The sequence below is a fragment of the Salmo salar genome, chromosome ssa11, assembly GCF_905237065.1.
Source record: "Salmo salar chromosome ssa11, Ssal_v3.1, whole genome shotgun sequence".
Lineage (NCBI taxonomy): Eukaryota > Metazoa > Chordata > Actinopteri > Salmoniformes > Salmonidae > Salmo > Salmo salar.
Genome location: NC_059452.1, coordinates 87,776,728 through 87,897,385, shown reverse-complemented (window position 1 = coordinate 87,897,385; position 120,658 = coordinate 87,776,728). Strand labels below are relative to the sequence as shown.

Sequence of the window (120,658 nt, the reverse complement as noted above, 5' to 3'; positions counted from 1 at the left end):
AAGACCTCCAGGGAGGCGTCAGTTTCTTAAAGCCCTGGCAATCCTCTACATTCCCCTCTGACTATAAGCTTCGTCAACAGATTCAAGCTTTAAAACAAAAACCTTCACCGAGCTACAGCACCCCTAAAGATGTCCCAACAACCCCTCCCCCCAATGAAGGGGATGATGATGACTCATTTACCCCCATGAATGCCTCCGGACCTTTTCCTAATCCCGATCTCTCGGGGTGGTTAGACTTTTGAATGACTTTTGAATGACTATGATTAAATTCAATACATTTTATTTGAAAAATTAAGCAATTTAACATTTGTGGCATTCTTGAAACATTTGACGTGAGCATACGCCTTGATTACATGGTCTTAAAGGACACCAATTTGAACACTTTTTTTATTTTCTAACAAAACAAGCTACAACAGTATCATTACTTCTTAAATCATCATTATAAAGAGACATAACATCTTCAAAAGAAACTCCATGGGCTCTTTGGCATAGGTAGAATACAAGTGTTGACCACATGTAGTGGAAAGGTTATCTTGCACTTGTTTGATGCTGTAGTAGATCTTTGATCCATTTTTGGTCATAAATTCTTTAATAGATTTGGGGAAAACCGGGGGGAAAGCCATAGGAATCATAAAAAGTTGAGATTTTTCTTCCTCCTTCATCTTCAAAGGTCACAGCTAGCCAATGTTCACCAGGCATGTGTTTAGGATGGGTATTGACAATAAACATGGCCGGCCGCTCAGGCCATTTCTCAATAGGCAATTCATCACAAGCCCACACTCCACAAAATAGTTTTCCAATCAAGCGGGTCATGAGCCCTTCCAACTTTTGGGTATTCATGTCTTTGCTCAACAGTCCTTAATAATAATCCACTAAGACCTGTCTTCGGGCATTCACTTCCAATATTGAATCAGAGCACGCATAAACAATCATGCTAACTGTACAGGCTAAAGGTGTATGGAAACGCATTTCCAGACTGAGGTTGCCTTGGGACACCACAGACAGATTTCCTGAGGTGTCATCATCAGGGGCTAAATTGAAAGCATACAATGTGTAACCCTGTGCAAAATCATTTCTGTCAATAGGTAAAGAGAGATCTTTTAGATGCCTCCCGGTAGCCAGGAATAGATTGTAAAATTCTCGCACAGATATGTTGTTATTAAATTGTGGTTGGAAAGCCTTAGCAAGGACCTGATGCCCATCCTGACAGAGAGCTATATACTCTGCATTGAAGTGTTGAAAATTAAATGGGTTTTTATGTAAGCTGCCCGTATTAGAGGCGTGATCAACCAAACCTATAACCATGTAGCGGGGTAAAGGGCCTAGAAAAAGGTTTTCTTGACTGCAGATTCTACTGCCCACAGGTATGCTAAAGGGTTTCATGGTAATTTTTTGGAGAGGGTAAAGGGCATTTCCTTTCATCAAAGCCTGTGAGTGACCCAGACGAACTGCCGGAGATACAGACACTTTTTTAAATAAAAAGCGTTGCCACCAACACTTTTAAACTAAAGTCACCGTCTTGGGCAGACATCAAACAAAACTCATCCTTGGCCCTGGTTAATTTTAGTCTTAAATCAACCGAATTTAAGAGTAAACGTTCTTGAAAGAAAATGTCAGAGTGTATAGGCCCTAGCAGACGAAACTCTCGAGATTCGACACAGTAGCGAGCGCGTGCCTCCAGTCCTTTGTTTGCACCGGTGGAAGGGTCTATCGATTCCATAGAGACTCCTGCAGTATCCTTGCTAAACAGCCCGGGGGATCCATGATAGCCGAGTAACCCATTACCCACTTGATCAACATAGTATGAGACATAGCGGTTAGGGTCGAGATGGTGGTTCCATAACCATTTTAATTTATTTGTATTATGTTTATATAAAAAATATATACAAAATAAATAATAATAATAATAATATAAAATACTAATAATATATTATATATGTAGAGAGGCTTTGGAAGGCCTAAAGTGGAGTTTTTCAATCGTTTTACCATAAGTAAATTCTATGTTTTCGTTCTGATCTGTTTTAAGCTCAACCAGAATGTTTTCAATATATTTCTTGCTTACAGGTACGTAGTGTGGCTTGTCGTAGGTGACAGTCACTATCCCTCCATCCTTTCCCTCTATATGTAAGGGAACACCCCCCTGAAATGGACAAAATAACATGGCAACATATTGGCACCGCACAAATCATACAGCCTAATACCAATACCACCCAATTTGGTCCACATTCATCGAAATCATATTGCAATTTTCATATTGCAAATGCCAAGTGTAACACCCCAAAATTCCTATAGATGGCGAGCGCGCTCCACCGTGGATTTTCATATTGCAAATGTAACACAAGTCAACACCCAAGGGTCAAATTTTGATAAAATGAAAACATTTTTGAAAACTTATCACCCCCTTAAAAAAGTGCTTTCTGGACCGTTTTTTGAAAAATATTTGGTTGTTTTTGCTTAAGGCATATGTTTTGTGCATTTGGAATATGATTTCATAGGAAGTCAGAAGTTACTTTTTTTCTTTTTTTTGCCAAATGCCATTAGAAATGTCCAAATGAAATGTCCAATTCTTTTTTTGTTAATTATGAAAGTATTGAATGTGCCAAATCACAGCAAATATCCAATAGATGGCGAGCGCTCTCCACAGTGAATTTTCTTATTGCAAATGTAACACAAGTCAAGACCCAAGAGTCAAATTTTGGAAAAAAAATCTAAAACTTATCACCCCCTTAAAAAAGTGCTTTCTGGAGCGTTTTTCGAAATTATTTTGATTTTTTTTGTCAATTACACATGTATAAGAGTTGTATGAACATACTTTTGACATATTTTATTGACATCATTTTGTGGGTTGTTTTTGCTTGTGCATAAGGCATATGTTTTGTGCATTTGGAATATGATTTCATAGTAAGTCTAAAGTGACTTTTTTTCCCCTTTTTTTTGCCAAATGCCATTAGAAATGTCCAAATGAAATGTCCAATAATTTTTTGGTCAATTATACATGTATGAAAGTATTGAATGTGCCAAATCAGGATGTTTGTCCGTTTGCCATGTACGATCATAGGAAGTCGGTTTCCAAACCCAAAAGTCAGTGAACCATGTCCAAATGGCATTTATACTGCCCAAATAATATATAGCCCTATGTTAAGCCATGAATCAACCTAGATGGTCTATTTGTCATGTATGATGAGGGAGAAGTGGGACTCTGTTGTTTTTCAACGATTTTTTGAAAAACGTCCAAAATGACCATTACCATCACGAATTTGACATGCTCAAAAATACTGCAGAAATGCAAAATTGACTGGCCCGATGAACTTGGGATGGCTGGGCAGTGACTCTGGTTCCTCTCCATCGCTCGTCACCCAGCAAGTCAGCATCCATCAGTCAATTAGATGTCATTCTGACACCAAACTGATACCATCTGACACCAAATCCCCTTTTTCCAAATCGTTTAGAAGCCAACTATCACATATATCAGAGCAGGCCCATAATTCACAGTGCCTTCAGTTTAAACCATAAAAAAAACATGATGAAGGAAAAAAGGAAACTGCACACTGCTCTTGATAGTATCACTGATATTAAATAAGCTTACGTGTTGGCCTAAGGGCCTTCGTCAGAGCTTTTTTTCCTTCATCCTGTTTCAACTGTTGCCATGCACCTGCAACAAGATTGCTCAGATGTGCGAGTGCCTTTTGAATTTTGAACCATAAAAAAAAACATAAAAAACATAGTTACGTTCTAGCTGCGGGTCCAGCTCTGAAATGATGTGTAGGCCTATGTGAGGCGACCCTGAATCCCAAGTTTCGGCTCGATAGGTCATCCACTTTTTCAGGGCGTTGCTACGGGGTCCTTGAATGAGCTATCGGACAGAAACATTGGGGTCCGTCTCTATGGGCCGAGGCGGTTTGTATGCACCTAGTCTTGTGTCGTGTCTTTGGGGTACCATTAAACTGAAGACATGTTTATCAATTAACTCCCTGTAATTATTATCACGCGATTAAACTGATTAATCGTTTAATTGTAATTAACTAGGAGATCGGGGCACCAAGGAAAATATTCAGATTACAAAGTTATAATTTTCCTAATATAACTTTCCTACATTATAACATTATATATTATATTCTATTAAAATATAGGCCGATTATCTTCTGGTTTAAATGGTGTATTTTACCTCGCGTCCAGTCTCATTCCAAACGTCGTAAATTGTTGTATCTGCACGAACCCAGCCTTTACTAAGAGTCATCCATACATCAATTGTCTTAAAATCATTTATTTACTAAACTAAGTAATTCACAGAAAGTATACAAACAGTAATTATCATCACAAAGAATTGGTAGAGTAATGTGCCCTAGTGGCTAACAGGCATGGCTGGTGTCTTGTTGAACAATGGGTCATAAAGGGCAGCTGAGAAGACCCTACAGAGTTCATTAATATTAACAATTGATATGCTAATCCTTTGCACATGAACGCTCACTCATTCGAGAACAATTGCAATCAATATATATTTACGCTCAGTGTGTCGTCGGGATCCTTGTTGGAGCGTCGTTCTGTTGGAGAGTTCTCTCTCTCTCTCTCTCTCTCTCTCTCGGTTAGAATGGATCTTTCAAAGCGACATTCATTAATGTCGTCATATAATGGATGTTTCGTTGGTCTTCGCGTTCAATGATATCATTTCTAGCTGCAGACTATTAATTAATATCAAAGACTTGTTCTTATTCTGTCGGTATCAATAGTCTAAAAGTTAACGACGTGGTATAGTTCACTTTCAGTAGAGGAATTGGATGGTCAAACCTATTGGCCAACTCGCAATGGAGTGGAGGCCGGGACTGAAGAAAGTAGATCAGGGTATAGTTTTATAGTGAACACGTCACATGACGCCTGGTCCTGTCTGTGTCCCTGGGGGCGTGCCAATGACTGAGTTAAGCTTGGTACAGAAATACAATTTGATCACATTAACATCAGTACATAGCATCTCAATGTATTACAAAAGCTTTATCCTTATTAATACATTCTATACAACCATGTGGATGCAAGTCTCAAGGCTGAGGCTATTATATAAACCATTTTATGGTAATATGGCTATATTGTCTCTTCTGAGTATCACAAAATTGTACCAAGCGGACCAGTTCGTAGCTGGATTCTTCACCAATCTTTCATACCTTCTCCAGAACCTAAATGTCATTCGGTTCCCCAATTCTGTGAGTTGGAAGAATTTCCTGTGTCTCTCTATGGGACATGTGGCAAGAGATTCTCCTCTTAGAGTTTTACAACCCTTTCACACAGGGCCTGGGTGGGGGGAGGTAGGTTGGGGGATGGTGCAAGGGGGAGGGGGTCAACTGTCCTCCCTGTACTCAAAGAGGCCAACGTCATGACATACCCCCCCTGGTGGTTTGGATCTTGTTTATCCTGCAAGTTACAAATCAACATAAAATCATGACCACGTGATGTCCCATTGGTAGATCATCGTTGCAGTCCCCTCTGGTGGTTGAACTTGGTAGGCTCTCTGAAAGCGGAGCAGTCCACCACAAGGATGGGCAGTTGATGTCCGGTTGGTGATCGCCGTTGCGGTCTCCTCTAGTGGTGTACCTTGGTAGGTTCCCTGGAAGCTGCAAAGTACCCCAGGAAGGGCCAGGGATGTCCTGGTTGGTGATCGCCGTTGCGGTCCCCCCCTCTGGTGGTTTACCTGGGTAGTCTCTCTGACAGCGGGCATGCCGCCACAAGGATAGGCTGTGGGTGTCCGGATTTGGGGTCGCCGTTCCGGACCCGTCGTCCAGACTGGAAGATCTGGCAGTAACTTAGGTAGATGTTAACAACGCACACACACTCATGAAATATATATGATTACATTCATTCCCCAATGAGCGGCGTTGTGGCACTAAGTGATGGTTGTATGGGGACTTTATGGCTCTATCACTTCCTAAGTGTCAAAGGAACTGAACCGAAAAGAATGAAAGCATAAACAAAACAAAAAATATACAAAATATAGTTCTCACACAAAAAAAATCATCTAATTGGACTGTATTCTATATACGTCCAATGTTCTGGCAAAATGATTATCATGGCATTGTCTCTAATGCCATATCTAGGGTTTTTCCTACTTGGTGTGTTGCTTAGGCGCTATCCTAAGTTGATAACAATATGATAAGTCTACAGCTGTAATGCACTAGTTTTGGGCAGTCTACAGGGATGACCTATGGACTTCTGGGAAGAAAACTGGTGAGTGCTGTAGAGTCAAAGGCCTAGAAGTAAATGTTCAACTTTACTGAGGCTGGTATATTGCTTGAGCCCTTAAGTGGTCCTAGCATAAATCCTAATTGGATGTTCCGTTGTGCATGTGCGTTTATGCTTACACAATTGCGCATGTCAAGGGAAGAAAACCAAGTATCCAGGCAGATTACAACTTGTTCAGAATGAGTCTGACGTAGTCAGGTAATTTTCAGGTCAATGCCTGGAGGTCAGTCAGAATTGGTGTCAAGGGAGTCTGTAGTAGTTTTTCTACAAGTCACTGTGTCTTCCACTTTTGTAGTGGCGATAGGTATGAAGTCTATTTCATAGCTATGTTATCCACGGAGGAGCTAACCTCACGACGGAAGTACTCTTTAAGTATTGGACCAGTCATACGTGGTGTGATCATGGTTCATGACTTCTAATACTTTTCCTCCTGAATGGAGGGTCCTATTTATTAGTGACATGTGTGTTAACCATTGGAAGAGTGCACTCGAGATTCCCCTCCACGTGTTGCACTCTGAGTGACTCCTATGTCGCTGTTGTCAATGGTAATTTGATTGGTTAGGTCTCTAACCTTCTTACTGATTGTAGCGGGACTGACTGTTGCTAGTATTGGTACTGGTACTCAAGGGGACCAGTTATCCTACCGATTTATTCTGAAATATTATCTACCGGAACACATGATTGGAGCATTTTACTAGTTGTATTGTAGTTGAACCTACACATGGCAAAGAATGATTATTGATGCCATTTGTTTTGGAGGTGGACAAGTCCACTGGACTTCCTTTACGACCAGTGTGGTACACCTCAGTATTATCTTAGATGTGTTCTAAGATAATCCCCGTCTAGGGGGCTGTCTGCTCCTCACTGTTCTCATAGGGGAGTTTACAACTAGATTTGATTTATGCTCTGGTGGCCTCGTACGGTGTTGTCCGTAGTCTTGACCCCCCCCACCGGCCTCGATGAGGCTCATCATGGGTCTGGGCTACTATTCCCCCCCCTTGTGCCTCGGGACCCCCCCACCAGCGGGTGGTGTTGGTGTCCGATGCGCAAATGAAAAGGTCGGACCCTATGTACGAGTTGTCAGCGGCCGCGTTGTTATGAGAATGGCTGTAACCTTTCAACCAAATCTCCTGGTGTTTGTGCTTCAAAACGCTCAGTGGCTGTCGAGGCATGTCAGTCACCACCGCGTCCGCGTGTGGCAACCTCTTCATTACCTGCGAACTGAGACGAGGATATCGGTCTGTGATATCGCAAAGTGTTTCACCAGTGGGAGTCATCGGGTCAGTTGCTGGACTGATGCCATTAGTGTCATTGTAAGGGGTGACAGTCCCCAACAAATTGGAAGGTGTATCATCGGAAACAGAGTATACTCTGCGCATCAATGTTTTTCTTGCTGAGACGGCCGCAGTGCTTGCGGAAGTGTCTACAGGGCAAGAGAAGTTCATCTCAACTATCGCATTGCACGACTGCAAGGAGGAGGGAAGTTGCTTATTCACAGAGACAGCTGGCTCGAAATCATGAAAAGAATGGTCAATCAGGTTGGCTGATGGAATGTGTCGAGATATCGTAATATCTCCTTGGATCGGATTCTGTACCAAGAGGTTTCTAAACGTCTTTTTCCCAAGGGGTGCTTTCGACAGATACCCCTCGTGAATGACTGCGTTGCAGCTAGCGTTAGGGGGAGACAGTGTGGTCAGTGGAGAAGGCACCGTGGCCTGTGACCATACCTGGTTGGTTTTCCAATCCATCAATGGGAGTAACCGATCCATCAAGTCTGCTCCAAGTAGCAGGGGTATAGTTTCGAGGCTGGTAACATACACAGGGTGAACGAGCGATACGTCCTGGAAGTGTAGTTTCAGCATGACTCTCAATGTGAGAGACGAGGTAGTCTGAGTGACCCCTCGAAGTTTAGTGTCGCATCGTTCCACTTTTAACCAACGTTTAGTTGGCTTCAAAGCCCTTTTGAGATCATCAAACAATGTTTGAGAGATGAGTGATATTGTCGCACCCGAATCAATTAGCGCATGACAAGCTAAGCAGTCCTCCAGGACTGTTTCCAGGTATGGCCGTTTAGATTCGTGGTTAGTGGACATATTCCCCACAAAGTGGAGTGGTCGTTCGCAACGACGTGATGTGCCATGTCTGTTCAAGATGGAAGCAGATTGACTTTTCCGATTTTGAGTGGGCTTGGCTTTAACGAAGCGTTTGACCTTTTTCTTCGCAACTTTTGTATCAGAGTCTATAGACAGAGCCCGGGGGCTTGTTTCTTGATCAAGCGGGCCCTGGATAGGGTCTTGAATGAGAGCGGGAGAAATTTGAACTTTAACGTCCTTGCTATGGGTGTTAATTCCTGCGGACCTGGTGTCCGGTAATTCCCCGTCTAGTCCTTGTGACTTATCTTTTACCCTTTTCTCAAATTGTTCTCGCTTAACCTGTTAGGGCTAGGGGGCAGTATTGACACGGCTGGATAAAAAACATACCCGATTTAATCTGGTTACCACTCCTACCCAGTAACTAGAATATGCATATACTTATTACATATGGATAGAAAATACCCTAAAGTTTCTAAAACTGTTTGAATGGTGTCTGTGAGTATAACAGAACTCAAATGGCAGGTCAAAACCTGAGAGATTCCTTTACAGGAAGTGGCCTGTCTGACCATTTCTTGAACTTCTTTTCCATCTCTATCTTTTACTAAGGATCTCTGCTCTAACGTGACACTTCCTACGTCGTCCATAGGCGCTCAGAGCCCGGGAAAAACCTGAATGTCATCATCCCAGCCCCAGGCTGAAACACATTATCGCCTTTCTCAAGTGGCCGATCAAGGGACTCTGGGCTTAGGCGCGTGACCTGACCGCCCCCGTCTTTGTGATTTTTTCCTCTGTTTGCCGAAAAGGAGATTCCCTGTCGGAATATTATCGCTTCTCTACGAGAAAAATGGCATAAAAATGGATTTTAAACAGCGGTTGACATGCTTCGAAGTACGGTAATGGAATATTTAGAATTTTTTTGTCACGAATTGCGCCATGCGCGCGACCCTTCTTTACCATTTCGGATAGTGTCTGGAACGCACGAACAAAACTCCGCTATTCGGATATAACGATGGATTATTTTGGACCAAACCAACATTTGTTATTGAAGTAGCAGTCCTGGGAGTGCATTCTGACGAAGACAACAAAAGGTAATCAAACTTTTATAATAGTAAATATGATTATGGTGAGTGCTAAACTTGCCGGGTGTCTAAATAGCTAGCCCGTGATGCCTGGGCTATGTACTTAGAATATTGCAAAATGTGCTTTCACCAAAAAGCTATTTTAAAATCGGACATATCGAGTGCATAGAGGAGGTCTGTATCTATAATTCTTAATATAATTGTTATGCTTTTTGTGAACGTTTATCGTGAGTAATTTAGTAAAATTTTAGCGAATTCCCCGGAAGTTTGCGGGGGGTATGCAGGTTCTGAACGTCACATGCTAATGTAAAAAGCTGGTTTTTGATATAAATATGAACTTGATTGAACAAAACATGCATGTATTGTATAACATAATGTCCTAGGGTTGTCATCTGATGAAGATCATCAAAGGTTAGTGCTGCATTTAGCTGTCTTCTGGGTTTTTGTGACATTATATGCTAGCTTGAAAAATGGGTGTCTGATTATTTCTGGCTTGGTACTCTGCTGACATAATCTAATGTTTTGCTTTCGTTGTAAAGCCTTTTTGAAATCGGACAGTGTGGTTAGATTAACGAGAGTCTTGTCTTTAAATAGCTGTAAAATAGTCATATGTTTGAGAAATTGAAGTAATAGGATTTTTAAGGTTTTGAAAATCGCGCCACAGGCTTCAAGTGGCTGTTACGTAGGTGGGACAAATTCGTCCCGCCTAGCCCATAGAGGTTAAGTTCTTCCCGTAGTGGGACTTCTGGAGAACATTGGTCTATGTTTTGATCATCCTTCAACCCTTTGTTACCCTTGTGCTCTGACACTTTTTGTGAGTTGGGTGCAGGAACGTAGCGAACGGGTCGATTGTAGCGGTAGTCATGTTGATGGCTACGTACTTTACAGTTATTTCGACCGCGGAGGTTATTGGAACCATGGTTTCGTGGTAGAAACTGTTGTTGTGCGTCATCTCTCGACGCTCCAATACCTGATAATGCACCCTCTAACTGGAGTGAGTGCTCCTGGTCAAACTTCAAAACCGAGTGGTCAGGGCTCTTAGCGTTGTGAACTTTTGATGCCTCAAAAGCTGTGCTTGCAAGCTCTCTGAGTTGTAAGATAGGCAAGCCAACGTGGGCGGCAGGGCCCAAGTAGGTAATGAAGGTGGGATACATGTTCGACAGAAACATTTGTTTGAATGGTAACAGCTCTTCCATTCCTGTTTCAGTGAGTAGGCCAAAGTAAGCTGAACGAAGCCTATGATAGTAAGCTTGTGGGTGTTCGTTCCGAGCTTGTTTGATGGTGTTAGCCAGTGAGCTATCGTGTTTGCGAGTCGCAGAACCACTGAATTCTAATTTCAAAGCTGTGGCAAGTTTAGCGTAGTCATTTAGCACGTGTTGCTGTTGTAAACGAATGAACCTTGTCACGTGTCTATTCGACGTTCGCTTCAACAGGTAAACCCTGTCAGAACCCGTAGCGTTCGGGTAGCCATCCAACGCGTCCTCTATGTCAGCTAGGAACATCTCAGTATTGTTTGGCTGACCTGGAACGGGGTCAAAGGTGGGGAAATTCTTGACGAGTTTGTCAAGGTATTCCGCGCCAAGCGGGCAGAGAGGGTTGGCTTCATCCTGTGGAGAAATTGGGGCCGAAAGGCCAAGAGAAGAAGCCAAGCCTTGTTGTTGTTGACCAAGAGGCGCCATATTACTCAGTGCCGAAGGGCCAAGAGGAGAAGACTGAGGGACACATGAGGGAGGCAAGGTCTGAAACCTATTGTCTTCACTCCTGTGAGTACAGGGCTCCGGTTGCTTGGATGGGTAGTCGCGCTGTAGAGCGTGACCATTCTGGATTTCCTCCAGATGGTACCTAAGGGTGGAATTCTGCTGCATTGCAAAGTCCACTTGAGTGCTTAGAGTACTGATTTTGGACACGTGAGTGTCACACCTGCTCCTTTCGGTCTCAAACTTATCTGTCATGGTTTGCAGATAGAGGTCTTGAGTACGGAGCGAGAGATTCAGTGATGAGATTTCCTCTGCTTGCTTAGAAATCAATATTTCCATCCTCATCACCTGAATTCTCTCATCATTCATTTGATCAGCGACTTCAATAAGTTCTGCTGATTTATCATCCAACTTTGTCACTGTGTTCATTAACTGATCGTCTTTGGTCTGCAGCGCTTTGAGGAGAACCGTGTTATTTTGAGTAACATTCAACAAAACTGCATGCATGTTGTCAAGTTGAGCGCTCCTGTTTGTAGATAACTCTTCAGATTTATCTAGTTTGGCGTGGACATCATCGTATTTAGTTTTGGCTAAATCGAGTTGTTCTTGTAGCATATGATTTTGTTCCTGTAGAAAACTATTTTGTTGAAGAGCTTGTGCTTGTTCATCGTCATACGGATTTGCAATTACATTTAATTGTTCAGTTTTCGAACGCAGTTCCATAGCTAGCAGAATTTTTCCCTTGTCTGCATTGGTCATTGGTTTCCCGGTTCTCTCCACCTGTCCCTTTATGTCTACCGTTACCTGCTCGTGCTTCAGCTGTGCACTGCGGTATTGGACAGATGGCAATCTCGGATGGCAAGACATCAGAGCTAGACTGGAGAGAACCTTTACGAGGCCTGCGCCCGATGGTTGATTTTGGAAAATATTGTTGTCTGCTTTTCCACTAATGGCATAATTAGGGTTGTTATCGCTGCTGAGGTCAGAGATTAATCCATTTACGGGTGGAGGTTCACTAATTAGCGGGCGAGTGGGGACCACCCCCTCTGATAGCTTGCACATTATTAGAACATTTGAAAGGAAAAAATGTTTTTCCTAATTTTCCAAAATTTGGTTTTGGAATGTGGGGAGCTGCAAAGACGATTTTAATCTATTTATAGACGTTAATGAACCATCAGTACTGTACAGTACTGTGGAAGTTGGACGTGAATGAATTTGCAAAAGCAAATTGAATTAATCAATGCCAATGATTAGTCCTACCTGGGTAGGCTATCTGGGTATTAAACTTGAATTACCTGAGAGGTTGCTTCATCCAGGTTAATATGCAAAGTTTAAGTTGTCTAATTTAATTAGAAGAACCTAGAAAGGTATGTTCGACAATTTAACTTATTAAATTGAATGAGATGATAATCCATACAATCTCCATTGATTGGATATCATAAGTGTAAACCGTAGATCAAATGTTGGGACCCTTCACCACTAGGGTACGCTCCTCCCTGGGGCTGAAGCCACATGGGATTCACTCCCGTCAGTAATGGGTTTTACTGAATGTGTTTTGCTAAAGCAGATTTTACTGATTAATCTATTTATGATATATCAAACCTGTATAGGCTATCTGGGAATTAACTTTGAATTACCTGAGAGGTTGCTTCATCAAGGTTAATATGCAAAGTTTAAGTTGTCTCATTTAGTTGGAAGAACCTAGAAAGGTATGTTCGACAATTTAACTAAATAAATTGAATGAGGCAATGATACCCAAGCAATTCAGATTGCGGGATTATCATAACAGTAATGTAGTTTAAATGTTTAGGGTACATTCACCACTATACTTTCCCTTAAGGCCGAAGCCACATGGGATTCACTCCCGTCAGTAATGGGTTTTACTGAATGTGCTTTGCTAAAGCAGATTTTACTGATTCATCTATTTATGATAAATCAAACCCGTATAGGCTATCTGGGAATTAACTTTCAATTAACCTGAGAGCATTGCTTCATCTAAGTTAAGTTTGGAAAAAGTTAATCATGTCTCATTGTAGACGCCCAATCAATTTTGGATATTATTTAATAAAAGATCCACTTGAAAAGGTAAATCTGGCAATTTCACTTGTTAGTTCAATTGAATGAGACGTCATATCCAGTCAATTGCGATTGTCTGGATATCTTACCGTGATCCACGTTTGGATTTCCCCTAGAGATGTACTGGCAATTCTTCACCACCAGGGTATAGAATGCTGGAATTAAACGTAAGTACAAAGGTCGGGACTTCCGTCGCGCTAGCGGAGGAATTTTAAACGTGGTACGGAGAGGGTAAAATGTTCCCTCTGTTAGCTTGCAGTAATGCTAAGCTCTTCCTAACTTTGTTCAGGAGTATCCCTTCCAAGCACCAAAATAGGGTCCTTTCACTATGGAAAGGGTGGGTTTTCTAGTGACATCTCACCTTAACCCCATTCAGCATATTCTGCTAGCGTTTATGCTGACCGGAGCGACACGGTACTTATCCTCTCTGGGCTAGGCGGGACGAATTCGTCCCACCTACGTAACAGCCGTTGAATCCTGTGGCGCGATTTTTAAAACCTTTGAAATGCTATTACTTCAATTTCTGAAACATATGACTATTTTACAGCTATTTAAAGACAAGACTCTCGTTAATCTAACCACACTGTCCGATTTCAAAAAGGCTTTACAACGAAAGCAAAACATTAGATTATGTCAGCAGAGTACCAAGCCAGAAATAATCAGACACCCATTTTTCAAGCTAGCATATAATGTCACAAAAACCCAGAAGACAGCTAAATGCAGCACTAACCTTTGATGATCTTCATCAGATGACAACCCTAGGACATTATGTTATACAATACATGCATGTTTTGTTTAACCTCTCTAGGCTAGGCGGGACGAATTCGTCCCACCTACGCAACAGCCAGTGTAATCCAGTGGCGCGATTTTCAAATACCTTAAAAATCCTATTACTTCAATTTCTCAAACATATGACTATTTTACAGCTATATAAAGACAAGACTCTCGTTAATCTAACCACACTGTCCGATTTCAAAAAGGCTTTACAACGAAAGCAAAACATTAGTTTATGTCAGCAGAGTACCCAGCCAGAAATAATCAGACACCCATTTTTCAAGCTAGCATATAATGTCACAAAAACCCAGAAGACAGCTAAATGCAGCACTAACCTTTGATGATCTTCATCAGATGACAACCCTAGGACATTATGTTATACAATACATGCATGTTTTGTTCAATCAAGTTCATATTTATATCAAAAACCAGCTTTTTACATTAGCATGTGACGTTCAGAACTAGCATACCCCCCGCAAACTTCTGGGGAATTTACTAAATTACTCACGATAAACGTTTACAAAAAGCATAACAATTATTTTAAGAATTATAGATACAGAACTCCTCTATGCACTCGATATGTGTCACGTCCTGGCCAGTATAAGGGTTAATTGGTATAGTAGTTTGGTCAGGCAGAGGGTATTTGTTTTATGTGGTTAGGGGTGGTGTTTTTCTAAAAAGGGTATTTGATTTAAGTATTCCGGGGTTTTTGGGCACTGTTTGATTTTCATGTATTCTATGTTGAGTCTAGTGTGTCTGTTTCTATGTTTGGGGTTCATTGGGGTTGGGACTCTCAATTGAAGGCAGGTGTTGTCTATTTGCCTTTGATTGAGAGTCCCATATATGAGGGTGGGTTTGTGTTTGTCTTTTGTGGGAGAATGTTTTTGCACTGCGTTAGGATAGCCTGCAAAACTGTTGCACTGTCATTGTTTATTGTTTTTGTATAGTGTTCACGTGAGCGATTAATTAAATTCAAAGATGAACACGACATCCGCTGCGTATTGGTCTACATTTTCAGACGACGATTTCGCTATATCGTCAGAAGACGAAGAGAGCCGTGACAATATGTCCGATTTTAAAATAGCTTTTCGGTGAAAGCACATTTTGCAATATTCTAAGTAGATAGCTCGGCATCACAGGGCTAGCTATTTAGACACCCAGCAAGTTTAGCACTCACCAAAGTCAGATTTACTATAAGAAAAATGTTATTACCTTTGGTGTTCTTCGTCAGAATGCACTCCCAGGACTTCTACTTCAGTAACAAATGTTGGTTTGGTCCCAAATAATCCATAGTTATATCCAAATAGCGGCATTTTGTTTGTGCGTTCAAGACACTATCCGAAAGGGTAAATAAGGGTTACGCGCACGACGCATTTCGTGACAAAACATTTCAAAATATTCCATTACCGTACTTCGAAGCATGTCAACCGCTGTTTAAAATCAATTTTTATGCCATTTTTCTCGTATAAAAGCGATAATATTCCGACCGGGAATCTGTGTTTAGGTTCAGAGACGAACGAAAATAAAAACATGGGGTCGACTCGTGCACGCGCCTAAGCCCATTGTCCTCTGATAGAGCACTTGCCAAAAGCGCTAATGTGTTTCAGCCTGGGGCTGGAATTACATCATTCAGCTTTTTCCCGCCTTCTAGGAGCCTATGGGAGCCGTAGGAAGTGTCACGTTACAGCAAAGATCCTCAGTCTTCAATAAACACAGTCAAGAAGCTCAAGGAATGGTCAGACAGGCCACTTCCTGTAAGGAATCTTCTCAGGTTTTTGCCTGCCATATGAGTTCTGTTATACTCACAGACACCATTCAAACAGTTTTAGAAACTTTAGGGTGTTTTCTATCCAAAGCCAATAATTATATGCATATTCTAGTTACTGGGCAGGAGTAGTAACCAGATTAAATCGGGTACGTTTTTTTATCCGGCTGTGTAAATACTGCCCCCTACCCCCAACAGGTTAAAATCAATTTTTATGCCATTTTTCTCGTAAAAAAGCGATACTATTCCGACCGGGAATCTGCATTTAGGTAAACAGATGAAAGAAAATAAAGCATGGGGTTGACTCGGGCACGCGCCTAAGCCCATAGTACTCTGATCAGCCACTTTCCAAAAGCGATAATGTGTTTCAGCCAGAGGCTGCCTCGATATCGTTCAGCTTTTTCCCGGGCTCTGAGAGCCTATGGGAGCCGTAGGAAGTGTCACGTTAGAGCAAAGATCCTCAGTCTTCAATAAAAAGAGCCCAGATGAACAACAACTTGTCAGACAGGCCACTTCCCATATAGAATTCTCTCAGGTTTTTGCCTGCCATATGAGTTCTGTTATACTCACAGACACCATTCAAACAGTTTTAGAAACTTTAGGGTGTTTTCTATCCAAAGCCAATAATTATATGCATATTCTAGTTACTGGGCAGGAGTAGTAACCAGATTAAATCGGGTACGTTTTTTATCCGGCCGTGTCAATACTGCCCCCTACCCCCAACAGGTTAATTAACAAAAATAACGAATGTTAGGTAATGCTCTCAGGGAGAGTGAACTTGACCACAGACAGAAATTAAGGTCCTAGATGTCCCAATGTACATGACCATCGGGACATGTATATCAAAAATGGTGCTATAACTTTTACACCTGTCTACAGAGCCTTTAGGGAACTGGATAGATCAACGGGGAAAGATCTATCAATCTCTGAGTAATTAGGAAATAACTAAAAGTGTTACTTTCATCCCGGGGTTGTGCGGAAAAGCTCCCCCTGAATCCCCCCCTCCTCCATTCGCGTGAACGCGCACGTACTCAATTCTTAATTGCTGCGACTTGCATGCTATTTGAGATTTCTGATCACGTTTCATTATTTTTTTTTAGGACGGTTTAATCGCGGGGAGGCACTAGTAATGTATGCAGCTTTCGTTTTGGCTATTTGCTTCAAGTGTATTAGTCTATAAATAAATATCTTTGCCAAAATTCCTAATCTCTCCCATGTCTTATTCGACTAGTAGCAAGGCTATTTTCTTGCCTGCCGAAATCCCCCCCCCCCCCCTTCTATTTTGGGCCTGGCACACTTCTGAATCATTTCGCTAGCTCATGTTGACCAGTAGTGTATGCCACAGAAAGTATTTGACTCTAGCCACAAGATTAAGGAAATTAGAAGGGGGGAGGATTTCGGCAAGGCTATTTTCTAGAGTCAAATACTTTCTATAGAACAAACTTCACATCAGGATAGGCAACCGAAGTAAATCATTTATGTGTGTGTTATATTAAACAGAGGGAGTAAAATGTAGGCAAGCAATAAACATTTCAGAACAACTACTAGTCGAATAAGACATGGGAGAGATGACGAATTTTGGCAAAGAGATTTAATTATAGACTAATACACTTGAAACCAATAGCCAAACCGAAAACTGCCGAAACCAAAAACATTACTAGTGCCTCCCCACGATCAAACCGTCATAAAAATAAAATGAAACGCAGCCTAACGTGATCAGAAATCTCAACTAGCAAGCAAGTCGCACTCAATTCTGGCAGGGGGGAGCTTTTCGGCAAAACACCGGTTCACTACACTAAAGATATGGCCGACATGTTCAAACTATAAATTCCATGCCTCAAACGCGATTTTGTGTACTTTTTTCAGGAGGGGTGTTAGGCTACATGCTATCATGTTGTACACAAAATAAATGTGTATTTATTTTATTTCACCTTTATTTAACTAGATAGGCTACTTGAGAACAAGTCCTCATTTACAACTGCGACCATGCCAAGATAAAGCAAAGCAGTTCGACACAAACAACAACGCAGAGTCACACATGGAATAAACAAACATACAGTCAATAATACAGTAGAAAAAGTCTATATACAGTGTGTGCAAATGAGGGAGGTAAGGCAATAAATAGGCCATGGTGGCGAAGTAATTACAATATACCAATTAAACGCTGGAGTGATACATGTGCAGAAGATGAATGTTCAAATAGAGATACTGGGGTGCAAAGGAGCAAGATAAATAAATAAATACAGTATTGGGATGAGGTAGTTTGATGGGCTATTTACAGATGGGCTATGTACAGTGATTTTTGCTGTTCGTTACAGTCATTGGCAGCAGAGAACTGTAAGGAAAGGCGGCCAAAGGAGGAATTGCCTTTGGGGGTGACCGGTGAGATATACCTGCTGGACGGCGTGCTACGGGTGGGTGCTGCTATGGTGACCAGTGAGCTGAGATAAGGCGGGGCTTTACCTAGCAAAGACTTATAGATGACCTGGAGCCAGTGGGTTTGGCGACGAGTATGAAGCGAGGGCCAGCCAACCTGAGCGTACAGGTTGCAGTGGTGGGTGGTATATGGGGCTTTGGTGACAAAACAGATGGCACTGTGATAGACTGCATCCAGTTTGTTGAGTAGAGTGTTGGAGGCTATTTTGTAGATGACATCGCCAAAGTCGAGGATCGGTAGGATGGTAAGTTTTACGAGGGTATGTTTGGCAGCATGAGCGAAGGATGCTTTGTTGCGAAATAGGAAGCCGATTCCAGATTTAATTTTGGATTGGAGATGCTTTATGTGAGTCTGGAAGGAGAGTTTACAGTCTAGCCAGACATGATCAACCAGTGGCGAAAAAACTATTTTAGATGCATGCCAGCAAAGTCACAACACTAAACAATACATTAATTGCACTATAACGGTGACAAACCGTGCCCACAAACTGTTAGGACCTACATAAATCTGTCCCAACAGCAGAGCTTTCTTTTCAGCACCATGAAGTGAATCCTTACCACTGCTACACCTGGTTATCAGCGGAGCCTTGTCTGGCAGCGAAACAGTTCATTCAGCCTCATTTACTGCCTTCAAGAAAAACATAACTGATATGGCTGACTTGCTTGAACAAATGTGGTTTCTACTAACAATTGAGCTGTACAAACTATACCGAGGTAAAGACAGATTCATGGTTGGATATTCAACGGATATTCACCTGTAGTTTTCCTTACGTCCACCAACAGCAGTTAGGAACTGTCAACATAGTGACAAATCCAATTTTTTAAATTTCAATTGCTCTTTAACCATTACTCCTAAAACTTTCAAAACTGGTTCTAGCTAACCTGTTGGCATAGACACACATTGCACACATTCGCACAATTTTAAATTATTTATTGAAAGTTTAGAATTTTTTTGTCAAACGTTCAAATTTCAATAGCTCCTTGGTCATGTGACCTACTGACCTCAAACAAGGTTCAGAAAGTCCACTGACGACCCTTCTATATTGCACACCCTTTAGTTTGTCCAAATTTCATCTCACACGTTTTTACATGAATTGTTTCAACTTTCTAATTTCAATAGCTCTTTGGTCATGTGACCTACTGGACTCAAACAAGGTTCAGAATCTACTCCCTTGACGCGCGGCTCCAGCAGTGCGCCGACACCGGCCTCGGGGACGACCCGGAGGGCAAGGTGCAGGGCAATCCGGACGAAGACGGTGGAACTCCCACAGCATAGAAGGGTCCAAAACATCCTCCACCGGGACCCAGCATCTCTCCTCCGGACCGTACCCCTCCCAGTCCACGAGGTACTGAAGGCCCCACGCCTCGAATCCAGTATGGAGCGAACGGAGTACGCCGGGGTCCCCTCGATGTCCAAAGGGGACGGAGGAACCTCCCTCACCTCAAACTCCGGAAGCGAGCAAGCCACCACCGGCCTGAGGAGAGACACATGGAACGAGGGGTTAATACAGTAATCGGGGGGAAGATGTAACCTGTAACATACCTCGTTCAGTCTCCTCAGGACTTTGAATGGCCCACAAACTGCGGTCCCAGCTTCCGGCAGGGCAGGCGGAGGGGCAGGTTTCGGGTCGAGAGCCAGACCCGGTCCTCCGGTGCGAATACCGGAGCCTCATTGCGGTGACGGTCTGCGCTGGCTCCCCCCTCAGTACCCGAAGTAAGGCTGATCGAGACCCCCAGATGTTCCATGAATGCCCTCCATACCCTCAAAGTGAACTGGGGACCCCGATCAGACAATATCCTCAAGCACCCTGTAGTGCCGGATGATGTGTGTAAACAAGGCCTCCGCAGTCTGTAGGGCCGTAGGGAGACCGGGCAGAGGGAGGAGACGGCAGGACTTGGAAAAACGGTCCACAACGACCAGGATCGTGGTGAGGGAGGAAGATCGTTGAGGAAATCGACGGACAGGTGCGACCAAGGCCGTTGTGGAATGGGTAAGGGGTGTAGCTTACCTCTGGGCAGGTGCCTAGGAGCCTTACACTGGGCGCACACCGAGCAGGAGGAAACATAAACCCTCACGTCCTTAGCCAAGGTGGGCCACCAGTACTTCCCAGTCAGACAGCGCACCGTCTGACCGATGCCTGTATGACCAGAGGAGGGTGACGTGTGGGCCCAATAGATCAGCTGGTCACAGACAGCAGACGGAATGTACAGACACCCAGCGGGACACTGGAGGGGAGCGTGCTCTGCACGTAACGCCCGCTCAATGTCCATGTCTAGCTCCCATACTACCGGTGCCACCAGGCAGGAGGCCGGCAGAATGGGGGTAGGATCCATGGGCTGCTCCTCTGTGTTATACAGCCGGGACAGTGCATCTGCCTTAACATTCTGGGAACCTGGTCTGAAAGAAAGGGTGAAAACAAAACGGGTAAAAAACATGGCCCAACTTGCCTGAAGAGGATTCAGTCTCCTGCCCTGTTGTACTCCAGGTTGCGGTGGTCAGTCCAGATGAGAAAAGGGTGTTGAGCCCCCTCAAGCCAATGTCTCCACGCCTTCAACGCCTTGACCACAGCCAACAGCTCTCGGTCCCCCACATCATAGTTTCGCTCCGCCGGGCTGAGCTTCTTCGAGAAGAAGGCACAGGTGCGTTGCTTCGGTGGCGTTCCCGAGCGCTGAGAGAGCACGGCTCCTATCCCAGCCTCGGACGTGTCCACCTCCACCGTGAACGCCAAAGAGGGATCTGGATGCGTTAGCACGGGAGCCGAGATAAACAGAGCCCGTAGGTGACCAAAAGCCCTGTCCGCCTCAGCCGACCACTGCATACGCACCGGGCCCCCCTTCAGCAGTGAGGTAATGTGAGCCGCTACCTGACCAAAACCCCCGATAAACCTCTGGTAGTAATTGGAAAACCCTAAAAAACGCTGCACCTCCTTTACCGTGGTGGGAGTCAGCCAATTACGCACGGCTGAAATGCGGTCACTCTCCTGAGGTGGAAATGCGGTATCCTAGGAAGGAGACGGACTGCTGGAAGAACAGACATTTCTCAACCTTGGCATACAGGTCATGCTCCAACAGTCGACCAAGTACCTTGCGCACCAAGGACACATGCTCGGAGCGTGCAGCGGAGTATATCAGAATGTCATCGATATACACCACTACACCCTGCCCATGCAGGTCCCGAAAAATCTCATCCACAAAGGCTTGGAAGACTGACGGAGCATTCATCAACCCGTACGGCATGACGAGGTACTCATAATGCCCTGAGGTGGTACTTAATGCTGTCTTCCACTCGTCTCCTTCCCGGATACGGGAAATCGGACAGTGTGGTTAGATAAAGGAGAGTCTTGCCTTTAAAATGGTGTAAAATAGTCATATGTTTGAAAAATGGAAGTTTTTGGATTTTTGAGGAGTTTGTAATTCGCACCACGCCCTATCATTGGATATTGGAGCGGTGTTCCGCTAGCGGAACATCTAGATGTAAGAGGTCAATCTAACCACATTGTCCAATTTCAAAAAGGCTTTACAGCGAAAGCAAAACATTAGATTATGTCAGGAGAGTACCCAGCCAGACATAATCACACAGCCATTTTCAAAGCAAGCATATATGTCACAAAAAAACAAAAACACAGCTAAATGCAGCACTAACCTTTTGATGATCTTCATCAGATGACACTCCTAGGACATTATGTTATACAATACATGCATGTTTTGTTCAATCAAGTTCATATCTATATAAAAAAACTGCTTTTTATATTAGCATGTGATGTTCAGAACTAGCATACCCACTAGCATACCCACCAAAAACTTCCGGTGAATTTACTAAATTACTCATGATAAACGTTCACAAAATACATAACAATTATTTAAAGAATTATAGATACAGAACTCCTTTATGCAATCGCGGTGTCAGATTTTAAAATAGCTTTTCGGCAAAAGCACATTTTGCAATATTCTGAGTACATAGCTCGGCCATCACGGCTAGCTAAACAGACACACGCCAACGTCGAGGCTCAGTAAACTCAGAATTACTAGTAGAAAAATTGGATTACCTTTGCTGTTCTTCGTCAGAATGCACTCCCAGGACTTCTACTTCAACAACAAATGTTTTTTTGGTTCAAAATAATCCATAGTTATATTCAAATAGCTCCGTTTTGTTTGTGCGTTCAGGTCCCTATCCGAAGGGTGACGTGCCGGCGCATTTCGTGACAAAAAAAATCCAAATATTCCATTACCGTACTTACAAGCATGTCAAACGCTTTTAAAATCAATTTTTATGCAATTTTTTTCGTAAAATAGCGATAATATTCCAACCGGGCGACATTGTATTCATTCAAAGGCTGAAAGAAAATATTGAGAATTCTCATGAACGCGCATCTCTAGTGTCACTGTTCCCAGCCTGACCACTCACAAAATCTCCTGCTGTTCTTTGCCCAGAGATAGCAGACACCCCAATCCACTTTCTGGCACCTTCAGACAGCCAATGGAAGCCTTAGAAATTGTCACGTTACAGCAGAGATACTGTATTTTTGATAGAGAGGCAACAGAAGGACAAGAAATTGTCAGACAGGCCACTTCCTGTATGGAATCTTCTCAGGTTTTGGCCTGCCATATGAGTTCTGTTATACTCACAGACACCATTCAAACAGTTTTAGAAACTTTAGAGTGTTTTCTATCCAAATCTACGAATTATATGCATATTCTAGTTTCTGGGCAGGAGCAGTAACCAGATTAAATCGGGTACGTTTTTTATCCGGCCGTGAAAATACTGCCCACTATCCTAGACAGGTTAAGGGCTCGATAGTCAATACACAGGCGCAGACCTCACTCCTTCATCTTCACAAAAACAGGGTATACATGTGACTCCTGGGAAGTGCGGCGTCTACCTGGAGGTTCATCGCACAATCCCCCCGATGATGGGGTGGTAATTGAGTCGCCTTCTTCTTGGAGAAGACGAGAGACAAATCTGAATATTCGGGTGGAATGCGCACGGTGGAGACCTGGTCTGGACTTTCCACCGTAGTAGCACCAACTGAAACCCCTAAACACCTCCCCGAGCACTCTCGCGACCACCCCGTGAGAGCCCCCCCCGTTGCCATGAAACAATGGGGCCATGACAGGCTACTCAGGGAAGGCCTAGCACCACGGGAAACGCAGGAGAGTCAATGAGGAGGAGACTGATTCTCTCCTTGTGACCCCCCTGCGTCACCAACCCAGGAGAGCGGTGGCCTCCCTAATTAACTCTGACCCTATTGGTCGACTGTCTAAGGCGTGAACTGGGAAAGGCTTAGCCACTGGAACAATGAGGATCCCTAAACTATGGGCAAATGATCTGTCTATGAAATTCCCAGCCGCGCCTGAATCGACGAGCGCCTTATGCTGGGAATGTGGGGAAAACTCAGTAAAGTTGACTTGCAAAAACAGGTGGGCAACAGAGGGCCCCGGATGAGAATGGTGCAGGCTCACCTGGGGTGACGCCAGACTGCCCTGCCTGCTGCCTCGACCCCCAGAGGAACCAACCCGACACCGACCGGCAGTGTGCCCTCTGCGGCCACAGATGGTGCACGTGGAGGCCCCTCCTCCAGCCTCCCTGAGCGCAGTACCTCCCAGCTCCATAGGCACCAGAGCGGTGGTGCTGGGAGATGGAACCAACAGAGCTGCGTCTGAACGTCCGCGGGTGGCCAGCAGGTTATCCAGCCGTATGGACAGGTCCACCAGCTGATCAAACATGAGGGTGGTGTCCCTGCAGGCCAACTCCCGACGGACATCCTCATGCAGGCTGCAGCGATAGTGGTCAATCAGGGCCCTGTATTTCCATTCCGCTCCGGCGGCCAGGGTCCGTAGGTCCAAGGCAAACTCCTGGGCGCTCCTCATCCCCTGCCTCAGGTGGAAAAGATGTTCACCCGCTGCTCTACCCTCGGGCGGGTGGTCGAAGACTGCCCGGAAGCGGCGGGTGAACTCCTCAAAGTGGTCCAGCGCCGCATCTCCTTCTACCCACACGGCGTTGGCCCACTCCAGGGCTTTCCCCGAGAGGCACGAGATGAGGGCGGACACCCTCTCACGTCCCGAAGGAGCTGGGTAGACGGTCGCCAGATACAGCTCCAGCTGCAGCAGGAACCCCTGGCAGCGTGCCGCCATCCCATCAAACTCCCCGGGAAGGGCGAGATGAATCCCACTGGGACTGGGTGCAGCAGGGGCGAGTAGTGGAGACCCCTGTTGTGCTGGGGAGGGCGCTGGAGGGACTCCCTATCTCTCCCAGCGGTCCATTGTCTGGACGACGCGGCCCATGACGGCGCCGAGATGGTGGAGCATCGTCGTGTGCTCCCGGACGCGCTCCTCGACCCCTACAACAGGGGTACCTGCTCCTGGTGTGGAATTCTGTCACGATGTGCGCAACTAGTTAAAGGTAAGTCAGGTGCAGGAGAGCAGAGATGGGTGATAACAGGCACACTTTATTCATGCCAAAGGAAAACAGCGATCACGCCCGAAGTACACAAACGGTACAATAAACAGAACACACGGGTCAAACACATACCCGGCGCAAGCCAGCCTGATGCGAACCACACGTAACAAACAAACAATTCCACACACAGACATGAGGGGAACAGAGGGTAATATACATTTAGTCAGATGAGGGAATGTGAACCAGGTGTGTGGAAAACCAAGACAAAACAAATGGAAAATGAAAGGTGGAGCAGCGATGGCTAGAAGACCGGTGACGTCGACCGCCGAACGCCACCCGAACAAGGAGAGGGACCGACTTCGGCGCAAGTCGTGACAGCACCTCGGACTCAGTGACCGACTGCAGGGAGAAACTTTGTAGTGGGTGTCATGATGTTGGCCTGATGGGGAGGTTTATGACCCCCATAAACCTTTCCCCTTTTTCCTTTCTCTACTCTACCGATGTGACTATTGAAAATTCCATTGTTAACATGGAGAGTCTGGTAACATCAAAAGGTGGGAAACTGAACCATATTTCGGTAATCCAACCAGTTGAAAATATGCGTTGGTACTTAATGAATATGATGTCAGATCAGTTGGCGTCTGAGACATTATTACTGATGATAGGACGACATAAACTGTATCTTGGAAAGTTTACACATTCTAGTTATCAGATTCACATGGAATTGTTGTGCAATTTAAATGTTTAAATATGAAACTATTTGTGAAAAGATGAAATGTAATTTTAGCACCTAAATGAGAGAATTGGTTTTCATGAGTGAACTATGCTCAACTCAGTGGCCCCGCCCATGTGAACAGACACTGGTTGTAAACTATGAAACACGGCCCTCTCTCCCAACCCTATATAAGCCCCTTTACGTGGGGACTTGAGGTCCCCACGTTGAAAGGATTACAGAGAAATGATTTTATGGAATAGCATGTCATATCACTTAATCCGGCATGGCCAAAGATATGATACGGGGCAGGGTAAAAATAGGGAGGAGCATCGGGGCTAGTCGCATTAGAAGGGGTGGGAGATGAGGAAATGTTGGACGGGCAAGGAGGCATGGCTGAGTCAAATAGGAATCCTGACTTAATGAAGTGGTGATAAAAAGCTCAGTCATGTGCTTCTTGTCGGTAACAACCACATCATCAACTTTAAGGGACATGTGCAGCTGTGAGGAGGAGGGTCTTTAACCGTTTTCCAGAACTTCTAGGGGTTAGACCCACAGAGAGAGAACCGCTCCTTAAAGTTACTAACTTTGGCCTTCCGGAGAGCCTGAGTGCACTTATTTCTCATTGGCATGAATGAGAGCCAGTCAGCCTGAGTATGCGTGTGCCGAGCATTTTGCCAAATGGAATTATTGAGGTGGAGTAACTCTGCCAGATCACGGTCGAACCAGGGGCTGAACCTGTTTTTAATTCTAATTTTCTTTATGGGGCCGTGTTTGTTGACAATATCACTGAAGATATCAAACAAGAAGGTCCAAGCTTCTTCGACAGAGGGGATAAAGCTGATTCTATACCAATTTACAGAGGCCAGGTCATGAAGGAAGGCTTGCTCAGGAAAGTTTTTTAGCAAGCGTCTATGACAAATCAGGACAGGACGTTTCACTGATCAGTCATTACCAACACAGGCTGTAAAACAGTGATCACTAAGGTCATTACAGAAAACACCAGATTGGTACCTATCAGGATTATTTGTGAGGATAACATAGAAGAGAGTAGCCTTTTCTGGGTGTTTGGAGAAATATTTAGGGAGTCCCATTGCTTTAGGACTTGGTCAGGTGGTTAAAGCATGTGCCAGGTTAGGTCAGCTAGCAGGACAAATTCAGACTTAGTGTAAGGGGCCAAGAGAGAGATTATGGCAGGTAGAGTACAGGCCGGTGCTGATGGAGGATGATAACACCTCGCAAGAGAAGGCGAACAGCTATTAGAAAGTTTAATGCTTATAACCAGCTAATCAAATTGTATGGGGATAGACTTGGAAGAGACAACCAAGCACTGAAGGTGATCCTTGGTAAAGATTGCCACTCCCCCACCTTTGGAAGATCTGTCTTGCCGAGAAAGGTTATAGCCAGAAAGGTTAACATCAGTATTCAAAACACTCTTTCTTAACCACGTTTCAGTAATGACCAACACATCTGGATTGGAGCTGTGAACCCACACTTTCAATTTATCCATTTTAGGTAATAAGCTTCTAGTGTTAACGTGAAGAAAACCCAGGCTTTTACGAGAGCAGAAATCAGTGAAGCAGATATCAGAGTCAGAATTGGGGCTAGCAACAGTAGATGGGCCAGTGTGTACATGCACATTTCCAGATATCGTCAACAGTAATACAGTCAAGGCACGGCAGAGGACAGGGAGAGCTCTGCAGGGTTGATTTATGACATTTGAATGTGCATTAGATGGCAACAGGATCATATTATACAGCAATTTCATCAGGTAACATGAATACAAAGCCAGCAAGAGGTGGTTAGAATAGGATGGGGGGCCAAAAATCTGTGTAACCAATAGAGAGTCAGAGTCCCGAGTATGGGAACAAACATAGTCTGTCCCACGGTTGGGTAAAAGAGAAAGTTCATAGTCAACAAAGGAGGAGTAATGAGGAGTAATGAGGCAGGAGTAATGAGGCAAATAGTAAAATAGCAAAATGCACAAGAAAAAAAAATAACGACTTGGGGCTAGCCATTGTAAGTTCAGAGTCACTCGCCCCAACAGTGCTTGTGTGCTGGAGGCGAGCGAAAGATCAGTAGAGAGGGGGGATTGTGGTGGGGTACATGTACCAGACAGGGGAGACAAGCCAGGACAGACGGTGAACAGATCGCCAGGTGGAATCCAAGCAGCAGTGCAGCAGGAGTAGGGGGTGTCACACCCACTTGGGAGAAGCTTTATTTCTGGAGGCAGATTTCTTTTAGAAAATGCCAGTGGATGGCCCTGAACAGCAGGAGGGTGCTTCAAGGCCTCTGGATTTGGGAGAGGTAGCCTGTGAGACTCCTGCCAAGTGTTGGGCTCAAAGGCTTCGACACTTTTCACTTCACACCTCAGTGCTAATTGAAGTTGTATCTGGTCTGTCCAAAATTAGGTTGTAGGTTTGGAGTGAATGTTATGTTGTAGATGTTGTGTTATGTTGTGTCCCTGCCAAAAAATCCAACTTTATCAACTCTAAATCTATCTTTTTTTCTAAACATGCAGAAAAATGCAGGAGCTCATCTGCTCATGACCTCTCTCTCTCTGACCATCATTGTGCTAATGGAAAAATTTCATATTCATAAATGTAAATTCACTAATAAAAAAAACACTCTTCCGTGTTTTCTATAAGGAATTTGAGCAGTACATTAAGACCATTCTACATTATTCTAATAAGAAAGCTGTTAAAACAATCAATGTGTGCATATTTTAAGGTCTTTGTGTAATCTGTAATTTGTTGTACCCCCTGTTATCATTGTCTGTTTGTATACTTCCTGTATGTATACTGTTTTTTCCTGCAATAAAAAAAAGACAAAAAAAATGCTACAAAAATGGGAATAAAAGGAAAGAGGAAGGAGTTCCCTACTAGGAAACCCGAGTTGAATGTCTCATGCGTTTCAACCTGTCCCCAAGTTAATATAGGTGGTTCAGAGTTCGTTTTGATATTTCAACCTGCGTGTCCTGATTGCTTCTGATGTGGATGGACAAAATCAATAGCGCACAAGGACGCACGTGCGTGCCTGGTCTAGTCAGCATGTGAGCAGCAGCTACTTAGTGTGCGTAAAATAACACGTGGACAGAACGTGATCCGGATCCTAGCATTGAGAAAGAGGTTTCCGGAGGGGCGGGGTGAAAACTCTGTATTTGCAGCCACGGCATTGAAACAAAGACAGCAGTATAACGTACTGATCTATCCTTACATTAAAGACAGACATTGATGGCATATCGTCATTTCCAAACTCTTCGGCTCAAACATTAACAACAGTAATGAGAGCAGCATTAATAGTCCCAACCGATTACAGTACATCTCGCTCTCTCTCCCTCCCCTCTCACCATCACTTGAACAATTCTGAAAAGTTCTGAGACAGCCAGAAAGAGTGAGAGTACCATCTGGTGTGCATAGAGAGTACTTCTACTATGTCATGTAATAAGTGATACTATCCAGCAGATGGAATTCCCTAGACATGGTTGTATTTGGGGTTCCTTACAGGAGTAGAATGAGTTAAGGCAGGGCAGAAGTGTCACGGTTGTCGTAGGAAGGAGCGGACCAAAGTGCAGCGTGATTATCATTACACATTTTTATTGAACTGTGAAACTATGCAATACATATAAATAAACTGAATAACAAAACGGGACGCAGAGGTGAAACATACACTAACTCAAAGACAATCTCCCACAAACCAGGTGGGAAAAACACCTACTTAAGTATGATCTCCAATTAGAGACAACGAGGACCAGCTGCCTCTAATTGGAGATCATCCCAAACAAAGCCCAACATAGAAATACAAAACTAGAACATAACAACATAGAAAAACTAAATTAGAAAACCCCCCTGTCACACCCTGACCTACTCTACCATAGAAAATAACAGCTTTCTATGGTCAGGACGTGACAAGAAGGGCGACGAAGGGGTTAATTTGGTCGCGGGACGGGGGTTTGGGGGTAGAGAATGGGTAAGGGTCTCTTCGCTCTGGTGAGTGCACATGCACATGTTTGCCTCAGTCTGCACGCACAGAAGGGGAATCTCAATTATTTAGATAGGTAGAGAAAACGAGGGGTGTTGTTATAATGGGAATAAAGGAGGATGAAAACGAAAACCAGTCAACGGAGGAAAAAAATCAAGCTGTTCATGAAACGTAATCTCAAGATGATGGACAAACAGGTGGATCTTCTTTTCTTTCTTTTTTTAAGGTCTCACCATTTCGGTGGCCCTGTCCGATCATAGCTATGCGAACTCATTACAAAATGAAAGTTGCCTTGTTACAACAGGGTAGGGAACTGAAGAACACCTCGTTCTCTATTAATCAACAATTTCCCCATGAAATAGTGGAGGGACGACGTGCCCTGTACCCCACTTTCAAAAGGCTCCGAACAGAGAAGCAGAATGTTCGTCTAGTGGTCGAGAAATTGTATGTAAACAACCCAATGTTCATGGGGTTGAAGATAACAACGTGGCTGTGAGTGATAGCAACCTCCTGCTGAAGTAGTCCACGATACAACTTTTCACTGCATTACACAGTACAACTACGGATTCATTTGTATTTTACCACTTTTTTTAGCATGATGGACTCCTTTTATTGTATTTTTCTCTCTTTTTTTTATTCCTGCAGTATGGAACCGTGGACTATGTGGACTTAAAATAAGGTTGGTAATGCAAAATGGGTATGATGAACTTATCCTTTTTTATTTAGCCAATATGGAAATTTGTGCTATATGGACTTAAATTCAGGTTTAGATGTAGGGGAAAGCAAAGATGGGTAAGGCTGACATTTTTTATTATATATTTATTTATTTTGAAGATTGCACAGTAGTACATTAGAAATACCAAGGTTGTTTTTTTTGTTTGATATGTTATGGCCTTATTGTAGAAGTTGGGTATATTATGACTTTATTAAGCAATAAGGCCCGAGGTGGTGTCAGCCAATCAGCATTCAGGGCTCGAACCAACCAATTTATAAAAGCGGCGGAGGAGATGGCTGCCGTTTTACGGTCTCCTAACCAATTGTGTGTGTTTTTTCGCATTATTTGTAACTTATTTTGTACATAATGTTTCTGCCACCATCTCTTATGACCGAAAAGAGCTTCTAGATATCAGGACTGCGATTACTCAACTCGTACTGGACAAAGATTTCTTTCTTCAATGAGTCGGATGCAAAGGATTTACTTCAGACACCCAACAAGGCCCAAATCCATGTGATTCGCATGAGAAAGAAACAGCGATATCAGGGACGTTTGTTTTATCATTGGATAACAAAAATGATCACGAATATCATACCAACGGGACATTAAACTGCATTATCTTATGTTTCACAGAGTAGTGGCTGGACGACAACATACAACTGGGGGGGGTTTATGCTGCATCTGCAATATAGAACAGTCGCCTCAGGTAAGACAAGGGGTGGCGGTCTGTGTATATTTGTAAACAACAGCTGGTGTACAAAATATAATAGTAAGTAAGTCTCAAGGTTTTTCTCGCCTGAGGTAGAGTTCAGTATCTCATGATAAGCTGTAGACCACACAATTTACCAAGAGAGTTGTCGTCTATATTTTTCGTAGCTGTCTATTTACCACCGCAAACTGATGCTGGCACTAAGTCTGCACTCAATGAGCTGTATAAGGCCATAAGCAAACAGGGAAACGCTCATCCAGAGGCAGTGCTCCTAGTGTCCGGGGACTTTAAGACATTGTGAAGCCATTTCGCCATTTTTTTTAAAGCAAAACGTTCGATAGTTAAACAATCTACTTAAAGTATAGGCCAATAGGTTTATATGCCCCAATACTGTTTTTAGAATCTTAGCCGGCCTACTCATATAAGGCGTGGTTATAGGATCAGTAGGTCCATTGTACACACGATTTCCTCCTCAACCGAGCCTGAAACGAAAGTGAAACAGTGGATGCAGTGAAATAGGACGACGCGTTTCATACCCAAACAGTATTCGCATGAGAGGGGAGAAACGATGGATGAATATCCTTATCCCATCACTGTAGACGTCAGTTGGACAAAGTCTGTCTCTAAAGGGATACAGAACAAACTTCAGATTTATTTTCAAAGTAAAAAGAAGTCGAGTGGAGGGGACTGCTTGGTGCTCTACGAGGATCAACGTTCCACTAGAGCAACTGTTTATTTCAAATCTGAGGATGGTAAGCAGATCACCACGGATGAAGATTTGTATCGTATAGTTGTCATTTTCATATCATAATAGTGAAATAATGTTAACCATAAAAATGTAAATATGGACAAGTGACTTCCAGTAAAGTGACGTGTACATGATGTCGCATTTGTCTCCACAGTCAGGGAAAGGGTTCTATCGAGGGATAACCACGAAATAACTGTAGACAATGAAACTGTGAAGTTGCGCTTGTCATCATCATCGGGGGAAAATCTGAAAGAGGCTTGCTCTCCGTCGGTGAGTAGTCTATATGAATAGCTGCAAGTGTTGGATTGTTGACTTTCTGTGAAATCAAATGTACGAACGTCTGCTATCAACGGTGTTGAGGCCTTCCCATTCCAGCTACAGTTGTCCGGATTCGACCTAGCTTGTTCTGTCATGCGCCACTTTTACTGCAGCCAATCAGAGATAAATGCGCGTATTCGTTGCCGTGCGCAGATTTGTCATGTATTTGTCTCATACAGTTTGTCTAAAGATAAGTAAGGATTGTTGTAACAGACTGCTATCTTTAGTTGTAAGCAGTGATTGTGGGGAAGTAACGTTTCCACATGAATGTCAACTAACATCATATTTAGGCCTACATGTCCTCAGTGGTGTTATAATGCTATTTTTTAGGTGCTGGAGCCAAACATTTTTAAATGATGTCGTCATTTCTCAATCAACGTTTCTACCGACAGATGTAGCCTATTGGATATCATTATAGAATTTGGATAAAATTCATCCTACTCTAAAATAATACCTAAAAGAATAATACCTAAAATAATACATTTCACTGCACCTATCCGGTGTATGTGACAGTAAAAACATCACTGTCAATAGTGAAGTCTAATTCTTCATGATCTATTGGTGAAATGTCCAAACTCCATCTGCCAACCATTTGATCTCAATCAGTTTAATTGGAATATGCACTTAGATTTTCATGAATTACTGTTTTTTGAGTGAATTAGAACATTTACATTGTAGTCCAGCAACTTAAAGGAGCAATTAGGGTTAAGTGCCTTGCTCAAGGGCACATCAGCAGATCTTTTCACCTAGTCGGTTCTGTGATTCAAACCAGCAACCTTTCAGTTACTGGTCCAACGATCTTAACCGCTAGGCTATCTGCCGATGGTGTTACAAACTATTAACCTTTCTTGTATTTTGTTTCAATCGAAGCATAGGCTATCCTACTTAGTGGCACAAGCTGTTGAGTTTTGACCGCATTAGAACAAAAAAATGTGATGCTTCAGTGAGCATCCTAAAACCTCATAAGATATGACCGAGGTGTTTTTTGTGTAACAGTAATTTAGGCCTACTACTGTGCTATATGCTATTATATTTGGTTCTGTTATGTAAAATAGAAATGATTCATTAGGCCTGTGTGATCTTTCAAGACAGGTTACAACTGCAGTTCTTAATTTGAGTCAGATCCTTCCATTCCGGAACCTATTTGGCTGAATCCGGTACCTTTGGTGGCATGAGAATAGTTTTTCACTTTTAGCAATGTAAAAATGTGAATAAAAGCAATTTACATTTTATTTGAGTTGCCTCTTTGTTAATTGGACTTTCCAAAAGTTTACTAAGGGTTGGTAACAGGCTGATTTGGTTGGCTGTTTGAGCCAGTAAAGGGTGCTTTGCTATTATTGGGTAGCGGAATGACTTGTGCTTCCCTCCAAGCCTGAGGACACACACTTTCATGTAGGCTTAGATTGAAGAGATGGCAAATAGTAGTGGCAATATCATCCTCGATCATCCTCAGTAATTTTCCATCCAAGTCATCAGACCAGGGTGGCTTGTCTTTGTTGATAAACAACAGTTTGTTCACCTTTTCCACACTCACTTTACAGAATTCATATCCTGGGATGAGTCGGTGAAACTGGAAAGCATTTTAGGACAATAATTTCTTCCTCATATTGTAGCCTACAATATGTGTCCCCACACACCTAGCCTAGGCTGTATCACAGGCTGTATTTTAATTTAATTTGACCTTTAGTTAACTAGGCAATTCGGTTAAGAACATATACTTATTTTCAATGACGGCCTTGGAACAGTGGGATAACTGCCTTGTTCAGGGGCAGAACGACAAATTTTTACCTTGTCAGCTCGGTGATTCGGTCTTGCAACCTTTCAGTTACTAGTCCAACGCTCTAACCACTAGGCTACCTGCCGTATCACAACCAGCCGTGATTGGGAGTGGTGCATAGGGCGGTGCACAATTGGCACAGCGTCGTCCTGGTTTGGCCGGTGTAGGCCGTCGTTGTAAATAAGAGTTTGTTCTTAACTTGCCTAGCTAAATAAAGGTTAAATTAAAAATAGGGTATTGCTGGATTCAAGACAAGGTCGTTTTTATTTATCTAAGATTCTCAGTGTGTTGGTGTCAAAGTAACCTGTCTGTTAGATCATTCCTGCGGTATTAGGTATGAAAAAATATTCGGCCAGTCTCCAATCATGTAAAATGACATAGAATTGCATGAAATGCATTTATAAAATGCCACATTTTTCCTAGAACCTATGCTACTAAAAATGTTCCCCATGTGTGCCACTTCTGTAAGTACCTCTACTCTACTGTGCTATGCCACTATGCAAATGTGATGATATGAATGCAATGCTTTATTATAAAGGTTATTTTCTCATGCGTTCTGGTACCTCAAAGCTCCCCAGGTCACCACCCTCTCTTGCTCAATTTTTGTTTCGGCACCTCCTGATTTACAAATTAAGCACTGCAGGCTACACTAGGATGGGGCAAGTTCATAGTGTGATGTTCATAGTGTGTTGTACATGAGCCTCAAGTCAAAAACAAGTGTTTTGAGGACAGCTGTTTTAGCAACCATCATAGAGTTTTCTGTATGTGTCTGTTCTTGTTACGTCAGATTTGGCCCACTCACTGAACGCATAGCGTGTTAGAAAAGGAAAGAGCTCGGCACCCAGCACATTCCCAATACTCGCCCTACTTTTTCCAATTGTTGCTGCAGTTTGGCAGTGCACTCAGCAAGTTGGTTACCTCTAGGCTGCTATACATATTTATTTGGTTTGTCAGTCTGTCGTTTTCCATTGAATTTTGGTGGTAATTAAATATAATTTATCCAAATTAATTTTCCAGATTTTTCTTTTACCAGCTCAATGTATTCCCAAATTTAAAAAAGTGATGGCGCTGAATTTCTGGTGATTTTATGGTCTTTTTTGACCAAAAATGTAAATTCAAGCAAGCAGCTGACCAAATTACAGTGCATTCGGAAAGTATTCAGACCTTTTTCCACATTACGTTACAGCCTTATTCTAATAATTTTTTTCCCTCTTCAATCTACACACAATACTCCATAATGACAAAGCGAAAAAAGGTTTTTAGAAATGTTTGCAAATGTATAAAAAAATATTCAAACCCTTTACTATGAGACTCGAAATTGACCTCAGGTGCATCCTGTTTCCATTGATCATCCTTGAGATGTTTTCTACAACTTGATTGGAGTTCACCTGTGGTAAGTTCAATTGATTTGACATGATTTGGAAAGGCACACACCTGTCTATATAAGGTCCCACCGTTTACAGTGCAGAGCAAAAACCAAGCCATAAGGTTGAAGGAATTGTCCGTAGAGCTCAGAGACAGGATTGTGTCGAGGTACAGCTCTCGGGAATGATACCAACACATTTCTGCAGCATTGAAAGTCCCCAAGAACACAGTGGCCTCCTTCATTCTTAAATGAAAAAAGTTTGGAACCACCAAGATTCTTCCTCGAGCTGGCCACCTGCCAAACAGAGTAATCGGGGGGGTAGGGCAACCTTATCTGCAACACTCCACCAACCAAGCCTTTATGGTAGAGTGGCCAGACGGAAGCCACTCCTCAGTAAAAGGCACATGACAGCCTGCTTGGAATTTGCCAAAAGGCACCTAAAGGACTCCCACACCATGACAAACAAGATTATCTGGTCTGATGAAACCAAAATTTAACTTTTTGGCGTGAATGCCAAATATCACATCTGGAGGAAACCTGGAACCATCCCTACGTTGAAGCACGGTGGTGGATGGATGAATGGAGCAAAGTACAGAGAGATCCTTGATGAAAACCTGCTCCAGAGCGCTCAGGACCTCAGACTGGGGCTAAGGTTCACCTTCCAACAGGACAACGACCCTTAACACAAAGCCAAGACAACGCAGGAATGGCTTCGGGACAAGTCTTTGAATGTCCTTGAGTTGCCCAGCCAGAGCCTAGACTTGAACTCGATCTAACATCTCTGGAAAGACCTGAAAATAGCTGTGCAGCGACAGTCCCCATCTAACCTGACAGAGCTTGAGAGGATCTGCAGAGAAGGTGTAGGTGTGCCAAGTTTGTAGCGTCATACCCAAGAAGACTCAAGGCTGTAATCACTGCCAAAGGTGCTTCAACAAAGTACTGAGTAAAGGGTCTGAATACTTATGTAAATGTGATATTTAAGTTTTTTATATTTTAATACATTTGCAAAACTTTCTAAAAACCTGTTTTTGCTTTGTCATTATGGGGTATTGTGTGTAGATTGATGAGGGGAAAAAATATTTAATCAATTTTAGAGTAAGGCTGTAACGTAACAAAATGTGGAAAAAGTCAAGAGGTCTGAATACTTTCCGAATGCTCTGTATGCAAGATTTTACTTCTGGTTTAACAGAGATTAACTGTGGGCTAAATTAGTGCTGTCTTGGCTCGACAGGCTAGCCAGGGCTTCAAACTGATGGATAATACATTCTTTGTATGGCTAATTTTAAAGAGCATACTTGTAAAGTTTCCCATTGGTTAACTATTTGACATATACATTTTGTTTGTTTTGCTTGTTTTCCAGCTTGGTGCTACAAGCAATGAATTGTCAGGTAACATCCTTTCCTTGCTTCTGTGGTGATTAGACAGAACAGATCAGACTTGTTGATGCATTCCCTTGACCTAATATTATTATATTGAATGTTTTGCCTAATACATTTCATAATAATCGCTATTGGCATATCATTAGACAGTGTTGCAAAATGCAGCCTTATCAGGCCATATCTCCTTGTAAATTTGTCGTAGGCAGAAATGTGCCAATGAAGTCAGAAATGTGAAAATATGAATGAGATTATTGGATATGAATATCTAGTGTGTTTAATCCCAGATGTGTCAAGTGAAGCACAGGAAGCTCCCAACTCTGAGAGTGGGCCTGGAGAGGAGGGTGGAGCTGAGGTTTTCCCTCAGAGTTCTGCTGTGGTGCTGGAGAGGGTTCCTGAGAGCATGCCGAGAGACTTGCTGTTGTTGCTGGTGGAGACCATCTCTGGCCTGGAGGAAGACAACTTCTCCCTGGAGGTCATCAGTGAGACAAACAGAGCTGTTGTGACCTTCAATAATCCCAAAGGTTGGTCACTATTTCAAATTATCTATTTTTTAAACGACAAAAAATAAACAATGAATTTAACTTCTGAAGTATTATAAAACAGATCTCTCCCTCACACGAAGGGATTATATTTTCAAAAACTGTTGTGCATGATATTAAGGATATGATTGCTGTCTGTCGTTAGATGTGGAGCGTTTCCTCACTGAGAGCAAGAGCAACAAGAGTTTCCAGAAGCAGGGTATGATTGGCCGGTTGCTAGAGAGGTGCCAGAGTGTGAGAGTGGAGAACCTGCCCTCCAACATACTTGAGGATATGCTGGAGCTCTACATTGAGAAGTGGGCTGGCCCAGCAAAGGACATCATTATGTTCCATGAGGAACAGGCAGCCATTGTCACCTTCCACGCAGCAGAAGGTAAAACCTGCTGTTTGAATGAGCTGTTTAATTAAATAAATGTTAATCAATTTGTTTATTTGGTCATCTATTACTCTATATTATAAGAAGAATTGAATGTAGCCTTGCTATTCTGTTGCTGCAGCAGTCTCTTGGCCTCTACAGCAATATTCTGTTTCGACCCCTCATTTCATGCTATGAAAGACAGTCCGTTATCTATGTCATTTCAGTTGTGGAAACCACTCTAAATAAACATCATGTAATTGGCAAAGTCCCAGTCAACGTGTATCCATACTACGAGTCCTTAGGGACTGCCTTGTATGGAAAGGAAAGGCCAATGTGGAAGATGCCTGACCCCTTCATAGAGTGTGTGCATTCTGCTGTATGGAAATTCCTCTCCATGAAGAAACAGTTGTCCCCGATCACTGACCAGATGAAGGCTCACTTCTGTCAAGTAAACATGGATACTCCTGAGGTTAAACTCAGTCCTCTGCCAACCCTGCTAAGGCAGAAAGGACTAACAAGCGAATATGTAGACGGATGGAAACAGAATACCTCAATTGTCTTCCGTGACATCATGACCCAATATGCTGTGTTTGAGTGTTTTGCAAGTGGCACAGCATGGAAGGCAGTGGAGAAAGAAGTCCGCTCGGTGGTGAAAGAGGATGCTGTCCTAGCTATGGATGCCTCCAAAGGGTCTCTGACAGTTGCAGGTCTGGCCGAAGACACGAAGCGACTCAGGGGGCTGGTGGAAGACCTCATGCAGAGGGCCATGAGTCGGATAGAGAGGCAGAGGGACGGCGTCTCGGAGGAGATGGACGTGTCCCCTGCCATGTTCTATATACTGCAGCAGGAAGGACTTCGGAAGCGTGCAGCAGACGAAGCCCCAGAGATGGGTTTTTCTTACAGAGACGACACCAAGAAGTTGGTTCTCTCAGGTCTTGTTGCAGAGGTGTACAAGGTGAAGAACTGGATCCTCGAGAGGGAGCTCAAGATGAATAAGAAGCAGCTGAAGCTGGACCCTTACCTCCTGGACTTCCTGCGGTCAGTGGACAGTATGGAGATGTCCCAGGACCTGTTCACGTCCCGGGGCATCAACGCTGTGTACAGAGTGGAGGGTGGAGAGGTACTTCTGACTGGCAGCTCAGACAGAGCCTTGGCTGATGCAGAGCAGAGGATGAAGACTGCCCTGTCCCTGCAGAGCCTTATGGTGGAGGACCAGGAGGTGCTGAGGAAGCCTGAGTGGAAGGATCTGAACAACCAGCTGGTGGATGCCTACAACTCCTTAAAGAAAAGAACGGTGGTAATAAAGCATCACCCAGAGAGCAGAGACAGAATCATTGTGTCTGGCTTCCTGGACCCGGTCAGAGAGGTCAGCAACAGTCTACGGGACTTTGTTGAAAACTACTCACGAGTCAAAGAGGCTGTCCGTGTCAAGTCCTGTGCCGTGGTTAAATTCATCCAGGAGAACAAATCCCAGGACTGGAAACATTTAGCCAAGCGTGATGAGGTGAATGTCCACTTTGACCCCAGAAGGCCCAAAATTGTCCTTTCTGGAGCCCGTCTCTATGTCAAGAAGGCCAAAGAGACCTTTCAGAAGATGGTAGCACCTTTATGCACTGATGAGCTCACCATCATGAAGCCTGGAGCAAGGAAGTACTTCCAAGAGAAGGGAAGAATGTTTGTTTCCATGGCAATGAAGGAGTACTGCTGTGTGGTGCTGCTGCAGGAAGACTACATGCTAGAGGAAGAAGAGGGCGATGATGAAGATGAGGAGGAAGGGTTTGGCCCGTTATCCTGCTGTGAGGTGAGGACAACCAATGGAATCCTGGTCTCTGTCAGTAAGGCTGACATCTGCAAGTTCAAAGTGGACGCAGTAGTCAACGCAGCCAATGAAGACCTGAAGCATATTGGAGGCCTGGCTTTAGCACTACTCAAGGCTGCTGGTCCACGGCTGCAGGAGCTCAGTGATCAACATGTCCGTAATAACCGCCGACTGCAGCCAGGAGACGCCATTGTGACAGATGCAGGCAATCTGCCCTGTAAGTATGTGGTCCATGCAGTTGGTCCACGGTTCACAGAATTTGACCAGAGAACAGCCATACAGCGTCTGAAACAAGCTGTGAATGAGAGCCTGAGGGAGGCTGCGAAGGTTAACTGCTCAACTGTTGCCGTCCCGGCCGTCAGCTCTGGGATATTCGGCTTTCCTCTGGACCTGTGCACTGAGACCATTGCTGTGGCAGTGCGTGACTACTGTGAGAACCTAAGGGGTCAGACCTCTCTGACTGAGATTCACTTGGTGGACAACAATGACAACACTGTGAGAGCCCTGGCCAGCGCTGTTCAGAAAACGTTCAATGACCTGCACCCGCAGGGTGCACATAGGGGAAGTGGACGACGGGGAAGAGGACAACATAGTTACGGACTTCAAGGACCTGCATATCAGGGAAAGTGGGGACATAGGCAATGGGAACATGGCGGTGGAGGTAGAGGGGGAGGAGGAGGTGGAGGTAGAGGGGGAGGAGAAGGTAGAGGAGGTGGAGGTGGAGGTAGAGGGGGAGGTAGAGCAAGACATGGAGATAGGGGAGGAGTTAGAGAAAGCGGAACTCATCATGAAAACCAAGAGGAGCAGAGGAGAGAGTATGGCCAAGAGAGGAAGTTTGAGGGGGCAGGCAGTGGGGAAATCCTACAGACCAATTACACACAAGGGGGTCTGAAGATCATTCTAAGGAAGGGAAATATCCAGGAGGAATATGTGAGTACATCTACTGTAGTTATCAGAGCACCACGTAAACCATTGTTGTATAATACATGTATTATAAGTAGTACATCAGATAACCCAGAGTATAAGATGTATAATTTGTTTACCTTTCATTCTACTCTTCTTTATCTGGAATGACAGCTGTCTTGTAGAAGTCATATTTTATGTTTGAATAGAAATACATAGCTGTTCCCTTCTCGCTTCATGAATGTTTGGTCATTTGTTTTGACACCTCTAGTCTGAGGGCATCGTCAACACCATCTCTGAGGATTTGGACCTGAGCAAAGGTGCTGTGTCCAATGCTATCCTAAAGGCAGCCGGTCCTGGGCTCCAATCAGCAGCCACAGATGAAGCTCGCTCCAACAGATTGGCCTATGGTGACGTTGTGGTCACCGACGGTTACAACCTGCGATGTCAGAGGGTGATCCATACTGTCTGCCCCCATTGGGACCAGGGAGCTGGCTCAGCAGAGAAGGTAAGCTATGAGTTATTGACAGTGTTTAATTTGTAAATCGGGAGGTCCCGTAACACGAGTAGTGAGTACACATAGTGAGTGAGAATGCTGTTCATTGACTACAGCTCAGCATTCAACACCATAGTGCCCACAAAGCTCATCATTAAGCTAAGGACCCTGGGACTAAACACCTCCCTCTGCAACTGGATCCAGGACTTCCTGACGGGCCACCCCCAGGTGGTAAGGGTAGGCAACAACACATCTGTTACGCTGATCCTCAATACTCAAACCCATTAGTGTTGTGTGCTTAGTCCCCTCCTGTACTCCATGTTCACCCACTGGGTGGCCAAGCACTACTCCAACACCATCATTAAGTTTGCTGACAACACAACAGTGGTAGGCCTAGTCCCTGACAATGATGAGACAGCCTATTGGGAGGAGGCAGGAGACCTGGCAGTGTGGTGCCAAGACAACAACCTCTCCCTCAATGTGAGCAAGACAAAGGAGCTGATCATGGATTATAGGAAAAGAAGGGCCGAATAGGCCCCCATTAACATTGACGGAGCTGAAAGTGGAGTGGGTCGAGAATTTGAAGTTCCTTGGTGTCCACATCACCAACAAACTATTATGGTCCAAACACACTAAGACAGTTGTGAAGAGGGCACAACAACACCTTTTCCCCCTCAGGAGACTGAAAAGATTTGGCAGATTCCATAAAGTTCTACAGCTGCACCATCGAGAGCGTCCTGACCGGTTGCATCAAAGCCTGGTATGGCAACTGCTCGGCCTCTGACCGCAAGGCACTACAGAGGGTAGTGCGTAGGGCCCAGTACATCACTGGGGCCAAGCTTCCTGCTATCCAGGACCTATAGACTAGGCGGTGTCAGAGGAAGGCCCAAAAAAGTGTCAAAGACTACAGTCACTACAAGTCAGACTGTTCTCTCTGCTACCACACGGCAAGTGGTTCTGGAGCGCCAAGTCTAGGACCAGAAGGCTCATTAACAGCTTCTACCCCCAAGCCCTAAGACTGCTGAACAATTAATGTTTTCACACTGCTGCTACTCGCGTTGTTTATTATCTACTCAGTCACTTTACAAATTACCTCGACTAACCTGTTTCCCTGCACATTGATTCAGTACCGGTACCCCCTGTATATAGCCTCGTTATTGTTATGTAATTTACTTGTGATACTTTTAGATTATTAGAATTTTTTTGTACCTTTTATTTAGTAGATATTTTCTTAACTCTATTTCTTAAACTGCATTGTTGGCTAAGGGCTTGTAAGTAAGCATTTTATGGTAAGGTCTACACCTGTTGTATTTGGCGCATGTGACAAATACAATTTCATTTGGGGGGGGCACTGAGGTGCCGGAGCACATTGAGAAAAAAAAGTGTCAAACACAACGTAGCAGTGCAGCAGACAGAGTAAACAGCCAAGTGGCCTACTGTCTATGTTGGTGAAACGGTCAGCACTCTCCAAGGTGCTGATTAATTCAAAGCATTTTAGACATTACTACAGTATGCCCACATACTCGAATATAGCTGCGGGGCTTACGCAAGTCCGGATTCCTTATAGCCTAATTTTCTAGACATCGATGTACAGCAACATTTTTAGACAACACTGCAGAACACCCGTCATATGCACACAAACTCAGCTGTGGGGCTTACAAGACCTCAATTTAATATCATTTTCAAGACATCAATGTAGCAGTAGAACAAGTATCACAATATCAGAATATAACTTCAAATAAAATAAATCTCTGTAGGCTACAGCAGAACACACATATGAGAATATATAGGCCTCCTGCCATTGTGATAATATGAAGCACATATTCAGATTACTTTCACAGTACAGAACAAGTTTGTAAAGGGAAAGAAATGTCCTACCTTAGTTTTCCAAACCTCCCACAATGACTCTCCCCATGTCAAGTCCATTTAACTCCTGAGAGTCAATTTCTTGCTCAAAGCAATGAGCGGGCCTGTGGCTGTGACCTTTAGCCTCCTTCTAAGGCTGTTCTGAAGACTCTGGCTGTCATGTCTATTTTTTCATTTTGAGTTAACTATAACCCTTAGCCATATTTTTACCTTGTCAGCTCGGGGATTCAATCCAGCAACCTTTCGATTACTGGCCCAGTGCTCTAACCACTAGGCTACCTGCTGTCCCATGTGTTTGCTTGTTCTTGAACTGCAAATTGCACCTGATCCGAGCACTTAGTCTGTGAATGGACTGCCCCCCTCCCCCCAGCTCTCCGTCTGCCTCTCCCTCTGAGTCTGACTCTCTAGTAGGCCTACTAGCTAGTGTAGGTGCCGGAGGTGATGCTGAACTGTTGGGATTAGCAGCGCTGCTAGTTTAGGCATTGCCATCAGGAACAGTCCTCCTGCACTGACAGTTCTCTGGCTTGTTATGGGTTCAATTCACCATCTTTCTCTAGATTTTTGGACTTGAAAAATGTCATCAAACTCGATTGCCTTTTCTTATCCATTTTTTTATTTGACTTTCCCGTGATTCAAATTCAGTAGGGAGACGACTAGCCTAGACTACATAATGTGATTACGTAGGGACCTCTTCACTAGCTGACCACCTCTACCAAGACCTGTGTCGAGATCAGTTACTTACCCCATCCTCCCTCCCCATAACCTTTATGTACAAATAAGAGAGCAGGTCTGGAATCAGTGTGGCAGGAAAGGATGAAGGATCCCCACGTTTTTACATGATGGCCTTTCTGTTGGGCAGAAGAAATAACGAGGAGGCAACTTGATTTAACGCTGATCGCTTTTATTAGAATGTATCCGGTGCGAACAGTGAAACAATTAATAAATTATGCAGTGAGAGGTACCGGATCCGTCCAAATAGGTGCCAGAACAAACGAGGTCAAATCTGAGCGGTGCAGGATCCAGCTCAAATGAAGCACTGGTTATTGAGAGTGGGAGTGCATAGAAAGGTTTTAGTAAAATGTTAGTAAAATGTTTCTAAAATTGTCCATGTGTTTGTGATTTAAGATATTGATAACGATGATCAAAGATTGCCTGAGTGAGGCAGAGAAGCATAGGCTGGCATCCCTGTCTTTCCCTGCCATTGGAACTGGGAACATGGGATTCCCTAAGGGCCTGGTGTCCAAGCTTCTTCTGCAGGAGGTCAAAGACTTCAGCCAGAGAAGAAACTCCACACACCTTAAAGAGGTGGCCATCGTGGTCCACCCCAGTGACACCCAAACTGTGGATGTAAGTTTGAAGATGGAAAATGGTTTAAAGGGAGATTCAGTGCTTATCATCACAAAGAGATAGTATTGTTGCATAACCTCACCTTTGTCAGTGTGTGTTGTGCTCTTAGATATGTTTGATAAATGCTCCACACTTTTATATCTCCTGTTTACAGTGCTTTGTCAGGGAATTCAAAGGTCAGACACAAGGGTATACTTGGCAGAGTTCACAAGGTTCCGGCCAATCACAACATTCCAAATCTTATGTTGGCCAATCACAACATCCCAAATCCTATGTTGGCCAATCACGGCTGCCCTCTGGTAAGCTTAATTCACAGCCTTCAAAGTATCCCCCAAAATATTCAACCATTGAGACCCTGCTGCCTCTAGAGCGTGTCTGTTTCCACAGAAACCTCTTGTCTAAACATGTTATTTTCATTAGGCGCAGGCTTCTTTGGACAGGTGACATCCCCTTCTCTGGGTGTGTACAGCATGCAGATGGGTCACATGACTTTTGAAGTGTCATCAGGAGACATCACCAAAGAGACCAGTGACGTCATTGTCAACTCCTCCAATAAGGACTTTAACCTCAAATCAGGTGACTTGTACCTCTGACAATAGCAAAGGTGTAGTAACCAATGTTTCATGTTTATGATGCTACTAAGACAAATGCTAAGGAACACCTTATAAGGATGTTTAACATGTACACAGCTGAAATGTTAGAAATCCAAATGAACAGTGTTTACAGCTACACAATCAGGAAGCAAGCTAAATCCCATACAACCCCACAGACGCACAACTTATTTAATGGTAAAATTGTTGACTTAGAATAAAGAGACATATTGTACTAATGTCTTTGTTTTTTCAGGTGTATCCAAATCCATTTTAGAAGGAGCTGGATTGAAGGTGGAGTTGGAGTGCTCAGAGATTGGTGTGTTTCCATGTCCTTGAGTCAACATATACTGTAGTCATGTTACTGGTCAAGGATACTGGTAGTCATGTTGGATATGAATGAGATGACATTTCAGTACTGTTTGATACTGTCTGGTAAAAGTCTAGTCAGTTTCCAGTCCATGGGTCCTACAACACTGGTGTGCATTGATTTTACATTTTAGGAATAGATTCTTGACATCTAAACCTTTCCTTTTATGCCTCTACAGTCAAATCCCCAAGCTTCCAACCATGCAGTATGATCGTGACATCAGCAGGATCTCTCCCATGCAAATACATCATGCACATTGTGGGACAGAATGACCCTGAGATCATTAAAGAGACTGTGTACAATGTTCTCAAGAAGTGTGAGGAGCAAAAGTTCACCTCGGTGTCCTTCCCAGCGCTTGGAACAGGTACTCTGCTGTAATGGTCTTTATTGGACTACACTGTCTTGTGTAGTTGCATGTTTTTATTGTACTTGTTGCCTGTTCTGTTGTGTTCTTTGTTTCTATTGTGAGGTTGTAAAGTGGCCATATGCTTTGCTTCCATGGGCTCTGAAAGGGACTACCTGCTACTCATAATGACTACCTGCTACTCATAATGACTACCCGCTACTCATAATGACTACCCGCTACTCATAATGACTACCCGCTACTCATAATGACTACCCGCTACTCATAATGACTACCTGCTTCTTTTCTTAGCCTAATTTTCAAATACTCTTGTTCTTTGTCTTTTTCCCCAAATATACTATGGCTCTTTTACTTGTTCCTTTCATATTTTCCTGGTCTCCTTCTCTTTCATATTTTCCTGGTCTCCTTCTCTTTCATATTTTCCTTGTCTCCTTCCCTTGCTTCCATATTTTTCTTGTGATTAGTCACTCTCAGGGACAGATTTGCTTCCATCATGTCATTGTCTATCTGTACTTTCTGTTTGCCTCCATAGCCATGTCATTGTCTGTCTGCCTCCATCTGTCTGTCTGTCAGGCCAGGGTGGAGCGAGTCCCTCTGCTGTTGCGGACGCCATGATTGACGCAGTGGTGGAGTTTGTGAAGAAGAAAAAGGGACAGTTAGTGAGAAGTGTTAAGATCCTGATATTCCAGACTGCCATGGTGACTGAGTTCCACAAGAGCATGAAGAGGAGAGTGGGAGAGGAAGTGGAGGAAAAGAGCATTTTTACCAGGATAAAAGGTCAGTGAGAATGGAAGTGTGTGAGGTAGAAGACAATATGAGCTTAATGTGTACTAATACAATATAGTTATTATAATCATAAGTGACATTTATGTTGTGTGTGTGTGCTCTTTCTTCATAGATACAATGACAACCTACTTTATGGGACCCAGTGATGAGCGCTCTGCCCGTGAGAACTTTGTCATGGAGGGAGAGGAGTTTGCCCCGACCGTGTTCCAGCTGTGTGCAGAGAGCCCCCAGGCTGTGAGCCATGCCCGAGACTGGGTTAAAAACCTCATAGTGAAGGAGCAAACTGAGAAAACCATCAAGAACATGTACATCAGCCAGCTGAGCCAGGGGGATGTGGAGAAGTTGCAGGCCATGCAGAGGGAGCTGACGGTCAGGATATGCCTGGAGAAGAAGGGCCCTGACTCCCTGATCCGCCTGGCGGGCCTGAGCCGCGATGTGCTTACAGCAGACGGCCTCATCAGGGACATGGTCCTGGACAAGGAGAGGGCAGAGTACCGCAGACAGGCAGCTTTCCTGGTGAGCAGCCTGGTGGAGTGGCAGTACCAAGACTACAGTGGGACAATGGTGTCTTTTGACATGTTCACCAACTACAACCTGGAGGAGGCTGTGAGAGACAACAGCAAAGTGACAATCAAGATCAACAATGAGGATTATGAGGCAAATGTAGCCCACAAGAGAGCTGCCAAGATTGGGGGCAAAAGAGAAATTGAGTTACTGAGAAAAGACCTGAAAGGTGGGTCCATCCATAATAAATCCTCATCTGTCTAGACTGCATTAAAATTAAATTATGTAGAACGGTGATATTAAATAAAAAAGAATGTGTTATTTTTGTCATTTTGTGGTTGCGTACAGTGCATCAGGGGTCTCCAACCTTTTCTAGAACAAGAGCTAATTTAAATATAGCTTTAAAATAGGCACATTCTTCTCGTATCCTCTACCCTGCAACTCGTCCCCGGGTTCTTGGTGTACAAGAGATGTTTTCTGTCAATATGCCTTGTAAAATAATGGTCAATAAGCAGTATTTGGCATGACAGGACCCATAAGATTCTCCATAAAATTCTCTTGTATTTTCCATAATTCAGTTTTCTCTTATTTTTTTACTCTCAATATTACAATGATTCATAGAGAAACAACGAAAAGTGATGTTCTGAGTGCAGGTCAATGCTTAACTCACATCAGAAGACAATTTTTAGTGTAAAAAAAATAGATGTTTGAGTGTAATTCACCTTTATTTGTGTATCTAGCGAGAGAGGAATGTGTCGTTCTAGTGATGTTTTTCTGCGGTTAGGCCTACTGCTGCAGCACATGTCATGGAACTGAGTATATCATCAATATGCATGTAAAGTTGTGAATGAGTCTTTTTAATGACAATAGTTATTGCGGAATTAATTGACACCTAAATGCCAAACTCTCTTCTGTGTTTTGTCCAGACGATACATCTGTGTCTCTACCTGCACACTGGGATGACATGAAGGGTTCCCTCTTAATGCTGGTCCCACTAACTCCAGGATCCACGGAATACAACTACGTGGAGAAGGAATTTCGGAAGACTTTGCTCAACAACACCATCCTTACAGTATGTTTGTAAAAATGTATACCTGAATTTCATTTGCATTCCACAATAGACTGATTTTCTATGTTGACGTTATATGAAAGCCTCACATTTTGCGACATTGATGTTAGAAATCCCTCAACTATCATTTAAATATTCTTTTTTACATTAAAGGCAACAAAGCTTTGTGGATTATTTTTTTTCAAGAATGGAACTGTAATTCCTGGAACCAGTGAAATGTGTAATTCCTATTCCTTTGTTGTTCGATAAATATTTAGCTAGGTGGGCTTGCACTTCAGTAATAAATAAATCACTGTCGATTTATACGTGTTTTGTTTGCTATTTGAAGATTGAACGAGTCCAGAACGATTCACTGTGGAAGAGCTACCAGATAAGAAAGAACCACCTGGAGGAGAAGAACAAGCACACAAACAACGAGAAACTGCTGTTCCATGGCACCAGTTCCGAATCCATCACCCAGATCAACAACCATGGCTTCAATCGCAGCTACGCTGGATCACATGGTATGAGAATGGTCTCATTGAAACATGTCTAATTACCAATATTCTTTACTGTTATATTGAGACCTCTTCCTAAGGGAGGAAGAGCTTGATGAAGAGACATAAATCAATCTGAACTAAGTATCATTGTTATACATTTTTTTTAAACTCTTTGTACAATATGTTCTTCGTCCAGGTGCGGCTATTGGCAATGGAACATACTTTGCTGTGGACTCCAGTTATTCAGCAAGAGGCTATTCTAAAGCTGATGCACAAGGGAACAAGCGCATGTACCTGGCCAGGGTTCTTGTTGGAGACTTCACTCGGGGACAAGCAGGCTTGATCGTTCCTCCTGCCAAAGCTTCAGGGAAGGATGCCGATTTGTACGACAGCGTCACAGACAACACCTCCAAACCAACCATGTTTGTGATCTTCAATGATGTGCAGGCTTATCCAGAGTTTCTCATCAAATTCCAGTAGATCATATTTAACTGTACCTTCATTAGTATATCAATACTTCACAACAAATTCCATATGTCTGTGTGAAGGGTTTTAATGGTATGTGGGCTAGTTTTTATAGCCATGTCTGAGGTTAGACATCCTTAGAAAACTACTCTTTATAGACATAAATGATATTGCTTAGGCCCTGGGCCCGGTTGCATAAAATATCTTAAATTAATTTTCACCTTATTTTCCCTTACATTTTCCTTAAGTTTAAGTCAGTTGCACAAACATTTTAAGGTGAATTTCCCCCATAAATTAAGTGGAAAAGTTAAGGGTGCCCATGAGGTCCCTTAATAAGTGCTTAATTCAGTATGGATATCAATGTAAACAGCATTTGCGGAGGTGGATGTTGCTTTCCTCTGCCCTGGTTTCAAAAGGAAAACCACCACCAGCTAGGTAGCTAGCTAGCTAGCTAAACAATAGAAGCTGCACATTCCATGGCGACACCGCTAGCTGGCTAGCTAGCTACCAACTCTGTGTTAGCTTGACGTGATAGAAACAAGTTGAGAAAAAAGATACTAAAAGAAACATGTTTTGTTATCTTCTGAATCAATTTGTTTCTCCAGTCTTGCATGTAGAAGTTCAATTTTGTGATCTCCCAAAATAAATGCAATCTCTTTGACAAGGTATTCTGTTAAGGCGTTTCCATGGTAACCAGAGACTCTTTCTGCATGCATGCCTTCAAACTACCATAAAACCCTTACATTTTGCCCTTACCTAAGGAAATGTTTGAGGGGCTCTGTGCAACACCCTTAAGTCCCTTCGGTAAGGGAAAGTTATTCCGTAAGGTAAACCCTTAATGCCTAGAGTCGATGTCCGTGCCCCCGCGGTGTCTAATTAACATTTTTTTTTAAATCCCCATAAAAGTCTCTCAGTTTAAACAAGAGATACAGAATCTGCTTTTTCACCGCATGTGCCGATGTCGCACTTCCGCACCTAAGTGAAAGATGACAAGAGCTAGAGTGGTGTTTGTCAGACCATGAGACATCCTGAAAATCATCGGTCTTCTAACACAATCGTCTGTAGCGTCCGAACAGTTTGGCCTACAAACTATTATGATGCCTCTGTGGAAAGGTGAGATTCTCGCAAACAAGTACATGTCGATGAGACTCTCATGAACACGATGGTGTTCTCCATTTTGCTCTACGACCCACATACTAATATGACCCCTCTGTGGAACGAGACTCTCATGAACATGTCAGTTGTTCTGCTCTAGGACACCCACCGGCCTCACAAAACTCGTCTGAAGGTCCCCCCAGTTGAAAAATTTATGGAAGTATATATGGAGACGGTTTAGTTCCAAAAATACAGTGGGGGAAAAAAGTATTTGATCCCCTGCTGATTTTGTACGTTTGCCCACTTACAAAGAAATGATCAGTCTATAATTTTAATAGTAGGTTTATTTGAACAGTGAGAGACAGAATAACAAAAAAATCCAGAAAAACGCATGTCAAAAATGTTATAAATTGATTTGCATTTTAATGAGGGAAATGTACTGTGTCATGCCTGACAGTGCCTACACCTTAAATAAAAATACATTGGCAAGTGACTTTTAAATAACATTTTTAGATTGAATTGTATAGTAGAAACATATGATGTCATTAACATTGATATGCACAAACAGATAACAATCCATTCCATTAGTTTTGTGTCACCTCTGTTCTTGTGTAAACAACAGAATGTAACTCCAAGTCAATCACAATTCTGTGAAATCAAACTGTCCACTTAGGAAGCAACACTGATTGACAAAATGTCACATGCTGTTGTGCAAATGGAATAGACAACAGGTGGAAATTATAGGCAATTAGCAAGACACCCCCAATAAAGGAGTGGTTCTGCAGGTGGGGACCACAGGCCACTTCTCAGTTCCTATGCTTCCTGGCTGAAGTTTTGGTCACTTTTGAATGCTGGCAGTGCTTTCACTCTTGTGGTAGCATGAGACGGAGTCTACAACCCACACGAGTGGCTCAGGTAGTGCAGCTCATCCAGGATGGCAAATCAATGCGAGCTGTGGCAAAAAGGTTTGCTGTGTCTGTCAGCGTAGTGTCCAGAGCATGGAGGCGCTACCAGAAGACAGGCCAGTACATCAGGAGACGTGGAGGAGGCCGTAGGAGGGCAACAACCCAGCAGCAGGACCGCTACCTCCGCCTTTGTGCAAGGAGGAGCAGAAGAAGCACTGCCAGAGCCCTGCATAATGACCTCCAGCAGGCCACAAATGTGCATGTGTCTGCTCAAACGGTCAGAAACAGACTCCATGAGGGTGGTATGAGGGCCCGACGTCCACAGGTGGGGGTTGTGCTTACAGCCCAACACCGTGCAGGACGTTTGGCATTTGCCAGAGAACACCAAGATTGGCAAATTCGCCACTGGCGCCCTGTGCTCTTCACAGATGAAAGCAGGTTCACACTGAGCACATGTGACAGAGTCTGGAGATGCCGTGGAGAACGTTCTGCTGCCTGCAACATCCTCCAGCATGACCGGTTTGGCGGTGGGTCAGTCATGGTGTGGGGTGGCATTTCTTTGGGGGGCCGCACAGCCCTCCATGTGCTCGCCAGAGGTAGCCTGACTGCCATTAGGTACCGAGATGAGATCCTCAGACCCCTTGTGAGACCATATGCTGGTGCGGTTGGCCCTGGGTTCCTCCTAATGCAAGACAATGCTAGACCTCATGTGGCTGGAGTGTGTCAGCAGTTCCTGCAAGAGGAAGGCATTGATGCTACGGACTGGCCCGCCCGTTCCCCAGACCTGAATCCAATTGAGCACATCTGGGACATCATGTCTCGCTCCATCCACCAACGCCACGTTGCACCACAGACTGTCCAGGAGTTGGCGGATGCTTTAGTCCAGGTCTGGGAGAAGATCCCTCAGGAGACCGCCACCTCATCAGGAGCATGCCCAGGCGTTGTAGGGAGGTCATACAGGCACGTGGAGGCCACACACACTACTGAGCCTCATTTTGACTTGTTTTAAGGACATTACATCAAAGTTGGATCAGCCTGTAGTGTGGTTTTCCACTTTAATTTTGAGTGTGACTCCAAATCCAGACCTCCATGGGTTGATAAATTAGATTTCCATTAATTATTTTGGTGTGATTTTGTTGTCAGCACATTCAACTATGTAAAGAAAAAAGTATTTAATAAGATTATTTCTTTCATTCAGATCTAGGATGTGTTGTTTAAGTGTTCCCTTTATTCTTTTGAGCAGTATATTAAGCAAACCAGATGGCACCATTTTATTGTTTTTTTTAATTTACATAAAAGCCAGGGGCACACTCAGACATCATTTAGAGGCAGTAGGGATGACCAGGGATGTTTGTGAATTTGACTATTTTCCTGTCCTGCTAAGTATTCAAAAGGTAACGAGTACTTTTGGGTGTCAAGGCAAATGTATGGAGTAAAGTACAATATTTTTCTTCAGGAATGTAGTGAAGTAAAAGTAGTCAAAATATAAATAGTGAAGTAAAGTACAGATACCCCAAAAAACTACTTAAGTAGTACTTTATACCACTGCTTGCAACGTACGGAGTGCAAGTATCTATGTAAAAGAGAGTTTGTCTGGGGACTTCTTTAACAATTTCATTTATATTATTCACTATTTGATCTACAATGAGGTCACATGACAGAAGCAGTCTACAAATCCAGTGGACAAAATCAAATCAAATGTATTTATATAGCCCTTCGTACATCAGCTGATATCTCAAAGTGCTGTACAGAAACCCAGCCTAAAACCCCAAACAGCAAGCAATGCATGTGAAAGAAGCACGGTGGCTAGGAAAAACTCCCTAGGAAAAACTCCCTAGAAAGGCCAAAAATCTAGGAAGAAACCTAGAGAGGAACCAGGCTATGAGGGGTGGCCAGTCCTCTTCTGGCTGTGCAGGGTGGATATTATAACAGAACATGGTCAAGATGTTAAAATGTTCATAAATGACCAGCATGGTCAAATAATAATAATCATAGTAGTTGTCGAGGGTGCAACAAGCACGTCCGGTGAACAGGTCAGGGTTCCATAGCCGCAGGCAGAACAGTTGAGACTGGAGCAGCAGCACGGCCAGGTGGACTGGGGACAGCAAGGAGTCATCATACCAGGTAGTCCTGAGGCATGGTCCTAGGGCTCAGGTCCTCCGAGAGAAAGAGAGAATTAGAGAGAGCATATTTAAATTCACACAGGACACCGGATAAGACAAGAGAAATACTCCAGATGTAACAGACTGACCCTAGCCCCCGACACATAAACTACTGCAGCATAAATACTGGAGGCTGAGACAGGAGGGATCAGAAGACACTGTGGCCCCATCCGATGATACCCCCGGACAGGGCCAAACAGGCAGGATATAACCCCACCCACTTTGCCAAAGCACAGCCCCCACACCACTAGAGGGATGTCTCCAACCACCAACTTACCGTCCTAAGACAAGGCCGAGTATAGCCCACAACGATCTCCGCCACGGCACAACCCAAGGGGGGGCGCCAACCCAGACAGGAAGACCACGTCAGTGACTCAACCCACTCAAGTGACGCACCCCTCCCATGGACGGCATGGAAGAACACCAGTAAGCCAGTGACTCAGCCCCTGTAAAAGGGTTAGAGGCAGAGAATCCCATCAGGAAAAGCCATCAGGAAATGACTCCACATTCTGATAAACAGCCAAACGTAAAGTGTCATATTGCAAATGTCACATGCTACATTATGGTAGAACGGGTGAGTGTATCTCGGCAACACGTGAATGTGGGGGTGGTTGGGTTGATGTGAGCCAGTACTTTCCAAATAGTGGGTCAGTTATTTCTGCCGGGTCTCAGATAGAGCTGTCGGCTGTGACAGGAAGATGTCACGACACAAAAGGGTTTGGGAACCACTGATGTGAGGGAACCTATTCCCAGTGGAACTCTCCAGCCTAGCTGTTGACGCAGGGGTACATTATTTACAGGATCTCTGGATGACACTTCTAGATGTCCTTCTTTCCCCTCCGCCAACCTCCTAGAATCCATCCAACATAGCTCTGAGTGGACATGCTGCACCTATTAGGGATGAACACACACATTCAAGTAAATCCAGCCAGGGTAGTCACTGATTCACCAAGTAAATCCAGCCAGGGTAGTAAATCCAGCCAAAGCAGTCACTGATTCACCAAGTAAATCCAGCCAGGGTAGTCACTGATTCACCAAGTAAATCCAGCCAGGGTAGTAAATCCAGCCAAAGCAGTCACTGATTCACCAAGTTAATCCAGCCAGGGTAGTCACTGATTCACCAAGTAAATCCAGCCAGGGTAGTCACTGATTCACCAAATTAATCCAGCCAGGGTAGTAAATCCAGCCAGGGCAGTCACTGATTCACCAAGTTAATCCAGCCAGGGCAGTCACTGATTCACCAAGTAAATCCAGCCAGGGTAGTCACTGATTCACCAAGTAAATCCAGCCAGGGCAGTCACTGATTCACCAAGTTAATCCAGCCAGGGTAGTCACTGATTCACCAAGTAAATCCAGCCAGGGCAGTTACTGATTCACCAAGTTAATCCAGCCAGGGTAGTCACTGATTCACCACCAGTGGGTTTGCAGCAGAGAGAATAGCACCACCCTCTAGAAACCTTTACATCTCTATCAGTTAGCTGGGAAAATGATCAGCCTGGACACTGAGCTATAGCAGTTAGCTGGGGAAATGATCAGCCGGGACACTGAGCTATTCAGATGGTTAAAGAAACATTTGACTCAGGTTATGTTCTCCTTATCTTCTTGGTTTTAGTTTGTTCCTTTTAACTTTCTTTGCTTTATAAGCAGGTGATAGATAACTTATCAGACATGTTATATCAGTCAAACATACTGTACTAGCTATTGCACAACTGCACTCTTTGTGTCTCTCCTTCACTTTCGTCCAGTGGAGATGTTTTCTATGTTACTTTTTTTTACCTCTGTATACATCAGTGTGACTGACCTGCACTGTCTGTTCGTCTCACCTGTGTTATGTGTCTGTCTGGCTCATCTGTGTCCAGGTAGTAGAAGGTGAGTTAGGACGTGAAACGGAGAGAGAGGGCCTCTTGTTGGTGACATAATAAGAACATAATACTCTATTGTCTGACATGTACCTTTATCATGTGTCCTGTATGTGTTACCTGGTCCCGATCCAGTATGTTACTACTGTGTAATGTACAGTACTGTGTGTTTTACCTGGTCTGGTCAGCGATGGTGCTGCTGTTTCTCTCCTGCAGTGTGAGGCTCTTCCCCTCTGGTTGATTGTCCTTGAGGAGGGTGTCTCTGTGGCCATTGGTCAGATGAGTGTCTCTGTGTGCATTAGAAAGATGGCACTCGTTTCTGCAGGGACACACAGATAGTTGTGGACGTGTGTCTCCACGCTAGCCCCCATCCAGCACAGCAGCTCCTCATAGGCCCTGCGGAAGTCCCTGTTCAGGGCCGGGTACAGGATGGGGTTGACAGTGGAGTTAAAGTAGCCCAGCCACAGCACCACAGAGAAGGCAGTAGCAGGGGGATTAGTCTCTGCCCCGATGCCCATGCAGGTAAAGGTACAATAGTGAGGTATAACCAGCAGATAACTAAGGGCCCCAGAACTGCTGCTAGTGTCACTGTGGCCGCCGCTGATGCTGTGCGTGCGAGCAGTGGCAGCTCGGATACGCCGTACCCGAATGGATGGATGAAGACAGGTTAGAGAAACAGGTCAGCAGATGGACGACTGAGCGGATTACATTAATAAATGGATGTAACTCTAAGAGCTACTACTAATTCTTCCAGTACTACTATTGATGCTCCAGACATAATTACTAGTATCACTTCTACCACTGGTAATGGTACTACTGCACAACAAATATGGATAAGAAATAAAACACTAACCTGTTCACGTGCTATCCAAAAGATTCAGTGGTACATATCGTACATGACCAGTAGTGGGAGGTAGAAGTTACCAAAGGCATCCAGAAGCACGTAGTTGTTGTGCCACTCAAAGCGGCAGGTGCGTCCCTCCACCTCGACCCGGTCCAGGTTCTGCACCCTGAAGTCACCCGTGTTCCAGCCCAGGTGGATGGGGAGGAAGGAAGTGGGGAAGAGACCCAGATGACAGTGATGGCCTGAGCTACCCGGGGAGGGGTGACCCTGCAGGGGCCGCATAGCGGAGTTGAGATGGCCAGGTAACGGTCCACACTGATGGCCAGCAGGGTCAGGATGGAGGCTGTACAGAGCATCACATCCAGAGAGATGTAGATGTTACAAAGGATGCCCCCCAGGGGCCAGTGTCCACTCAGCAGCTCCAGGGTGGCAGAGAGGATCAGCACCAGCAGACCCAGTAACAAATCCGTCACGGCTAGCAGAAAAAAGCCGTTAGAAATGCGGCACAGGTGGCGGCTGAGCCCCACGGCCAAACACACCAGCATGTTCCCGCAGATGGTCAGCACGATGAAGGACACTAGAAACAGCCAACGGAGAGCCGTGTAGATCATGGTGTCCCACCCCCACGCTAGGTCACAAGGACCAGCCTGCCTCCACATCAGTCCACTGCTACGGCAGCTTCTCTGCTCCTGCAGGCAGGACTACGGACAGGGCTACTGATAGAATCCAAGCCTCAACACTCTTCTTATCAAGTGTCATGACGTGGCCCTTTCTGGGTATAGATCGTGGCATCCCTCTCTCTCTCTCTCTTTCCTACACCCAGGTTCTGTTATCTCAGGTCTTAAATTCCTGGAGGAGACGCTCTCCTCCTGGCCATGCAGTATAGAGAGAGAGAGTTTCACAGTAGAACAAAATAACTTCTACTACATCACAGAACTTGAGAACAGAACAATATCCATGTTTTGGAGAATGTGTAAACGGTCGGTGGAGAAGCCAGCTACGACCTGGTCCGTTTTGTTTCACGTTTGTGTCCTCATGAAAGACAATCCAGGCACATTACCATAACTCTGTTTATACAGGTCCCTCTGTTATGAGGTTTGCGTCTAATTATTGTATAAAATGAATGAGTAAAGATGAAACTATTTGTGAAATGATGTAATGCTATGTTAAACTGTTAATGTGTGAGAATTGTATTCCCTTTAAAGATTAACTAAGTCATTGGCCCACCCCCATGAGCACAGACATTATCTGGCTCATGGGACAGCCCTTTTCTACTGTTACGAATAAAACCCCCACCTGAAGAAATCCTCTTCAGACCATGCATACCTCGGTCAGCTGAGGGGGCAGAGGTTTGAGTAGAGACCCCAAAAACCTCAGTTTAAGCTAAGGTTGTAATGGTTGTTGAATTCCTAACCATACCACGTGGAGCATTGGCTACATGGGTGGAAATGGTTAAACTCTGAGACTATCGATCCCGACAGAATAAGAGAAAATCTTAGATACTAATTACTAGTCTGCAGCTAGAAATTGTGTCAACCTGGGATGCGAAGACCGACAACCGCCGAAACATCTATTCTATAAGAACATTTCTGAATGGTACTCTGAAGTGTCCGTTCTAACCATGAAAGACTTCAGGGAAGCAGAGAGACGCTTGGATTAACTTTCCAACAGAAGGACTGACGATTCCAACACAGATCACGATGACACACTGGGCGTAAATATATATTGATTGCAATTATTCCCAAATTAGTGAGCGTTCATGTGCAAAGGATTAGCATTTCAATAAATATAATTATCAACTGTGTAGTGACTCCATTTTGTCTTTCCCGCCCTTCTCAGTCCACACCCACTTCCCTTTGTCCACCAAGCCGTTATATCGGCTTAGCCCACTACGGAACCTCCCCTATCATTTCCTTGTAACCATATCTACTGTTTGTTTATGCATTAATGTGATTATTTAGTTAGTTAGTAAATACATGATTAAGAGAATTGATGTATGGATGATTCATAGTAAAGGCTGGGTTCGTGCAGATAACCAACAATTTACGACGTTACGACATTTGGAATGAGACTAATGTGAGGTAAAGAATAATTAAGTAATTAGAAGACTAATTGATCAGATATAAAAATATCTGAAGAGTTATATTAGGAAAATTATAACTTTGTAATCTGAAGATTTTCCTTGGTGCCACAACTTCCTAGTTAATTACATTTACATGATTAGTTTTAGCAGCTTTCCAATCTTTAGGAATCTTGGATGATACGAAGGAGAGTTTGAACAGACTAGTAACAGTGGTTGCAAAAATGGCGGCGGATAATTTTAGAAAGAGAGGGTCCAGATTGTCTAGCCCAGCTGATTTGTACGGGTCCAGGTTTTGCAGCTCTTTCAGAACATCTGCTATCTGGATTTGGGTGAAGGAGAAGCTGGGGAGGCTAGGGCAAGCAGCTGCGGGGGGTGCGGAGCTGTTGGCCGGGGTTGGGGTAGCCAGGAGGTAAGCATGGCTAGCCGTAGAGAAATGCTTATTGAAATTCTCGATTATCATGGATTTATCAGTGGTGACAGTGTTTCCTAGCCTCAGTGCAGTGGGCAGCTGGGATGAGGTGCTCTTATTCTCCATGGACTTTACAGTGTCCCAGAACTTTTTGGAGTTAGAGCTGCAGGATGCAAATTTCTGTTTGAATAAGCTAGCCTTTGCTTTCCTAACTGACTGTGGACTATATCTGTTCTTAGTTCTACATTTTTTGAAAGGGGCATGCTTATTTAAGATGGTGAGGAAATTACTTATAAAGAACAACCAGGCATCCTCTACTGACGGGATGAGGGCAGTATCCTTCCAGGATACCCGGGCAAGGTCGATTAAAAAGGCCTGTTCGCAGAAGTGTTTTAGGGAGCATTTGACAGTGATGAGGGGTGGTCGTTTGACCGCGGACCCATAACGGATGCAGGCAATGAGGTAGTGATCACTGAGATCCTGATTGAAAACAGCAGAGGTGTATTTGGAGGGCAAGTTGGTCAGGATAAAATCTATGAGGGTGCCCATGTTTACGGATTTAGGGTTGTACCTGGTGGGTTCATTGATAATTTGTGTGAGATTGAGGGCATCTATCTTAGATTGTAGGATGGTCGGGGTGTTAAGCATATCTCAGTTTAGGTCACCTAACATTACGAACTCTGAAGATAGATGGGGGGCAATCAATTCGCATATGGTGTCCAGGGCACAGCTGGGAGCTGAGGGGGTTCTATAAAAGGCGGGTACAGTGAGAGACTTATTTCTGGAGAGATACATTTTTTTAATTAGAAGCTCGAACTGTTTGGGCATAGACCTGGAAAGTATGACAGAACTTTGCAGGCTATCTCTGCAGTAGATTAGGATGCCACCTTAGGATGTCACCTTTCCAACAAGTCAGTTCCTCAAATTTCTGCCCTGCTAGAGCTGCCCCGCACAACTGTAAATGCTGTTATTGTGAAGTGGAAACGTCTAGGAGCAACAACGGCTCAGCTGCGAAGTGGTAGGCCACACAAGCTGGGAGCTTCATTAAATGGGTTTCCATACCCGAGCAACCGCACACAAGCCTAAGATCACAATGCCAAGCGTCGGCTAGAGTGGTGTACAAGCATACCATGCGATTGTTTGAGGATGGCACCCCACATCAAAATATATAACCAGCACAGGCTTCATAAAATCACAAATAGCGATTAAATAAATCACTTACTTTTGAAAATCTTCCTCTGTTTGCAATCACAAGCGTCCCAGCTACAACATGAATGGACGTTTTGTTAGATAAAATCCTTCTTTATATCCCAAAAAGTCAGTTTAGTTGGCGCCATCGATTTCAGTAATCCACTCGTTCAACATGCAGACAAAGGAATCCAAAAAGCTACCGCTAAACTTTGTTCAAACAAGTCAAACTACGTTTCAATCTAATCCTCAGGTAACCTAAAATGTAAATAAACTATAACATTTCATACGGAAAGAAGTATGTTCAATAGAAAAGTAAAATTTACAGGCGCGCCTTCTCTTCGTCACGCGCCGACAGACTGATTTTTCACTGTTACTCTTTGTACCAAAACTCCAAATTCTTCCTCGTTTTGGAAGAAACAAGCCTGAATCCTTAAACAAAGACTGTTGACATCTAGTGGAAGCAATAGGAATTGCAATCTGGGAGCAAAAATTGCATAGGACCCATAGCTTCCATTATAAGAGCCTGGGAACTCAAAAAATAAATGTCTGTTTGGATTTTCACCTACCATATCATTTGTTGACCGCGCACCCATAACGGATGCAGGCAATGAGGCAGGGATCGCTGAGATCCTGGTTGAAGACAGCAGAGGTGTATTTAGAGGGCAGGTTGGTCAGGATGATATCTATGAGGGTGTCCGTGTTTACGGATTTGGGGTTGTACCTGGTAGGTTCCTTGATAATTTGTGTGAGATTGAGGGCTCTAACATTACCTTAGACTTGACCAAGGTATTGAAAATGTCCAGACTGCTGAAAATGTTCATGTTCTTGTGGGATTATGATCTAATTGGCTAAATGGATACAGTCTCTTTTTTTCACAACCAGTGACAGTGAGTTCTGTTCCCACTATTTGACCTCCCTCTGCACCTCCTTAACCCAGGTAATGTAGCTAGTGTTCCCATTATAGACAGATGAAACATGGCCTGCACAGTGCTGGTTGATCCAATACACTCATTAAGGATGGATGACAATGGCATAGGGTTGACTGACTGCGCGCTGGCAGTTGATGTGATTACACTGTGCTATCAGAGCTCCAATCAGATAACAGAGAGGCATGAGGCAGGAACAGACAAAGTCCACAGCAGGAAGCCAACCAGCCCAGTACAGGGCAAACATTAGGTACTATGCTCACAAGATCAGGAATTTACAATAGTCTGAAGATAAGGGCTGACTGTATTTTAGGGAGACTGGAACAGAATGTCTGCAGTCGATCACACTCTAGTCACATCATGCATAGTGTTGGTGAAGCGGGCCTGGGCAAATAGTTTAACTATCCTTGTGGGATCCAAACAACTGATTCCCATTCAAAATCCTATTTTGGTGGCCTCTGGTACAGATTAATGCCTTGATTACATCTGAAATAAACAGTGAAATTATTAAATACTTTATCAAGTTTACCTCCCAGATTGGACACATTTGTTATGGTATTGTATAAAAAGACATGACTTTACAATTTAAATGACTGAAAATGTATGAATTCAGTGTATTGTTAGTTGATTTGGATATTGTTTAGGTCTAGGCCTATATGATCGGGACTATTTCCTAAGTGAAAGAACATTAAACCTTTTTTAACCTTTCTTCTCTTTTAGGTCTTATTTAAGTCTTATTTAAGTTAAAATACATATTGAAGTCTTATGTACAGTTTTACTGCAAGATATGAATTGCCACAACAATGTTTGTTCTTCAAATGATATATTTTATTAAAACAGAAAAATGATGTTCTAAGTCTGACTGTTTTCATTATCATCATAGCTAACAGCTACACAAAGTGGTAGACATGTGCACTGCACACACACATTGGCATTGCCGTTGCCTCTTCAGAAAGTTGCAGGAAATACGAATCACTGATGCATTTTGTTCATGTCTTGATAAACTTAATAATTCATTTTCAATACATTTAGTTGATTCCCTACTAAGGTCAATACATTTTTGAATATCGTTGTATTCCGTTTTAAAACCTGTTGAGGACAGGCGTTCCGCTAGCCAACATCCAATGGAACAGCAGGGAGCGAAATACAAAACATCAAAAATCGAATAATTTCAATTTCTCATACGACTATTTTACACCATTTTAAAGATACACTTCTCCTTAATGTAACACCATTGTCCGATTTCAAAAAGGCTTTACAGCGAAAGCAAAACATTAGATTATGTTAGGAGAGTACATAGACAAAAATAACCAAACAGGCATTTTCCAAGCAAGGACATATGTCACATAAACCCAAAACACAGCTAAATGAAGCACTAACCTTTGACGATCTTCATCAGATGACACTCCTAGGACATTATGTTACACAATAATGTATGTTTTGTTCGATAAAGTTCATATTTATATCCAAAAACAGCATTTTACATTGGCGCATGATGTTCAGAAAATGTATTCTGACCAAAACTTCCGGTGAATGAGACCATCAATTTACAAAAATACTTATCATAAACGTTGACAAAATAAATAACAATTATTTAAAGAATTATAGACATACTTCTCCTTTATGCAATCGCTGTGTCAGATTTTAAAATAGCTTTATGGAGAAAGCACATTTTTCAATATTCTGAGTACATAGCGCGCCATCACAGCAAGCTATACAGACACCCGCCAAGTTCGGGGTCAACCAAACTCAGAATTAGTATTATAAATATTCTCTTACCTTTGCTGATCTTCATCAGAATGCACTCCCAGGACTGCTACTTCCACAAGAAATGTTGTTTTTGTTCGAAATAATCCATATTTATGTCCAAATACCTCCGTTTTGTTTGTGCCTTCAGGTCACTATCCAAAGGCATAATGCGCGAGCTCAATTCGAGGCACAAAAAGTCAAAATGTTCCATTACCGTTCAAAGAAGCATGTCAAACGTTGTTTACAATCAATCTTTATGGTATTTTTCACGTAAAAATGTGATAATATTCCAACCGGACAATAGCATATTCATTCCAGGAGAAAAAGAAGGAGGGGCGCGCTGTCGGGCTCGCGCATAACCAAGTCCTTGGTCCTCAGGCAGTCCACTCATTGACTGAGCTCCTATTCTCTGCCCGGTTACAGGAGAATGATGAAAAAACTTTCTGAAGGCTTTTGACAGCCAATGGAAGCCTTAGGAAGTGCAACGTGACCCCACAGACACTGTAGTTTCGATAGAGATTCAAAAGAAGAACTACAATTCTCAGACCCCCCACTTCCTGGTTGGATTTTTCTCAGGTTTTGCCTGCCATATGAGTTTTGTTATACTCACAGACATCATTCAAACAGTTTTAGAAACTTCAGAGTGTTTTCTATCCAAATTTACTCATAATATGCATATTCTAGTTTCTGGGCCAGAGTAGTAACCAGTTTAATTTGGGTACGTTTTTCATCCAGCTGTGAAAATGCCCAGTCAAAACTGTTCGCTGCTCTGGCACCCCAATGGTGGAACAAGCTCCCTCACGACGCCAGGACAGCGGAGTCAATCACCACCTTCCGGAGACACCTGAAACCCCACCTCTTTAAGGAATACCTAGGATAGGATAAAGTAATCCTTCTTAACCCCCCCCCCTTAAAAGATTTAGATGCACTATTGTAAAGTGGTTGTTCCACTGGATATCATAAGGTGAATGCACCATTTTGTAAGTCGCTCTGGATAAGAGCGTCTGCTAAATGACTTAAATGTAATGTAAATGTAAAAAATACTGCCCCCTACACCTTAACAGGATTTATTAATGCTTGGATTCGGTGAGGGCCCTGTTTATACTATTTGGACCAGAACGAGGCTCTCCACTACCTATTGTTCCTGCATTGATGATTTGTGGTTGTATTTCATTCCAGATCCCCATTAGCTGCTGTCAAGTTTCAGCTGCTCTTCCTGGGGTCCAATTATCATTACATAAAATAAAACTAGTGGTGTTTTGCAGGTACTATTTAAAACTTCTTGCAGATCAGTGGGACGGTAGCGTCCCACCTGGCCAACATCCGGTGAAATGGCAGAGCACCAAATTCAAATTAAATTACTATAAATATTAAAAACTTTCATGAAATCACAAGTGCAATACATCAAAAATAAAGCTGAACTTGTTGTTAATCCAGCCAAGGTGTCAGATTTCAAAAAGGCTTTACGGCGAAAGCAAACCATGCGATTATCTGAGGACAGCGTCCAGCACACAAGTTCATAACAAATCATTTTCAACCAAATTTGAGGAAATTTGAGGAAAACACTACCGAAGTTCTATCAACACATTGACTGTAGTACACGCGCTGCTAAAACACTAGACCACTGCCACTCCAACTTCCGAGATGACAACAAGGCCCTCCCTTGCCCTCCTTTAGGCAAATGTGATCACAACTTAATTTTGCTCCTGCCTTCCTATAGGCAGAAACTCAAACAGGAAGTACCCATGCTAAGGACTATTCAATGCTGGTCTGACCAATCGGAATCCACGTGACGTGAATAAGACATTTAATCGTGTTAACTCTCGTAAGGCTGCCGGCCCAGACGAAATCCCTAGCCGCATCCTCAGAGCATGCGCAGACCAGTTGGCTGGAGTGTTTACGGACATATTCAATCTCTCCCTATCCCAGTCTGCTGTCCCCCCACATGCTTCAAGATGTCCACCACTGTTCCTGTACCCATGAAAGAAAAGGTAACTGAACTAAATGACTATCACCCCGTAGCACTCACTTCTGTCATCATGAAGTGCTTTGAGAGACTAGTCAAGGATCATATCACCTCCACCTTACCTGCCACCCTACACCCACTTCAATTTGCTTACTGCCCCAATAGATCCACAGACGATGCAATCGCCATCGCACTGCACACTGCCCTATCCCATCAACCCCCTCCTGTACTCCCTGTTCACCCATGACTGCGTGGCCACGCACACCTCCAACTCAATCATCAAGTTTGGAGACAACACAGTAGTAGGCCTGATTACCAACAATAACGAGACAGACTACAGGGAGGAGGTGAGGGCCCTGGGAGTGTGGCGCCAGGTAAATAACCTCTCACTCAACGTCAACAAAACAAAGGAGCTGATCGTGGACTTCAGAAAACAGCAGAGGGAGCACACCCCTATCCACATCAACGGGACCGCAGTGGAGAAGGTGAAAAACTTCAAGTTCCTTGGCGTACACATCACTGACAAACTGAAATGTTTTACCCACACAGACAGTATGTGTGAGATAATGAGATAATGAAAGTAGGCACTGTGCAGAATGGTGATCAAGTATGGAGAGAATTGATTATCTACCAAATATGGGTCCATATTGTGAATTCCCTAAAAATGACTTACCTTCTTGGTGGGGGGTGAATGCATCAGTGAAATGGTGCCACTGTGTTAACTGAAGTGTCTCAGCCTTCTGTGATGTCACAAAGGATAACTAATGTCATAATGTCATAATCCCAGTTGATATTCACATAATAATAAGGAATTTCCCTCAACCACGCCCACAAATTGGGGAAAATCAGCATTCTTATTTGACCCCCATTGTAAAAGAGACAACTTCGTCATCGATTTTTTTGTTATACGGAAATAGCAAAACATCCCAAAAAGCTGCTGTGTTGTTCAATGTACATGTAGCCAGGACAAAAATCCCGACCTAAGGTTCGCAATGCTACCAGGTAAGGAAATAGAGCCTGCAAGAAGAGCCCTGTGGCTTCAGGCTATTCGATGTGGGAAATGTGGAGATGCGGTGTCCAAGTAGGCTACACGTAACTATGTGTGTGGAAAACATTTTATCACAGGTAAAACATTTAACTTGTTTAGTACAGTCCATTTGTAACTCTTAATTGTGTTGCTGGTCTTGGTTTGATTAACGTTCCAGTTGGTAGCTAGCACTCACTCACTCAAGTGTCTGCTACTGTAGCATCATCATGAAAAGGGGCATGAGGGAAGCACTTTTTGTAAGTAGTGAGAACGCTAGGGAGCAGGCAACGATGAAATGTACTTTTCTTAAATGTGGTTTGGTAATTGATTAAAACAAAAAGACAGCATACACATTGTACTTGAAAAAGATTACTTTTTTGCTGTGAGGTAAAGGGTAACCTAGGTAAGCACAGGTTGTTTTCCCCACAGGCGGGCGGGGCTGCAACATTCTATCTAATACGTAATGGGTCTATCTCCTTTGTTGCACATACAGTAGTAGCCTACCACTGAATAAGAAGCAGAAAAGAAACATCTAGTAATAGAGATTTTATTAAATGACTTTAGGTGCTATGTCATAAACCCTTAAAGCTCCAGAATGCCCAGAAAAGGACAGCCATTGTGGTCAGGGAGAAATCCTAACCAGTCCAATTGGAATGAATGGCAGTCATAGGTCAAGGTGATGCATTTCCGGATTTTACTTATGCAGGAAAATAAGATTCAAAAGGCACTCGCACATCTGAGCAATCTTGTTGCAGGTGCATGGCAACAGTTGAAACAGGATGAAGGAAAAAAACTTTTGTAATATTTGTGAAATGCATATTGTTATGTTTGGTAGCACTTATTTATTTTCCCTTTGCCTCCAACTCCTTTCCATACATGGAACGGATGTGGGTGGGGCTAGGTCTACATAGAGGTGCTGTTTTCAGTAGATTCACGAAGGCCGTTAGGCCGATACGTAAGCTTATTAAATATCAGTGATACTATCAAGAACAGTGTGCGGTTTCCTTTTTTTCCTTCATCCTGTTTCAACTGTTGCAATGCACCTGCAACAAGATTGCTCAGATGTGCGAGTGCCTTTTGAATCTTGTAATACTGTTTTTCACTCTGCACTCTGAAATCTTGTAGTATACACAAAAAGAAAAAGACGTACCAAATATACAATGGATTCACTACGAGAGATCAACTCACTTACTGAGCATTGTGCGAATACCCTTTCATTCACACAAGAAGACGCCGATAGGATTCTTTTTTCCTACCTCCAACATGGACAACCCAGTTCAGCACTCGACTGTCGAACTCAAAATCCAACTCCAGAGACTTCGAGAGAAAGAAACTCGTTTCTTCCTGCATGGCACCACTCTTAGCGAGTATTGGCGCAACAAGCGCATTCCAAGAGGACTGAGAATACAGAAGGAGCCTACAATAGGGAAAAACGACAAAACTTTCGTTCATCAATGGGGTGATATACTCAAATGTTCACTAGATTTAATGTTATTAATCGTTGAGCATGTGTCGAAGGAAGCAAAAGAAGTTGAAGTTAAGATTAGCGAACATGAGGTTGTTATGAAGGAGATTCTAGGCCTTAATTTTACAGCCATAGACGACGCGATCAACCAGTTCATTGGGAAATACAGAGACTCTCTACAAGCAACAAAGATCAAGAAATATCAGCGTGACAGATGATTACCAGCTTAACCAGGTGTATGCATGGGAAGGCCCAAGGACAGGAGCACGGAGAGGCCGACGTAGGGACGCACCACTGATTGAGGGACGCAGATACGCAGCAGCAGGAGGCCATGGAAATTTGGACACAGAGGCATCCACCGAGAGCGAATTCCCTACAGACAGTGACTCCAGCTACCATGGCACACAGCCGGTTTTTCTAGCCCGGAAGCAACACAAGGCTCTACGAAAGAAAAGAAACGATGTAGGAGAGGCAAGCGGTCGAAGAGGAGACCAGGATCACAGGCCGTGGACACGGAGCTACAGCAGGACGCGGTAATTAACCTCTCCAAAAAAGACCTTACTGATGCTCAAGTCTCAGTCTTATCTAAGGGTCTCTCTTTTGTACCTACATGTACAGATAAACCATTTGATATGAAAGTAGATCTGTTCAAATTCTTCCGTAAGATTAAACTTAAGCATGTGTTTTCACAAAACACTGTTTCGGGCCAAGAAACACATCAACGAACTGGCACACATTTTAAGCCCAAAAGCAAATTCTGTCCCATAGTTAACAACTCTTCGATTAATACCTATTGTAGGTTAGTCGAACAAGAAGCCATGTCAGTGTATACGAGACAAACAAACCACATTCAGAAAAATCTCACTAGAACAGAAGAACAGGCACTTAATGAATTAATGAAAGATTCATCGTTGGTTATTAAACCTGCAGACAAGGGGGGTGCTGTGGTTGTTTTAGACTATGAAAAATATAAAGAAGAAATTCAGAGACAACTCAGTAATGAACGTTTCTATAGAAAACTAAGTGTTGATCCCACACAGGTGTTCCAAAGGGATATATGCTCTAGTTTGGAGCAAGCCCTATTAAACCACCTTATCTCAAAACCTGAATATGAATATCTTTGCTGCAAATGTGCCATACGTCCATGCCTTTACATTTTACCCGAAATTACACAAACCTAAAACACAACAAGGCAATTATCCAGGCAGACCAGTGGTTGCAGGAATAGGCTCAATGCTAGAGCCATTGTCGAACTTTGTAGACGCTTTTATTAAAACTCATGTGCAAGCATTACCATCATATGTAAAAGACTCTATAGACTTCATAAACAAGATCTCACCAATAACGGGTTTGAAAGAAGACTGTATTCTGGTCACATTAGATGTGGAGAGTCTATATACCAGCATTCCCCATGTGGAGGGGCTGGCAGCACTAGCTTACTATTTGGGAGACAGAGATACTAATGAATATCCACCAACAAACTTTATTTTAGAGCTGGCAGAATATGTTTTGAAGTATAACTATTTTAGGTTTGATGATGAATACTACCTCCAAACGAATGGAACGTCGATGGGCTCCACATTCGCTCCGAGCTATGCTAACCTTTATGTGGGTCTATTTGAAGAACGTTTTGTCAATAACAAAAACGAAAATCCATTTTTGAATAAAATCCTGAAGTGGTATCGATATATTGACGACATTTTTTGCATATGGGAAGGAACTGAACAAGAGCTGTCAGATTTTATGGCACTACTCAATGACATGAATCCCAATCTCAAATTCACTATTGAAAGTGACACTCAACGCGTTCATTACCTCGATATGTGGATTGAGAAATCAAATGGAACCCTGTTTACAACTCTGTATCGAAAAGAAACAGACAGAAATACTCTATTACAGGGGGACAGCTTCCATCCTGAGCCACTAAAAAGAGGACTTCCTAGAAGCCAGTTTTTCAGACTGCGCCGTATATGCTACTCCAATGATGATTATCTAGAAAAAGCAGCGGAGATGCGCACTAGGTTTCTAAGAGGCTATTCGCCACAATGTGTGGATGAAGCTCTTCATTTGGCATTGGGAAAAACACGAGATGAATTGTTACAAAATAGACCAGAACACTCCGTAAAAGAACACTCCGTTATGTTCACAACCACATATACTTTGAATTCGCGAAAAGTGGGAGGTGTGGTTAAGAAACATTGGCATATTTTATCATCGGACCCAGCTTTGCCGGCTGAATTTAAGAATCCACCACTCATTGTGTATAGGAGAGGTCGCAATTTACGCGATAAATTGGTTCATGCCAACTGCCAGCCACGAAAGAAAATCAGCCAGGCTCTTTTACGCCCTCTACCAAATGGTAGCTTTAAATGTAGAGGATGCGCACAGTGCAACAATATGATGAAGTGTGAATATTTCTGCCACCCACACACAGGAAAACGGTTTCAAATTAACGATATCATCACGTGCACCACCACCCATGTTATTTACATTATTAAATGTCCATGTGGGCTCTGCTATGTCGGTAAAACCTCCCGCTCTCTCAAACAGAGAATTAGTGAACATAAAAGTTCAATCAGGAGAAACGACAGGGATTATCCAGTCGCAGTACATTTTAATGACCGAAAGCATGACATTTCTACCTTTAGATTTTGTGGTATAGAGAAAGTCAAGATATCAGACAGGGGAGGTGATATTAATAATACTCTGAGCAAAAGAGAATGTTTTTGGATTTTCACCCTCCAGACATTATTTCCTAAAGGACTTAATGATGAAATGCCTATGTATGTTATGTTGTGAATTTAAAATATGTTCCTATTTAAGATTACTTTGTTTTTTCGTATGATGTACCCAATGATTAATGAAAACTTGCTATGTCCTCGTTGTGATTTTATGGACGTGTTCGGTGCGTCTTGTCTATACACTTTTGTAATATTTGTGAAATGCATATTGTTATGTTTGGTAGCACTTATTTATTTTTTCTTTGCCTCCAACTCCTTTCCATACGTGGAACGGATGTGGGTGGGGCTAGGTCTACATAGAGGTGCTGTTTTCTGAAAATTCACAAAAGCTCTGACGAAGGCCGTTAGGCCGATACGTAAGCTTATTAAATATCAGTGATACTATCAAGAACAGTGTGCGGTTTCCTTTTTTTCCTTCATACTTATGCAGGAAAATAAAAGTAAGTAAGACATGATATATCAGAAATTGTGTAATAGAATTTTTGTCAACCTAAAATAGTGCCATATAGTTAGCAATAAGGCATGAGGAGGTGTGTTATATGGCCAATATACCACGGCTAAGGGCTGTTTTTATGCACGACGCAACACGTCATGGTATATTGGCCAGATACCACAAATCCCAAAGGTGCCTTATTGCTATTATAAACTGGTAACCAACGTAATTAGAACAGTAAAAAAATTGTTTGTCAAACTCGAAGTATATTCCACGGCTTTCAGCCAATCAGCATTCAGAACTCGAACCACCCAGTTTATAAAAATACAGTTTACAGGTTTTATACCAACTGTCTGTATAAATAGCCTCGAAAATATATGCAATTAGACCATAAATGTAAAAAATATTGTTTTCTTGGCAAGCTGGGAGTGTTATTATATGATACAATGTCCATACTTGTTGCCAGTGTCTTCACTGATATTTTCAACCTCTCTCTGACCGAGTCTGTAATACTGAGGGGCTGTATAATTTTGCACGCCCAATTTTTCAGTTTTTTATTTGTTAAAAAAGTTTGAAGTATCCAATGAATTTCGTTCCACTTCATGATTGTGTCCCACTTGTTGATTCTTCACAAAAAATTACAGTTTTATATCTTTATGTTTGAAGCCTGAAATGTGGCAAAAGGTCGAAAAGTTCAAGGGGGCCGAATACTTTCGCAAGGCACTGTACTAGGCGGTGTCAGAGGAAGGCCACTCGCTGTTTATTATCTATGCATAGTCACTTTATCCCCGCACATTGACTCGGTATCGGCACACCCTGTTATGTCATTTTATTGTGTTCGTTTATTTAGTAAATATTTTCTTAACTCTATTTCTTGAACTGCATTGTTGGTTAAGGGCTTGTAAGTAAGCATTTCACTGTTGTATTAAGCGCATTTGACGATTACAATTTTACTTGATTTGATTTACAACTTGTTTGAATGGAATTGTCAATGGTGCGCGTACTGGGAGCGGAGTCAGGTGCAGGAGAGCAGAGAGTTGTGAACAGGCGCACACTTTATTTAGGCAGGAGAAACCAACAGGCGGACACCACTGCGTCGAAACCTCCAGCCAATATGCAAAAGTGCAAAACGCACAAACAGTCACAATGATATGTACAAGCAAATAAACATACCTTGTGAAATAAAACACGGAATAAACGCACACCAGAAATAGCGCGTCAAACATGACACGTAACATGAAACAATCAAACACAAAGACATGAGGGGGAACAGAGGAATAAATACATGTAGTGTGATTGGGGAATGAAAACCAGGTGTGCAGGGAACAAGACAAAACAAATGGATAAATGAAAAATGGAGCGGCGATGGCTAGAAAGCCGGTGACGTCGACCGCCGAACGCCGCCCGAACAAGGAGAGGAGTCAACTTCGGCGGAAGTTGTGACAGGAATCTGGCATATTGGCAGTTATTTAGAAAAATGAATGGAACAATTAATCTAAAACTGTCTGGCTAGCTAACTAATAAACATACAGTGCAGATAATCTTCATTGTTTTATACAATATTTTATCACAGCACTGGCAAACCATGGTTGACCAACTCCCTTGTCTGATCTTTTATACCATCATAAGAAGGTTCATGTCCATTCTAATTCCTAATACTATGCATCTAGTGGCCAAAGTGCAAATCTACAATTGCTTATAATGCACATAATGGACCCAGTAATGGAAGATCTAATCTCTCAATGTTCTAACCTCTTAATTAATGTTCATCTCGAAGTGCACCAAATTCATGCATTTAGATGTTAATGCCCCCGGATCCTCCTACTGGCTTTGGGCTAAGCCCAATGTCTTCAAATCCAAGATTTGCCCCTGCCAGGAGATGGAACTTGATTACACATGGAGAGAATGAGAAGAATAAATCATTATTCATTCAATCCAGGACATGCTTTTGCTTGATTCAATTCATAATTTCTGATCAACCAAGTATTACAAAATGTTAGTTTCCATCAAAATACCTCACTATTGCTGAAAAACAAAATATCAGTACAGTGCAAACAATTTTTACCCCAAATAGCTCATATCATGCAAAATGTATTTATTTGTGCAGCACGACTGCTTTGTATATGGTCTGGAATACGCCCTAAATTTAATTCATTCTCAGCAGGAGCACAATAATGTGTGATTGTGACCCGAAAGTCAGGGCATTCCAACATGTGGGCATTCTTGCATCTGCAGGAACTAACCCCCTCGAGTATCCCATTGGTTCCTGCAGGAATGCCCTCCCTCGAGCATCCCATTAGTTCCTTCCTCGAGCAAGCAATCTTCATGCTTGTGTGACACCTTTGATATTCTGGATTCCCTATGATTGTGTATGCGATTAAAATGTTGATCAAAAGTGAAATAGAACTATTATCAGAGTTTTTTGGTGGTGAAGGACACTGTCTACCGGTGTCCTAGCTAGCTAGCTACCGTGGTCGCCCCCGCCACATGTGTACCGGAGTCCGAGTTAGCTAGCTAGCACACAGTGTCCTTCACTAATACCTGCTCTCATACGTCGATAACAGAACTGTGGGAAAGCGCTGCCCGACAGGCTGGGGTGAGGGACACTGTCTACCGGTGTCCAAGCTAGCTAGCACATAGTGTCATTCGCTCCGACCTGCCAAACACCTGCTCTTGCCTCCATTAACAGAACTGCAGGACAGCAGTGTCCGCCTCTTCTTCTTCTGTGAGGTTTATCGTTGGTTGGCATCCAACCTTATGGTGCATTACTGCCAGCTACTGTAATGGAGTGCACCCGCCTCCTTCCTCTGTACCGGAGTCCTAGCTTAAAAATGGACCAATAGCAGATGCAGGATGCCCACATGCAGGAACTTCCTGAATTGCGGGCGGCTATTACACCCTTCTCGGCACATGAGAAAAGGATAGTGGGAGGGGCCCTTGCGCATCTTGCGACCTGTAGCAGCTGCAATCTAGCAATCAGCTGATCCCAAATACTGCTTACCAGATCAGCAAAGAAAACACATAAGCAAAAGCAAAAGGTTTGAGGCATGATTGACTCAAGGTCTAATCCTAAATAAAGTTTTCAACTCACTGAAAGACCTTATCACTGAAGCTTGCTGGAATGTGAGCTCCTCAGGTATCTCACTTCAGAGTATGGACTCATCACGTTTCCCCTGTGCACCTCAACCTGCGTAGCGATGGATTGGGTTGGTAACGTTGTGATCACACTGTCGCTATGGGAGTTAACTTGTCCAGGTGGGTGAACAAAATTTGCATTCATTTTCATGAGTCAACATTGATAACTATGTTGAGTTAACCTAACACTAACACTTGCTCGCTGGCTTACTTGCAGCATATCCAAGATTTTTGGAGGTGCGCAGTGAATGAGAACATCATCGCCCTATGTGCAGATGATAGGAGACTCTTGACCTGGTTTTTGGGACTAAAAGTAAGTAGGCCACATACACACACACACACATTTATTCAAACACCTGCTGACCAGCAGCATGTAGCAAGGTCAAATATTTTCTGAGGAATGACCTAACTTGTAATATTGTCTGTCTCTGTGTTAGATCAGGAGAAAGTATCTGACTATGTTGATGGACTTGGATGTGGAACAGCTCCGTATTCCAGTGAGCACTCTTTATTCTTTACTCCCAATCAGGTCAGTCCAATTAAAATGTGACCTTTTAAATCTCCATTGATGTACAGTGGGGGGAGCTGGTGATTTGGTAGCTTGAATGATAACCTACTCTCTCTGTAGGAGTAAGAGTACAGTGAGTTCTCCCGGAATTGTAGAGACCTGCCCCAGATCGGGGATGCTGTCATGATCACTTGTGCAAAAGGCGGGGTCCAGTTCTCAGCCAGTGGGGAGTTGGGCACTGGCATCATCAAGCTGTCCCAGACCAACAGCGAGGGCAATGAGGATGAAGCGGTGAGAGAGGCCTGGAGGACTGACTGCCTGCTCACACATACAAACACACATATAAACATTTTCCCTGACAGTCAAAGCAACAGGCACAGAATATAATTTATTGTAGCACTTGATATTCCAGAATGGAATTAAGTGGCAATAACATGGTTTCCATAATCACTGTTGGCCTTGAAGACTCAGATCTACATGTAGGCTTTGTTCAACATGTGTAAAACCATCTCAACCTGGTTAGTCTCTCCCTCCAGAGGTGGAGTATAAGATTGCAGACATGGGCCACATCAAGTATTAACTGGCACCTGAGATTGTCAAGGATGCATCCGAATCCTCAACCTGACTAAACAAGTCTGAGAACACTTGGACTGAACCCTGAAGAAGACTGAAGTCCTAGTGAAAGGTTACCGTTAAAGAAGTATGGCTGTTCTGCAGGTCCTAATATGTTCCAGATGCCAGTTAAATCCTGTAGGAATGCTGTATACTGTATTATGGTTAAGGCAATATAACTAATGATATGTTTTGGTGATACTAATGTGTTTCTATGCGAGAAACATTTAAGTTGTTTGATGGATACAGTATGTTTGCCACGTCTTGTTTATCCTCATCAAACGGCTAATTTATGGGCTTATCAATTTTGCAAGTACATAGTATTAGACTGTTGTTTTGACATACTCACATACCTGTACACATCACAAGGCAGTTTGTATTTGTGAACTTCTGACATGTCTGGTACAGAGGAGGCTGGTGGGAAGACGTATTGGAGGATGCTCTCATTGTAATTTCTGGAATGGAATCAATGGAACGGAGTCAAACACATTGTTTCCATGTGTATGATGTTGGTACCATTCCATTGATTCCATTCCAGCCATTACAATGAACCTGTCCTCTTATAGCTTTTCCCACCAGCCTCCTCTTGTCTGGGAAATGAAGTCGCATACCTACCACTGAGTTAACAAATTTGTACAGAACATGTGTGTCACACTTGTCGTTGGAAATGGAGGACCAAAACGCAGCAGGTATGTGTATACTCATCTTCTTTATTATAAGGAAAGAAGGCAAACCCAAAATAAACACGTATACAAAAATAAACACACCGACAATATACAGTCCTGTAAGGCTTGACGCTATACACGAAACAATCACCCACAAATAACAAACACAAACTCACCCTAATATATGGGACTCTCAATCAAAGGCAGATAGACAACACCTGCCTTCAACTGAGAGTCCCAACCCCAATTAACCAAACATAGAACCAGACATACTAGACTAAACATAGAATACCTGAAAACCAAACAGTGCCCAAAAACCCCGGAATACTTAAACCAAATGCCCCTTCAACAAAACACACCACCCCGAACCACATAAAACGAATACCCTCTGCCACGTCCTGACCAAACTACAATACCAATTAACCTTATACTGGCCAGGACGTGACAATGTGCCTCTGTTATGTACAGTGGCGTCCATAATTATTGACACCTTTGATAAAGATGAGGAAAAAAGACTGTATAAAATAAATAATACAATACTGAGCTGTATTGTACGGACTGCCCTCTTCAATTCATGCCACAGGTTTTTAATAAGTTTCATGTCCGGAGACTGAGATGGCCATTGCAAAATGTAGATTTTTGTGGTCAATTAAACATTCCTTTGTGGATTTTGATGTGTGCTTGGGGTTGTCTTTCTGGAAGATCCACTTGCGGTCATTATCCTCTCAAGGGGAGGGTGCTAGAGTATTGAAAACAGGGGTGGCAATACTTTAGATTGTTATGGGTTATTAACAAGTCATAAAACAATCTAAGTCCTGTCAAAGCCGGGGGAGGGGAGGGGTTCTATTAAGCTATATGGAATTGTTTTAAGAATGTAATACCAAGGAACATTTTGCTATTTGATTTTGAATTATGAGACCCCGTGAAGTATATATACACACACACATATATATTTGGCCTTACTGCAATTAGCCCATACAAACACTGACAGATTCATTACATGGAACAACAGATGGTCTACTCCCTTCGACGGCCGTTACACTAAGGCGCAGCGTGGTTAGTGCTCATCATGAATTTATTGTACTGAGAACACATAAACAGAGAAACAAAAGACGACAGCCAAACAGTTCTGTCAGGTAAAAAATACTAAACAGAAATAAAACCACCCACAAAACCCAAGGAAAACAGGCTACCTAAGTATGGCTCCCAATCAGCGACAACGATGTACAGCTGTCCCTGATTGAGAGCCATACCAGGCCAAAACAAAGAAATACAAGACATAGAAAAAAAGACATAGAATGCCCACCCTAGTCACACCCTGGCCTAACCAAAATAGAGAATAAAAACCCTCTCTATGGCCAGGGCGTGACTCTAGCTCTGTCGCCTTTCACCGCAGATGTGGAAGTGCGACATCAGCGGATGTGGTGGATTGAGATGCACCCAATGCAAAAAACAGATCTGTAGCTTAAACTGACAGATTTTTATGGGGATTTTTTTATTATGCTAATTGGACTCTAGAGGGGGCTTAAACAAAACATATTTCTCTGAGCAATTGTATTAGTATAACATTATATAAAGATTATAATTATTTAATAATTCTGGACCAAACTGTACCTATGGTATCTACAGTATATTTCACATTCCCTTTTCCTTTTCAGTCTAGCTATCAAATAAATGTAAAAAAATTCACATGCACCGAATTCAACAGGTGTACACTTTACTGTCAAATGCTTACTTACGATCTCTTTCCCAACAATGCAGAGTTAAAAAGTAAGAAACATTTTGCTAAATAAAAAAAGGAAATAGTAACACAATAAAATAACAATAACGAGGCTATATACAAGGAGTACAGGTACTGAGTCAATGTGGTACATGTAGGTAGGGGTAAAATGACTAGGCAATCAGGATAGATAATAAACAGAGTAATAGCATATCTGAAGTGTGTGTGTGTGTGTGTGTGTGTGTGTGTGTGTGTGTGTGTGTGTGTGTGTGTGTGTGTGTGTGTGTGTGTGTTGGAGTGTCAGTGTAGTATGTGTGAGCGAGTGCAAGAGAGTCGGTGCAAAAAAAAGGGGTAAAAGGAGAGACTGAATTGAATCTGCAGGCTGGCAGTTGATAGGAAAGGGATGACGGAGAGATGTGTGGCAAGTAAAGAAAGCAAAGAAAATATGACAGAGAATAGGAGTGAGATTAAAGAGTGCGAATAAGAAAGATGAAAGAGAAGGAATACAAGAAGTGTGAATATTAAACAGGCTGAGGAATAAAAGTATAGAGAGGAGAAAGGGATGGATATAGTGGATGAAATAGCGTGGCATAGACAGAGATGGGTTATTGTGTGTATGAGTGCATGCACAGCAACCTTTGTTGGAGAAGATATGGTGAAAAAGCAAACACACACACTCACACACATCCTCAATTAGACTCAACATTGGAATGGAATCCACCAGGGACACCAAGCGCTCGCTGGAGCTAGTCGCTAGGCTAAAAATAGACTTAGTGTCGACAGGAATGTGATAGACCTGTAGGCAGAAAAGCACCCAGAGGCACACAGGGACAGACTCATGGAAATATTTAACCTTTTCCCCTGTAATATAAATTACAGTGGAATTTAATACATGTAGTGTTACGAAATTACTCACATGAAAGAGTATAAGCCTATTTAATTGGTAGATCTTTATGTGATTCAAATGTATTGGCTCTAGGGGCTAGGGGGCAGTATTGAGAATTTTGAAAAAAATATGTGCCCATTTTTAACTGCCTCCTACACCAACTCAGAAGCTAGGATATGCATATTATTACCAGATTTGGATAGAAAACACTCTGAATTTTCTAAAACTGTTTGAATGGTATCTGTAAGTATAACAAAACTCATATGGCAGGCAAAAACCTGAGAAAAAAAATTATTTTGTGGCTGTACTATTTTTTTGAGGCATTGTTATAGATAACACAGTGACAAAGGATTCATTTCGCACTTCCTACGGCTTCCACTAGATGTCAACGATCTTTCTAAAGTTGTTTGAAGCGTCTATGATGAACAGAGACCGGATGACAAGGAAGAGAAGTTGACCTCCCTGGGATGTCATCACTTCATTATTGGCTGCACCTGCGCAATCATGTGATGCGATACATTTTTCAAATACGTTTTTCAAGACACAGGAGAGGTCGGGTTGAAACATTACTGATGTTTCACGTTAAAAATGGCTCTAAAGACTGATGCTAAACGTTTGACATGTTTGAACGAACGTAAATAGATTATTTTTTTGACTTTTCGCCCTTTTTAGTAGCCTACCGAAGCGCTAACAACTTGGAGTTATTTGGACATCAATTATGAACTTTGTTGAAAGAAACCACATTTGTTGTGGACATGGGATTCCTGGAAGTGCCAATGGATGAAGATAATCAAAGGTAAGGGATTATTGACAATAGTAATTTTGATATTACATGGTTACAAGATGGTGCTAACCTGTATAGCCTAGCCTATTGTTCTTAGCACAGCACCCGGTTTATTGCAAATTGTGATTTCCCAGTAAAGTTATTTTGAAATCTGGCAATGCAGTAGCATTTACGAAATGTTAAACTATGAATATTTGAATGACAATATTATAATTTACCAATGTTTTCGAATAGTAATTTTGTAATTTGTAACGTTGTTCACCGGAAGCATTTCAGAGAAGAAAAAAATCTGAATTTCACCGCTACTGTAAAATGCTGTTTTTGGATATAAATATGAACTTGATGGAACAAAAAATGCATGTATTGTATAACATAATGTCCTAGGAGTGTCATCTGATGGAGATTGTCAAAGGTTAGTGCATAATTTTAGCTGGTTTCTGCTTTTGGTGACGCCTGACCTTGAATTGAAAATGGATGTTTGTACTTTTGTGGCTATGTACTGTCCTAACATAATCTAACTTTATGCTTTTGCCGTAAAGCCTCTTTGAAAATCGAACAATGTGGTTAGATTAAGGAGATGTTTATCTTTTAAATTGTGTAAAATAGTTGATTGTTTGAGAAATTGAAATTATTAGATTTTTGATGTTTTGAATTTCCAGCCTTGCTAGCAATCCCGTCTCAGGGTTCATTGCTAACCTGTAGCCCCAACAGGTTAAAACAGAATGACTTATTACTGAATTATTATTCAATGAATTACAGAAGACTTTACCCTGGTTGAGTGAAAAAGACGCAGACATCCACACCTGCTTATAACTTCCCTTGCCCTTAGAGAACATGCGTTTTTGGATAGCTGGGATGGCTGAGAGAATATGTTTGCATTGGTAATTAGAATTTCTATCTAAATCCATTTCAATCCTTGACATCATTGAGTTGGAGTCTTTACTCATGCTGTTATCTGCATGCTCTCTATTTCTTTTTCTTTATTCAAATCTTTCTCCTCTTCACTTTTCACACCTCCCCCTTATGTCTGATTAACTTTACGCTCTCCTTATGGTCTAAAACACTGCTTAGCAATAGTTTCCACAGCAACAAACTCCTAAAAAAAACTATATCTCCCTCTTCCCTCCCTGACTTGGAGTCTTGTTCATTATAAAGTTGACCGTTTTTGACTGTAATACCCTTACCCCCCAAAAAATGTCTTCTGGAAAACTGTTATGGGAAACCTTTGGTCAATTTGCCGCAATAGCTCATATTTTCACATGAAAATTTGTTTTGTGGCAAACTTGCAGCACTTTTGCAGTGACTTGTGAACTTCTGGCAAACAATTCTGGGAAACGTGTGGCGAACATTCTACTCTTTGCTGGAAATTTGCTGCATCTCAGTATGAATATGCAAATTAGATCCGGTTTTTGGTTACTGTGTGTTAACATTGAAATGTTGTATCTATATAAACCAAATCACATACAACTTTAAATGAACTTGCTTATCACAGGTAAAACTATACTAAAGATACTAAATGTACTAAATTTAATAAACAACATGTATTCAATGTCTTAACAGATACAAATAAATCCAATACAACCTGAAATCATCAGTACGCTAATGAAGAAAATAGCAAAGACTGGATATTTCCCTACCTTTTTATGTAGCTACAACACTTACAGAGAAATGTGAACACTATGGGAATGTTGACCTTATATATATACTGCTCAAAAAAATAAAGGGAACACTTAAACAACACATCCTAGATCTGAATGAAAGAAATAATCTTATTAAATACTTTTTTCTTTACATAGTTGAATGTGCTGACAACAAAATCACACAAAAATAATCAATGGAAATCCAATTTATCAACCCATGGAGGTCTGGATTTGGAGTCACACTCAAAATTAAAGTGGAAAACCACACTACAGGCTGATCCAACTTTGATGTAATGTCCTTAAAACAAGTCAAAATGAGGCTCAGTAGTGTGTGTGGCCTCCACGTGCCTGTATGATCTCCCTACAACGCCTGGGCATGCTCCTGATGAGGTGGCGGATGGTCTCCTGAGGGATCTCCTCCCAGACCTGGACTAAAGCATCCGCCAACTCCTGGACAGTCTGTGGTGCAACGTGGCGTTGGTGGATTGATCGAGACATGATGTCCCAGATGTGCTCAATTGGATTCAGGTCTGGGGAACGGGCGGGCCAGTCCATAGCATCAATGCCTTCCTCTTGCAGGAACTGCTGACACACTCCAGCCACATGAGGTCTAGCATTGTCTTGCATTAGGAGGAACCCAGGGCCAACCGCACCAGCATATGGTCTCACAAGGGGTCTGAGGATCTCATCTCGGAATCTACAAGTAACTGTCCTCGTTGCTTAGCATCATGATCAGCAAAATGTCCAAAAGTCTACAGAAAAAAACATCAAAGTAAGATATCCCCAATGAGTTCAATATGGCTTTTATCTTGAGTCCTACAAATCCAGCTCCCTGTGTGTGACCAACTTCATTGGGGAACAGATTGTTGGCCAGGTTCCGTATTAAATAGGGAAAGACATCTTGCGCATGCGGTCAGAATCTAGACCAGAGAAACGCTATAGCAACTTCAGGACCACGGACAGCGCATTAACGAAGGCTTACGGAGAGGGCCAGTCTCTCTCTCTCTCTCTCTCTCTTTACATCTAGATCCTCAGAACAAAAAGTGCGCGCGACTAATGAACGCCTCAGAGCGATTTACTGTAAAGAGCAAGATATCAACACAATAACGCCATGCAGGTAAATTGAAACGATAACATGTATATTTTGTTGTGTTTGTTTTAATTGTTGGAATAGCCTAAACAAACTGCTGTGTAGTTTTGAGTTCAGTACGAGGCAGACCTGCTGAATCCATGCCCACGTCATTCGTGGAATAACAGTTATGGCAAAAAATAATCATTGAGTTATTGCAAAACATGTCATACAGTGGACAAATAAATACATCCATTCAATTGTTATTATATTTATTAATATTTTAATGTGAGTGTTGTTGAATCAATCAAATGAAACAGTAACCAACTGCCATGGAAAATATGTCATGTCAGTTACTTGGTGTCACTGATATTGTACCTGCTCTGACGACGGCTCTATGTCATTTTGTGACAATGGCTCGGCGCAACTTAATGATAGTAATTCTTACCATCTGCAGTACTGTATGTCACTATCTTAGCAATAACAACAGTAATAATAATTAGGTGGGTGCTTATATTTGTCCTATTTCACACATGTACAACTGTGTATTATATGCATGTGTGAATTGGAAATGTTTTTTGTTGTTGTTGCATATCCCAACTCCCCCTGAAACACCCTTGGAGAGTGGGGTCACGGTCAGGGTCTTGTTCATTTTGATTATTATCCCAACTCCCCCTGAAACACCCTTGGAGAGTGGGGTCACAGCCAAAGTGTTAGTTTAAAGCGGTAATCAGCAGTTGAATTAATTTTAAAGCATACTCCCCGCCTGTTTCGATAACAAACTGAGGGATGGGGCTGGAGAAACTTAACCACTCTCACAGACAGGGCTCTGGATGCAAGGACTGACCATCAATGATATCAAAAATATAATTTTAACTGTGTTTTGAGGCTATATGGCGTTTGTTTACGTTTACTTTGTTTACAAACATTGTAGTAAAACCAGCTTATATTTTGGGTTATGATGGGGTACAACAGTTGAACTAAGATCCTGAGAAATGTATAAGTTATATTCTTCAATAATCAACGGGTACATATCACAATTTATGTAACTGCAGATTGCCCCTTTAACTGTGTTGTAACCATGTACTACTAAATTATGTGTATCAATTTCAGGCAGGCAATTACTATAAATGTTTTAAAGTTAAGCCATTGTACAAAGGCAAGCATTCAGATATAATGTAATGTATTTAATCAACTAATGGTGTCCATATTGATATATAGAGTGACTGACTGTTCAACCCATTGTAGAGATTGTGCTAGACAGCTTTTTATGAGTGCAATAGTTGAGTGTGTTGAGTGAAGTGCTGAGCATTCTGTCAGATACAGTATGTAGACATCACTCATTGCTGCTGCAGCTCCAGCTGGAATTTGACCATGTGTTCTGCAGTTGCCTCCCTGTTTGGAGTCGTACATAAGACGACATGTTGGAAAAGCTCAATGTGTTACTTGTTGGACTGGAAAATATGTACAAGTATGGAGCTGAAATGTTCTCTTGCTTTGAAAGAAAAACAAGTGAGGGAGTAGTGTCGTCCCCCCCCCCCCCACCACCCCCCCCACCCCCACCCCTTATACAACACACACACAGCGATGGTAAACAATTTTTTGGCATACACTCATGTCTTGGGACCGTCCGCCCAACAAAACCAATGAGGGAGCATTATGATCTAACCATTTTCAATGTAGTTGTCTCAGTCTGTACTGTAATGTATTTAGACTCTGAGAGACACAGTGCATGTGCGATACAGTGCACAGAGATACAATATACTAATAGTGTTCTGTGATACAGTGCATCCCTCTGTGACAATAATCAGCTGAGTCCCAGCTGTCCATGCAGCAAGGCATTACAGGCATGATTGAACCCTAGAGGCTCTGTGATTTACCACCCAGCAGCACTGTACCCTAAAACCTCTCAACTGCCAGTCCCTTTCTCAGGAAATAACACAATACCAGAATGGATAGCTACAATTGCTTGAGTTAGGAAATATGGGCTTTTGTAATGTAAAAACTATAAGTCCACACAATACAGTAGTTGAGGAAACCCTGGGGCCTATAGATCCAAGCAGGGACTTTCATACATTGTGATTGCAGACGCAGAGGGCAATTTGATAAGATTCAAATGTAACCACACTGTAACTTAAATTGAATTGTTCATTGAACAATTCATCCAGGCAAATAAAAGAGAGGTCACCCCCCCCCCCTTTCTCCCCTGTCGTGGAATCTGTTTTATCTGAGGAAGTGCACGCGGGGCTACTTAATGAGCATGCCAATGGGAGAAGAGAGAGGAGAGAGGAAGAGACAACTTGGAGAGGTGTATAGGGACTATGGAGGCAGCTTGAAGTATTTCTATAAGAGAGTGTATTTGCTTGTTCAAGTACACTATATATAAAAAGTATGTGGACACCCCTTCAAATTAGTAGTGTTGCTGAGAAGTGTATAAAAATCGAGCACACAGCCATGCAATCTCAATAGACAAATATTGGCAGTAGAATGGCCTTACTGAAGACCTCAGTGACTTCCAATGTGGCATTGTCATAGGATGCCACCCTTCCAACAAGTAAGTTCATCAAATTTCTGCCCTGCTAGAGCTGCCCCGATCAACTGTAAGTTCTGTTATTGTGAAGTGGAAACGTCTAGGACAACAACAGCTCAGCCGTGAAGTGGTAGGGCACGCAAGTTCACAGAACGTGACCGCCGAGTGCTAAAGCACATAACACGTAAAAATTGTCTGTCCTCGGTTGCATCGCTCACTACTGAGTTCCAAACTGGCTCTGGAAGCAACGTCAAAACAAGAACTGTTTGTCACGAGCTTCACCATGCGCAATGCCAAGCATCGGCTGGAGTGGTATAAAGCTTGCTGCCATTGGACTCAGTGGAAGTAGTGGAAACGTGTTCCCTGGAGTGATGAATCACACTTCACCATCTGGGTTTGGAGGATGTAAGGAGAACGCTACCTGCCCCAATGCATAATTTCAACTGTAAAGTTCGGTGGAGGAGGAATAATGGTCTGGGGCTGTTTATCACGGTTCTGGCTAGGCCCCTTTGTTCTAGTAATGGTAAATCTTAAGACTACAGCATACAGTATAATGACATTCTACACGATTCTGTGCCTCCAACTTTCTTGCAACAGTTTGGGGAAGGCCCTTTCCTGTTTCAGCATGACAATGCCCCGTGCACAAAGCGAGGTCCATACAGAAACGATTTGTCGACATCGGTGTTTAAGAACTTGACTGGCCTGCACAGACCATCACCTCAACCCCATCAAACACCTTTGGGATGAATTGGAACACCGACTGCGAGCCAGGCCTAATTGCCCAACATCAGTGCCCGACCTCACTAATGCTCATGTTCCAACATCTAGTGGAAAGCCTTCCCAGAAGAGTGGAGGCTGTTATAGCAGCAAAGGGGGACCAACTCCATAGTTAAACGGCTGTGTCTCACACATGGCTGACTGTCAGGCACAACATTAATAATGTAGTACTGCGTATGGCAGGGCCTAAATCATCCACTGTTGTGATGACAAATACTGTACACACAGATAGCGGTTAAAAGCTAGGGTCTTTTTTTCTCCACTTCCTGTCTGACTGACGTGCCCAAAGTAAACTGCCTGTTACTCAGGCCCAGAAGCCAGGATATGCATATAATTGGTACCAATGGATAGAAAACACTTTGACGTTTGTGGAAATGTTAAAATAATGTATAAGACTATAACACAATTGATATGGTAGGAGAAAATCCAAAGAAAAACCAACCGGAAAATAATTTTGTTTGAGAGCCCATGCTCTTTCAATGGACAGCTATGGGTCCTATGCAATTCCAGCTCCCAGATTGCAATTCCTATGGCTTCCACTAGATGTCAACATTCTTTTTTCAAGGTTTCAGGCTTGTTTCTTCCCAAACAAGGAAGAATTTGGAGTTTTGGTACTGGGAGTCGGAGTTGGAAATCAGTCTGTGCACACACAAGGAAGAGGACGCGCACTTGCTAATTTTACTTTTCTATTGAACATACTTCTTTCCGTATGAAATATTATAGTTTAAAATGTAATTAAGGTACCTGAGAATGAAATACAAACGTAGTTTGACTTGTTTTAACAAAGTTTAGCGGTAGCTTTTTGGATTCCTTTCTCTGCCAGTTGAACGAGTGGATTACTCAAAGCGATGGTGCCAACTAAACTGACTTTTTGGTATATAAAGAAGGATTTTATCTAACAAAACGACCATGCATGTTGTAGCTAGGACTCTTGGGATTGCAAATCAGATGAAGATTTTCAAAAAGTAAGTGAGTATTTAATCGTTATTTGTGATTTTACGAAGCCTGTGCTGGTTGAAAAATATTTTGATGTGGGGTGCCGTCCTCAAACAATCGCATGGTATGCTTTCACTGTAAAGTCTATTGTAAATCGGACAATGCAGTTAGATTAACAAGAATTTAAGCTTTTAACCGATATAAGGCACTTGTTTAATATTTAACGTTTAATATCCATAGTTTTTACGATTATTTATTTGAATTGCGCGCCTTCCAATTTCACCGGAAGTTGTCGACAGCTGTCCCGCTGGCGGGACTCCTAGCCCTAAGAAGGTTTTAACATGGTAAATATGGAAAAAATAAAAAAAAGTATTGACTGCTGATCGCTGTCCATGGTGCTGCAATTGCGACATGTCTATGCAACTACATGCCTATCGAATCGATGATAGGCTTTCTGTGGTGCCAGGGCATGTATAGCTTTGCTTTAGCTAATGGATAAATGTTTATTTATAGGGCTATTTAGTCATAATTTTCTCATGTTAAGCCTAACAATAATTTCACGAAGCTATACACACTGTCACAATGCTGCCATTTTTAGACTGCTGGCTGGTGGCAATAATGTATGCAATGAAATGCAAACATTGCAGATTGTAAAATAAATGTTCGATGCAACAGCATACTAATCAGCTACCAATTGATTTTGTTGAATATACAACTGTCCTGTATAGGCTACCTGAACCTGCATGACATGAACTGTCCTCGTGCTCTTTCCCAGCTTGGATAGAAAGTTGTTGTGCTTAAAACCAGTCCGTTAATGCCAAATAATACAGTCAGTCCACCCTCAAAACACTAGCTTACTAGGAATTGTTTCATTACGCAGTGTACTATCTATAACTATATACCGTATTTAGCTGCTATTTAGAAACTTTTTACAAAAATGACACATCAAATAGCCTAACACTGAGGAATAAGTAGTCGGCTTGAGGATAAATTCAGCCACTATTTATTGTTGAACTCAGCAGTTTTGTCTGGCTAATAACCTACACAAATGGGCTGCAATATTCAAGGTAAATTACTGTAAATAAAATAAAATCTAACTTGAGAGATGCCCTGGTGTCTTGAAGTCTTCCTTTTTTGTAGGTCCGGGTTGCGGACCCGACTGTTTTCAATACTGAATATTGCCAACCCAGACCTTCCTGAGACATTGTGCAATATACGTCTATTGCGCTGCACACAATTTAAACTAGTCTTGAATGATGCATTCCAAAATATACCAGAGATAAGGGACTGTTGATTTCACTCTCAGTTAATCTCTTTCCGTAATATGGCAATTAAGGAGAATGATAGACTCAATTAAAGATGTTGCAGAACTGGTGTAATTCAAGTACAACTCCCTTCTTCCCAGTTTCCCTGATGTTGCTATGGCAATCAAGCTGTTTTTACCATCCCTGTAACTGTTGCTTCTACAGAGAGAGTGTTTTCTCAACTAAAACTCATAAAGAACTACCTAAGAATCATTAGGCTCCCGGTCTGATATGTGCTTTTGAACACCTGAACACCTGTAAGTCATTGCACTGGCATCGTCGTAGCCTTGACCACAGCATTTGTACACTCATATCCCCTTATACTTTCAATCAGTAAAAAAAAAGTATTCACTTTTTCAGTCACATTCCTGAAGCACTTACCTTCCTAGTACATATGGAAATTAAAAAGGTTTATGAATGACTTTTTGGAGGGTTACTGTCAAAATGATTTATTAAATGTAAAACAAAATAGACATTGATGACAGCGCATGGGCCCCCAGAGTTTGCGGGGGCTGCGGGGGTGTCCAGTACGCCAGTTATATCTTGTCCCAGAGCTGTTGTTTTCGACCCTCTATCTCCCTCTACCCACCCTCTCTCTCTCTCTCCCAGAAGAGGACTGCCCACCCCTCAGAGCCTAGTTCCTCTCTAGTTTTCTTCCTAGGTTCCTGCCTTTGTAGGGAGTTGTTCCTTGCCACCGTGCTTCTACATCTGCATTGCTTGCTCTTTTGGGGTTTTAGGCTGGGTTTCTGTATAAGCACTTTGTGACATCTGCTGATGTAAAAAGGGCTTTATAAATACATTTAATTATATGTCCTGGTGTTCAACACATGGCCAGTACTCATCCCCACCCTGATGCTGATCTTATGTTGATGGTGTTTTTCTGAGTTTTTCAATGCTCTGTGTGCCTTGGCTCCCTTTCACATTCAAATAGGAGAGGAAGAGATGATGAGGTGGCTGGGTATCTCCCTCGATACTTTGCTCCATTCTCTCTTCAAACACTGTAACAAAACAAGAATCCACGCCACGCGGCCACACGCATACATACACACACACACAAAAACACACGCCCCTGGAATAGACTAAAATGAACAGCTTTGTATGCTTAAAAAACATGCAGCTCCATCCTTGTGGCACAGTGGACTAATTCCATGGATAGAGAACAGAAGATTATAGGTTCGAAACTCACTGATGGCTCGTCACAATAAAAAATAAAATTGTTTGCGTGATTAATGCCTAAGGAAATGAATTTCCATCTGTCCTTGGAGTTAAAACAAACATTTTAAGGAAGCTATTAAAAAAACCTCCAAATAACTTATTGGTATTTGGTATTTTAGTAGGATCCCCATTAGCTGTTGCAAAAGCAGCAGCTACGATTCCTGGGGTTCCCCAAAACATGAAGCATGACATAATACAGAACATCAATAGACAAGAACAGCTCAAGAACAGAACTACATAAAAAATGTAAAAGGCACACGTAGCCTACATATCAATGCATACACACAAACTACAGTATATAGGTCAAATAGGGGAGAGTCATTGTGCCGTGAGGTGTTAATGGAGAATTTCCGTTCTCAGAGCGTTAATAAAACCTCCCAGGAAAACTTTCAAGGAAACAGAGTAAAATGTTCTCAGAACCTCCCTGAAACCTAAAAATAAACAGAACAGGAGAAATTCAAAACGTATTAAAAAAAAACGTTCACTTTTACCGGTCAGGAAATGTATGGCTTCGTTACTACAACCAATGTCAAACCAAAAACACACGTTCCCACAACTTTCAAGGAACCAAAAGCACTACTGAATACATAGTAGGTTTTCCTCCATTCAGTCGGGGTTGATGCTACCTCTTTCATTCTCTATTATTTTCTTCATCCTACAACCCATCCTCCTATTATCTCAGTCACAGCTTCCTGTATTACCAGCCTCCTGCCTCCCTTGTTTTATCACTCTTTCTTCTAACTTCTAATGAGACATTGTTGCTAGGTAATGTGTAGGTGGCAAGTTGAAGGAATTGACAACTTAAGTCTGCTTAGGAATGGCTGATTTTAAGGGGGTTCTTTGCACAATTGTGTTTCTATTTTGAAATCATGTTCTCTTCCTCCCTCTCTGTCCAGCCCATGATTTCTCTTCTGTGTATTCACTAACCCTTCTGTACCAACAACCCTCTCTGAAGTATACTAACACCTCTTTTGTGTCTGTACTAACAGTCCTTTCTGTAGTGTCCTTCTCCCTTTCTCTGTCATCTGTTAACCCAGTTCTATGTCCCCCAGGCTGATGGGAAGGGGGTGGACAGTGGCCTCCTGCCTGATGCCAACGGGACAGAGCTCAGCCCGGGAGGACAGAGGGAGGACAGAGGGAAATGGCAGAAGCCGCGGATCAGTCAAAAATCTCTGATGAAGTGCTGTCTCATCAAATGGATCATCGACAGCACAACACATGCACAGGGGCCAGGTAGGTATGGGACAGAGCAGAACTAACTACCCAACTAACTACTGTAACTGATATGAGGCTCAGTCATCCCAGCCACAGTGTTGTATGTGTCCTACCCTGTTTGGGATAGCTGGGGTGGAATGAAGATGAAGGCGGAGTAGAGGGGGAGGGGATGCAGTCTTTCAATCCCCTGGCCTATACTACTGATTACATTATTTCTGATGCATCTACCCTATCTTATAGGACTATATTTCAAACTCTATCTTCTCTCTCTCTCTCTCTCGCTGTCTCTCAGTTGACTTCTGCTGTGCTAGCCTCTCCTCTCTTTGTGTCACTTCAGTATACCAGCCAATCAATCTATCAATAAATCTCTATTCATTCTAGCTCCCTCCACAGTCCCAGTAAGCTGATTGCTGTAGGGTTACTGCTGAGTTTGTTCCTGTAAGCTCTTCCAATCTCTCCTTTCATAAATCTTTTGAATGGTCTTTTTTAAATGTTTTATTGTTTACTATTTATTTTTCTCTCAATTCTTACAAAAGGTTTTAGGAGGCATTTATAGGAGGTTCTTTTATATTTAACAAAAATATAAACACAACATGTAAAGTGTTGATCCTATGTTTCATGAGCTTAAATAAAATATCCCAGAAATGTTCCAGATGCACAAAAATCTTCTTTCTCAAAACATTTTGGCACAAATTTCTTTACATCCCTGTTAGTGAGCATTTCTCCTTTGCCAAGATAATCTATCCACCTGACAGGTGTGGCATATCAAGAAGCTGATTAAACTGCATGATCATTACACAGGTGCACCTTGTGCTGGGGACAATAAAAGGCCACTCTAAAATGTGGAGTTTTGTCACACAACAAAATACTACAGATGTCTCAAATTTTGAGGGAGCGTACAATTGGCATTCTGACTGCAGGAATGTCCACCAAAGCTGTTGCCAGAGAATTGAATGTTAATTTCTTTACCATAATGTCATTTTAGAGATTTGGCAGTATGTCCAACAGGCTTCACAACCTTTGACCACGTGTAACCACGCCAGCCCAGGGCCTCCACATCCGGCTTCTTAACCTGCAGGATCGTCTTAGACCAGCCACCCGGACAGCTGATGAAACTGCAGGTTTGTACAACCAAAGAATTTCTGCCCAAACTGTTAGAAACTGTCTCAGGGAAGTTCATCTGCGTGCAAGTCGTCCACACCAGGGTCTTGACCTGACTGCAGTTTGGCATCGTAACCGACTTCAGTGGGCAAATGCTGACCACTGGCATGCTGGAGAAGTGTGCTCTTCACGGATGAAACCCGGTTTCAACTATATTAGGCAGAAGGCGTTGTGTGGGCGAGCTGTTTGCTGATGTCAACAGTGTGAACAGAGTGCCCCATGGTGGCTGTGGGGTTATGGTATGGGCAGGTATAAGCTACGAACAATGAACCCAATTGCATTTTATCAATGGCAGTTTGAATGCACAGAGATACCGTGATGAGAACCTGAGCCCATTGTCATGCCATTCATCTGCCACCACCACCTCGTGTTTCAGAATGATAATGCACGGCCCCATGTCACAAGGATCTGTACACAATTCCTGGTAGCTGAAAATGTCCCAGTTCTTCCGTGGCCTGCATACTCACCATACGTCACCAATTGAACTCTGGATCGACCTGTACGACAGCGTGTTCCAGTACGGACCGATACCCAACAACATCGCAGAGGCATTGAAGAGGAGTTGGACAACATTCCACAGGCCACAATCAACAGCATGATCAACTCTATGCAAAAGAGATGTGTCGCACTCCATGAGGACAAATGGTGGTCACACCAGATACTGACTGGTTTTCTGATCCACGCCCCTACCTTTGTGACGTAATTTATTTATTTCAGTTGACTGATTTCCTTATATGAGCTGTAACTCAGTAAAAACTTTTAAATTATAGCATGTTGCGTTTATATTTTTGTTCAGTGTAGAAAGCTTAAAAATATTATTGAAATAAAAATACCAGTGTTAACAGTAATCTCTCAACAGATAGAGAAGAGATGCCTCCTGACAGAGACTATAGCCAGTCATTTTGTCAATTGAACTTGTTCAATTATCGATGATTTTCGATTCAAAGCCTTTGTGGATTATTTAGTTTTAGATCATTTCCATACCCTTACCAAGTACAACACATGCAAATAGAGAGACATCCAAGGCTATGTAAAATATTGTTAAATAAATAGAGATGTTGAAGAAAGAATATGTTTTTCACTTTTCTATCCAGCACCTGAACTAGTTGGATGTGCATATTTTTCCTTTTTCATGGGTTGAAGCATGAGCTGAATATGGAGGAAATAGTATAGTGCCTGTTGCTGCTTATACCCCGTTTGCTCTCATTTTCTCTACCTATCTAAATGATTGACATTGCCCTTCTGTGCGTGCAGACTGGGGTTAACATCTGCACATGCACTCACCAGAGCTAAGAGACCCTTACCCATTCTCTACCCCCAAACCCCGTCCCGCCCCCAAATTAACCCCTTCGTCGCCCTTCTGCCCTGCCTCAACTCATCCTACTCCAGTAAGGAACCCCAAATACAACCATGTCTAGGGATTTACATCTGCTGTATGACAGTAGAAGTACTCTCTATGCACACCAGATGGTACTCTCTCTCTCTCTGGTAGTCTCAGAACTATTCAGAATTATTTAAGTGATAGAGTGAGAGAGTGAGAGGGCAGAGAGAGAGGGGAGAGAGAGTTTGCCATCATTGTCATCCTACAAGAAACATGGTATAAAGGAGACGGACCCACTGGCTGCCCTCTAGGTTACAGAGAGCTGGTAGTCCATCCACCAAACTACCAGGTGTGAAACAGGGAAGAAACTCAGGAGGTATGCTAATTTGGAAGAAAGCAGACCTAACCGACTCTATTAAATTAGTCAAAACAGGAACATTTTACATCTGGCTAGAAATTATCACGTTAAGAACATTATGTTTGTCTATTGTTGTGACTTATTAAATGAAGATCAGATCAAATTTGATGACCAATTTATGCGGAAATCCAGGCAATTCCAAAGGGTTCACATACTTTTTCTTGACACTGTACATAGTCAATGGTAGGCTTTGAGGGGACCCCTATGGTAGGTACACCTATAGCTCATCTCTTGGCAGTAGTACTGTAGGCTACTTTATCACTGACCTCAACTCAGAGTCTCTTAAAGCATTCACAGTCAGTCCACTGACACCCCTATCAGATCACAACAAAATCACACTCTAATTGAACAGAGCTATGCTCAATCATGAGGCATCAAAGCCAAAGGAACTAAATAATATTAAGAAATGCTATAGATTGAAGGAAAATAGTGTGGAAATCTACCAAAAAAACATTTACTCAACAAGAAATTCAATCCCTTCAAGACAATTTCCTGGACAAAAGGTTTCACTGAAATAGTGAAGGTGTAAACTTGACAGAAATCCTAAAAAGTATAATTTGACCTCTTAGCTTCCCTAGCAAATCTAGAAATTTCAAGCAGACAACCTAAGAAAATTTACAAAATTGACAAATGGTTTGATGAAGAATGAAAAAACCCAAGAAAGAAATTGAGAAACTTATCCAACCAAAAACATAGAGACCCAGAAAACTTGAGCCTATGCCTTCAATATGGTGAATCACTAAAACAATACAGAAATACACTACGGAAAAAGAAGGAACAGCACGTTAGAAATCAGATCAATGTAGTTGAAGAATCCATAGAATCTAACCACTTCTGAGAAAATTGTAAAACTCCAAACAAACAAAACGAAGAGTTATCTATCCAAACGGAGATGTATGGATAAACCACTTCTCCAATGTTTTTGGCTCTATAACAAAGAACAAACAGCAAAAACATATACATGATCAAATACAAATCTTTGAATCAGCTATTAAAGACTGGAGAATCCAGTGGGTTCTGGTAATTACATAATTGCGTCAACAGCAACCTTGGAAAAATCCTCTGTGTGATCATTAACAGCAGACTCGTACATTTCCTCAGCAAAAACAGTTTACTGAGCAAATGTCAAATTGGCTTTTTACCAAATTACTGTACGACAGACCACGTATTCACCCTACACAACCTAATTGACAAACAAAGCAAAACAAAGGCAAATTCTTTTCATGCTTCGTTGATTTTGAAAAAAGCATTCGACTCAATTTGGTATGAGGGCCTGCTATACAAATTGATGGAAAGTGGTGTTGGGGGAAAAACATACAACATTATAAAATCCTTGTACACAAACAGCAAGTGTGTGGTTAAAATTGGCAAAAAACACACATTTCTTTCCACAGCACCAGAGTGTGAGACACTTTAATGCTAAATATTTGTTATTGTGAAACAAACAAAACACAGAAAGCATGCATAACTATTCACCCCCCCAAGTCAATACTTTGTAGACCCACCTTTTGCAGCAATTATACCTGCAAGTCTCTTAGGGTATGTCTCTATAGGCTTGGCACATCTAGCCACTGGGATTTTTGCCCATTCCTCAAGGCAAAACTGCTCCAGCTCCTTCAAGTTGGATGGGTTCTGCTGGTGTACAGCAATCTTAAGTCATACCACAGATTCTCAATTGGATTGAGGTCTGGGCCTTGACTAGGCCATTACAAGACATTTAAATGTTTCCCCTTAAACCACTCAAGTGTTGCTTTAGCAGTATGCTTAGGGCCATTGTCCTACTGGTAGGTGTACCTCCATCCCAGTCTCAAATCTTAGGAAGACTGTAACAGGTTTCCCTCAAGAATTTCACTGTATTTAGAGCCATCCATCATTCCTTAAATTCTGACCAGTTTCCCAGTCCCTGCCGATGAAAAACATCCCCACAGGATGGTGTTCTTGGGGTGTTCTCTTGCACCAGACAGAGCGTTTTCCTTGTTGGCCAAAAAGCTACATTTTAGTCTCATTTGACCAGAGTACCTTCTTCCATATGTTTGGGGAGTCTCCCACATGCCTTTTGGCAAACACCAAACGTGTTTTCTTATTTTTTTCTTTAAGCAATGGCTTTTTTTCTGGCCACTCTTCCGTAAAGTCCAGCTCTGTGTAGTGTACAGCTTAAAGTGGTCATATGGACAGATACTCCAATCTCCACTGTAGAGCTTTGCAGCTCCTTCAGTGTTATCTTTGGTCTCTTTGTTTCCTCTCTGATTAATGCCCTCCTTGCCTGGTCCATGACTTTTGGTGGGTGGCCCTCTCTTGGCAGGTTTGTTGTGGTTAAATGTTTTAATAATGGATTTAATGGTGCTCCGTGGGATGTTCAAAGTTTCTGATATTTTTTTATAACTCAACCCTGATCTGTACTTCTCCACAACTTTGTCCCTGACCTGTTTGGAGAGCTCCTTGGTCTTCATGGTGCCGCTTGTGTAGTGGTCTGGGTGTAGCTGGTGCAGAGGAGTCAGGCGCAGGATGGCAGAGATGAGTAACACAAGTAACTTTACTCAAATATTCCAATAACATGTCATAATACCGAGCCCACAATAACGGGCCGAACATACATTAAACAATCCCGCACAAAAACCATGGAGAAAACAGAGGGTTAAATAATGAACATGTAATTGGGGAATTGAAACCAGGTGTGTAAAACAAAGACAAAACAAATGGAAAATGAATCGGCAATGGCTAGAAGGCCGGTGACGTCGACAGCCGAACGCTGCCCGAACAAGGAGAGGGACCGACTTCAACGGAAGTCGTGACAGCTTGCTTGCTGGTGCCCCTTGCTTAGTGGTGTTGCAGACTCTGGGGCCTTTCAGAACAGGTGTATATATACTGAGATCATGTGACAGATCATGTGACACTTAGATTGCACACAGGTGGACTTTATTTAACTAATTATGTGACTTCTGAAGGTAATTGGTTGCACCAGATCTTATTTAGGGGCTTCACAGCAAAGGGGGTGAATACATATGCACGCACCAGTTTTCCGTTTTTTTTAAACAAGTAATATTTTTCATTTCACTTCACCGATTTGGAATATTTTGTGTATGTCCATTACATGAAATCCAAATAAAAATCAATTTAAATGACAGGTTGTAATGCAACAAAATAGGAAAAATGCCAAGGGGGATGAATACTTTTGCAAGGCACTGTATCGTCATAATATGACATTTGAAATGTCTTTATTCTTTTGGAATTTTGTGAGTGTAATGTTTACTGTAAAAAAAAATCACTTTTGTTTATTATCTATTTCACTTGCTTTATCAATGTAAACATATGTTTCCTATGCCAATAAAGCTGTCACGACTTCTTCCGAAATCGATGCCCCTCCTTGTTCAGGTGGTGCTCGGCGGTCGACGTCACCAGTCTTCTAGCCATCATTGATCCATTTTTCATTTTCCATTGGTTTTGTCTTGTCTTCCTACACACCTGGTTCCAATCCCATGCATTATTTGTTGTGTATTTAACCCTCTGTTTCCCCCTCATGTCCTTGTCAGAGATTGTTTGTTGTTATGTGCTCGTGTATTTGTATTGGTGCGCGACGGGTTATTTTACCCATGTTATTTTATTTATGTACGTTGGTTTTTGGAGTTTGTTTTATCTTAATTAAACTACTCCAGTTACACCAAGTTGGTTTCTCCTGCGCCTGACTTCTCTGCCACCTACACACACGATAATGACAGAATCTCTGACCAGGGGTACGACGGAAGTACTGCCAGCTGCCAGGGTTTCCTCCTCCAATTAGACATTTATCTAGCCACGGTCCACCCAGTTCCATCAGACCATGAGAAGAGTTTCGCCCTCGTCCCGTGCCTCACCGGGAGAGCCCTGGAATGGCCCAGCGCTGTGTGTGGAGGAGGAGATGCGGCATTGGACCGTTATGAGGAGTTCCCCCGCCGTTTTCGGGCAGTCTTCGACCACCCACCCGAGGGCAGAGCGGTGGGTGAGCGCCTCTACCAGCTGAGGCAGGAGACGAGGAGCGACCAGGATTTTGCCCTGGAGTTCAGGATCCTGGCTGCCAGTGCGGGATGGAATCACAGGGCCCTAATCGACCATTACCGCTGCAGTCTGCGTGAGGACGTCCGTCGGGAGCTGGCCTTCAGAGACACCACCCTCACCTTCGACCAGCTGGTGGACCTGTCAAATCCGGCTGGACAACTTGCTGGCTGCTCGCGGATGTCCAGATCGGGGTCTGGTGGTTCCATCCTCCCGCACCCCCTCTCCTATACCCATGGAGCTGGGAGGGAGGGTGCACAAGGAGACTGGAGGGGGTTCCCGCTCGTGCACCATCTGTGACCGCAGATGGCACCATTCTCATCCGAGCCCTCTGTTGCCCATATATTTGTGTCTGTCACTTTTCCTGATTTTTCCCCCACGTTCCCAGCATAAGGCGCTAGTAGATTCAGGCGCGGCTGGGAATTTTATTGATCAAGCGTTTGCTCATAGTTTAGGGATCCCCATTGTACCCGTGGATGTGCCTTTCCCAGTTCACACCTTAGATAGTCGACCATTAGGGTCAGTGTTTATCAGGGAGGCCACAGCTCCTTTGAGTATGGTGACACAGGGGGGTCACAAGGAAAAATGTGTCTTTTCCTTATTGACACTCCTGCATATCCCGTGGTGCTATGTCTACCTTGGTTAACTTGTCATAACCCCACTTTTTCCTTGGCCACAGAGAGCTCTCACAGGGTGTTCGCGAGAGTGCTCAGGTAGGTGTGTAGGGGTTTCCGTTGGTGCTACTACGGTGGAAAGTCCAGACCAGGTCTCCACCGTGCGCATTCCCCCCGAATATGCCAATTTGGCTCTCGCCTTCTGTAAAAAGGCGGTGACTCAATTACTACCCAATCGACAGGGGGATTGTGCGATAAATCTCATGGTAGACGCTGCACTTCCCAGGAGTCACGTGTATCCCCTATCGCAAGCGGAGACGGTGGCTATGGAGACATATGTCTCCGAATCCCTACGCCAGGGGTACATTCGGTCCTCCATTTCACCCATCTCCTCGAGTTTCTTTTTTGTGAAGAAGAAGGATGGAGGTCTGCGTCCGTGCATTGATTATCGAGGTCTCAATAAAATTACGGTGGGGTACAGTTACCCGCTACCTCTTATCACCACGGCGATTAAGTTAATGCATGGGGCGCGCTTCTTTACCAAACTGGATCTCAGGAGTGCATACAACCTGGTGTGTATCTGAGAGGGAGACGAGTGGAAGACAGCATTTAGTACCACCTCAGGGCATTATGAGTACCTCATCATGCCGTACGGGTTGAAGAATGCTCCATCAGTCTTCCAATCTTTTGTAGACGAGATTTTCAGGGACCTGCACGGGCAGGGTGTAGTGGTGTATATCGATGACATTCTGATATACTCCACTACACGCACCGAGCATGTGTCCCTGGTGCACAGAGTGCTTGGTCGCCTGTTGGAGCATGACCTGTATGTCAAGGCTGAGAAATGCCTGTTCTTTCAACAGTCCGTCTCCTTCTTAGGGTATCGCCTATCCACGTCAGGAGTGGAGATGGAAAGTAATCGCATTGCAGCCATGCATAATTGGCCGACCCCCACCACGGTGAAGGAGGTGCAGCGATTTTTAGGGTTTGCCAATTACTACCGGAGGTTTATCCAGGGTTTTGGTCAGGTAGCTGCTCCCATTACCTCACTTCTGAAGGGGGGCCCGGTGCGCTTGCAGTGGTCGGCTGGGGTGGACAGGGCTTTTAGGCAACTGAAGGCTCTGTTTACCTCGGCTCCTGTTTTGGCTCATCCGGATCCCTCCTTGCAATTGATAGTGGAGGTGGATGCGTCTGAGGCTGGGATAGGAGCTGTGCTCTCTCAGCGCTCGGGTACGCCACCTAAGCTCCGCCCCTGTGCCTTCTTCTCTAAGAAGCTCAGCCCAGCGGAGCGAAACTATGATGTGGGGGACCGGGAGCTGTTGGCTGTCATGAAGGCTTTGAAGGCGTGGAGACATTGGCTTGAGGGGGCTAAACACCCTTTTCTCATCTGGACTGACCACCGCAATCTGGAGTACATCTGGGAGGCGAGGAGACTAAATCCACGCCAGACAAGGTGGGCCATGTTTTTCACCCGTTTTGTGTTTACCCTCTCTTACAGACCAGGCTCCCAGAACGTTAAGGCAGACGCACTGTCCCGGCTGTATGACACAGAGGAGCGGTCCATAGATCCCACTCCCATAATCACAGCCTCTTATTTGGTGGCACAGGTAGTGTGGGAGCTGGACGCGGACATTGAGCGGGTGTCACGTGTAGAGCCCGTTCCCCCTCAGTGTCCAGCTGAGCGTCTGTACGTTCCGTCTGCTGTCTGCGACCGATTGATCTACTGGGCTCACACGTCACCCTCCTCTGGTCATCCTGGGATCGGTCGGACGATGCGCTGTCTCAGTGGGAGGTACTGGTAGCCCACTTTAGCTAAGGACGTGAGGGTTTATGTTTCCTCCTGCTCAGTGTGCACCCAGTGCAAGGCTCCTAGACACCTACCCAGAGGTAAGTTACAACCCTTACCCGTTCCACAACGGCCTTGGTCACACTTGTCAGTGGATTTCCTAACTGATCTTCCACCTTCTCATGTTAACACCACGATCCTGGTCGTTGTGGATTGTTTTTTTAAGTCCTGTCATCTCCTTCCTTTGCCCGCTCTCTCTACGGCCCTACAGACTGCGGAGGCTCTGTTTACACACGTCTTCCGGCACTACGGGGTGCCTGAGGATATAATGTCTGATCGGGGCCCCCAGTTTACGTCAAGGGTCTGGAAGGCGTTCATGGAACGTCTGGGGGTCTCGGTCAGCCTTACCTCAGGTTTTCACCCTGAGAGTAACGGGCAGGTGGAGAGAGTTAACCAGGATGTGGGTAGGTTTCTGAGGTCTTATTGCCAGGACCGGCCGGGGGAGTGGGCGGCGTTCTTGCCCTGGGCAGAGATGGCCCAGAACTATCTCCGCCACCAACCTCTCTCTTATTTCAGTGTGTGTTGGGGTATCAGCTGATGCCCTTGGCATCAGAGTCAGACCGAAGCTCCTGCGGTGGACGACTGGTTCCGGCGCGCGGAGGAAACCTGGGACACCACTCACGTCCACCTTCAGCACGCCGTATGGTGCCAGAAAGTTGCCGCAGACCATCACCGCAGTGAGGTCCCGGTGTTCGCACCGGGGGACAGGGTCGGGCTCTCAACCCGGAACCTGCCCCTCCGCCTGCCCTGCCGGAAGCTGGGTCCGCGGTTTGTGGGGCCGTTTAGTCCTGAGGAGAGTGAACGAGGTATATTATAGGTTAAAGCTTCCCCCCCCATTACCGCATTAACTTCTATGGGCTAGGTGGGACGGTAGCGTCCCACCTGCGGGACACAGCCAGTGAAATATCAGGGCGGCAAATTGAAAAACAACAAAATGTCATAATTCAACTTTCTCAAACATACAACTATTTTACACCATTTTAAAGATACATGTCTCCTTGATGTAACCACATTGTCCGATTTCAAAAAGGCTTTACAGCGAAAGCAAAACATTAGATTGTGTTAGGAGAGTACATAGACAAAAATAATCACACAGCCATTTTCCAAGCAAGGACATGTGTCAATATAACCCAAAATACAGCGAAATGAAGCACTAACCTTTGACGATCTTCATCAGATGACACTCCTAGGACATTATGTTACACAATACATGTATGTTTTGTTCGATAAAGTTCATATTTATATCCAAAAATAGCATTTTACATTGGCGCGTGACGTTCAGAAAATATTTTGCCTCCAATACTGTCAGTGAATCAGCACAATTTACAAAAATACTCATCATAAACGTTGATAAAATATTAAACTGTTATTCAAAGAATTATGGATGAACATCTCCTTTATGCAACCGCTATGACAGATTTCAAAAAAGCTTCACGGGGAAAGCACACTTTGCAATAATCTGAGTACTGCGCTCAGAAAAATACACCAGGCAATACAGATACCCGCCATTTTGGAGTCATCTAAAATCATAAATAGCATTATAAATATTCACTTACCTTTGATCTTCATCAGAAGGCACTTCCAGGAATCCCAGGTCCACAATAAATGTTGTTTTGTTCGATAAAGTCCATAATTTATGTCCAAATAACTCCTTGTTGTTTGCGCGTTCAGTAAGCTACTCCAAATGTAGGAAGCGCGCCGAATATTTCACGACAAAAAGTTATATTTACATTCGTAGAAATATGTCAAACATTGAAAAACATCAATCTTTAGGGCCTTTTTATTAACGTAAAACTTCAGTAATATTCCAACCGGACGATTCCAATGTCTTGAAAAACGTTATGGAACACAGCTACCTCCTCACGTGAACGCACGTAATTGTGGCCTGTCATTCTCTCGGTCATCAGACTCTAAGAGGTCTTGTAAGCTCTCTGTTGACTGCAAAAGCCTGAAACACGTTCTAAAGACTGTTGACATCTAGTTGAAGCTTTAGGAAGTGCAAATTGAACCCTAAGTCACTGTATACTGAATAGGCCCAGTCTTGAAAAACTACAATCCACTTCCTGGTTGGATTTTTTCTCAGGTTATTGCCTGCCATATGAGTTCTGTTATACTCACAGACACCATTCAAACCGTTTTAGAAACGTCAGAGTGTTTTCTATCCAAATCTACTAACAATATGCATATTGTAGTTTCTGAGCCAGAGCAGTAACCTGTTTAAATTGGGTACGTTTTTCATCCGGCTGTGAAAATACTGCCCCCTAGCCCAGACAGGTTAACCCCTCATTCCATGTGTCTCTCCTCAGGCCGGTGGTGGCTGGCCCGCTCCAGGAGGCAGAGGTGCGGGAGGTTCCTCTGCCCCCTCTGGACATTGAGGGGGCCCCGGCGTACTCCGTTCGACCCATCCTGGATTCGAGACATCGGGCGAGGGGCCTTCAGTACCTCGTGGACTGGGTTCCGGTGGAGGATGTGTTAGATCCTTCGCCGCTGCGAGAGTTCCATCGTCTCCATCCGGATCGCCCTGCACCTCGTCCTCTGGGTCGTCCCCGAGGCCGGTGTCGACACGCTGCTGGAGCCGCGCATCGGGGGAGGAGGGGGGGTACTGTCACGACTTCTGCCGAAGTCGATGCCCCTCCTTGTTCGGGTGGTGCTCGGCGTTCGACGTCACCAGTCTTCTAGCCATCGTTGATCCATTTTTCATTTTCCATTGGTTTTGTCTTGTCTTCCTACACACCTGGTTCCAATCCCATTCATTATTTGTTGTGTATTTAACCCTCTGTTTCCCCTCATGTCCTTGTCAGAAATTGTTTGTTATGTGCTCGTGTATTTGTATTGGTGCGCGACGGGTTATTTTACCCATGTTATTTTATTTATGTACGTTGGTTTTTGGAGTTTGTTTTATCTTAATTAAACTACTCCAGTTACACCAAGTTGGTTTTTCCTGCGCCTGACTTCCCTGCCACCTACACACACGACAACGACAAAAGCCCCTAAAATTGAAATTGAATTGAGACAGAGAGCTGTCCTGTAATCGTTTGGGACTATGGCCTTAATGCTGCTCTCATTACAGTTGTTAATGTTTGATCCGAAGAGTATGTTAATGCCGATATGCCATCAACCTCTGTCTTTCATGTAAGATCGATCAGCACTTTGTACTGCTGTCTTTGTTTCAAGGCCGTGTTATTTTACACACACTACGTAGCTGCTGCTCAAACTGCCACTTCCTTTACTTTCTCTCTTTACTCACCCTCTTCTGAACCATGATGATGTAGCCTATGTCTCCTCATATGTTAACCAACACCATCCTATCCCTACTAACTGCTTTTTCGCTTCTCAATGATCATGCAAGTGCCGCACGAGTAGGCTACCAAGCTGTTCCACCTCTGTGCAGCCTAATGTTATAGGCAGATGAGCATGTGTATCTGGACAGGTAACCAAAGTCTGACAATAGTCAAGTTCATTTTGCGTCGCCCGGCACCCGGTGTGCTATTATTCCTTATGTCGTTTGTCAACTACTGCTTTAGACTGCCTACTATTTGTGATGATAATCTTCATAGTTATGCTGCCATATCTGAGCGAGAGTTGACGAAAAAAGACCTAGCCAATGTTTGCAATGATTATGAGACACTGCCTGTCTCTGTCTTGCTTGAAATAGACTACCTTTGTTTTGTGCTTATGTTTGCAATACTGTTACAACACACAACAAAGTTAGTACGGACATGTCGATCGTGTGTTTTGTGTACAACATGATAGCTGCATGTAGCCTAACACCCCTCCTGAAAAAATAACATGAAATCGTGCTTGAGGCATAGAATTTTTAGCTAGAATATGTCGACCATATCTTTAGTGTAGAGAAGCAGGACAAAAGTAACACTTTTAGTTTTGTTCCTAGTTACTCAGAGATCAATAGAGCTATATACACAATATTTTATGACAAACAACTTATATATTTGCCTCTACCATTAGGAATTATAATTTCATTTCTAGGGTAAATAAGTTGAAATTAAATAGACAGAACAGAACTACTGCAACGTTACTTTTGTCCCTTCCGGTGGGGCGGGAGTAACACAGCCTTGGGATGGAAGTAACAGCTGTCGAGAAGTGCACAATATTTATCTCATTGCCATGTTTCTGGTTTGTAACGCTTGTTACTTTCAACAAATGTACTATAAGCCATCATTTCATGTTTGTGTCGATTTGAATAATTAATCCTATAGGTTCGAAATGTATGAAAATGAACCATGCATCAACATTGTAACGTTACCCAAGCACAATATTTTGCCTTCCAATATGAATCAGACTAAAATGGATCACATAATAGCTATAGCTGAACCAATTAGGTGCACTCTAGCGGTCCTTGTCATGCTCACTCCTCGTGTCTTGATAAAATAAACGGCTTTATTCTCTTCACAAACAGCAAACTCATCATGCTTATCACATTTCCATGGCTTTACATAAGGTATTTGACCTCCAGAATCATAAATATATTTTTAACCACTAACCTGCATATAAAAGCTTGTGAGAAGCTGATCTATCAAGTCAATTGATTAAGGCATAATTCTAATGATGTCATATATAATTTTTATACATTCAGTCACTATTTTGCTAACATGATAAAAGCAATTTGAACTAGAGGTGACAATGGCCTGTGCATACATTTTTATTTTATTTTATTCCCAGTCATCAGTTTACATTGTGTTGATGTAATTTCACCCAGGCTAACACCCAAGACTAGCTAGCATGATACTTGAAACCTATGCTGTCATTTAGTAACTAGATAGGATAAGAAAATGACATGTTTGGAACCTTACACAACTCTACAACCAAAAAACACTTCAAGTCTGTTTTAGCTCAAAACCACTTTTTGTTGATAACTCGGTGAAACATGGTCGGACTGGGCTGTTGTTTTGCAGGGAGGTCGTCCTCCACATTAGGAATGCACTGACCTCACTGTGCATCATTCTAGCTTCTGTGTTACATGACAAAATGGGCATTACTTTCGCACCGTGTTACTTTAATCCCTGCTCTCCCCTACAACATAAAGTTTCCCCCTCCATGTCAATGAGGGGGAAGCGGCAGTGGTTGTAGAGTTGTGTTTAGTTGTTTAAGGTTCCAAAGATGTCATTTTCTTATCCTATCTAGTTACTAAATGACAGCATAGGTTTCAAGTATCATGCTAGCTAGTCTTGGGTGTTAGCCTGGGTGAAATTACATCAACACAATAAGCTAAGGACCCTGGGACTAAACACCTCCCTCTGCAACTGGATCCTGGACTTCCTAACAGACCGCCCCCAGGTGGTAAGGGTAGGTAACAACACATCCCCAACGCTGATTTTCAACACAGGGGCCCCTCAGGGGTGCGTGCTCAGGCCCCTCCTGAACTCCCTGTTCACTCATAACTGCACGGCCAGGCACAACTCCAACACCATCATTAAATTTGCCGATGACACAACCGTAGTAGGCCTGATCACCGACAACAACGAGACAGCCTATAGGGAGGGGACCTGGCCGTGTGGTGCCAGGACAACAACTTCTCCATCAACGTGATCAAGACAAAGGAGATGATTGTAGACTACAGGAAAGGGAGGACATAGCACGCCCCCATTCTCATCGACGGGGCCGCAGTGGAGCAGGTTGAGAGCTTCAAGTTCCTTGGTGTCCACATCAACAACAAACTAACATGGTCCAAGCACACCATGACAGTCGTGAAGCGGGCACGACAAAACCTATTCCCCCTCAGGAGACTGAAATGATTTGGCATGGGTCCTCAGATCCTCAAAAAGTTCTACAGATGCACCATCGAGAGCATCCTGACTGGTTGCATCACTGCCTGGTACTACAGAGTGTGAACGGCCCAGTACATTACTGGGGCCAAGCTTCCTGCCATCCAGGACCTCTATACCAGGCTGTGTCAGAGGAAGGCCCTGAAAATTGTCAAAGACTCCAGCCACACTAGTCATAGACTGTTCTCTCTGCAACCACACGGCAAGCGGTACCGGAGCACCAAGTCTAAGTCCAAGAGGCTTCTAAACAGCTTCTACCCCCAAGTCATAAGACTCCTGAACATCTAGTCAAATGGCTACCCAGACTATTCACATTGCCCCCCTCCCCTCTCCACACCACTGCTACTCTCTGTTGTCATCTATGCATAGTCACTTTAATTAACTCTACCTCCATGTACATACTACCTCAACTAACCGGTGCCCCTGCACGTTGACTCTGTACCGGCACCCCCCTGTATATATTATTTTTTACTGCTCCTCTTTAATTACTTTTATCTCTTATTCTTATCTGTATCTTTTTAAACTGCACTGTTGGTTAGGGGCTCGTAAGTAAGCATTTCACTGTAAGGTCTACACCTGTTGTATTCGGCTCATGTGACTAATAACATTTGATTTGATTTGAAATTATAAACACAGGCTCAGTTGTGGGAGGGGCCTTAGACTGTCTCCTCAGTGCAGTGGTCAGTGCTGCTTAAATGTTTTCCCTATAGTATTCACAAGGTGCAGCAACTTTATGTGCAGCATCTCTGGGCACTTAGAAGAGAGAGTCAAGTGACTAACTCCATCTAAATCTCTCTCTCTCTCTTTTGGCAAAATGCATTTCTGGCCTGTTCCCATTCCAGTCCTAAGACCAGCATTTTGCATCTCAATGATTGATTTATCCCCCCCTGCCCCCTCTCTCAGCTCCTGCTTAAACTCACTCCATTAAGATGTGCACACTCATCAGTTATGAACTCTACCCATCTTCGTCTCTTCTCTTTGTCTTGTTTACGACCTCACAGTCATGCACACTACCACAACTAATAGTGTTGGTGGATTGTAAATTAATGGAGAGCATTGTTGCTAAAACTTGACAAAAACTTAAAGAGGAATAGGATGGGAAAAACCTTAGGGCACTCTGTCTACCTCCCCTCTTCCCCCTATTTAAAGTCCCTTGATATTAGTTTGTTGAATTAGAAACACAATGTGAGGTTTCTTTGTGAATCCATCCAGTGTTATGTGTCAATGTGAGGTAGACACAGGCAGCGCCACACAGGGCAGGGCAGACTCCTTCACTCTAAGTGCTGCTGGTCATATTCCAGCCATCAGCGGATGTGGATCAATGCCTGGTTTACAGCTTTACATCATCCTTAAAATGCCTGGGCAAACAAGGAAACGCTCAGACGGTCAATCAGAAACTATTAGTAAAAAACACACATCATCCCTCTGGACTCGCTGCCCTCCTCCCCCCTCTCTCATCTTTCTCGCTCACTCAAACCGGAGACTGCACTAGAGGGAGAATTCCTGTCTTGATGGACCTGTGGGACGGACTTACCCAAAAAGGGAGACACAGGGGGTTCAGCCCTTAACTGGGACAGAATGTTTACTACAGAGGATACTTCACAAAGGATGTAGAGATTTGGGAGATGAGGAATTAAGTAGTATACCTTTGTTGTTTTTTTTTACTTAAAACCATGCACTGGACCTGGATTTAGAGGGACTTTTGGAAGACCAAATATTATCAACAAACTCACCTTTTTGCCTTCGCTGGAGATCAAGGGGTTAAATGAATGGCAGCTGAAACAGAGTGACTGTTACTGGATCTTTACCTTGTTCACCCACGAAGAGCATCGTCACTTGCAGATTTCACCTGCTTTAACAGTGTGTGTGGGTGGGAGGATGGGGGGAGTAAAGAGTGACCAATAGATTTCAGTGTTTGCAGCTATTTTTTAGGCATCTTCTTCAATTGTTTGATAGGATGTTTTTTAGACACACACTTACAGCAGCAAACATTTATAAAGTTATGGAATACACATCCTATATGTTCAGGGCTGGCCAATAGAAAGCATATAAAGGTTCTTACTCAAATCAATCAGCCATGGTGCTGGATGGCATGGAACTGATTGCAATTACTGTAGTCATTAGCCTGTTTTTTGTAATGTTCAAGCAGTTTGGTGTCTGGGAACCCTTGTCATTAGATGGTAAGTAACAGGGACATACTCCCCAGTCTCTTTTCTGATCAAGGCCATCATGTTCCTCACAGATAGACATAAGCTATTTGTACTGTGTTGTTGATAGTTGAAGCTACGTGATTTCACTGTTGTCAACTTATGAGAGACAGCTGGCTTCCACTGCATATCAAGACAAAATGCCTCAAAACACGAAGGTCTCATGTCTTATTACTGATAGACAGAAATAGAAAAGACAACACTGTGGCCACCTGACTTAACCTGATTGTATGTGTTTCTCCCTTTCTCACCTCCTCACTTCCCTATACTTTTCAATCTCTTCCTCTCCCTTTTCCTCTCTCTGGTTGTTTCTATATCATAGATGGTGAGCACACACACAGTAGTAACTCCATGTATTCTTCATTTCCTTTGTCTTGATTATGTATGTTTTAATCTGTGCCCCACTCTCTCATATATATATATATATTGTCTCTCTGAGGGTTGCTTGTCTTCCACTCATCATCCTCTCTTACTTTATTATCCACCATCTTTTTGTTTTAAAAATGTTATTGTACACCATTGTCATCCAATCCCATTTCTGTTACCCACCACACAAATGTCTCTCCCTCCCAATTTCTTCCGATTATCCCCACATCTTCCTCTCCCGATTTCAACATTTCCCATCCATTCCTGTCCTATTTTTGCCTCTCCCTGAATCCGCATTCTCCTCTCCCTTTCACCTCTCCACTTCTCCCGACATTCCTTCCTTTCCCTGGGTTGTCCTCCTCTCCCTCTCTCCCTCTCCTCTCTCAAACAGAGAGTAGTGACTGTGAATTGGAGCTTTCTACTGTTCGTCACCAGCCCGAAGGCTTAGAACAGCTCCAGGCCCAGACCCAGTTTACCAGGAAAGAGCTGCAGTCGCTCTACAGAGGCTTCAAAAATGTGCGACTGGGACTTGGCTGGGCTTAGAGCACCGAGTGGGAGTGGGGTGGTTAAATAAACATTGTCAGGGACTTGAAGGACTTCAAAGATATCATCTCACAATATGTTTTACATACTTACATAGCTACATACATTTACACAGATATTTACACACGCTACAAGCCGTTTAGACATACAGGTAACTGCCAAAATAATGGAAACACTTGAGTAAAGGAGGGATACAACGTATATTGAAAGCAGGTGCTTCCACACAGGTGTGGTTCCTGAGTTAATTGAGCAGTTAACATCCAATCATGCTTAGGGTCCTGTATAAAAATGATGGGCAGGCCATTATTTTGGCCATTATTCTGGCAGCCATGGCTATGCCTCCATTGGATAACAATGCCCCCGTCCATAGTGCACGAGTGGTTACTGGATGATTTGATGAGCATGAAAATTAAGTAAACCATATGCCATGGCCGTCTCAGTCACCAGTTTTAAACCCCATTGAACACTTATTGGAGATTCTGGAGCGGTGCCTGAGACAGCGTTTTCCACCACCATCAACAAAACATCAAATTATGGAATTTCTCACAGAAGAATGGTGTCACATCCATCCAATAGTGTTCCAGACACTAATAAGAATCTATGCCAAGGTGCATTGAAGCTGTTCTGACTCATGGTGGACCAATGCCCTATTAAGATACTTTATGTTGGTGTTTCCTTTATTTTGGCAGTTACCTGCATATTAGCCATTTACAAGCCGTTAGACACACCTATTTTCACAGATATTTAACTACATTTAAACATGCGTACAATACATACAAGTTAAGTAAGACAAACCTATTCTAGATATTTTCATTTCTCTCTGAACAGGAGTGTCCTAGCGGACTGGTGGATGAGGAGACGTTCAAGACCATCTATTCACAGTTCTTCCCCCAGGGAGGTAGGATTCTCTCCCCTCAAGAGATGCAAGGGAGGCACCATGGTTGATAGCAGATGGGTGGGAGACGCCCTTTTAACTGCCCCTACTGTTATCAGCAATTTCAACCTGGACTCAGGGGTAGACGTAACATAGTAAATGTATATCTGTGACACTCAAATGAATATGATATGTTTTGTATGGTATTAATTTGTGGATGTCCATCATCCATTTCATATGAAATGTTACGAATTACAATTCATATGATTTGTTATGAATTGCAATTTGTGCAATATGTTACACATTTGCAACACATATGACATGTTGTGGCTAATGTTAGCAAGGTGGCTAGATAGATCAAGTTAGTTAGGCTAGGTGTTAGGGTTAAGGTTAGAGTTAAGGTTAATAGTTATGTTAGCTAACATGCTAAGTAGTTGCAAAGTAGCTAAGAAGAAGTAAGTAGTTGCAAAGTTGCTTATTAGCTAAAGTGCTATAGTTGCCCGTGATGCCTTTGGGTTGCTAGACTTTTGCATTATATGCCCACCCATCCTCCCCAACCAACCTCATTTTTGGCTTAAGTAACAATACCCAATGTAACATATCATACTAATTTGAGTGTCACAGATTTACATTGACTATATTATGTCTTTGAGGGCAGGCTGGCTATTTCAATGGACTGTTATTTGATATAGCATTGTCTTACTGTTTTTGAATGAAAATTTGATCAGTAGATGCAAGATTCTGACAACTCAGAACCTCATCGATTGATATATTCAGTGCATTTGGAAAGTATTCAGACCCCTTGACTTTTTCCACATTTTATTACTTTACAGCCTTATTCTAAAATGTATTAAATATGTTTTCCCCTCATCAATCTACAAACAATAACCCATAATGATGAAGTAAAAGCAGGTTTGTAGAAATTTGGGGAAATGTATCAAATAAAAAAAAACACAAATATCACATTTACATAAGTATAAAGACCATTGACTAAGTACTTTGTTGAAGCACCTTTGGCAGAGATTGCAGCCTCGAGTCTTCTTGGGTATGATGCTACAAGCTTGTTACACCTGTATTTGGGGAATTTTTCCCACTCTTCTCTGCAGATCCTCTCAAGCTCTGTCAGGTTGGATAGGGAGCGTCACTGCACAGCTATTTTCAGGTCTCTCCAGAGATGTTTGATCGGGTTCATGTCGGGCTCCGGCTAGGCCACTCAAGGACATTCAGAGACTTGTCCCGAAGCCACTCCTGCGTTGTCTTGGCTGTGTGCTTAGCGTCGTTGTCCTGTTGGAAGGTAAACATTCGCCCCAGCTCTGGACCAGGTTTTCATCATGGATTTCTATATACTTTGCTCCATTCATCTTCCCCTCAATCCTGACTAGTCTCCCAGTCGGTGCCGTTGAAAAACATCCCCACAGCATGATGCTGCCACCACCATGCTTCACTGTAAGGATGGTCCCAGGTTTCCTCCAGGCGTGACGCTTGGCATTCAGGCTAAAGATTTCAATCTTGGTATCATCAGACCAGTGAATCTTGTTTCTCATGATCTGAGAGTCCTTTAGGTGCCTTTTGGCAAACTCCAAGCAGGCTGTCATGTGCCTTTTACTGAGGAGTGGTTTCCATTTGGCCACTCTACCATAAAGGCCTGGTGGGGTGCTGCAGAGATGGCTGTCCTTCTGGGAGGTTCTTCCATCTCCACAAAGGAACTCTGGAGCTCTGTCAGAGTGACAGAGTTCGGGTTCTTAGTCACCTCCCTGACCAAGGCCCTTGTCCACCGATTGCTCAGTCTGGCCAGACGGCCAGCTCTAGGAAGAGTCTTGATGGTTCCAAACGTCTTCCATTTAAGAATGATGGAGGCCACTGTGGTCTTGGGGACCTTCAATGCTGCAGACATTTTTTGGTCCCCTTCCCCAGATCTGTACCTCGACACATTCCTGTCTCCGAGCTCTACGGACAATTCCTTCGACCTCATGGCTTGGTTTTTACTCTCACATACACTGTCAACTGTGGGACCTTATATAGACAGGTGTGCCTTTCCAAATCATGTCTAATCAATTGAATTTACCACAGGTGGACTCCAATCAAGTTGTAGAAACATGTCAAGGATGATCAATGGAAACAGGATGCACCTGAGCTCAATTTTGAGTCTCATAGCAAAGGATCTGAATGCTTATGTAAACAAGGCATTTCTGTTTTTTATTTTTAATAAATGATGAAAAAAAATTCTAAAAACTTGTTTTTGCTTTGTCATTATGGGGTATTGTCTGTAGATTAATGAGAAAAAATATTTTATCCATTTTAGAATTAGGCTGTAACTTAACAAAATGTGGAAAAAGTCAAGGGGTCTGAATTCTTTCCGAATGCACTGTAGATGCTTTAAAGACTGACCCATTTCACCCTGAGCAACCGTCAAAATGGATGAATGTGAAAAGTGAATAAATAACCAACTGTCATCCACTCTACCTGATGTTAACTACGTTATTGGTATCACTTCTCAGATGCCACCACATATGCACATTTCCTGTTCAACGCTTTTGACATGGACAGAAATGGCTCTATCCATTTTGAGGTAAGCAAAGCTCCTTTAAAGTAAGGTAATTTCTTCTCTCGCATAAAACCTTCCTTAACAATCCATCTTAACCCCCCCTCCCCTCCAGGACTTTGTGATTGGACTATCTGTACTGCTCAGAGGTTCAGAAACAGAGAAACTCCGGTGGGCCTTCAATCTCTATGATATCAACAAGGATGGCTGCATCACCAAGGAGGTACAGTGGAAGGCTGTGCCTTCAAACTTTCCTGTCTGTTGCGTAGAGAGAGTTCTACTGCTAGACGTAACACTGCAGACATAGAACTGACTGATGACTGTGTGTGTGTGCGTGCAAATGTGCGTCCATGTGTTTGTGTGTGTGCATCTGTGTGTGTGTGTGTGTGTGTGTGTGTGTGCAAGTGTGCATGTTATGTGTGTGTGTGTTATATGTGTGTGTGTGTGTGTATTGTGTGCACCTGTGTACAGGAGATGTTGGCCATAATGACGTCCATCTATGACATGATGGGCAGGTATACCTCTCCCAGTGTACGAGATGATGATCCATCTGAGCATGTGGACAAGTTCTTTCAGGTACATAAACCCCCCCAGTGTATAACCCCCTCCCATGTCTGACATCTTACATGTTGTTTAACACTTTCTGTGCTTCTGTTTGTATTGTCTCTGTCCTAAGGCTTTATTGATTGGTTATTGGTTGATGAGAACTCTGGTCGGTTTTAATTTTCACAACCTTAAAGCTTCACATTGTGTCACTGTGGAGGTTAGTAGTACTGTACGGTATGTAATCATACAAGATCTTTAATGGCCACCTTTTTCAGAAAATGGATCGGAACAGAGACGGGGTGGTGACCATTGATGAGTTCATAGAGACCTGTCAGAAGGTAAACACATTCTCCACAATCTTTACTGGCGAAAATATGTACCTGATGTCAAAAATGCCAGGACAAGCCACTGGCTATTGCATGGTTTTAACTTGCCTGGCTAACATTCCAGGTATTCCTGTAGTTGGTAGACAGCAAGTTCTGTCAGCTTTGTCTTACAGAACCTGCACAACATGTCAGAGGAGCACAAAACGTATGAAAAGCTAAGAACAGTACTGCCATATGTCGTGTTCAATTGACATTGTGTCCAAAACAACATATTCCTTAACTCTTAATTTCTCTCACCAGGACGAAGATATCATGGCCTCCATAAAGCTCTTTGAGAATGTAATCTAGGTCTAGGAATTGACAGAGAACACGGATATATGTCAAGATGACCTTTAATTGATTCCAATAGCAGACCCTACAAGCCCCTCTGTACTTTACCCCACACCGTTGGATAATAGAAGATTATTTACACACATCAAAATGAGGACAGTAAACACTTATCAGGGGGCATAGGGAAATGTGACTCTAAACTTTTGACTCCACTATGTATGGGAAAACAATCCCTAAAAATGGTCCTGCTGACAGTTCTACTTTCCTAACCTTTTTTTTCTCAAATTTTTACTAACGATATGCCACTGACTTTGAGTAAAGCCAGAGTGTTTATGTATGCGGATGACTCAACACTACAACACGTCAGCTACAACAGCGACTGAAATGACTGCAACACTCAACAAAGAGCTGCAGTTAGTTTCAGAGCGGGTGGCAAGGAATAAGTTAGCCCTAAATATTTCTAAAACTTAAAGCATTGTATTTGGAGCAAAACACTCACTTAACCCTATACCTCAACTAAATCTTGTAATAAATAATGTGGAAATTGAGCTGAGATGACTAAACTGCTTGGAGTAAGCCTAGATTGTAAACTGTCATGGGGAGAAGTCTGTCTTTAATAAAGCGATTCTCTTCCTTCTTAATAACACTATCAACAAGGCAGGTCCTACAGGCCCTAGTTTTGTCGCACCTTGACTACTGTTCAGTCGTGTGGTCAGGTGCCACAAAATAGGACTTTTGACTGGCTCATAACAGGGCAGCACGGCTGGCCTTTGGATGTACACAGAGAGCTAATATTAATAATATGCATGTCAGTCTCTCCTGGCTGAAAGTGGAGGAGAGATTGACTTCATCACTATTTTTATTTATCAGAGGTTTTGACATGTTGAATGCACCGAGCTGTCTGTCTAAACTACTGGCACACAGCTTGGACACCCATGCACCCCACAAGACATGCCACAAGAGGTCTCTTCACAGTCCCCAAGTCCAGAACAGACTATGGGAGGCACACAGTACTATATAGAGCCATGACTACATTGGACTCTATTCCACATCAAGTAACTGACGCAAGCAGTAAAATTAGATTTAAAAAACAGATTCAAAAACACCTTATGGAACAGCAGGGACTGTGAAGCAACACAAACATTGGCACAGACATATACAAACACAGACACACACACACGGATTTAGTACTGTAGATATGTGGTAGTGGTGGAGTAGGGGCCTGAGGGCACACAGTGTGTTGTGAAATCTGTGAATGTATTGTAATGTTTTTAAAATTGTATAAACCGCATTAATTTTGCTGGACCCCAGGAAGAGTAGCGGGGATCCATAATAAATACAAATACCAGGGAATGGCAACATAAGAAGTGAAATGTTAGTACTCTGTACAGTAGCATGTCTACTGCTCATGCCTGAACCGATTATGAGCCTTTGCATGTTTGCCTGAGAGTAGTGTAAGTTAATGTTAACACAGTTGAATGTAAATATGAATTGTGTTATTGAGTAGCCTGAAACAAATATTATTGTATTTATTTGTGTGTGTGTTGTGGGGGGCTCATAGTATTGGGTGGAATGGAATAGATGGAAATGAATCGAACACATCAAACACGTGTTTTGTTACCATTCCATTCCAGCCATTATTATGAGCCATCCTCCCATCAGCAGCCTCCTGTGCACACAATAGCTAGTAATGTACAAGTTTTTTACATTTCTGTTCCCTCATGTATAGCTCATTAGCATTATGATAGGAAGGTGGGATTTATTGATGTTGCCATATCATATAGCTACTCTCACCATTACATACAGTACATGCAATCATCTATCATACCGCCATACTCCCAACCACCCCCCTACAGCCTATGTCATATACTAGTTGCATACCTGGAGAGAGAATGTATATAAAAATGTTGTTGAATATCACTCGATTTCAGGATTGAATTACACTCTAAATAAAAAAGGAACCTGCACATCGCATGATATTTGATATGTAATTGTATATCACTTTCCTAAAAATAGTTTTCCTGTGGCCTAAAATGTTTATGAATTACAATGTAATTTGTACAGTTGAAGATGACCTGTACTTTGGCTCATATATAAAGTCAAGGTTGTTTTCTACTAACAAGCTGAGTCAGTGTTTTTGTTCTCAAATGCCACAAAAAAAGGTTATGCGCTGCTGCATTATATGGTGCATTGGAATGTTGTTTGTTGCATTTTAGAACAGTTAAGCAGACCTAACTAGCAAGTAGCAAAGACACAGAAAAGCATACTTTTTTGAAATGTGAAAATTCAATTTTAATTAAAAGAACTTCGGTGGTTTTCAATGTTGCTTCAAGTCTTTGTCACAAATAAACGTTTGGATTCTTGTTGCTCTTTACTAGTTCATTATTACTTTTTGAATTATAACCATTTTGCATAAATACTCCGTAGGCAATAATGGTACATTTTAGGTTCACCACTGCTCTTGAACCGTTTAAAGGCCCAGTAAAGTCAAAAACATGACTTACAGATATTTTCACACTATGAGGTTGGAATAATACTGTGAAAATGTGACAATTATGGTAATGCGCTTTTAATGTAAGAGCTGTTTGAAAAGACTGCCTGAAATTGCTGCCTGTTTTGGAGTTTCAGCCTGCCTGGTGACCAGGCAATAAATTAGTTTATAGACCAATAAGAAAAGAGAGTTCCAAACCTCTCTGCCAATAACAGGTAGTTTTCAGTAACTTTTCAGCCAATAACAGTTTGTTTTCAGTCTCCCCCCCCCACAAAGACCACTCTGAGTATAAATAGTATTTTTGCTGTCTCTTGGTGTCTTTCCTATATATAACTCTTATTCTATTTTTTAATTTAATGTAATATCTTATGTTGTTCTTGTCTATTACTGTTCTGTACTTTGCCATGTATTTGTACGTTTTATGTGGACCCCAGAAAGAGTAGCTGCTGCATGTGCAGTAGCTAATGGGGATCCTAATAAACTAAACTCCCAGACAGTCCTAGCTAAATTCTTTGCGCGAGAAATTGCTCTTTGCTAAGAACACATTTTTTCACAAAATGTTTTACAAATTTAATCGAAAACAATCACACTAAGGTACTTAATTGTTACCCAGAAATGATTTGATATTCAGATAAAGGCTGCATTGGACCTTTAAGTTACAAACACCATGACCAACATTGACATGTGCAGAATGATTTAGCCAGACTGGCCTGACAGCATTCCTGTCAGATACAACCAGAGGGACAACCTACTGGGCAAAAACCGGTTGAATCAACGTTTTTTTCCACGTCATTTCAACAAAAAATGTAATGTGATGACATTGAATCAGTGTTGAAAACTGATTGGATATGAAAACGGGTGACCCATCATTCAGGGCAGGTGGAGCAACAACAACAACAACAATAATATATATATACTTTTTTGGGGGGTCTTGCCTGTTTTGCATGTTATTTTTTCCTTAATACTTGCAAACAATGCAAACAATGTAAAAAAAATATATATCATTGAGTTAATAAAGCTGCATACAAACATGGTCTCTTTTTGTTTTCTTGAGTAAGGCAGCTCGAAAATGCAGGTGTTTCAGCCTAGCTCAGTGCTTTCTGTGGTGGTGGGGTATGCCAGCAGAAAATACGGAGCGTTGCGCCGTGATTGGCTCAGTGTTCTGTCACTCATGGGGACACTAGTTCACTGCCAAGTCTAAGGGTAGAGCTCAAAAATTCAAGCCCCTTGGGTGCCCCCATAGAGTTACATTAGAAGTGCCCATTCGAGAAGGCTCAAGGTCATTGGCCACAGATAAAATGACGCAAATGTCACGCCCTGACCTGAGAGAGACGGTTTATTTCTCTATTTTGTTATGTCAGGGTGTGGGTGGGCATTCTATGTCATTATATTTCTATGTTTTGGCCAGGAAAAATGTCCAATCAGAGGCAGCTGTCTATCGTTGTCTCTGATTGGGAACCATACTTAGGCAGCCTTTTCCCAGTTGTTTTCTGTTTCTGACAGAACTGTGCGCTTTCGTTTTCCTTTGTTATTTTTGTTCGAGTGTTTGTTTGATTTAAATAAATAATCATGAACACATGCCATGCTGCATCTTGGTCACCTCTCTACGACGATCGTTACAGAACTACCCACCACAACTGGATCAAGCAGCGTGCCCGGGAGGAGATGGATTCCTGGTCTCTGGAGGAGTTGGTGGAGAGGATAGACTGGACATGGGGGCAAGTATTGGAGAGATACAGAAGCCTGCCGGGGAAGCAGGTGAAGTCAGCAAGAGAGGAACTAGCACGGCAAGGACGGAAGCACGAGAGGCAGCCGGCCCAAAAAATTGGGGGGGGGCACACAGGTAGATTGGCGGAGTCAGGGTTGAGACCTAAGCCAACTCCCCGTGCTTATCATGGTGAGCATGTGCCTGCTCCTCGCACTCTCCCTCCAGTGCGCCTCCACAGCCCAGTACGTCCTGTGCCTGCTCCTCGCACTCTCCCTCCAGTGAGTCTATTCAGCCTGGTACGCCCTGTGCCTGCTCCACGTACCAGGCGGTCAGTACGTCTCCTCAGTCCGGTGAGACCCGTTCCGGCTCCACGTAAGAAGCCTCCAGTGATGATCCATGGCACGAAGCCTCCAGTGATGATCCATGGCACGAAGCCTCCAGTGATAATCCATGGCCCAGAGCCTGTAGGGATAATCCATGGCAAGAAGCCTTTAGGGATGATCCATGGCCCGGAGCCTGTAGAGATGATCCATGGCACGAAGCCTCCAGTGATGATCCATGGCATGGAGCCTGTAGCGACGGTCCCCGGCCCGGAACCTCCCGAGACGGCCTGCAGCCCGGAACCTCCCGAGACGGCCTGCAGCCCGGAACCTCCCGAGACGGCCTGCAGCCCGGAACCTCCCGAGACGGCCTGCAGCCCGGAACCTCCCGAGACGGCCTGCAGCCCGGAACCTCCCGAGACGGCCTGCAGCCCGGAACCTCCCGAGACGGCCTGCAGACCGGAACCTCCCGAGACGGCCTGCAGACCGGAACCTCCCGAGACGGCCTGCAGCCCGGAGTCTTCAGCGGCAGCCTGCAGCCCGGTGTCTTCAGCGGCGGTCGACAATTCAGAGCCTCCGGCGATGATCCATGGTCTGGTTCCTCCGGCGACACAGAAACGGGGGGATCAGCGGGTGGAGTGGGGGCTATGCCCCGAACCAGAGCCGCCGCCAAGGATTGCGGCCGGGAGTCCGCACCTTTGGGGGGGGGGGTACTGTCACGCCCTGACCTGAGAGAGACGGTTTATTTCTCTATTTTGTTAGGTCAGGGTGTGGGGTGGGCATTCTATGTCATTATATTTCTATGTTTTGGCCAGGTATGGTTTCCAATCAGAGGCAGCTGTCTATCGTTGTCTCTGATTGGGAACCATACTTAGGCAGCCTTTTCCCACCTGTGTTTGTGGGTAATTGTTTTCTGTTTTGGGTTTTCTGTACCTGACAGAATTGTGCGCTTTCGTTTCCCTTTGTTATTTTTGTTCGAGTGTTTGTTTGATTTAAATAAATAATCATGAACACGTGCCACGCTGCATCTTGGTCACCTCTCTACGACAATCGTTACAGCAAATCACATTATACCTACAATAGCTTTGATTGGACTGAACATCATACTTCCAAAATCTTAGCTAACAGTCATCATCATGAGTCAAGTCAACAATCTACAGGCAAATCCTATTTAATCCTTATCATATGAAGATAAATAATCAAGAGAAATTATAGATCAAGTGTATCGGTGCTCATCTGCCATTGGACATAAATATTACACAAGTTGGAAATCGCTAATTCAACAATGAGTGGTTTGGAAGGAATCAGTGGCTAACTGCAAGCATTGCAAAGCAATCATTAGTATGCTATTCAGTGGAGTGGCTGTGTGGTCCCAAGTCTATTAATGGTCTCTTTTCCTAGTGTAAAATGATAAATATTCAACATTGGCCATGCTGTCAATGAAGCATGATTTGTGCCGCGCTCGAAAACAACTGTTAACTCGGAACTGCAAAATATTTGTAATACATTTTCTGAAGCAGTCATGTAAAGTAATGATTTGGTTCTGAGGATGGTAAGTGTACAGTTAAGACGAGAGCGGAACTCAATCTTTGAGAATACCTCTGTATTGGAATGTTGTGAAGCATGGGTTTTTTTGCACCGTATTTGTGGACAATATTGAAAATGTTCTTAAATTGGTTGTTTTGGTGCCTTGAGGGCAATTCAGAAACCTGACTGAGATCCTTATTACTGATGAATGTGTTCGTTTTTATTAATGTTTTTAATTTTACCTTTATTTATTTTACCTTTATGACCGTGTTTTGTTTCTACCGTGTTTTGTCTTTCTGTAATTCAGGGCTTATCTGTAAAATAGACCTTGGTCTCAGTATGACTCCCTGATAAAATAAAGGTTGAATAAAAAAAAACACTCAATCATGCATGATACAGCTTCACTAGTACAATGGAGAATATAAGTCATAGTGTTTAATGTATCAACCAAACTGTACATTCTCTTGTGTTTATTTGTTAATTGTGAAAAGTAAAGATAACAGATACACTACATGACCAAAAGTATGTGGACACCTGCTTGTTGAACATCTCATTCCAAAATAATGGGCATTAATATGGAGTTGGTCCCCCCTTTGTGGCTATAACCGCCTCCATTCTTCTGGGAAGGCTTTCCACTAGATGTCGGAACATTGCTGGGGGACCATTCAGCCACAAGAGCATTAGTGAGGTCGGGCACTGATGTTGGGCAATTAGGCCTGGCTCACAGTTGCCGTTCCAAATCATCCCAAAGGTGTTTGATGGGGTTGAGGTCAGGGCTCTGTGCAGGCCAGTCAAGGTTCTTGCAAACCGATCTCAAACGATTTCTGTATGGACCTCGCTTTGTGAATGGAGGAATTGTCACGCTGAAACAGGAAAGGGCCTTACCCAAACTATTTCCACAAAGTTGGAAGCACAGAATTGTCTAGAATGTCATTGTATGCTGTAGCGTTAAGATTTCCGTTCACTGGAACTACAGGGTTTAGCCCGAACCATGAAAAATAGCCCCAGACAATTATTCCTCCTCCACCAAACTTTACTGTTGGCACTATGCATTGGGGCAGGTAGCGTTCTCCTGTCATCCGCCAAACCCAGATTTGTCCGTCTGAATGCCAGATGGTGAAGCATGATTCATCACTCCAGAGAATGCATTTCCACTGCTCCAGAGTCCAATGGCGGCGAGCTTTACACCACTCCAGCCGATGTTTGGCATTGCGCATGGAGATCTTAGGCTTGTGTGCGCGCTGCTTGGCCATGGGAACCACCCTACTTTCATTTTTTTCCTAAAGTAACCATCTGTCTTATGTAAACACACCATACGTAACATTTAATACAAATTTGTGTATCCCGGATTTAAGTTTACTATGTTCCGTCTAGTCTATGAGACCAGGCTGAGACAGCAGGTGGGGTAGAAAGGGAGAGAGAGAGAGAGAGAGAGCGGGAGGGTCGAAAACGCCAGGTCCAGGACAAGTTAGCACGTCCGGTGAGCAGGTCAGGGTTCCATAGCCACAGGTAAAACAGCAGAAACTGGATCAGCATCACACCCAGGTGGACTAGGGACAGGGACAGTCAGTAGGCTCTGTTCCTCCGGGAGGGGGAGGGAGAGCAATGGGAGAACTAGACAGAGCATACTTAAGTTCACACAGATAAGACAGGAGAATTACACCAGGTTGGATAGGCTGACCCTAGCCCCCCGGCACATGGACTATTGCAGCATAGATACTGAAGACAGACAGACGGGGGGGGGGCAGAAGATCACGTCAGTGACTAAACCCATATTATAGCAAAAAAAGCCTGGCACAACGTGACACACCCCTACCCTCCTAGGGACGGCATGGGAGAGCGCTAGTAAGCCAGTGACTCGGGCCCTGTGAAAGGGTCAGAGGCAGAGAATCGCAGTGGAGAGAGGGGAGCTGGCCAGGCAGAGAAAGCAAGGGCCGCTCGTCACTCCATTGCCTTGCCATTCACCTTCTCACCCCTCGGCCAGACTACACTCAATTATCGGACCTACTGAAGAGATGAGTCTTCAGCAAAGACTTAAAGGTCAAGACCGTGGCTGCGTCTCTCACATGGATAGGCAGACCATTCAATAAAAATGGAGCTCTATAGGAGAAAGCCCTGCCTCCAGCTGTTTGCTTAGACATTCTAGGGACAATAAGGAGGCCTGCGTCTTGTGAACATAGCTCACGTGTAGGTATGTACGGCAGGACCAAATCGGAGAGATAAGTAGGAGCAAGTCCATGTATTGCTTTGTAGGTTAGCAGTAAAACCTTGAAATCAGCCCTAGCCTTAACAGGAAGCCAGAGAGGCTAGCACTGGAGTAATATATTTTTAGGGGAGTTCTAGTCAAGATTCTAGCAGCCGTATTCAGCACTAACTGAAGTTTATTTAGTGCTGAATACAGCTGGCCGGAAAGTATAGCATTGCAGCAGTCTAATTTAGAAGTGACAAAATTAAGGATTAGCTTTTCTGCATCATTTTTGGACAAAAAGTGTCTGATTTTTGCAATGTTAAGAAGATGGAAAAGCTCTGCCCTTGAAATATTTTTGATATAAAGAGAGATCAGGGTCCAGATTAACACAGAGGTCCTTCACAGTTTTATTTGAGACGACTGTACAACTATCAAGACTAATTGTTAGGTCAAACAGCAGATCTAATTTTTTTTCTTGGGACCTAGAACTAGCATCTCTGTTTTGTCTGAGTTTAAAAGTAAAACATTTGCTGCCATCCATTTCCTTATGTCTGAAACAGAGGCTTCCAGGGTAGACAATTTTGTGGCTTCACCATGTTTCATCGACGTGTACTGCTGTGTGTCGTCTGCATAGCAGTGAACGTTGACATTGTGTTTCCTTATAATATCACCAAGAGGTAGAATATATAGTGAGATCAATAGTGGTCCTAAAACGGAACTTTGAGAAACACCGAAACTTACTATTGATTTGTCAGAATACAAACCATCCACAGAGTCAAAGTTATATCTTTCCTACAGATAAGATCTAAACCAGGCAAGAACTTGTTTGTGTAGATCAATTAGGTTTTTCAATCTCTCCAAAAGAATGTGGTGATCAATGGTGTCAAAGCAAAGATTGCCTCAGTGCATGACCATCTGGGTAGGGGCTGAGTGGCTAGGGTTGGAGGAAAGTGGTGATCGAAGACTTGGAGGGGGGTTGCAGTGAGATTAGTAGGCGACCAGCCTCTAGTAAAGTTGAGGTGAAGCGTATTTCCTGCCTTGTGAGTGGGAGGTGACTGGGAAAGGGTGAGGTCACAAGAGGAAGGGAGTGGAAAGAAAGAGGTGGAAATAAATTAATTGAAGTCCGGCGTCGGGAGGTTAAAGTCGTGATGAGCCATCGTTGAGAAATGAGCTTATTGAGGTGTCTATCTCATTGAGGAACTCTCCAAGGACACCTGGTGGGCGATAGATGACAACAACGATAAGCTTGAGTGGACAAGTGACAGTGACCACATGGAATTCAAATGAGGAGATAGACAAGTGAGAGGGAGAAGAGAAAATCTCCATTTAGAAGACATTAGTAGACCTGTGCCACCACCGAGACAACCAGATGCTCTCAGACAATTAAGAACATATATAGTCAGATGACGAGAGAGCAGCTGGAGTAGCAATGTTCTTTGGGGAAATCCAGGTCTCAGTCAGAGCC

At 43.1% G+C, this 120,658-nt stretch overlaps 2 protein-coding genes, 1 long non-coding RNA gene and 2 pseudogenes across 5 annotated transcripts; 3 read left to right on the top strand and 2 right to left on the bottom strand.

The window, feature by feature from the left end:
- The first annotated feature begins 29,624 nt into the window (after nucleotides 1–29,624).
- On the top strand, nucleotides 29,625–48,868 carry LOC106563179 (protein mono-ADP-ribosyltransferase PARP14). Of its 2 annotated transcripts, none has more exons than XM_045690018.1 (17): nucleotides 29,625–29,914; nucleotides 30,350–30,656; nucleotides 36,229–36,256; nucleotides 36,532–36,768; nucleotides 36,932–37,159; nucleotides 37,369–39,893; nucleotides 40,138–40,374; nucleotides 43,354–43,575; nucleotides 43,730–43,874; nucleotides 43,996–44,151; nucleotides 44,422–44,484; nucleotides 44,714–44,899; nucleotides 45,473–45,676; nucleotides 45,798–46,418; nucleotides 47,116–47,261; nucleotides 47,587–47,761; nucleotides 47,934–48,868. In XM_045690018.1, exons 2-17 carry the CDS (start codon nucleotides 30,573–30,575, stop codon nucleotides 48,215–48,217), a joined length of 5,541 nt encoding a protein of 1,846 aa, XP_045545974.1. In that variant the 5' UTR covers nucleotides 29,625–29,914; nucleotides 30,350–30,572; the 3' UTR covers nucleotides 48,218–48,868. The 2 variants fall into 2 exon arrangements, with proteins under 2 accessions (XP_045545974.1, XP_045545973.1); XM_045690017.1 differs by lacking the exons at nucleotides 29,625–29,914; nucleotides 30,350–30,656 and adding exons at nucleotides 30,680–31,411; nucleotides 31,562–31,677.
- Nucleotides 48,869–52,321: 3,453 nt separating this feature from the next.
- Nucleotides 52,322–54,722, bottom strand: LOC106563354 (uncharacterized). Of its 2 annotated transcripts, none has more exons than XR_006757673.1 (3): nucleotides 54,399–54,722; nucleotides 54,188–54,213; nucleotides 52,322–52,359 (listed from the first exon to the last, which is right to left on the bottom strand). It is a non-coding gene; the product is annotated as an uncharacterized lncRNA (long non-coding RNA). The 2 variants fall into 2 exon arrangements; XR_006757674.1 differs by lacking the exon at nucleotides 52,322–52,359 and adding an exon at nucleotides 52,763–53,255.
- Nucleotides 54,723–54,826: 104 nt separating this feature from the next.
- LOC123725193 (histamine H2 receptor-like) lies at nucleotides 54,827–56,844 on the bottom strand (annotated as a pseudogene).
- A 7,539-nt stretch (nucleotides 56,845–64,383) lies between these two features.
- Nucleotides 64,384–73,786, top strand: LOC106563332 (proliferating cell nuclear antigen-like; annotated as a pseudogene).
- A 30,941-nt stretch (nucleotides 73,787–104,727) lies between these two features.
- On the top strand, nucleotides 104,728–111,778 carry LOC106563355 (calsenilin). Its single transcript, XM_045690398.1, has 8 exons — nucleotides 104,728–105,405; nucleotides 106,190–106,314; nucleotides 107,170–107,239; nucleotides 109,714–109,784; nucleotides 109,873–109,980; nucleotides 110,229–110,333; nucleotides 110,579–110,641; nucleotides 110,930–111,778. Exons 1-8 carry the CDS (start codon nucleotides 105,303–105,305, stop codon nucleotides 110,975–110,977), a joined length of 693 nt encoding a protein of 230 aa, XP_045546354.1. The 5' UTR covers nucleotides 104,728–105,302; the 3' UTR covers nucleotides 110,978–111,778.
- Nucleotides 111,779–120,658: the final 8,880 nt, after the last annotated feature.

Bases quoted from the DNA above. Each gene is read 5' to 3' on its own strand.
- LOC106563179 (XM_045690017.1), top strand. From the start codon at position 31,228: ATGGATGAATATCCTTATCCCATCACTGTAGACGTCAGTTGGACAAAG. The intron at 44,900-45,472 runs GTACTCTGCTGT...TCTGTCTGTCAG, and splicing joins CTTCCCAGCGCTTGGAACAG to GCCAGGGTGGAGCGAGTCCC. The intron at 47,762-47,933 runs GTATGAGAATGG...TTCTTCGTCCAG, and splicing joins CAGCTACGCTGGATCACATG to GTGCGGCTATTGGCAATGGA.
- LOC106563355 (XM_045690398.1), top strand. From the start codon at position 105,303: ATGGTGCTGGATGGCATGGAACTGATTGCAATTACTGTAGTCATTAGC. The intron at 107,240-109,713 runs GTAGGATTCTCT...ATCACTTCTCAG, and splicing joins ACAGTTCTTCCCCCAGGGAG to ATGCCACCACATATGCACAT. The intron at 109,981-110,228 runs GTACAGTGGAAG...ACCTGTGTACAG, and splicing joins ATGGCTGCATCACCAAGGAG to GAGATGTTGGCCATAATGAC.